We start from the raw sequence: 108,827 nt of genomic DNA on the forward strand, positions 1-108,827 counted from the left end.
ACCCCGCCTTCAGCTGACCCCCCGTCCTCTCGCCTACCCCTCAGCGGAGCCCTGTACCCCGGCAAGGGTCCCCCAGCACTCAGAGCTGGGAGGAGGAAGGCGCAGAGCCCAACGGGGCCAATGGGACGGGAGGGAGGGCCACAGCTATGTACAGGGGCAGTGACAGCAAAGGGCTGTGCTCGGTGTGTACAAAATATACAACGGTTGTGTCCTCCGCCTGCTGCTTTTAACCCCAAACCTTCCCCTCCCCCCCGATTCCCATGTAAAACCACACCGCCAGCCCTACCCACCACCCCGTCCGTCGCCGCTGCCAGTGGGATACATGCATGTCTGTTAAAGAACAACCGAAACGGTGGGTCCCTGGGGCGGTGAGGGCAGGCCAGCCCCACTGGAGAGGGGGGAGAGGCCGTGCATGGGGTCCGGGGGGGGGGGTGCGTGTGTGTCCATCGGCCGGGGCAGGGAGGTCGGGCCCTGCTCACGAGAGGTTCTGCTCGTCCTCCATGCGAAGACACGTCTGCTCGAAGAGAAGGGGCTGTGTGGGGCTGCCGGTGCTGCGGCCGGGGAGCGCCTTGGTGAAGTCAGATGAGCCTGAGGGAGGAGAATGGGGTTCAGATCAAATAATGCCAGCCCTGGGATCAGACTGAGAGCCCAGGCCCTAGGGAGAAGGTACCCCTGCGACCCCTCTTGCCCTAGAGCAACTACATGAGCTCAATGACCTCTGCCCCTGCTAAGATGCAGATAAAGCCGGGGGTGGGACAGGGGCCACTAAGGGGACACACTATCTGCCATCAGCCTTGGCAGCAGCCATCAGGGGCCTGAATGTTCATGGAGCTCAAGAGGCAGCAGAGCCCTCACCCAGAAGTGGGGGACGGCAGAGGTTTCTGCTGCCCTGCCCAGGGCCCGGGCCCTCAGGAACAGTGGGGACCCCTGTAGGGTACAGGGATGGGAACAGAGCCAGGACAGAGCCAGTGTTGCAGCCCGGCTGGTTTGCTGCTCCTCCTTCCCTGTTCTGATGGCCAGGATCAGCACCATACCCACCCTCCCCCAAAGGTCCTCCTGCCCCACACAACAGTGATGCGTAAGAACGAGAAGACGTACCAGCTTACTCCTCTATACCAATAGAGCAGGAATCAGGACCCAGTGCTGCCCAAGACAGGAGGGAGGAAGGCAGACAGAGAGGGAAGGAGACATTAGAGAGGTACTCAGAACAGACTGCGACTCTATGGAAGAAAACAGGCTGCAACGACAGCAGTCGGAGCGAGGGCAGCGCCCCGCAGCCCCGCTTGCCAGCAGAGCGGGGCACACCACGGCCCTCCCTGCTGCCCCCCGCTGGCTTAGTCCCCAGGAGCCGGCCCAGACGGTTCCCGTCTCTCGGCGAGGAGTGCGGCTGGGGCACGTAGGGGAAGCCACTGCCACGTAAACTGTGGCACCGAGCGGCTGCAGCCCAGAGAGGAGAAAGGAAGGGAAGGACAGAGACAAAAGGGCGAGGGAGGAGGAGGAAAGGGAGGCGAGTTACCCACAGCTCGCTCTCCCCGTGCTCCGGGCAGCTCCCGTCCCAGCACCGCCCGGGCACCACCCTCCGCACAACCCCTCCGTGCCGTAAACCGGCACCGCGAGCGCAGGGGGTGCCGCCGACCCCAACGGCGCGGCCGTTACCTGGCAGGTAAACGTCAACAGGAGGGTCGTTCTCCGACTGCGTCAGGCTCCTGTGCTCGCCGCAGCTCCCGTCCTGCAGCACGTCCTCCAGCGAGGGTGGGCGGCTGCCTGCAAGCAGAGAGCACCAGGGAGCCCCTCAGTGCACACGGCCAGGAAGACGGGTGAGATCCCAGACCCAAGGAAGCTCCCCAGCCCCACGGAGGGCTCCGGGGAACCGGTCAGACTGGCCCAGGCCATGGTGCCCAAGGGCCACCTTTTCGTACGCAAGCTCATGTGCCACAATGCACCCATCCCGTATCTCTTCATGCCCTCAGGATGCTGAGCACCAGAGACACTGGGGCGCATCCTGCATGCCCAGTACGGTGGCCATGCTCTCACCAGGACCACAGTAGTGCATGCAGGCATCTCTCCCTCAGCTGTATGAGCAGGTAGCCCATGTGCGGAGCTCGCAGCAAAGTTTGGTGCTTGGCAAATAAACCAGATTTGTTGATTTTGCTCCCCTGGTTCCCAGAAAAGACCTTGGCACCTTTCCTGGGTGAAGCACAGCAGCTCAGGGATGGACTTCGGGGGCTGTGTATTCCTCAGCTCCTATGTTCACTCCCCAGCTGTCCCCATCCCACCACACCAGGGGTGGACACTAAGATGAGGTCTGGCCACCCCCAGGCCGAGTGGACACCTACCCTGCTGCAGGGACAAGGCCTCCTCGATCTCTTCCCCTGCCACGCTCTGTAAGGAGGAACAGCATAGGTTACTTCTGCAGACTGAAGGCTTTGCTGCACTTGTGTCCTGCCATGGCCTCCTCCAGAGCTGTGCTTGGGGCCAGGACTTGCTTCAGGGAAGGACCAATGGCCACCCACCAGTGCTATGGCACCATGGGCTGGGATGGAGGGGTTAACATGCAATGGTGCGGGTAAAGCCCAGCCAGCTGAGGGGAGGGCAGCTCTGACATAGCTTTCCAATGCCCCAGCTCCCAAAGAGGTGTTAGGGACACAGGGAGCGACCACGTCCTTTCCCCATGGAGCTTATGTGTAAATGAAGGCAGCCAAGACTCTTGGCTCTGGGTTACATGCCAACACACTCATCTTTACCTCGTCACTGAGGAAGGGATGGCCCTTCACAAGGCACCTCATGTCCCAGAAGCAGCCCCCCCAGAGGAGCTCTGGCTCAGAGCAGCTCCCCAGCAGAGCACACACTTACTTCTGGAGAGCTGCTCTCCCTCAGGGCCAGCTCAGCCCCGCTCAGTGCTGGCGGTGAGTCAGAGTCCTCTGAGAGCTTCTCTTCATCCTCCTCGTGGATGGGGGATGAGGGAGACCGTAGTGTGCTGCGGCAAGAGAAACTCCACTCACAAGGAGCCGCAGTGCTGCCCGCACCACGGCCCTGGTGGATTTGGTGGCAGAAGCTCAAGTTGTCACCATCCCTGCCTGTGTCTCCACCAGCAGCATCAGCCAACCTGCACAAGCAGAAGCTCAGCTACTGAGATAAATTCACCAGGGCCTCTGGTATCAGCTGCATGGAGAAGAGCAACAGTTTCTGGGGCAGAGTTTCAGCACAGTAACACAGCTTGGACAAAACTGCCTTGGCAGGGAAAGCAAGAGCCACTGGGCCCGCACTGCTCCTCACACCTCTGGGGGCTCCATTCCAAGGGGGATATCTGGAATGGAGCAAGTGGAGTGCCAGGAACAAACCCAGTCTGACCCCACCTGTACAGCCCCACAAGGGTCATGTAAAGGGCACATGCAGTGGGCTGCCCATTCCATGGCATCCACACCTACATTCTCCGTCACAAGGCCAATAGAGGAGGCTTCAGACAACAACTAAAGGGTCTCAGAATTTTGTGCTCCAAAATTCAGGTCACTTCTCTCTCCATTCTTTTGTTCCTGGGGAACTTATGGAAAGCTGAAATCCGGCAAGATTTGGATGTCAAATGCAAATTGAGGGACTAACTGCCCTGGAAAGGAGACACTCCCATCCAGAATTCTCCCTGTTAAAAATCCTCTTTCTTTTGGTAAGCCAGGCCTTAGGAGACATAAGCTGTAACCTCAGGCTGAACACATGGGTGATGCCCCAGTTCTCTCACCAGCACGAGTACCTGCTGGCCTACTAAAAGATACCAGTCGTGGGACCAGCCAGAGTCCTCTCCTGGCTCCCAGTACGTGAGGCCACAAGCCCCCAGGGCTTAGAAGGGGAACAGACCCCTCCATCCCAGTGCTGACCTATCTGGAGACTTGCTCCTCTTGCCCTTTTGGTGGCCGCTCTCCACAGCTCTGTCCATGCCCACAAGCGGCCGGCTCACAGGGGGCATCCCATCCACCACGCCAGAGTAGTTGATTTCTTCATACAGAGGGGCTGACGGGATGGTGGGGGAAACAGAGCGAAGGCCGTTCAGCGCTTCCAGCAGGGAAATAGGCTCATAGCCTGGAGGGATGTTGTCAGAGCTCTGTGGGTGAAAGAGAGCAGCGTTAAGAACCCCCCCCGTCAGGCTGGAAGCCCCCTAGAAAGGGGAGCCCTGGCTGCAGCCCTGCACCTCCACACTGCGCCCCAAGGCAGCCCAGCCTCACAGAGCCTCAGCCTCCTTCCCTGCACCAGCCACACGTTCCCCTTTGGCCTGTAATGCTGGTAATGATCCAGGCACATTTCCAGAGCAATGCTTACAAAACTGGGCATCTCAGCAAGCTGGAACGGGGCTTGACATCCCCTCACCATGCTTTCAAGAGCTGGGCAGGGAGGGTGAGAAAGCAGGTTCCTAACAAAGCTACTGTAAGATGTGCTTGGATTGTTTCTCCTAACAGATAAGATCAGAGACCCTTCCAGCTCAGCAAGCAGCCCACTTGTGCTTCCAGCCCTGGTGCACGCAGCTCTTTCACAGCATGCCCCATGCACCAGCCAGCTGAGAGATGGTCCTTGGAGCCTACACCTCTTCTGCTTCTCCCATGGCCACCATCCTCCCAGCTGCCAACACTGGCTCTGCACAGCCACCTCTGCTAAAAGGCAGGAGAGGGATCACAGAACCCCTGCACCACTCCATAAGGGAGGAGGGCAAAACTGCACCAATTCCCAATCCCTCCTTAACTCACTAAAGCTTCCAAAGGGACTCTTGCAAAGACCAACACTGGTTTAGCTCCAAAAATCCTCCTGAATACAAAGGTCCTGAGCACTCAGTGACAGCCAGGATTTATGCTGCAGCCTGGAAGGCCATAGGCAGCTCAGCCCAGCCTCCTGCAAACAAAGAGGCAAGACTTCAGCAGTTCAGGCTTACATTAAACTGAGCTGTTTCAGCTCTGTATCCTCATGGCTCTATGTTGTAAGGATAGTGTGTGGCTGCTAAGCCTGGCCATGAACTCCTGTGGCTTCTCTGTGCCTGATCTTGCGACCACAGAGCTGCAGATGTGCTTGTGCTTGCCCAGCCTGTTCCAACACAGCCACCAATTTGGTGCGAGTTGACTGCTGAACTGACTCACTTGTGTTCACAGAAGGAGTCAGATGTGGCACTTGGGGTCAACCATCAACCCACACCCCCAAGTACTGGCTTTGTGATGTTTATGAGCTTGCATGGAAGATCACAGCCGGTGACTGCAAGATAACCAAGCTAACCAAGGGATCGGTTCACAGCTGCTGCCATCTGCAGGCGGTGCGGCCAGAAGCCATCTCCACCAAGAAATTAATTTCAGAGGCGCTGCTCCGTGGATAGAAAACTCCGGGAGACGAACCCCCGTGGCTCGTGTTTGGGGCATTTTCTCCTGGCTGTGCAGACCAAGGCCTGAGGGTTCAGGCTGCTCCTTTGGGCTCATGTGGTTAAAGCTCAGGTTCTCAGCACAGCTCAGAGGCTGGAGGTGGATTTCTCAGCCAGTGGCTACAACACCCTCACTGCAAGTTACTGAGCCTTCAGGCAACCCTAAGAGCACTGCTCTCCCCGGGACACTTACCACTAGGTCCCACAGAGCCCACTGCTCCAGCAGCACTGCTGGTCACTGTAGGAAGCTTGCAAAGGGACAGGGTCACACCAGACTTGCAATAGCCTCACTCCCTGCGCCCAGCTCCATGTTTTCTCCAGACCTAACAGGCACAACCAGCCACATTCCTCATCCAGGCTGGCTTGAGGAAAAGGAAACTACAGACTCCTTGATACCAGTGAAAACTGTAGCTGCATTTGATGGGAGTACACAAAGAGCACAAACAGACCCTTCCTGACCTGAGGGCCTCCCTCACCTTCCCCTTTCTGCTTCCTGGCTCCTGGTCCCCCACAGTTACCATTCATGCTGTCCCCAGCGTGGTGTTCCAGTCACATGCTCTTACATCAGCTTGGAGAATACCCAACAACACAAACTCCATCCCTTCTGTTTCTGTAAAAGCAGAACAGCCCACTGCAGCCAGTGTTACTGAATGCAAGTCCTGGTCCAATGGTGCCTGCTTGTCTACCTCTACATCTAGCATCAGGGTGGAAACCACAAGATGTGTCCATGCCAAACTGTCAAGGGGATGGGACAAGTGCAATGGGTGAGCCAAGGGGTCAGCAGCTTGCCCGCAGTTCAACAAAGCCTGGAAAACATCTTGGCCAGGAACTACAAAGCAGCCAGGCTCAGCACTGGAGACAGTCCCTGCGAGCTAGTGCCAGACCCCTGTGGCAAGCTGCTTCCACCTTCTTATTTCTCCACACGCAACCCAGGGAGTTAGTGATGGTGTGCAGGGTGTGAGAACCTGACTGCTCATGTGGAGGCAGTACTGGGAGTGCTGCAGCCTGTGCAGGGGCAGGAGTCAGCCCAGCGTGTCAGCGAGCCCTCACATGTGTAACACTTCCATGTGCTGGTGACACTGTGGGCAAAGAACTGCCCCAGGAGCCAAACACGACCAAGTCACTTACAGTTTCCCTTCTAGGCTTCCTGCTGGGCAGGGAGACAGGGCTCACTTTAAAGGGTTTAAAGGGATACTGTCAAGAGAAAACCATGTTTAAGGAAGTTGTTCGTTGAGGTTAGTGACACGAAGAGACACACAGCACCTCTTCACCTCGCTCCAGGTGACAGCACCTCCTTCCTCTACACACCATGGTCTGCTTCACAACAACCCTCGGGGTTTCTCCCCTGCTCTGTTTCTTACCCCCAGTTGAAGGCAGCAGGGCTACAGTGCTGCAGAGGACAGATGGGTAAAACAAGGCTGCTTCTGTGACACTATCTTTCTGTTCCCATGAAGGTCTGCAAGATGATCTGGATGCAGTTCTGCTTCTCCTCACTCTGACCTCACGTGTCTTGCCAGAGCCAGCTGTGCAACAGCACTGCCCAGGCCATGAATGAGCACCAAGGACATGCAATCAGGCCCAGGGGCCACCACCACCACGCTTCCCATCCCAGGTTTCCTCAGCTGCCTGCAGAGACCTCAATTTCTCATGAAGGCTTGCACAAAGAGGCCTTTCTGCTGTCATGCTGGGAACCCTGATGACAAGGGCATTTCATCAGAGCATGCTGCCACAAAGATGTATGTACAAGTCAAACTGCCACCTCCCCATTTTCCCTGCTCCCATCCTGCCCAAAGCCTGCCACTTTTCTGCTGGGATTGGTGCCGAGAAACCTTCTCAGACTGAGGTTTCTGTGGATTTGTTTCCTCCAAAAGACAAGAGGGCACTTGGCTAAAACCAAGTTTATTAATTGTTAATCCACGAGAGGAGAGATCCTGGCTGTCCAGCAGGGTTGACAAGAAAGGCTGCACTGCTCAGCAAGACCAACGTCTGAGTGTACCTCCTGAGGTCCCAGGAACACAAGCAACTGGTGCATGCACAGGCTGCCCGCTCGGACTGAGACCAGCGCCCAGGCTTTGTACACAGGGTTGGGAGGTACTTACAGAGTGCTCGTCGTGGTCAACATTCTGTGCCAAGACAGGGCTGAATGACACTGGTGACAGAGCCCCTGGCTTCTTCCTCACAGCCCGGATCTGCAGTAGGGCACGGAAAGCTAAGAGAGAATAGCACGCAGGTGACTGCATGGCCAAACGGGACCAGGTCATGTCTGGTGTGTACCAGAGCTCCTCAGCTTGTCAGAGACATGCCATAGGCCTGGGGGATCTTCACATGCACAAGGGGAGCAGGGCTGTGGAGCACACCAAAGCTTGGTGCTGTGATTTGGCTTCTAGTCAATTGAGCTAGACAGGGAAGAGATCTGCTGGCCAAAAACTATGGGTACAAAGTCCTTGCAGAGAACAGGCACTCCCTGCCCTAGTACCATCATGGATAGGGGTGCTTCAGGCCTGATACTGTACAACACAGTAAGAAAAACATGAGCTTTGCCTTGAGCAGTGCATTGCAAGCTACAGGATGGGGGGGGGGGGGTGTCATGTGAACCACTTTGGGTTCATTCAGACCCAAGTCTCAGCTCTGGGGTCCAGATGGCCCTGGAAGCATCGTGCCTGCCACCGGCTGCTGCCCCACCAGCTGCTGCCCCAGCCAGCACTGTGCTGCTCTGCAATAGCTGCAAACCCAGCCAGAGGGTTAGTGGGTATAGTCTTGTCTCCAGCACAGCCAGCCCTTGGTCCTCCCACCACAACAGCTTTGATCTCCACTCCCTGCCCACAGTCCCATTTCCTACCTGCAGATCTTTAATATTGTTAGTTCCTCTGTGCCAAGGGCACAGATGAATGAGCCAGACGTGTGTTCTGGTGCAGCTGTAAGAACTTGCTCATAGGTAAGGAAAAGCCCAGGCATTTCCCTAGTTCTTTTGCACCCAGCCTAGAGCAAGAGGACAGAGGTTCAGATCTATCCTTGCTGCCCCTGCACTCCCCAGCAGCAGATTCCCAGGAAGTCTGACATGGGGGCACTTTCCAAACAAACACAACCTCCTCCACGCATTGTGCAGATGAGAGAATACTGTCCCTGTGTTTTAAGTTGTGCTATTTATAGTTAAAGCTGTCTGGCACTTCCTCTAAAAAGATCCTGTTTTCGGTTACTGCATGTTTGCCACGTTTGAACCACTCAGACTTTTCTCAGGCCAAATACCTGTCTTAGGCTCTTTTTTCTTTTGCTAAGAAATATCAATTAGAAACAAATACCTCAGCCCAAGGTAAAACAAAATCAGCAGATTCCAGCAAAAAAACAGGCATCATCTCTCAAGAGATTCCTATGCCTCTGTGCTTTGAGAAAACACATGGAATTCAGCAAGTGCTGCCTTAGTGTTAGAATGGGTACTTCACTTTTTCCATGTTTTGGGAGCTAAGCAATGCAGATCCTCTGAATTCTCCTGGCAGAACAAAGGACTCCAAACTGACTGTTACCTCATCTCTGCCTCCTGGTGAAATCAAAGTCAAGTTGCCAGAGGGTAAAACACAAACAATGTAAAGTGCTTGGACAGTCCCCTGGTGGGACTGGCTGCTGAAGGGGCCAGATATGCTCAGGATAAAGCTTCTACATTTCTTCTTTTGGTGGATTTTCCATCATTTTCACCAAAACACAAGATCTGCCTGCATGGCACAGCTCAGAGCACCTGCACCTTCAGATCCATGCCAGGGAGAGGACAGGTGGCCTGGGAGGCACTGCACAAAGAGCCTTTTTCCCCTCACGTGCTCTTCTTCCCTATTCAAGGACAGCTATTTTAGGTGGCAGGAGTGTTCAGACACCAGTGAGAGCAGCAGCATGTTTGATGCTGATCCTCAGGGTTGGGTATATACAATACACACTCCCTCTCACAGCCTGCACTGACTTAACAAGAGCCTAGTATGGAGAAAGATGCCCTTGTTTCCTGGGCACATACTCACGAAGCCTGCAGATGGGGCAGTTGTTGGCCTGGTATCGCAGGGTGTCAGCACAGGAATTGCACAGACAGAGGTGTCTGCAGGGCAGAATGAGGGTGTCCCGGAGGTCAGACAGGCAAACCACACACTCATTGCTGTTGTCGCTGTTCTCGTCATCTGAAGGCTGCAACAAGAGGCAAGATGTGGGCACATGAATGGCAAGAGCTATAGAGAACTGCCAAGGGGCCTGGGGAAATTCCCACCCAGAAGTCCGTGGAAGAGCTGGCATCTTCTTCCCACAGCTCTCAGCAGCGGTTTCTCAAGGAGAGCAAGCTCCAGCCCACACAGCCCTGATACAGACACTCCTTCCTCTCAGGGCTCTGCTCTGAGCTCACTGAAGGCCAGAGATGAGGGCACTGACTGTGAATCCACAGCTGCCCTTCTCCAGAGCTAGTCTGTGTGCAGAGGGGAGCCCCTTTTGGGTAGGGATCCCCTTGGCTGAGGGGGACCAAGAACAAGGTCCTGTCTGGTAGTCTCCAGGGTAAGCAGGGAAGTGGTCTCTTAGACAGTCCAGCCTTTCTGCCCCAGAGAGAGCAGCCTATAAAGGATCTGCTTGCTGACTGTGGCAGGCAGCAGGTTAGACTGCCCCCAGGCTGGATGGAAGGTGGTACCCCAGCCATGCCTAGCCCAGTTTCCATAGGTCCTCTGAGCAAGAGAGGAGTGCGTGGTTCTCCTGTCACAGCATCTTCACCAGTGTCCTGCGCTGGCACAAGCTTCATGCAGCTGCAGGAAAACCAGCCTGGGATGCTCACCCACTCACAGCTATCCCGGTACAAAGGTCAGTGTGAATCCATCCCATATGAACGTGCATCACACTCATCTTTCAGTCAGAGTCCCAAAAACTGGATTACAGCTACCCAGGAACCTGTTGCTGGGTGGAAAAACCCACTCTCTGACCGTAAGAGCTCTCTTCACTGACACCCAAGAACGCCATAGAAGTAACACTACCAAACTGATGATCCAGTGTGGGCCACCCTCCACCTTCACCTCGTCCCACTTCATGAGGCCCCTTTGGTCTCTAGGGCAACCACACGCTAGACCATGGGCAGCTTTGGTGTAAACAGCGATAGACAGCATCTGCTGCTGCCACATCCACACCCAGCCTGATGCCTATGCCAGCAAAAGGCTGCAAGGTCTGCCTCATCACATGGACTCTTCACCTATTTTGGGAGGTTGGGAGGGCAGGCTTTTTGCTTTTCCATTCAAACAGTTTGCCAAGTACACTAGTAAGAACAAAAATGTCCCCAGGCCACTTGTGTGATGAGCCACAAATGTGTGATGGCTGGATAAGGAGCATCATCACAAGACCCTGTAGGACCCAAAGAGAAGCCTTTAATGCTCTTAAATACATCCTGTGCAAAAAAAAAATCTTTAACAAGACTTCTCCCTCCTGCCTCTTCAGGTGCTGTTTGCAAAGGAAGACAGAGATCACAACGCTTTGGGCAGGACACTGCATTACTTGGAGAAGAAATCCTGCTTGTCTTGCTCTGTGGCTACTCCTGTTTGCAAATCACACATCACACACAGCAGAGCAGTGTGATGCTGAGGCCAGCACTTGGTACACTGCAGCCCAGGTGGCAGCAAAGGGCAGCTCAAAAGGAGGCAAAGCAAGCATAAAGCAGTCAATAATCTGCATGGCGCTGTGCAGCAGGCTGGGATTCAGCAGAAGCTCCTGCCTGAGGATGGGCAATGTTTCTTGTTACAGCATTTGCACACACATCCCTTACTGATGCTGTGCTCCCTCTTTGCTGGGGAATGCAGGCTGCTCTCTGGACACTGGCAAGTCCTAGAGAGCTCAGTTCACTGAAACGCTACAGGAATATGCAGGTCCTGCACCCAAAAACTCCCAAACCAAACAGAAGAACATGAAGGAGCCAAAGCAGCAAAGCACAACACCAGGCACTATTGCCTTGACTGCACAGAGGCAGCAACACCAGCCAATGGCTGTCTCTACTGTCTCCGTGTTCTGATACACCCCTGGGGCACTGATGCCCTTCTCTCTCAGCAATCCCTGTCCCAGGAAACAGCCTTGAGTCTCATGCTGTCTAAAATTATCTCAGTACAATTCCACGGAGTGTTTGGGCCTTACAACAGTGAGAACCTGTCATCCCTGAGCATCTTCAGTGCCTGCAGGAGTGACACAGACTTGACAGCTGTTCTGGGAAGCATCTCCACGTTGCCCTGCCAAGCCCCATAGTTAAGCTCAAAACCAGGAGGTGCAGGCTGGAAACCCACAGCTCAGGGAGCAGGAGGCTCCTGAGCACCTTTACCTTGGTCTCTTGGTTGTTTTTATTCTCGATGCCGTAGATCTCCTGAAGCAGATAGCTCACCCGGTCAACCTGGCGAAGAAGACAACAGTTGGAGTGCCAGCTGCTCTGTCATTGCTGCTTCGTGATCACCTCCCCTCCCTCCCTCAAAATGTCCACGTTACACCCACAAAGCTAGCTCCCCTATAGCTACCTGAAAACACTAACAGAAATATTACAAAGTATAGCTGGTAGAATGAGCTCTTCCTTGCTCAAAAAGTGGTGCCCATCCTGTCTTGTCCAAGCAGGGAGCCCAGCTGCCCACTTTTGTTGTTATCAAGATCACCTAAAAACCAAGTACTCTACTTGTCTCACAGATCAAGAGGGTATATGCACCCACAGTTCAAATAAGCCAGAGGCAATCAGCCTTTCACAGTCCTTTCCTTCTGTAAAGTACTGCTTAACTTTAACCAGTATTAACTTCCACTCATCTTTGTAACCTCAGCAGAGGTACTGTGCAACAGCTTGTTACTGACACATCCATGGATGCACATCACTTCTTTGTTCATTACCTGAGAACAAGTCAAGCTGCTGAAGACAGACAAACCATGTCCCTTAGCATGAAAAACAAAAACACTTGAGGGACAATCCTACATTAGTGCAGTGTCATTTATTATGATCCCCAGGTCCTTGGTGGCTTCTCTAAACTGGGATGTGTGGTAGCAGAAAATGCTCAAGGACACAGCCACAGACCTGGGACACACTCCTCCAAGCCATGCCCTTGTGCAGCCACTGGCAGCTGCCCGCAAACTGCCCCAACCAGCTGGATTAAAGCACATCAGAAAGGCTGACAGTTCAAGTCCCAGCAAGGCAAATCCCTCTGCACTGCGGGGTGTTCTCCCCTGTTTCTGAGCTTAGCCAGGAAATGCAGCACGAGACTCAGAGCTGTCAGCAGCAGCTCCTACAAGGATGCACAAAGATACCAGTTCCCCGAGATGTGGTGCTACACAGCAGCTGCTCCAGAGCCAGGTGTGCTCCGCCACACAAAATCCCACAACAGGCAGAATGGTGCAGGGGTTGCAAGGTCTCAAACTGACACATCTCACAAACAGGGGAAGCAAACACTTTCCTCCCATCTCTAGTAACTGCCCAGTTGCCACCATACAGTGCAACCAAGTCACTGGGAGCCCAGTGCTTCAACAGCTTGTGGATCCATGGATTTTGGCATCTCCATTTGTAATCGGCAGCTCTCCTTTTGTCAAACCAGGTGCTCAGAAGAGCAATGGCTTTGCCATGGGATTTCAGTGCTGCAGAAGATGTCACACACAAAGATGGGGGCAGGAGCTAGCTATATCCAACCCATCAGCCAGTTCAGAAATGCTCTGAGCTGGGATGCAGCAGCTTTAACAAACTAATTCCAAAGTCTCCCCATATAACTCAGCGTGCAGATTACAGACAATCTGTTCTAGGGCTGCATTTCATGGCAATGAGGTCAGCCTTTGGACTGCTGAACAAAACCATCTGCAGTGGCTCACAACTCACCCAGGAAGTTTGGGAACAATTATGTGGGAGATGTCCTTTTGTAACTTGACATCTCAAACAGAGTCTTGGTACAGCATCCTGACTGCTCAGAGGATTGTAATGAGTGACAGCAAGTGCAGAAGTGGTCAGCTCAAAGCAAAGAAGATGCCAGGAAGGAAGACGCAGCAGGAGTCTGCATTCATTTTAACTGCTTGCCTCTAAAAAATCCCAAGATGTCCCAGTAGGCAAAGGGTGAGCAGTGCAACATGGCTCTTACTAGAAAGATCTCTAGGTTTTAAAAGAGTAGGAGTAAATAAGTAGATGACTGCAAACAATGCAGTCCTTCACCTTCACGCTTTTCCAAACCTTCCCGCACCATGTCATCCTTCCAAAGGCTTCTGTTGCTATATAAAGCCTCAGCTGATGCACACAGGAGTCACAAGCCAAGTCCAGGTCATGTTTTTCTGCTGATCCGTTTGTATTCATCCATGCTGGATTTCTTGAAACAGATCAGTACGTACATTATAACTGATCTCAGCTGAGAGAACAAAGCAGTTCAGCTCATTAGCTGCTGCTTCCTGCTCCCAAAGAGCTTTAGAAGTCAATGCACACAAAAGGTACCTGGCAATCCCGGCAATGGCAAGGAGGGGAAGGCAAAGAAAAGCAGTGATGGCGAAGAACGTACAAGGTTACACAGATAGTTTACTCCATACATACACTCTATACCTCAGCTCTATGCTCCTATGGGTGCAGATGTCACCTCAAGTTTCAACGGTACTGTGTGATCCTCTAGAAAGAGCTTCCTTCTATTTTAAAAGCCATAGGGGAGATCATTGAAGCATTACATTTTACAAACTGCCAACAAAAAGCAAATACCCACAACCAAACACAGAGTGGGAAGGTTACATGCTCTGCTAGTGAAGACAGACAGGCACACACTGTTTCACTGCAGGAGCAGCTAACCATATTGTGGTAGGGTGGAAATTTCCCTGAAGAGCAGCTCCAGCAAGACAGCCCTCCATCTGAGGTGTCCCGAGTGCTGAATGGACACTGGCACACACACTGTGGTAGTGTGTGCAGTAACCAAGCACCGACTCAGAGAGGTCACAGCCATGTAAGCACTAGTTTTTTTCTTTTAAATCTTGCTTTTCATGAGCTCACAAATGCTCTTCTCTGGTCAAAAAGTATGTGAGAAAGAGGCACTGCTGGTACCACACTGCTCTGCTCCCTCAATGCTCAGGCAGCTTCTTCCAGCACAGTGCAGGAGCTCTCCCTTTGAAAGTATGGCTCTTCCAGATGTTCCCAGTACAAACCTGCCTTCACACACTCCATTGACTCCCTCCCAAAACAGTCTTTGTCTGCCTCTATTAAGAGTACCTGTGGGATACAGATCAATCAATTAGCCAGGAGATAATGCTGCAACACAGCCAAGTTAAGCACCAAGAAAGGGAGGGAAGCACTAATCAGGTCAATCTAGGGCACACAGGGCTCAGAACAGAAGTCCACCTGAAGCAGCAAGCGTAGCCACTAGCATCAGGATAAAGCTCTGAAAGTGCTGTCACTAGGCATGAGCAAGTCTGAAGGACAGGCTTTGAGTCTCTGCACAGCATTGGTGAGGCAGGTAGTGAACTACTGAATGCAATTTTTATATGGGAGTCACTGATACCTTTTAGCATCTCTTTTCTGACCTGGGGACTGCAACATCTTAGGGAAAAAAAATGTGTAATGAAGGCACTTGATGATCTTCTTAGTAGTAAAAGGTTTCTTGATTCAGATCAGAAAACCCTAGCCATCAATTATGAGCAGCTGAAGTCAAACACATTTACAGCAGAAACACAGCACACATCTGAAGGTGAAGGGATCAACCACCAAAATCTCATCTATTTCTCCAAGACATTTCAAGCTGATCCTTGCAGCAGGATCACTACCAGGTTTCCTTTCAGAAGGTGAAATTCTTCGCAATCTTTGCAGTTGCCGATATATTTCTTTCAGTGCAAGACTGGATGCAATTTCTGTCTTGATAAGGCACCACACAGCTTCACACCACATCGGATGGGCTAAAAAAAGGGCTACAGACCCCTGATGTTTCCAGTTTGCCAGTCTCCTCTCTTCCCTTCCCCTCATGATGTGTGCCGTCTGGGACACAAACTACAGCTTAAAAGCAAGACCATGTTGTGACTGTTCAAGTCCCAAGATACTCGTAGGGAACAGGCAAGATGAGCCAAAAGGTCTCAGTCCCCGGGGCTGCTCCAAAGATACTGTGGGCACAACAAGGAAGCTTGTGTAGGGAGAAGATGATCCCCTCATACCGTAACATGCTCACACGTGTGGAAAGCTAAGAGTTTTCAGTCTCCGGGCAGAAAACTGGGGGCCTGAAAAGATATCCATCCACACCACAAAACACAGAACCTAAGGAGATCAGGCAACATCAATGAACAGATGTGCTTCACACTTCTTAACACATACAGCATTTAAGCTCACTTATACAAATCGAATTTACTTACATCTATATATGTAAGCATCAGTACTGTGCTTTACCAGCGAGGCAGGAATGTATAGGGAAGACTGGATTTATACATAGTGCCTGCTTCCCAGGGGAGCACAGAGACCTGCACTACAGCTCTGCCAGTCCCACTGCTGTGTTTCTTTCCCCAACACACACCTGTTTGTGCAACAAACTACCCAACATTAAGGGCTGCCAGCAGCTCACTGCCTTTGCTTGTGATATCTCAGCTAATGAGGTGAGGTCTCAGGCTCTCAGTGAACTAACACTAAAGCTTCCCACTGGGTACAGACAGCCACCTGTGGGACACCAGCAAACATCTTTAATTAAGGAAAGAGGTACTTACAATTTGCTTCTGTTTCAATGGCTTCACAGAAAAGCTGCCATCAACATGCTAGCGGGAAAAAAAGGAAATATATTAAATAGCTGAAGTGTACAAATGAAGATCAAACAGACTCATGCTCAGAGTTGATGTCTGCTGCCTAAGGAGAGAGTGGCATGTGTGTAACAGGGACAGCCTGAATGCCCATCATTCCCAGCAGTTAATGGAACAGGGTATCAGTGCCCCTTGTCTGCTCCAGTGCAGAGCTAGATGGACTTGGCTCAAGTTAAACCTGGCTGAAATGGGTTAAAGCAAGCACAAAAATCCCTTGACACACTGCATGCTTTCAGGTTGCAAGCAGTCCAACTGGGTGCAAACACTTCTTCAGCCAATCCAGCAAGACTTGGGAGGGGCTATTTCTTAACACCCTAAAATAACACCCAGTTACAGAGCCCCTCTTGAGGCCAGAGCCCCAAGAGAGCAAGGGGCTGGCAGGAGGCCGAGAACAAGAATCATTCACTGGACGGAGTCCAAACCAATTCACATACACTCCACATTGCCACCTTCAGAGCTGCAGTGGCTGCCTCAAGCCTTTCACTTGCTCACTGGCAGCAGACACAGCTGCAAAAATCCTGTATATACCTGGTGTCAGAACTGGTGACAGGAATAGTGCGCTATTTCTATTATCTCCATCCTTCACAAGGGCCAGCCAAACTGAAAGAAAACAGCTCTCCTGCCACAGTCTAGAGAGCAGGAAAGGAGACTTAGGGGAAACTCCAGCAGGCTCTGCTGCTGTGAATAGCTGCAGCCATGCATCCATTTGCTGAAGGAGTTTCAGAAGAAGGAGACAGCAAGATCGCACCTAAAGACAAAACAGTCCTGTTCTCCAGGCAAACATAGAGTGCCAAGTGTCTGCCTTTGGAAGAGTGGCAAGGCCAGACTGCACAGAGCATCAACCTTACTATTCTGATCCTAAAGGTACATATAAATAGCAAGTAGGTCTGTCTGTCCTCTGAGCATGCTCTGGTAATCATTAGCAGTGCTTATTAGCAAGGACCTCCTCTGGATTTATGGACCTACACTTCAAAAGCTCCAATTAATCTACGGATGGGGAATATATTTTAATGAAACAGGGAGGAGAAAGAACTCAACATGTAGTTTGCCCTGTGACTTTTTTATTAAAAGAAAGATTTTGATCTTGTTTTAAGTACGTAGTGGAAGATGAGAAAAAGTGGCCCCACCAGACAGCGTCTCCCACTCACAGAACACACAGACTGAAGAAGAACAGAAGCACTTTCAGTCCTCGAGCTCAGACCTGGACACAGGACATAATTCAGCACTGATGCAATGGCCTGACCAGCTTTAGTTAGTTCCCAGTTTTGCCTCATACCTCATTCAGGTCCCTGAACATTACTTTCAGGCTTTTGCCATCAACTTTGTGCATCCAGAATGCTCCAAGGTCCCGCACAGTAGGTGAAATTTACCCATAATCCTTGAAATCCTGCTTCCACAGCTGCAGCACTTTTAAGCCACTTTCCAGTCTCATCAGACACAACTTTCCAGAGCTTCCCTACTGCCCTCATGCTAACACATTACCAATATGTGTGTATTTTCCTACTTTCTACAAAGTGCTATTATCAAGTGCTAGCCATGGGATGCTAGAATGGGAACTTGAGAGTTGGGACATCCAACTCTCCAACTAGAAGGAAGTGCAGCAGGAGGGCCAGGAGACCTCCTTGGATGGATAAGGAGCTCCTGAGGAAAATTCAAGTGAAAAAAGAGGCTTATAATAAGTGGAAGCAAGGACAGGTGGCCTAGGAAGAGTACAGGGATGTTGTCTGGGAAGCTAGGGACCAGGTTAGGAAAGCTAAGGCCCAGTTAGAATTAAACTTGGCTAGGGGTATTAAGGATAACAGGAAGGGATTCTACAGGTACATAGCAAATAAAAAACAGACTAGGGAGAACGTAGGGCCCCTCAGGAAGCTCTTGGGAGAACTGGCTACACAGAATTTGGAGAAGGCTGAGGTTCTGAATGACTTCTTTGCCTCGGTCTTCACTAGCAAAGGCTCTGACCAAACCACCCAAGTCTTGGAAGGAGATACAGGGACTGTGAGGATGAAGACCTTGCGCCCACTGTAGGAGAGGATCTGGTTCGAGACCATCTTAAAAATCTGAACATGCACAAGTCCATGGGTCCTGATGAGATCCACTTGCGGGTCCCGAAGGAGCTGGCGAATGAAGTTGCTAAGCCACTGGCCATCATATTTGAGAAATCATGGCAGTCAGGTGAAGTTCCCGACGACTGGAAAAAGGGAAATATAACCCCCGTTTTCAAGAAGGGGAAAATGGATGACCCGGGGAATTACAGACAAGTCAGTCTCACCTCTGTGCCTGGCAAAATCTTGGAGTAGATTCTCCTGGATGGCATGCTAAGGCACATGAAAATCAACAAGGTGCTTGGTGACAGCCAGCAGGGCTTCACTAAGGGGAAATCCTGCCTGACCAATTTGGTGGCTTTCTATGATGGGGCTACAGAACTGATGGACAGGGGTAGAGCAGTTGATATCTACCTGGACTTGTGTAAAGCGTTCAACACTGTCCCACACGACATCCTTGTCTCTAAATTGGAGAGACATCAATTTGATGGATGGACCACTCGGTGGATAAAGAACTGGCTGGATGGCCGCACACAAAGAGTTGTGGTCAATGGCTCAATGTCTGGCTGGGGACCACTAACGAGTGGTGTCTCTCAGGGATCGGTGTTGGGACTGGTCTTGTTTAACATCTTCGTCGCTGACATGGACAGTGGGATTGAGTGCGCCCTCAGCAAGTTTGCCGATGACACCAAGCTTTGTGGTTCGGTTGATATGCTGGAGGGAAGGAATGCCATCCAGAGGGACCCTGACACGCTTGTGAGGGGGGCTGATGCCAGCCTTATGAAGTTTAACCATGCCAAGTGCAAGGTCCTACACCTGGGTCAGAGCAATCCCAGGCACAGCTACAGGTTGGGCAGAGAAGAGATTCAGAGCAGCCCTGCGGAGAAGGACTTGGGGGTGTTGGTCGATGAGAAAATGAACATGAGCCAGCTTCAGTGCGCGCTCGCAGCCCAGAAAGCCAACCGTATCCTGGGCTGCATCAAAAGGAGCACGACCAGCAGGGTGAAGGAGGTGACCCTGCCCCTTTCCTCTGCTCTTGTGAGACCTCACCTGGAGTATTGTGTGCAGTTCTGGTGTCCTCAACATAAAAAGGACAGGGAACTGTTGGAACAAGGCCAGAGAAGGGCCACAACAATGATCAGGGGACTGGAGCACCTCCCATATGAAGACAGGCTGAGGAAGTTGGGGCTGTTCAGCCTGGAGAAGAGAAGGCTGTGTGGAGACCTCATAGCAGCCTTCCAGTATCTGAAGGGGGCCTATAGGGATGCTGGGGAGGGATTCTTCATTAGAGACTGTAGTGACAGAACAAGGGGTAATGGGTTAAAACTTAAACAGGGGAAGTTTAGATTGGATATAAGGAGGAAATTCTTTCCTGTTAGGGTGGCGAGGCACTGGAATAGGTTGCCCAGGGAGGTTGTGAATGCTCCATCCCTGGCAGTGTTCAAGACCAGGTTGGACGAGGCCTTGGGTGATATGATTTAGCATGAGGTGTCCCTGCCCATGGCAGGGGGGTTGGAACTAGATGATCTTAAGGTCCTTTCCAACCTTGACTATTCTATGATTCTATGACAAATCCAGCAAGAGCTCTACTCCATGACTGCAGAGGCTGGGCTTACTGCAACAGGGCTATGTTTGGATACTTGGAAAATAGCAACTAGACACACTCCTTTGTAAGTAAAAATCATACTTGCAGCATCAGATCCAAAGAATAAACTGAACCTTGCTACAACCAAAAAGCTATGTAGGCAATAGGTGGTGAACACAGGTGAGTCTCGCAGATATGGGAGGCAAACAGGCATACCTTCAAAATCAGGCTGTAATATGCAGGAAGCTGATGGTCTCATCTATTTTTCTCTCCTCAGAAATGGCTGAACAATCATTTTGCAAGACTGGGGTTCTCCACCTACCACACTTTCCTGCCAAGATTACAAATGGGCTCCAAACACCACAGCTTAACCCAAGGACCCACTGCCCACACTGTCCTCTCCCTGGTGCTGCTGAACAACTGAGAGATTCCAGTGTGCTTTGTTTTTGCAGAGAAGATGGAGGAGGAAACTAGAAGAGTAAATCCCTGCACTAGTCCCAGGGGTGCTGCAGCTGCCCACCTCATCTCTAACTGCCAGAAACAGAACTACCAACAGAGTCAGTGCACAGTGCAGCCCTTCTAGCATAGGAAACTCATCTTCTCCACTAACTCAAACAAAAAGCAACCTAGAAAACTTAAGAACATCTTCCAGCCACAGGGCTGCTTTAGGACTGACTGTGCTTCCTATGCCCTCTGACTCAGCTTGTCATCATCCACATTATCCAACCAGAAGGAACAAAATAAGACCTGACAACTTGCTCAAGGACATGGCAGGAATCAAGCAGATTGAGAAACAGAAGTCAGCCACATGCCAGCTTGGAATGGAGGCATTTCTAAGAGCACAGAATTGATGCTGTTTCCCTCTACATGCCCAACTCTGCTCTATCATCTCTTGCCTCATCTTAGCATATCACTACAAGTATCACTTGCCCAGGATATGTGTCTGCAGTATTACCACAACCAGACACAACATGATGCAGTTATGGATCTTGCAACTGTTTTCAGGATCCAAGTATCATGGGAAGAGATTCTGTTATCAAGGTTTGTGGCATACAGCTTGGCTTAGCCTTACCATGTAGGCATCAGTCAGCTACATCAAACATGCCACTGAAAAGTAGTGGAGTTCGAAGTCTTTAGGCAGGATATACCCTAATTATTTACAAGGGCTTGGTCCTACGTGTAAACTAAGGCCACACAATGGTGCAACAGGGTCTGGACACATCAGATCCAGTTCTGCAAAGAGATTACGATGCCCTGGAAAACCGCATGGTAGCATCTATGGTCAAGACCTTCCACCCTCAAACATCTCAGACACTGAGGCACACCCTCTCCCACTCACAGGAAACACCAGCTACAATTAGCTGAGTGACCAGCTGAGGTACAACTGATAATTACAGGCTGCACAGGAGCTGCTGCAAGCAATTATTTGTACAATAGCACGCAGTCAGGAACTTCAGTCAAGGGCAGGACTCCATTGTGCTAAGTGCTATATAAATACAAACTAATGACCCATGAAAACATCTACATATGCAATGACAGGGACAGATGGAAAAAGAACTCATTTACCTTTTCAAATGCAGCCAGAAGAACATGGGCATGACCTGTCACCTCAACCACCACTGCAGAAATAGAAAGAGCAGTCCTGGTTAAACCTTGAAAACAGCACAAGCATAAAACTACCCTAAGCTCCATTTCAGTCTGTTCACAAATCCTGAACTGCCATCTGTTCTATTTTCAACTCCTCTTGCAATTTAAAACTCATCTTGTCATCTTGCACTCCTGCAGAGGAAGAACAAAACCCTGCTGGGCTCTATAGTGGGCCCCATACAGACATGCCTTCGTTATCTCGGGTGCTCCAAATTATTCAACTTTGTTTTCAGAGGCTGGAAAGGGAAAGTAAAACAAAGCGCTCAGTGGGACTCCACTCTCTCCTCAAATTCCTGTTTTTAATTACCTGAATTGATCACAGAGATTAATAAATCCATCTGGTTTAACTGCAGTTGGCGGCACTTCCAGACCTGTTATTTATCTCTTTATTTCAATCTAATCTGACGTGCTCATAAAACATTTATTTCTCATACCAATTCTGGACATAAAATCCAATCTGGACATAAAATCTGGACCAATCTCTGTCCAGTTCTCTGATTTTTTTCCCCAAAGACAAATATCTTCCCTCTTCCAAACTCAAGGCTTCCCTCTTAGTTGAACAGCACTGACAAGGGTCTGTCAGAGGTTTCAGTATTGCATCCATGATTCCAAAAGCAAATATAGAATAGAAGAAGCGGAGGTACAATCCCAGTCTCCTTGGCTCAAGGGTTTAAGGTTCTATTCAGCTCCAACTGGTTGGACCCTTTTGCTTAATTATGTTCAGACTCATTACACGGAAATGGAAGACAGAGGCCATAGAGGAGTCACAGAGGGAAGGGAAGTCATGTATCCACCTTGCCCTGCCCGGACCAACAAGTACCTGGGCTGTGCTCAGCACATGCAGAAGAGCTGGCAGAAACTATCAGCTCTGTGCCAAAAAGCTGAAGGAAGCAACTTCTGAGTTGTCTAAAAGGGAGGGGAGCTCAGCAGCTTCCTTTGGGCCTCCAGACCAGCAGAGACAACAAGAGGAACCATTCACTGGACTACAGCACAAAGATCAGGTTTGGGAACAGCAGCAGATGGGAGAAGAGAGTCCATGCCTGCAGATTTGCTGGTAACCAAGACTTGACATGACAATTTGGGTGTAATTGGGAACATAATGGCATACAGAAAAGGCGGCTAAAACTGGGAATCCATCTGCTTGCTCCCCCCACTGCCAGCCAAGAGCAAGGCTGCTCCAGCTTACTCAATAGATGAAATTCAGGACTCTCCCAGCAGTTTGAATAGCCAAGAAAGATAGCAGGCATCGCTTGCCTCATTTCCTCCGTGGCATTCAAGCAGCATGTGTGGCTGGAGCAGTGCAGCACCTTCCCTCCCCAAAGGGTTTCTGTAACTTTCCCTGAGAGCCATACCGCTGGCAGCAATGTGAAAGGGGTAACACTGCAAGCTCACATTCTCCATGGCATGCACACATCTCCTGTCAGAATTTGGTCCAAACCAACATCTCACTGACTGCTATTTTAATTTGCCATTCAATTTTATTTAACACAAGCAGTCACAGGCCAGCTGTAATTTTCCAGGTGCTCCAAACACACAAGGCCAGCTCCTTCCAGTCCCAGCAGTTAAAAACAGAACCAAACTACACAACAATTTCCTCAGATCTCACTCAAGTGTCACATATTTTGTGCAGATACTCTCTCCAGGAGAGGATTTAAAAGCAATTGCCTTTCCTGGTTATTAAAAGAGATGACAGGACACTATTGGCTAAGACTGGGCATGGTATGTGCATAAATCTATGCTTCCAATGCTGCCTTCTGTTCTATTTTTGGTCCTTCTAGGCATGCCCAACATTCAAAAGTACAAATACCTTGCCAAAAGCTCCATAAATAGAGGGTGTTTTATATTTATGGTTAAGAAATATATATATATGTCAATTTTACTAACATTGCCCGAAATCACTAAATATAGATGCACTTTAGAAGTAGCTTCTTTTCTTCTATGTTGCACTGTGCTTTGTTAGTCACACTTTAAATTGGTTGATCCAATTTAAATTGGTTCTGTTTCACTGTGCTTGAAGGACTGTAAAATAAGGCAATGAATTTCTGGGCAATTTCACATCTATAACATAAGAAACTGAGCAAGTGACTGCACAAAACAGTGCAATCAACAATGGGTTTTTTTTTCCTTTCTAATTATTCTTATATATTGTGCAAAATGTTACAAACAGTAGAAGTGAAATGCTGGTCCTGCTAACCACATCAGGCCCTTGCTTTAGAGAACGTATGAGTTCCTTGTGTGCTTTTCATTGCTGATGCTTAGAACAAGTGCAAACACATGGAGCCCAAAAGCACACTCCCCCTAAGGGAAATACTGTGGAATGTAACAATCCAAGCGCTTGTTGGACTTCCCCCTCCAAAATGGCAATATGCTTTAAAAATAATCAACAATATTATTTCTTATCAAAGGTTATGCTCTTTAATTGTAACCATTCAGCACCATTCAGAAGAAGCAGGAGAATCTTAAACTGCTGGAAGAAGCTGTATCTGTTTGAACAGTGGGCTAAGCATTTGAAAGCCATTTCTTTTTCTCTGACCATTCCTAGGGGAAGGCCCACCCTACAGTTAGCTATAGGCTTTATGCAGATAACTCACCCTTTAAAGATGGGGAAAATACCAACTCCCTTCTTGCCTTACTAACTGCAAATGCAAAACCCAAAGAGAAAGTAACCTGCTCTGATTTGTTCCTGTCATTGGTGGCAGAGCCAGGAGCTCACCAAAACACTATCCCAACACTAAATACCTGGCCATTTTTCCTGTAAAGAAATGAGGCTATTTTTAAAAGTGTGTTTCTATGTAAGAACCCATGGTTAGCTGGGCCCTTTCAATACAAGGAAGTTAAGGTGAAATCCTGAAATATTTTTATTCTGGAACGGTTCCCCAAGCCTATGCTACAAGTAAAATGTTTTCATCATTGCAGAATAAGGCCTGCCCTGAAGGAGTCACATAACCTCAAAGAGATCTAGATGACCATGGGAGCATACCACCATATGCTTACCATCTCCTTCATCCACCACTGCTCGGATAACCACAGGGAACACGCCACGATCCAAGTCAAAGTTCAGCTGAGGGAGAGAAATGAGAGGTTAGACAATTCACACCAGGCTTGCCTGAAGACAATGTTCGAGATGGAGGTAACATCAGAGGAATGAAAGCACCTTCTGACCCAGTCCCTGGTCTCAAAATGACACAAAAGAGCAGGAGAATTTAAAATTCAGGCACCAACTTTCAAAGGGAGTCAACCAGAATAACTACAACATATATACATGTCCCTGCCCATGGCAGGGGGCCTGGAACCAGGTGGTCTTTCAGGTCCCTTCCAACCCTAACCATTCTGTGATTCCATGATATACTGGCTATAGCATAGCAGTATACACTATTGCTCCCGACACTAGAAAAGAAGTCCTGACTCTGTATGAAGTTCCTGAAGACATACAGAAAAATCTGCAAAACTTCAAGCTCATGCAACACTTTAAGGAAACACCACACTGAGTTCCATCACTTGGCATGTTATGAAATTCAGGTCCTTAGCCTTCTAATTGGCGAGAGTGAAAATTTAAGATCTCACTTGAGTGCAAGGAAAACAGACTCAATTTCTTCCTTTGCCCTGCACTTCATTAAAGCACTTCAAAAGATCCATGTCATCTTACAAACACAAGAAAAATGCAACCTTACAAACACGATCCTATGCCAAGAACGGAAGTGGCTCAGAGACTGGATTTCTGGTGGTTTTCGTTAATTATTGGCTTGGATTTTTTTGTCTCATCCCTTGCCAAGAGAGAGGAAACTGTCATTTCACCAGGTATTCTGTTTTCAGTTGTTCAGTGAAAACTGAGACCCAATTCGAAGAGGCACAGCACCGCTCAGGTGGTGCTTCAGGGCTTCCCCTCCAGGGAAGGTGACCCTCACCATGAGCTTTAACACAGTTGAAAGTATTTCTCCTCAAATGAATTACAACCTAAATGTTCATCCTGAAATGAATGGTAACTGTACACCAGGAGATGATATGCCCAGTGAATGACCAGTCAAGTATGTCATAGCCATTAGCCACATGGCTGTGCCTCTGCCAAGAGCTGCTGGTACGTGCTTTGGATTGCAACAGCTCACCAGCCAGGGGAAGAGAGGACTGCAGTTCTGCTGCTCTTCTGTCCATAGCTGCATGTTCCTCGTGCATGTTACTTGCCTCTGGGGCTACTCAGCTTCTGCAGTGCTTTCTGGAAGTGACTCTTAGCTGTCTAACAAAGCTTTGCACACACACACACACACACACACACACACACACATCCCTGTTCAAATGTGATTCCAAACAGGTATGTGCTAAAAGACCTTATGATTTGACCGAGCTTGTCTTCAAGCTTGAGGGACATTGATTTTTATCCTCTGTACAAGAGTTTCACATTTTATTCCTCTTTTAAACTACCAGAATCCATTTTCTTTCCAGAACAGCAGAGTAACAAAGCAAACACAAAAATCTCATTTAACCACTCAGTATTTGTTATAGAGGAGTTTCATTAAGCCACTATTTTCCAGCCTGCATTTTTGAGCCTTTATGGCATGCCACAGAGGGACATTCATCGAGGACAATTGATTAAAATTGCTGAAAGAAGTTTATGGTTTTGCTTTGCTTCCTGCTCTGATTTATTACAGTACGACAACAGTTACTGTTTGTCAATTTGAAGGGAAAGTCACATCACAGATTTGTGGTTGCTTTACGACAAACTTTTGCATTCTCAAACAAAAGGCCTCTTTAAGGCTCCATTTCACATTCATTTTTACGGACCTGAAAACAACTGCCTCAACACAAGCCATACACTGTAACTTGCAAGCAAACCAGTATATTATGAAGACATAGTAAACTTTTATAAAGCTTTCCACCTAACAACCCAACAGAACATCATTTTCCCTTCTGTTGGCCAGCCAAGAACTACATCATATGCAAATATTCCAGTGAGCAAAAACACAAAGTAAATCTGGGTTTTTTGGACAACACCAGCAGCAATACTGGAAAGCAATCTGGAGCATGCAATTGTACACAACTCAGTGATAACACTCTGCCAGCTCTCTCAGGTGTTAAGTGCTGCATTTCAGTGGCCACTTAAGATTTAGCTGTGTGCATTTTACTGGACTTACGAGGACAAGGATTGATATATACACAGAGCCAAAATAGGAGAAGAAACTCTTCCGAATCACAGTACTTGTTCTGTATTACCTCCACAATCAGAGCTCCCAGTAACACCAATGAAAAAAAAAAAGAGTAGACAGAAGACGCAGCAGAATCAAGCAAAAGGAGCCTAGAAGCTTTTCTGTAGCATCTCTCCCTTCAAGCTGTCAAAGGAATGTGACTTTAGTACTTGAGTTAAGACCTTGCTGGCAGGAACAAAGGTGAAAATTAAGATTCTCAATTCTTTAAGAAGAGATCTGAGCTCCTACTTTCTAGCTCTCTCAGATGACAGAAGGGGTTGAAAAGCAGCTCTTCCAGGCTTTTGTATGCTGAACTTGTGAAATCACATATTGGCAGAAAAGCCAAGACATCAGGAGACCAGACTCTGCAGGATTTTGGTAACCACCATGGCATTTGTTGAGGCACGGGACTGATTATGGTTATAACTGTAACTTCGACACAATAGCTATTCAGTCTTTCAAAATACATGAAAGATTGCTTTTTTTCCCTTTCTTTTTCTTCTTCTTTTTTTTTTAATATTTGGAGTTATCTGTCAGGTTTTACTTATACAATACAGCCTTGGGTCAGGAAATGAGAACTGTATCATAGTTGATCTGGGACAGGGGTCCACAGGAACAAATACATTAGCAGTAGCTGCAGTCCAACTCCTCTGCATCAGGAATCTTTTATGGCAGACCTTCACAGAGCAGGGGAAAGATCAAGGCCTCCCTGCCCTGCATCACATGCAGGGGAAGTCCTTGAGCCAAAGCTCAGGGGCTCAAGAAGCAGTGACTGCCTGGGTTGGAATTTTGCAAAGATACTAAAATTAACAGGATTCCACAGATCTTGCTATGTGGTAAAAGCCACAGAGTTTAATTAAAAGCAAGCCTTCCTTTGTTTGCAGTTATGGGTTAAACTAAAAGGAGGAAAGGCATTCCCTTGTTCACCAATAATGCACCAGTATGAATCTGCCCCAGAAGGGAGAGTATCCCCCCACCTCACTGTACTGCTACATTCAATAATGCAGAATGTAGCCCTTCAACAGCAGCCTTCTAGAGCAATAATTTATAAAGTATTTTGACTGCCCATCCAACCAGTAAAAAATGTTGAGAACGTACTCCCAATATATGTGTATTTATTATTTATAAGATACATAGGAGCACTACTGAAGTTCCTCCCTGCACCCCAGTGAGCTGTCTTGCATGCACCCTGCTTCGGAGAGCAATGGTCCAGGGGACCAGCCAAAAAAACAAAACAAAACAAAAACCCCACCAAGACAGACATTTGTTCCCGGAGCTCTTTGGCTGTTCAGGGAGACGAAGGCTGAGGAGTGGCAGGCTCCTCCAGGAAGAGCTCCAGTACCAAGCTCTGCAGTCTCCCTCCTACACTAGACACTGGGATGCCAGCTGATCAGTGATATCAAAAGTTGCTTCTTTGGGTTTCTTCCCTGTTTGCCTGATCTACCTGCCAAATTCCCATACAGTGTTCATATCTGCTCCTCCTGGGGCCCCATTCATCTCATACCCATAAAACAGGCCATGGCAGCTGGGAAAGGGTTCTACAGCCCTAACTTCATGGCACTAAATGGAGTCTAGTGCTTCTGGGACAACAAGCTTGTGAAAAGAAGGGGATGCTGAGAAAAGACTTACCTCATCATCCTTCCAGTCTGAGAAATCTATCTTGAAGGAAGGCAAGGAGAATTGCTGGCTTACCCCTCTCTTGTAATGAACCGTCTCCGACTGCAGAGAGGGATTCTTTGTGCTGTATCTGGAGAAAGGGGGGGAAAGAAAACTTGCTGTAACATGTGATTGCTCTCAGCTGGGCTCTCATTCATTCCCGCCTGTCCACCCTTCAGGAATCACAAGTGGCAGCTCTAAGAGGCAGAGCTGGCAGGGGCTGGCAGCCATTCAGTGGGGATACAGAAAAGGAAGAGGAAGGTCAAAGCAAGAAGGTGAGCACAGGGAAGGGAAAGCAGCACAGACAGGCAAGGTCTGACTGGGTCCATATTGACCTGCCTGGGAACACTAGGTGTCAGAGGAGTAGAGTGGAGTGCAGCAGCCTGGCAAAGGCTGGCTCACTAAATCTAGGGCCTAGGCAACACTGGCTTTCAGCCCAGAACACAGTCTTACTTTCTGCAAGGAGCCCAGGAAGAAGCAGCAATGATCTAACAGTGGGAACACACAACCCACCACAGTGGTGAAAGCTCTCCCGTGCCTCTGCAGGACAGCTCTGCAGTGAGAAACACTTGCTTGGCTCACCATCATCCTGGTAAGCAAGAGCCATTCCAATTCACTCCTCTATTCTTTGTGTGCTTCCCCAGAGGTGTTGCAAGGGCAACCAACATCACCAGACACACACCAACCAGTCCCCGATGCTGGCCACCTACAGAAGAGTCACAATTCCGCTGCCTTGAACCCAGCACTGAAACACCAGTACTGCCATGCTGGGATGAATATCTCTGGCACGGGACCATAGCTATCATCCACCATCTCCTGCATCCAGAGACCCCCAGCCGTGTCTGCCCTGGGAGAGATCTTTCATTGCCCACTGACTGTCAGTACAATGCACAGTGGGCTTCAATGGTAAAACAGGATCAGGAAGTTTTCACCCCTTTCTGAAGGGTGATTTCTGAGCTGGATAGGCATAGCCAATTCTGGCACCGGAGAGGAGGCAGCAAACTGCAGAACAGGGTGGGAACATCTGAGGCTGTTTTTAACACCAAAGCCTTTCCTGTTGAGCTACCAACCATGTGTTCAGAGCATGTTGACAAACCAGAGAGAAAGTGAGAGATCCTTGCCCAAGAGGCTTACACTGCAGAAACCACCTCCCGTGGCAGTGACGAGACAGGTCTAGCTCCAGCTCGACAAGACAGACAGCCAGTCATAGTAATGGCATGTTATCTCTTCTGCACACTAACCATCACTTCCTAAACAATACTTCACACGGTGAGACTGAGAGCGTGCTGGCCTGCAGCCACTGCACACTGAACAGCTATAAGCTTGAAGCCTTGTTGACCATTCAAACTTGATTGCAATTGTCCCTGATGGAGCAGACAGCCCAGGGACAGGCTCCAGGTACAGGTGTCACATCAGCACCAGGAACTTCAGGCTGAGGTTTTCCTTAATTCAACCTGGGATGTCACACTGGATCCCCTACAACCAGCTCCTCAGATCTTGCTGATTCCATTTGTCAGAGAATACATGGGCAAGTACTACTGCCAGACCTGCTGCAAAGGAGACAACAGCAGAGGAGATCGAGGCATTTGCTGTGGCAGAGTCAGTGCAGAGCCCCATCAAGCAGAGCATGCACAGAGGCAGAGAATCCCTGCTTGAAAAAATCATTCTGTACTTTTGAGGACATTCAGCTCTTCTGAGACACAGACACAACTTACAATTCACCAGGTACTTAAGCAAAGGTTGGAAGCTCCAAGTTCCTTTGGCCCAGCTACACTTTATGGAGGAGTGCAGCACACCAGAAGGGGATGGCAATACAAAGCTTTTCTACACCCAAGGTAATGCCTCCTGGTTTCTGTAAACCAGGAGCAAGAGGGATGGGTAGCTCATTGCCAGAGGGGGTGAAACAAAATCCATGGGAAAAGCCTATGGGACAGAGTCAACCAAGAAGTGCAGAACTGAGCATTACAACAGAGATGTGAAGACTGGGCTGGAGGATGGCAGAGATGATTACAGAGGACATGCCTGAACCTTAAAACTCAGCTTCAGGCGATGCTGTGAGTGAAAACTTGACACTCAAAACCTTTAGCTCACAGAGCCAGTGGGCCACCCTCCTGGGCTCAGGCCAACCAGCACTGTAACACAGAGCTTTAAAGCACAATGATTAGGATGCATTCTGCAGCTGAAGGATAAGAATATGGACACCAGAAGATGATGAATACCTATTCATTCCTCTCAAACCCAAGGAGGAAAACCCAGGCTCTGCACTGGCATGAACTGCTGCCTTTCTCTGGAAAGCAACTGTAGTACCTGCACTGTCTGAGGACCCAGAAGTTTTATCAAGTAGGTTCACCATGTACACTCTACTTTCCTGCCGAGGCAGGTACATCATGTTATTTATGCCAATACCTTACCCTCAAAGACCATTCTGTACTGCTCTGAAATTGTGCTGCTTTACTAGAAGATCTCACTCCACCCTTTGCATTTAAAGCATAGTGTGGGAGAGATCAGAATGACAGGTCTTTTATGTGTGAATTACAGAGCGAGCAATTGAGTGAAGTTTTATTTACTGACTTGTCAAGCACAATGAATAGAGCAAGCCTGTATCTAGCTCCTTTTGTGGTGCTCTCAAAGCTTCCCAGCTCTGCAGAGAGGCACAATTCTCCCTCTACAGCTGGGAAAGCAGGGGATGGAAGAGTGACTTATCTAAGGTGACAGCAAGTCAGGAACCCACTGGAAATGAAGTGCAGGAGAGAGAGTGGAGCTGGGAGAAGGGTGTAAACATGATTATGATGCACGCCAGGAAAGGCACAGCACCTGGACTTACAGCATAAGCTCAAGCCAGTCTACAACAGGAAAACAAGTAACCCTGTTCCAAGGAAGACAGGGTAGGACAATGCTCTCGTAGACCTGCTGCTCTCACTATCCCTGACAAAAGAAATAAACCAGGTACATAGATTTTCTGAGCTGAAGAGTATGACAAAAACACCAAGGAGACTTTCCCAGGTGAACCAAGTGGGCCTTATGTTTCAGACTGTGTCACTGCCTAGGCCCCACTGTCAAACCTTATATCATACTTGGATCTGAACACCCAGACAATGCTGGGGACCAGCAGCCAGTGCTGAGGCTGCCAAGCACTAGCAGGACCAGAGCCCGGTGAACTCCCTGAAGTGCTGATCCCAGACTGCCACAGAGATCAAACCTTTCTGGGGTGATGCACAGGATCCACTGCACAAGTACACCCTCCTCACACTGCACAGCAGCATAACTTGGCAAGCTGTTAGAAAGCAAGTATCCTGCATATTAGTGTCTAAGTGGACTCTACCCACTCCCAGCCCTTTTTGTTGGCACCTGCTGTATTTATAAGTGTTCTACTACCTGCCTGTGCTGCTGTGGGTTTACAGCAAACAGCAGTGGAGAAGCTCTGTAGAGTTGTGGAGATGTGTCATAGCAAAGGAGAGCATGTATTAAGAATAAAGGATAGCAGAGAAGCAACGCACCGCCTCTCCCTGCATAAAGGCTGAAATCTGAATGTCTGGGCTGCTGTTTATCAGACTGCACCAGGCCAGGTCTCCATCCAGACAGGAGATGTAACAAAACCATCTCGTGAGCACTGTCAGCTCAGGACACTGGAGAAATGGGGTCTGTCCTATTAGGTCAGGACCAAACAGAAATCCCTGGTCACATCTTTTTAAACCTCTTTCTTTGCTCAGGTACCCGACAGTGTGAGAATCACCAGTAACAAAAGGTACCACACTGCTGACTGTAGCAGCAGCCCCCAGCTCTGTCCTCAGGATTCATGCAGTCCCTCTCCTTCTGTAAGCTCTTTGATACACCTTTACTCTCAAAAAGCAAAGCATACACTCCACACTGACTCCTTCCTCCTCCACATCAAAGCTTTACGCCCCACCAAAACCAGCTGCGTATTGGAGAACCAGCAGGCGATAAGCCCTGTGACTACAACACCGTGATTTCTGAGAAAACAAAAAACAAACTATACTATTCCACAGTCTCACTCCTCCATCATCATTTCAGAACCACTCGCTACCCACACAGAGAAACTCAACTTGTGGCTCACAGTCTTCTCCCTGTAGGCAGTCCAGACTTGCTACTGGGCATCTGCAGACCTTAAGTAGCACCCAAGCCATCAGTGTCATGCTAATGTTAGGGAACCTCTGGCTATGCAGAGTTAAATTTCTGTCGCTACATGCTCACTGGAGATGCAGCATGACCGTGTGGGTATGTTCCCCCTCTCACTCATGTCCCCAGTGCCTGGGGAAGTTCTCAGCAGTCTGCCAGTCCCAGCTCATGCAGACTTCCTCACTGCTGTGTTCCTCAGCTCCGCTTGGCACTGGAGCTGCCTCGAACAACTGAAAGATGATTTCTGTTACCACAGGCACATTGGGACCCCTGACCAAGCAAGGATCCTAGCCAGCTTGCCTCAGGGTTATGCAGAGCACTGTCCAAACCTCATTCCTCACAGAAAAGCAGAATGCACAGCAATGTTTCCCCAAGATACCACTTTTGACTAGTAACAGCTGAGAGACAGACTGTGCTTTGAAAAGCCTGTGGACAAAATGAGAGAGTTCTCTTTCTTTGGCACAGGTCCACACATTGCATGGCAATTTGCAGCAAGCTGAGACAAGACAGAGTCACATGAAAGCTTTGGAGGGTACTCAGGAACCAATTCTTCCACTGCTGCAGGCTGTGACCACCTGGCAGGCTCCATGCCCTCTTAAAGGTGATGAAGAGGGAACCAGTCATGTTCTGCTGGCATTCAAAGGGCACAGGAGACAGGAGTTGACATGGAGCAAGCATCCTGGCTCTCCCTCCCCTTTCATTTTGGGCCAGGATCTCAGGTCAACTTTTGGAGAACAGGGAAGTTGATTTTTTGGAATTGGATGATCTTAAGGTACTTTCCAACCCTAACCATTCTATGACTAACAAGTGTCTCAACTCGAAGTGATTTTTGTTGGTAACAGAAGCACTTCCAAAATATAAGAAGGCCATAGTGCTGGGACTCAGAGTTAGATAAGACCCAGCCCAGCGCAGCTCCCACACAGAGCACGGAGGTTTACCTGGTGCTAAGCTGGTGCACTACAGTCCCCAACAGTCTTCTCCTATTTCTTTCCAAGAACGAGTTTCCACTCCAGGTCAGGAGGAAACAAACACCTTAGCATGCAGCTGAAGCCCTACAGAGGTCTGCCTTCAGCTGCTGAACTGACTGGTGATTGCACCAGGCTCACGACTCCAGCCAGGCTTCAAAGCTGGCAGCTTACACAACAGCTACACAGAGCATACAAAGGCCAGAACTCTTATTAAAGACAGAGGGTTTGTCTGTTCAGTGAAATCTATAGAATTTAGCTCTCCAGCCTGTGAACTCTGCACACCACAGCGTTCCCTTGGGGACTGGTGTCTGCCTGGATCAAAGCAGACTTCGGCTGTAAAGGCTTGTGCCTAGCAAAAAACAGTGCTCTCCTCTGATTTCTTCACACAGAAGGAATCTCCCTGCACAAAGAATTCATATTAATCACCAGTCCACAGACAAAAGCAGCAAGGGCACCTTTCAAAGGCCCTGAATAGAGAGCTGCTATTAAATAACCAAAGGAATATCTGAGTGCCTCTGCCTCTCCTACAAAAGCTTTAGTGAAAACAGCCATGCACCAAGCTACCCACTTCAGCTAGATTTCATTTTGTGAACCAACTATTCAAACTTCCACATGCAGACAGAATATATAATCATTGCACTGTCACGGCCACCATCAGCCTGTGGTAGGATGTTTGCAATGAGTGTAGCAGGCATTGCAAAGCAAACAAGGAAACAAGGTTTAACAATGAAATATATCCAGTACACCCATCTGTGCATCAGCAACACAAACAGCACACCCTGAAAAAGGGCTAGCATTGCACAGCTACACTGACCTATTTTCACTGTGTTTTCTCTTTGTAATGAGAAAACAGAGCTTGGCATCAATACCAGTATACAGAAGAGAACCTTTTCTATCCAAAGAGGAAGATCTTATTCATAAGAATGGGCTGCAAACTCAAACTTCCCATGTCATATTTATCATCAGCTCCTGATCTGCCCAGACTGCTCATGCCTTTAGAGCTGGCTTTTTTAAGTTCTTCCATCTACAGGGCTGGTCTGACTTCTTCCGCTGGGGAAATAACCGCTGCTGTCATGTTTTAACTACACACAATCCTTCCTGCTAGTCAGCAGGATAGATTCCTAGAGCTGGAAAAGTCCCAGGGGCCCTCCCAGGAACAGGCTAACAGTGTGCACATCCAGGCTTTTGCTAGAAAAGAAAAGGATACATTTGTACAGTGCACACAAAAAGAGAATATGACCATCTCTACAATCTGCTCCAAAAACCACACTGGTCTCCTAATACATCTTTTGTACACATCTGAGTGTAGAAACATGTAAGCCAGTTCCTGCAGGAGAAAGCAGACTACAAACTGAGAGTCCTTCAGCTGTTCTCTAGGAGCAGTTGAGGGGTACTGCCAGCCCTGAGGTGGAAATGCAATGCAGAGCACCTTGCAATTACCTGGGGGGAAATGACCTACTTATGGGCAACCACTAGTGAGTAGCTGATGTACAGCTTGTACATCTGCATGTCTGTGCCTCCTCTACGCACTAAGGCAGAGGTTCTCATGCCATTCTCACACCCTACCTAGGGCCCATCCTGGTCACCCAGGCTGAGATGGCTGCGCCCTTCCTTGCTACACATGCTGATCACCCCTACCACAGGCATGCAGCTGCCTCTCCGGCTGGCTAGTCTTAAACCCCAGTGAGCATCACAGATTCTGACAGCAAATGTATCTCTGCTTGTAGGATATTTCTGAAGATGACAGGTACTGCTGTGCCTCAGGGACGCTGAGCGATACAAGGCTTGTCCTCGCAGGTGAGCAGTCAAGCTGTTTTGAGTTTCTCCAACCAGAGTACTCCTTGCTTTCTATCAAGCTGCTGGGAAACTGATGCCAAAGGAAAGAACAAACTGAGAAGCATCACTCCAAGCCAGCCAGATCACAGATCCCCAGGTGAGATGCTGTGTCCCCTCAGGTGAGCTCACTGCAGGGGCTGCCACAGGAAACAGAAGCACAGCAGAACAGTTTGAGGATTTCCAAAACCAAAGAAAGTGGACAAAGACAGAAAAATAAACTGAGAATACAGGGGGTCTTGAGCTGTTCAGAGGCAGGCCACTGCTAATCCCATGTCATTAAAGAGACTCTGGACACAGGCAGGTCTGGTCTCTGATACCCTTGTGGTAATACTGGTCCTCTGAGAACTGATGTATTTTACTCTAGAGTCTTTATGCTCACTACAAAGTAACTGGGCAAAATATATTCAGAAGTCAAGAGAAGCAGTTCCTTCTAGGTTTAAACTAATTCCCATTTCATCCAACAGGCTTCTACAGATATCTGTACTAACACCAGAAAATGCTGGATACCTTCCCCTGGGCATGGGGCTGCAGAGGTGAAGACACCTCTACAATCACCACAGCCACACATTCACCTTCTCCAGACTTTACTGGCCAACTGTGGTCCCACAGCGGTGGCAACACAGCTCCCTGTGAAATTCAAGAGTTCATCAGTTCAGGACAAGAGGCAGGTGGCAGTTGGAAGCTACACATTCCCAAGAACTTGGCTGGGAAACAGTACAGCTGAGCGTATCTCCCAGCCAGACTGCCTGGGAAAGTCTGCTGAATGCTCCTTTGAGACAGGTTAGGACAGGCAGCACATACTGATAAAGGCACCAGCTTTTAAATGGAGCCCAAACATCTCCAGGAGGAAGCTTCCTGGCTTGCAGAGAGAAAGGCTTCCTGTGGGTCACAGAGCGCAGCTAATCCTGAAGGCAGGCCCATGACACAGAGTGCTGTGGCTCTCTGATGAGCAGAGACTCTAGAACAAGCAATACCTCTGCTTAGGGAAAGCCACTTTCCCTCCCCTCCCTCCTCTCACCCCAAACTGCAGGCACATAACAACTCGCCTAGCAGGAGTTTCACATGAGCAGGAGCACTGATACTATTAGGACCAGTGTTTGTTTCAGCAGAGAAGCAAGAATAACTTGTTCAGTGCTTCTGAAGAGCCACGCTGCAGGCTGGGGATGAGAAGAAAATCTCTGCTTTTGCAAAGGGTCCAGAAAGTTTCTCCCATTTTAGGATTTAGCATCAATTCAGGAGAGTGGAAAAAAAAAAAAAAGTATTTTGTTTTAAAAGCATCTTCTTCCCAACCAAGTGCTGAACACAGCTATAGAAGAAGTTTTGAATTTCTTGACAGTGCAGCTTTTTCACATGCTTGTTCCTTTGATGTAGCTGTTAGCACCAAAAGAAATTGAGAAAAAGGAAAATCTACCAGCCCAGGCAGGGGGAAGCTGCAGTCCTATTTGTGCACTAAGAATGCACTCACTCCTCTCAGAGCTTGAAGAATGCAGCCCAGTTTGTTTTTTTTTTTCCACTAGAATTTGAAAAGAATAAATCAAAGTAATTATTGCACTGCCCTTTCAGAACTGCTTTGCAAAGCTGAAATCAGAGCTTCAAAAGGCTTTTACTAGCAGCCAGCAAACCCAGAGAAGCAGAGATGCCTACTTCAAGCAGCTATACTAGCCCCAAGACATGCTTCATAAGCCACTTCCACAGGGAAAAATAGCCTGGGTTGAATTAAACCAGCTTATAAAGTCTGTATTTGTATCTTGCTTCCCGCAGCCCTTATTACCTACACATCTGCATGAAATCAGGATCAAGCCTTCCAAAAGGTTCCCTGGCCTTTGGTGCAGCCCCCCACACCTATATAATGTTTATTGTCCAAGAACTCCAGAGCAGAGACAGACAGCTCATCACTCCTATACTATGGGGAAATAAAGTATGACCTTTTTAATAAAAGGCCATCAGTGGAAGCAAGAGCTGAATCCAAGTACTTTACCTTTTGATGTAAAGGTTCAGTGCATGGGGCAGCACTGCTGCCACCCAGGCAGGGCAGCACATTGTGGTCAGCTACATTTTGTTAGCGAGGTAACGACTGCAGTCTACTGATCCTGGTTTTGTGCAGAGGCAGGTAGGGTTCATGAACAAAGGCTTCTCTTCTGGCATTTGAATAGAGATCTCTCTCAGTGAACCATGGAAAGCGTGGATTAAAACATTCAGGTTTAAAAGAATATTTCTTTGAAGGTGATAGTTGTGTTAACTTTAAGATGCTCTACCTAGGAATTGTTCAAATTAGATTTAAAAAGCAATTAGGTAGTTCATGTTTGCTGCATAAGCGTTAAAGAGCAGGCAACAGCACTGGTGACAGTCACTGGCTGAGTGCATGGCACTGATTTAAGTAATGTGTTCTTTAAGTGAACCAGAAACCATGATTTCCTCCTTCAATCAACCAACAGAATTTTGAGAGGAGAGCTGAGAGTTAGAGAAGACACACTCTATCCAGAAATAGTTATATTCAGCAACTATAATACTTTCATTAGGCAATTATTATTCAAGGCACAACTTGACAAGATGGTCTTTTATGAGTCCAACATAGAGCAGTTTAACCAACAAGAATGCTACACTGCTGGTCTCAGGTGACTCAGTTGCATTTCACCCCAACACAGGCTGGTTCAAGACACAGGTTAAAAAGATCATCTTTCTTTTTAGAATAACTTTCTTTTTTGCCATTTTGACACAACAAAAAGCTTAACTAGGAGTCTGGAAAAAATACATTTTAAACTACATGCATAATCTTTACTGACTTAAGCTCATTGTAAAATGTAGCACAAAGGTTGATGTGAAGCTTACCGAGTTGTAAATACAGATAATAGATGTTTCGGCATTACTGATAAGTGACAAAGACAGTCTCCAAGCAAATCAACAAGTGAATGTGCAAAACAAGATTAAAATCAATGATTTAAAACAAGACTTGCTGATTTAAGCCATGGCTGAAGTCTGGCAATGTAAATACATCCACCCTGGCCACAGAGGCCCTCAGCTCTTCCCATTAGCCCACAACAGGTTTCCTTCTTAGGTGAAAAAACAAGGAACACTGCGAGGCAGCACAAGGGACACTGGCCACCTCTCCACATTGTACCTGTATTAAGAAAAGAGGACTTCAATCTCCAAGGCTGCCATTCCAACACCTTCACTAGCACTAAATTCACAGGAAACCTAAGGACCCAAGAGACAGAACATGGAAACTTTATTCTAAGGTATCCTGCTTCATTCAGCTCTGCTCAGGACAAGCTGAATCTAAATAGAAAGCATTTTCACAGTTTGTCAAGAGAGATTTTTCAAGCACTTAAAAGGAGCTAATTTATTACCTCTCAAAAGTAAAGGCATTCACAGGCTTCAACAGAAGAAATGAAGTGGCCTAAGCAAAAATTCTGGATTGGGATATCCTCCAGTTTGGAGGAACGCACATCTGGATGGCAGCTTTGAGCCTGTCTCATTTCTAAAAATACACTGTTCATTGGTCATTAGTGGGATGTTTATACTTTGCATAAAACATACAAGCCATTTTATGGTTTGTCATACGTACTTCTCCCTGCTGAAACCTCTACAGATCCCTCCAATAAAACATAAGTTAACCCCCAAATTCAGAGCACCACTGCAGAAGCCATCAGCATCACATGCACAGAGCCACTGATCAGCCAAAAGCCTCTACCAGAGGAAGCCAAGAGCTTCTGCAGCCTGAATCTTCCTTTACCCATAGACCAAGAAGAATTATTTGTCCCATGGCCATGGGAAGCCTGCTGTAACGTACCAGCAGCTCATGTGTACCCAGCTCACACCAGGGAAAGCACATTTCAGCCACCTTATTTCTTAATACAGAGAGAAAATTTTGCATAGTGTTATGGGATACAGTGTTGATTGGAATGGATTAAACATGCAGATTTAGATAAAAAGGTTTGAAAGCTGTAGGGATGCACTACCAGGATATAAGAAAGACTCCATGGATGACAGTTTGACCATTCTTTCTACAGCTAGTCAAAGACTAATACATGTGCTTGACAGGAAACACAGTTTCAGGCAATAAATCCTCCTGATAACCATTTCCCAGCAGCCTGTGTTTAGGGGGTCATTCATCCCAAAATAGGCTTTGGGTGAGCCTCAATTCCACAGATTTGCTATGTAAATGTCAGACTGAGCTTTACTTTGGTGGCCTAGATGCTGCCATCACAGGGATCATAGAAATCCAGTGAGTCAGGTGATCTGGGTTAAAAACAGGTACTGTTTGAAGGGAAGGGTATTTGGTTTTTAATTTCATAGAAAATCTTGCTGACAAAGCACACAGCTGTGAGCTCCTCTCCTTTAATGCACACAAAATGGTTTCTCCACACCAAAAAACAAACCAAGAAAGGAACAAAAGAGAGGACATTGGCAGGAGGGAAGTGAAAATAATATTCAAAGCTATGAGAATATATAAAGCAAACCAGAAAAAGATTAGCCTCTCCATCCTCCATGGCAGCACTGCCCTGTTCATCAGACGAGAGCCTGTGCCCCTCCACATGCCCACACGCCCAGGACTTACACTGCCATGCCACCAACAAACTCCTCTGTAGCCTGGCAGTAGATTGTGATGGCGACACGAGCATCTGCATCAAATGTGAACTCCAGGCTGTACAGGACTTTCTGCTTCCCATTCTCCTCAGTAGGACTGTCAACATCATCTTTATACCTGAAAGACAAAGCCAGAGGATTAGAACATATTCTTATGAGATGTGATCAAGATCACTCTGGGAATCAGGACAAGAGTACTTCAGTGGAGGTGTTCTGGGCATGCAAGGCACCATAGACTTCCACTGGGGCTTCCCAGAAGACTTTGATTCTTTCCTCCAAGAAAGGTTCTTCCAAGATTTGATTGAAGTTATTCAATTGAATTATGTAGTGATGGTGTTGAAGAATCTCACTGAGCCTTACAATGCTGGGACACAGAATGAGACAAGAAAGTGAACTCTTGAATGTCAAACCCTAAGATAAGAATGTCAAATCCTAAGACAAGAAACATTCTCCCTCCTTTTAAAACTTCACATTAGACTCAATGTTTAGGCTAAAGAAATCCTGCACAGGCCTGAGAAGTCTGAAGCCCAATTCTTTTAACTCTGCAAATTAAACGGCGCATGACAGGCAAAATAACAGGGTTTCTGTAACACAAAACTCCTGATCAACAAAAGATCACACTGATCTGTGTGATCAGTATCAGACAGAAGATTGATATTCAGCTCAGAAAGTATCCAAACACAGGAACTTCAAATACCTTTAAAAGTATAAATCGTCAATCAAACCTTTGATGCTGCTAATGACTGAAGCTTGCACACATTTATTGTATAAACAAAAATTAACACATTCAACTGTGTAACAGATGCATGATAACCAATAGAGGATGAGTTTAGAAGTTATTTCAATTTCTATAAACGTGAGTTATAACCTGGCTATGGGCCACTCAACAACTGTGTGATCACCACTGCCCAGGATTACTCCTCCTCACTGCTGCTACAAAAAGGCAGGTTACAAATCTGGTGAAGAAGGTGGTATGAAGAAAGGTTCAGGGCAGCAAGCTAAGGCCATGGTTGAGCAGAGAGTTATGGCATGCTAGGAGGGGCCAGGGAAACCAGCAATCTGGAACAAGCACCCAACACAACATACCATTGAGAAGACCTCTCCTGCCCTGAAGAGCAAAGTGACAGACAGAATGGATGTGATTCACTGGCGGGGCAGAAGCAGATTCTCCTACGTAAATTCCAATCCCACCATAACCCTACAACTGTAGGTACCACCATTAAACCCCCCACTGTGCAGAAAAGGTGAATGCAACAGGTTGCCTTTGAGAGGTGTACAACACTAGTTGATGTACACTCAGCTCCAGCCTCACTTGTCTGTTGGTACTACCTTAATTGCCACGATGCCTGGGTCAAAGCCAAGCAGCTAAACTATTCAGGAAAAGCTTGGCACTGTCTCTGACTTCGCAGTATCAGTCAGCCTCTCCTTTCATTAACCAGCCTCAATGAATATGCTGCACTGTTGAAAATACTCAGAAATACTCATAATTCCATCTGAAAATTGTCAAGGGAATCCTTATTTACCGAGTTCACTGAGATGTAATAACTGCTGCCTAATTAAGAGAGTTCCAGCATGAATTTTATTTAACATCACACTGAACAAGAATGAAATGTTCAACTTCAGCCATTTAATACAGAAGGTGCAAAATAAAATTTGAGAGCAGTACAATCAAACACCTAACGCACATACTATTGTAATCCTAGTGAGCCACTAGAGCATACACTTGCATTCCTGCCTGAAGGAGCTGGAGAGCTCCAAACAAGACTTTTGCCAGAGGTTCACCAATGTCAGAACAGTAAATCAAACTAGAATACACCCAACATGCAAGTATAAAAACAGAAATCCCAAGAACAGAGGGTCTGAACACTTGCAGCAGCAAATACTGGATACAATATACAGTATAGAGCAAGATGGTATTTTCACAGTAGCTAGTTGCATTAAAAGGATAAAATCATGGCACTCGAAGGCTGTAAACAAGAAATACTTTATCCAGCAGGGCAGGTTTGCCTAGAAAACACAAGGGTAGCATCAACATTGTGTCCTGAACTGACCCAAGAACAACAGATGGCAACAATCAGCCCACAAGAAAGCAGCAACGCAAACTTCTGCAAATTGTCCCATGCTGCACTGCCCTCCATTGATCTGAGGCTGGCAGCAGTGGATCCATGCTATGATACCTTTGACACTTCTTCCAGAAGAAGTAGGGTGGGGGAGAACCAGCACCCCTTGAAGGCAAGCACCAATGGAGGCTCCTTCATAGACCTATACTCACTGTATATACGGTAGGTATCAAAATAGAGATGAGTAGCACGTGTATGAGTTACAAACCAACACTACAGATGTAGATATCTGTAACAGCCCCAAGTAACAAAGTGGGAAACCTGGGGGTGGGTGCAGATCACACAACAACATTTCTTCAATGGTAAAACCATTGCCTGTTTTGTCTTCTCAGAGAAGCCACAAAAAGCACACGGGTTCCCATATCACCACCCTGCTCCCAGTGTCACCTCTTCACCTCCCTGCCAGCACTCGGAACGTGCTTCCATCCTTTCAAGACCCAAAGCGGTTAAACCTTTCTAAACCTAGGCTTCACTTGATCTGTTGCCCTGGGAGACTATACAGGGGACACTACCAACTACCAGCTGCAATGCCTGGAGAGAAGGTTTCTGGAGGATGCATCTGCTGGGAGACAGGAAGCCCTGCCTGCCTTGAACACCATCGCTCAAGCAGGGGGCAAAGTACACATGCCTAAATGGTGACAGTCACAGCAAGGCTGTGTACATATCTTCCAGTTTCAACATGCCTGGTGCTGGAGGTTAAGAAAATTGTCTGCCACATAGCAAGGAGTTCAGGTGAGAAAAGACTGCATAAGCAGCTATACCAACCGGTAGCTGGACCGAGGAACAAGCAAAGACTACCAGTGCATACTCTGAGAAGCAGAGATATCTCATGTTCCACCTTAAGGTGCAAGAACAGTGGGATGTATCTTCAGGAGACTAATAAGACGAAGTCACACATTTTGCATTCCTTCTTTCTTTGCAAAGGATATGGCAGATAAGGAGGTGGTGGTTCAGGAGTGGTTTGGGAGCTCAAGAGCTCTTCTGTCTCCACCTGCACTTGAAGTTTACAAGTTCATTCGGTCAAACCCTACAGACAGTGCTGGTGTGAGGTGGCCACAGATGCATGCACAAGTTTAGAAACCAGTGACTTTGCTAGGTGTGCCTTTCAGTCATGCACATGAGAGCACAGTCTCCACAACCATGTGTACAGAGCAGAAGAGACTGACCACCTTTGAGAACAAACAGCTGATCCAACGTTATGATGAAAAAGGCAAAGCAGGATGACCAAGGGAGCTGAGGCCACCTGGTCTGACATCACGTCTTTTTGTTTGTCTGTTAAAGAATTAAAAGATAAAAATATAATTAACAGCAACCATGACAATTTTACAGAACTAGGTGGAGTCGAACCTGATTTCATCCTTTGAGGAGATTAAAAAGTTTGATCAAAAGCTTAGTAGACCTGCAGGATAAATGTGAAGTATTGCTTGGCTTAGCATTGTAAGATATGCATTACAACAGTTTTAGCAGGCATTTGACATCTCTATCAGTGTTGACCGTCATGGAGGGAGATCACCATCAAATGGAAGCTTTCCTGTTTAAGCATCCTGCAGAGATCTGTACAGTTTAACACTGTTCAGGGCTGCAGATAAGGCAGTCCCAGCACCCTCCGTAACATCACCTTCACTGCAGGATGAACAGCTCCAAGGATCATCAGCCCCACTGTGGTGGAGAGGGCAGAGGAGGGATTTCCCTTCTTTCACTCACAGTAACTCACCCATCTCCTTCAGTCCCTATTATCCACCTCCCTCTCAGGCCCTTATCCAAAGTGCTCAGTGGTCTCACTATTCTCCACGGTATTGCTGCTGCTTCAGACACATTCCCAAGCCACTACAGTTGCTGATTCCTTCAGCACTTTAGTTCCGTGATGCCATCCAAAGCCCACACTGAAGCAGAGAGGCTGTCCCAGGATGTAATTTTTCCATGAAACACTTTATGAGTTGATCTTCCTCTAGTGACTGGAAGTGCTTTCAAGATAAAAGTAAACAGCCATCTTAAGCTTATCGGGTACTTCAGCTCTGAAATCAGCTTCCAATCCAGTGCCAGAAGAGGGACATGAGACAGACATAATGCACTCTTCTGTTAGCTGTTAACAGCAAAACTCATGCTGCCCTCCTCTGAGGTTCAGAGAGTCTCACCCTGCTAGAGCTCAAGCACTCACACAAGGTGTTGAAAACTCAGGTCCACAGGTTTATTGCTTCTCTCCAAAGCTGCTGTAAACTTTCATAGTTGGGCAAAGCTCAGAATTTGTCTGGTAAGAGCTGGAAACCCAAAGTGGACATTTCCTCATATTTCTCCATAAAGTCCTGCACCCCAAATTATGGATAAGCACCCTCTTCACAGGTGAACAATGACTTTTCAATTAAATACAGGGTTGGTATTGGGACCAGTGATGTGTAACATCTTTGTCAGTGACATGGACAATGAGAATGAGTGCACTCTCAGCAAGTTTTTACAAGGGCATGCAGGGATAGGACAAGGGGCGGGGGGGGGGGGGGGGGCTTTAAAAAGAAAGATGTCAATTAGGTATTGAGAAGAATTTTTTCTGTGCTGAGGCCCTGGCACAGGTTGAAGCTGAGGCTGCCTCATCCCTGGCAGTGTTCAAGGCCAGGTCGGATGGGGCTTGGAGAAACCTGGTCTAGTGGAAGCTGCCCCTGCCTGCTGCAGGGGGGTTGGAACTGAATGATCATTAAGGTCCCTTTGGATTCAAACCATCCTATGACTCTATGAAAAACAAAAACTTTGTGAGCACTTCATCATCAGAACCTACTTTACACTTAAGACACTCAACCCAGTATCATTTTATTTGGTGGAGGAGGTGATAAATTAAACTTAACTAGTTCTGGAAAGAATGTGCAAACCTCAATTACTTGTTTTAAATAAGCCAAGCTGGAGAGGGCACAAAGTGTCTTTATGTACATAGAAGAATAAAGGAAAAGTCTCTGGTACAGAACAGCAGAAAAGGCACGAGACACAATGTACCCTTGGGGACTGGCAATTAAAATCTCATTCTGGGTCTACATCAGTACAAAATTAAATAGAGTAATGTTGATGGTGGTGTTAACAGCAGTAATATGGTGGCAGCAGCACAAAAGCCTATTGGAGTTCACAAGGCAGCAAAAGAACTGATAGTACCAGGAATTAGACAGATGCAAACCAGGACACTGTTAGGGTGCGTGGACACTATATTTCATATAGTCCAGAGCTTCAACTCCACCTGGGAGGGCAACCACAGAAAACAGAATGAAAGAACTGTATGTACTAAACCCCATCAACTCCTCCATTCACAGCAACGCCTCTCCCAGTGAAAAAGCCACTTGCCATTTGGCTTCTGAGATGTTCCACCATTTACGTGGATGCCTGCAAGGAGAACAAAATACCGTTTCCACAGCAAGTGTGGGGGGAAAGCAAGGCTATTTCCTAGAGAAGTACTTCACCCTTTAGCTGAAAGGGTGAGACAGCATTCAGAGTGGTTTACCAATGGTTACTTCTTCAGAAGTTCTTCCCTCTTTTCCTGTTCAATCAGTTTTGAAACCACAGGTATTGCTCATTTAAAAAACCAAAATAAACCCTTCATTTTTCACACAAAAACAAAAAGGGGTTTGTGTGGTTATGACTCAAACTATTCACATTACACCATACTCCCAGAACCACCTTGGCTGAGAGTGGAAGCTGGCCCTGTGCCTGAAACGCAGAACTCTGAGCAATTCAAGGATCTTTGAGAAATGCTTTGCCTGGACATCTACCCAGTAGCTCAGACCAAAACAAAGCACTGTATGCTCAGCCTCTGTACTTCAGCCATCTGTTTGAAAGAGGGCAGCCACAGGTTGAAGGGTTTGCCATTACATCCAGCTAGTCCTGGTTTAGATCTGGGTGTAGCACAGTGAAACAGATCTCCGTAACTATCCAGTCCTCCTTCCCCTATGCATGGGCCACCAGCCATCTAAACAAATCCATAACACTAGGACCAAACTTTATCTTGGCAGCAGGAGAAACCTGAGGAAATTTCACTCAAGACTGGTAAGTCTTCCTGGCCTGTGACTTGCACCAGAATCAGCCACTTTCTGGCTTCTCCTTGCATAAGAACAGAGAAAGGAATCTCTCTGTATAGTTTACTGACCTGACTAATATCGTCCATTCATACTAATGTTTTTATGTTTTTTTTTTATGACTCTAGCTTGTCCTGCAGAGACAGATACATCACTAGTCCTGTTTGGAAACACAGATGGCTCAAGTCTAGGAATAAGGAAAATGAAAAACACCTGAAAGCTCTGAGCACAAGGAAACAGAAACCTCTAGACATATCCAGCAACAGGGATCTGAAATTCAGCTGTTTCTCTAAAACCTTATCAAATACAGTTTGGCTCTGGACGACAGATCGCTGGGTTGAATAAAATGAAAGGTTCAGGCAATAGCAATACCTCACAAGTCGGAGAGAGTCTTTGCGGATGTTCACCAAACTTCTCAGCGTCTTCACAGGTTCATGTGGAGCTGGAGTGACATAGGGAAACTGGAATAAAAAGGCAAATCATTCTCCTATTATTATACCATAAAAGGTAGTAGCATGTTACCTGGCATATAATTTACCCAAACCAAGAAACATCTACCTTTAAGGGTATTCAGCACAACAACCACAAGGAACAGCAACAGCAAATTCTACTTACAGATAAATCAAGTATGTTTCAGGATAAGAATCCTGCTCTGGCCCAGCAATAGCTTGTATTGGCAGTAAGTACTTTAAGAAAGCTCTTTTCCTGCACTCTGAATTCTGGAAAGCCTTGCTCTCACAAGCTTTTATTTCCACTTAAGAAACCACCTCCAGCTTGAGCAGAAAAAATGCAGCTCTTCCATGTGTGTTACAGCATGCAAAGGGTGACTTAACTGTTAATCAGCATGCTGAAGCCCTGGATTACTGGGGGAAACTCTTTTTATTCTTAAACAATGGGGCAAATGTTCTGGAAAAGAGATGGGGATAGGGGGCCTCATCCTGTCCTACTGTCAAGAGACCTTCTTTCATAGATTAAATAAAGGACAATAATGCTTTAGATTGTAATTCTCCTTACTGGTCACAGACTCTCTAGCAAGAAATGCAAAGGAAACCGCTTACTGTGGTGACCACAACCTGTACGACTGCAGACCTGCCTGCTGTATCTCCCATCTGCTTCATGAAAATTGAAGCTGAAACATCCACTCACACAACCGCCAAGTTTGATAGGTGCTCGGACTGGAGACACAGCCATCCTCCAAGTCAGAGCAATGGCATGACACAAAGGTACATAGCTACCTGACAGGCTTTCAGGCAGAAGGTAATTCTGAATGTATCCAGCAACAGTGCCACCACACAAACTCACTGGAGTTGAGGTCCTTCAGACACACACCTACCAGGTCCCCTGCAGCAGAATAGAGGGAGTGACTGGTATGGAGCAGAAGTACCAGGGACCACCAATATACACGATTCCTTAAAAATGAGGAGTCTGCTAAACAGGCAGCCAAATGCTACTGCAGCTGAGCTTCAGGGCAGTTCCAGGACACAACCTTTCAGCATTGCCCTCAGACCACAGAAATGCATTGGTGGAGCAACAGTCAGAGAGGGGAAACATGCTGCCTCCTGATCAACACAGAAAACCTGCGCCGCAGCCACAGGCAGCAGAGAATTCACAGGGCAGCAGCAACTACTTTCCTTGCACCCTGACTGCTGGGTACTGTGGTTGGTAGCACTGCTCTACACAGAGCAGTCAGGACCAAAGCTACTGCAAAGTGAGAACTTGGTCTGTGTCCAGAAAGCAGTTCTGCTGCTCTGTGTTCGTGTTTTTTTTTTCCCTGAAGATTAATCAGAGCTGCCAAAGGGCATCAACTTTACACAGGCAAACTATATACCACAACAGCCTCCCTCTCTTAAACCTATTTGGCAAACATCCCACTGTGTTAATAGCATTCTCACCCACTCCCCTCTGAAGAAATGACGAAATTCAGTGCTGGGATGCCTGCAAGGAAACCCAAGCTGAGACATGAAGGCAATTTAACTCTCCAAGGCTAGGCCCTATAGCCATAGGCACATGGGATATTTTGCTTACAGTTGCATCTTCTGCTTTTATTGGAGCACTGTGCAGCTGCTAGTCACAAAGCAAAGGAGAAGCAGTCAGCTTTTAATCACTCTCCTGCACAGGTCCTGTATGCAGACATGGCACAGGACATGCACTGAGCATCCCCATGCCTGCACAGCACTGTTACATCCAGAACAATTTCCATCTAAAGTCCTTCCTTCCTAATTCTGTTACTTATCTGCACTTTCTGCTTGAACACGGGCTTTCTTTCTGCTTGAACACGGGCTTTCTGGCTTCTCCCTTGTCCTACCCTGCAGAGTGCTGTGAACTGTGGAGCTGAGAAGACCAATGGCAAAGCCTGAGGACAGCTCAGCAGAAATTGCCTGTCACCAATCCAATTCAGTGAGTCATCTTGCCTCAGTTTCCCCATCTGTAAACCAGGGGTGACACTGAACGGCCCCCAAGCCTTACAAACATGAATAAACTTCTAGTCACAGCTTTTCTGAGGATGAGAACCATGGCAACAACGTTTTCTTTTTCACATTTTGAAGCTGCAGAAACAGCTAGGAAAATAGCGGCAAAGCAAGCAGCGCTTAACCCTTTCCTCTCCAGCACTCTGAAAATAGCTCCAAATGGCTCCTGCTGAAACCTTTTTGCTCTTTTTAAGCAGTTCTGAGAGGCAAGAGGAAACCAAAACATAACATTTGCATAAAAGTCCAATCTGTCCCCCACAACAGTGCTATTCCCTGTTCATAACAGAACAAGCCAGTCACTCAAGCAGGTAGCTTTCCACAGTCTCACAAGACCCCTGGGAGCCCAGTATAATAGTTCCACGTTGCAACTGGGAAAACTAAAGGAAAGACTTTCTGAGCAGCCCACCCAGGTTACAAAGCAAGCAAACCCCAACAAATATCAAGATCTGTCTTAACACCACCCAGGCAATCATAATTAGTCCCTAAAATCTGTGCTCCTGTGTTCCTGTCCTCCTACCTCCACTAATTCTTCCTTCTGTCTTAAGTGAAAATAAGCCTAGAAGGTGACTATTGCTTCTTAGGAAAACTGCTTGCATTTGAACAGCTCTGGCAACTGGCAAGCTGGGCCATTGGACTGGGGAACACTCTTGCACCTCTGACTGGAATTACACTCCCCAAGTAGTGAGGGTTTCTTAGGTCTGTGCCATCCTCCTCTACAAGCCCCTACAAAGATTTCCCAAAACAGGCAGAAAACAAGAGGGTAAAATAGACAACATATAGGAACTTGCCTGAACAGGTCTGTTCCCAAGGAAGTTTAGATCCATGTTCTCGCCAAAAAGGTAGCCCTCAGGGTGAGGGGTGTCAAACTTCTCGCCTCCCATAAAGAAGTGACTTGCAAAGTAGTTTCCTAGAAAAAGAAAACCACAAGCAAATTAATGCTTCCCAGAAAACAGCTGGTCTGTGCAGTTTTTCATTCGAAAGTATGGAAGAGCATAAACCATGGAAAATACTTGCTGGTTCGCTCCTTCCCTATGTTACTAATGGACACTGCCAACAGTAGGAGCAGCGGAAGAAACCCAGCAAACTAGAATAGATCATTACAGTGAAGAAAATTCCATTTTAACTTGTTTTCCAGAGAAGGGACAGGGAGCAGTAAGAGTCAGCTCCTTCCAACATCGCTCAATTCCAATGAATTCTTTTTTTCTCCACCATCCAGTCCCACAAACACCATCGACTTGCTCAGAGAAGGATGAGACTTCTTCCCACTGCAAAGCCCTGCAGAGTCAGAGGGGCTCCTGTTGGGCAAAGTTCACCTTCCCTCCCCTCTTTCATTCCCATATCCCAGGGACAGACACAAAACCTTTGCTGTGAGTGCTAAAGACTGCACACCTTGATGCTGAATCAATAACATTGACAGTTCTAAATGCAGAAATGGGTGTTTGGAGGAGATAAATCCTGGGACTGACTAAACTGAACTTCAGCTCTGAAAGCTTCACAGTGTATTTGTTTCATTCATCTTTAAGGCGACGCACTACAGCGCAGATTTCAGGAGATGAAGTCTGCGCAAGGTCACTGGGATCCTGGAGCACTGAATTAACTGCAAAGTCAACCAAATCAATTCAGCTGCATGAGGGCACCACAAACGTGGCTTCCTCCTACAGTGACTTCAGAAAAACACCCTCCAACATGAACTTCACAGAGTTACAACGTCAGATAAATAAGAACCAGGAGAGAACTGAAAGAGGCGGCTCCACCCCAGCCATTTCCCTGGAAGTTTCAGAGCGGGGGTTTCTCATGCACATGATGAAAGGACTGAGCCAAACGTACATTCTCTTCCCTACGTGCAGTGCACGGACAGCATAAGATTCATTTTAAGACAAGTCATTACAGAAGCAGTAACTAATAATCTGAATCATTATAGAGGCATTAGGAAAGGATTTGCAGTCCCCTCTAGCTAGGAGCAAGCACAATTTACGCTGAAATGGAAGGGGTTTCTTGAATGGCTGTTTTTTCCATGAAGCCTTTTTTTCCTTTATGCTTTAAGAAAGGCTCTTGCTCTGCACAGATGGTAGCGCTGTAGTGACCATGGTAGTGCTCAGCTACTGCTGAGCTCAGCTTACAAGCATCCAGATGTATATATTATAGAAACACATCCTCCTTTCTACATACAACCATCAACTTCAGCACAGGTCCAGAATCTACCTAGAATCTGCCCTACAGAATCAGCATGACAAAATGTAAGTGCTCCAAATGACAAGCAACCTTTCCCGAGCCCTCCCAGAAGCTATAAATCGAAAACCTAATCTCCATGTCATCTCCAAGCACAGCCTGTTGGATACAGCCTCTCCACCCGAGATACACTGTGGTGGTTTATGCTTGCACTGAGGTTCACAAAAGCGTGATAAACACTGGGTTTAGGAACAGATTTTACATGGGTCAAGATGATTGTGTTTTGGTGCATTTTAATCTGATTAACCATGAAGACAACACTTGTGCAGGATGCCTCAGTACTGCAGCGGCTGATTATCTGGGATCTGAGTCAGCTCCTTCATACACAGTGAATGAGAGAGACATCCTGGGGCTTGACTCACCTCAGCAAATGTGTATTACAGTTTCAGAGCAGAGCTTTTTCTGTGGCAGAAGTTCTGCATCCTGTGTGCAGAGGACACAGAGCCCCAACCAGCAAGGACTGCTCACCACCACTGACACCCCATGCCTGCAGGGAGCCAGGAGAGCATCACCCCTGCAGCACCCTGGGATGAAAAGGTGTCTCTTGTACAACTGGAACGACACCGAGACACAGAACTAGCACATTCAAGGCAACTGCCAGGCTGCCTGTGCTCCACTAAGTACTTTGAGGACCTCTAACACTGTTAGGATTTCTCAGAAATACGCACTATCTCCTGCAATACAGCAACACTTCTCTAACTGGAAACGACAGCTTCAACTCCACATTCAAACAGAAGGCTCCCTTCATCTTCCTGCTAAGTCACCTCGTGCAATGTGAAGGGGTTTTCTTCTCCGAGGCACTTCCTTAATGAGCAAACAAGGACTGTTGTCAGTGCCAGTCACAAGGAGCACAAGGAAACCACTTTAAGGAGTTCAGAAGGAACTCACTGGTGAGAACACCCCAGGGCTCTGCCGGTGCTGCTGCAGACACAAAACCTGCCACTTACGCGAGGTCTCAACAGCATAACAAACCAGGATGGCACAAACTGTCTACACAAATTTATAACACAGTTCTGAGCAGCTAAAAAAGACAAAAAACAACAGAAAAGATGTTTTACTGCAAGCTTTCAGAAACCAGTTGCTACTACACCACATTCAGTTCAGAGCTCTCAAGGTAAGACCAAAGTTACACACTATTCCTCTCAACCACTGGCACAAGCAACTCAGAGTTTGCCCAAGGTGGAGACAAAATGTTTTAAGAAAGTGCTTCTGTAAATATCACACCAAGGGCTAAAAGGACGAAGTAAAAGGACAAAGAAAATTCACAGAGGCAAACATGACGTATCCCCTTTTCCAGTCACCATGACATCCACATACCCAGGCACAAGACCAGTCAGATATTTAGTGCCTCTAAAAGGCTTGTATGTATTTTGTACACATTAAAATCCCACTGCAGCTCCACCTCCAGGCTCTCTTTCCAGCTCCATTACCAAGACAGCTTTAGGATTTTAGCCGGACTACTACAGCTCTGGAACCTTGCCCCCACATGTCCCCCCAGCCTATAAAACAACCTTAACCTACCTTACGCAGGTGTTGCAAGGCCAGCTTTGACAGAGTTCTATGGCTGTGGGCACAAGGCAAATGCTAAGCATCATCTTCCTCCACAGGGAAAAAAAAAGAAAAGCAAAAAAATCTTTGGATTAACCCTCCCCACAGCTGCTACAAACAGAAATCCTCATGGAAAACACAGCAACACACTTACAAGGAAAGAAGACACATAAACAAGGATGAGAACATGAGAAAAATGCCAGAGCACAGAAAAACTGTGGCTTTACTTCCCCAAGGTAAATCAGCACAAAACACAAGAGATAACCAGGTAAAAGAAAGCACAAAAAGATGACACTGCTAAGGTACATGAAGCACAAGCACTGGTTTTAACAGAAATTGGTGGAAAACTTTACAGTGGCCGGAAACACACCACTGGGACACAATAGCCAAGCCTGCCTCATTAGTTTGTCCCACGCAAAACCAAACTGGAACCCAAGGCTTCTCCAAGGCATCAAGTGACACCAAAATGCTTAACGTTTAGTTCAGCATGGTGGTAGAGCTTTCTTACCATCGATGCACCAGGATGAAGGTGCTCCAGGCATAATTACTTCTCCCTAACTATTGCACCATCCTAACGCCATGACCATGCACACCCAACACACATGTGATGTACAAGTGACATGCTGGCAGGGGACACAGCACCCTACAACAGCAAGGAGCAGAGTCAACAACACAACTGCAGCCCCAGAAAAACAAGGCCTGTATCGTACAATAGTCATTAACAGAAAACAATTAAACGTCCACTCAGGCTTCTCACCATTATTAGAATTAACAGTGACTTGATAGAAATTAAGTCTCTTTTATTTACTCAGACATTCACCAAGATTGCATGCTGACAGCAAAGCCCTAGGCACAGCCTGAGCCTGAACCAGCACTGCATCTGGATGAGGCCATCCCTGTTGGGCCACCAAAAGCTATCATGTAGCAACAGGAATGTGGCTCTGAACTGGGTTAAATATAACCCAGCAACAAATCAGTAGCAAAAGGAACTGGTTTTGACCCACAAGCGCTCTAGTCTGGTGCTGTGCAAACGTGCAGAGAAGATGGGAAGCGAATGATCCAGTCAATGCATCAGTGGTGATGGTGGCTATCACCAGCAGGGTCAGGCTGAAGCTCCTACAGAACTACAGCAGGAGTAAGAGACAATTGTCCTGCTGTGCGGCGCGGGTGAGGAGCAAAAGCTATATGTGAAATACAGCAACGTGTTTCTGTCTTGATGCTGTCACAGTACACATGGCTTATGAGTGGAGAAGGTGGTGATGGACTGAGTACAGCTCTGGGTACTCTTCTCCTATTTAAAAATGCTTTTTCTTTAATTAAAGCATCATTCCCAAACAACAAAGCAGTTCAGCTTCAAGAGGAGAAATCTGCCTCCTTTCTTTTTCCCCCTTCCAAAAACATCCAGGGAGTTCTCTTCCAAGAGCCTACTCCAAAAGAGAAAAACCATCTCAAGGGCATGTGCTCCCTGCCCCGCTCCCCTCTGCAGATGAGCTCGCTAGAACAAGAGACGAGCTGACGAAGGAGCTTCAGAAAACACTGGTGTGTTGCTCACTGGTTGCTAAAGCAATAAGGGCATCATGAGCCTGCATGCAGGAACATGGATTGGTTTCCTGCTTCAAGTACAGGAGCACAGAGAAGATCATGACTGTTCCTTGCAATTACCCATTTTTAAGCCCATTTCATGGGGACGCTAATTCTGCTGTATAAACTGGGCCTTTCTCCAGCCCCCTTCAACTGGTCAGGCTTCCACAAAGCAAGCAAAAAGGTTAAAACGTCTCAGTGAAGACGGATTAGAGAACGGAATCAGGTGTCACACCATTTCAGCAGCTTCAGCCCCCCAGATGCAGGAGGGGAAACATAGATGATCCACACCCAAAGCCTTGGAGGAATAAGCAGGGCATTTTTAGAGGATTTTTAACTACAAAACCTTGTATCAGCTGCAACAAACCTGTTAAACAATCTGTGTATGCCTCACCAGGGACTCTGGCTCATAAGGACGAAGGTGGATTCCACAACAACCTGCTCAAACCTCCACAGAGCACATGACTGAGCCAGCAATAACTACATCAAAAGTCAGTGAGCACCGAAAATTCAGCACTGCATTTGCAACCAGCTGTGACTCCACAGCTGCCATCGCCTGACATGACCTGATCGAGTATCCGTGTTCCTTTTCACATGCTGACATACTGCTTACAATACAGTCAGAACACCTGTAGTTTGTGTTTATTTCCTTGCACAACAGGTCCTCTTATGAGGTGGTATATTTGCTGCAGAAAGCAAACCCACCTCCTTTAAACCAATGCCATGGATAAACCAACCATGGATGGCCCAAACACCTGCAATAAGTCAGGATCTGCTTCAACCAGAGACTCTGAGGGAAAGAAGGTAAAAGTAACTGACAGCCCTGGGTGCCGTACAAGATGGATAACCTCAGGTAACACTCTCTTACCACATCTTCCAGCCCTTAAGGGTAATGTCTGAGCAGCCAGGAGACTGCCTGCTAATGCTCCAGTGCACATGTTCAAACAGCTAACACAGCAGATGGAAAAGGGGCTTCTTCCAGACAGGCAGGCTCAGGGCTCACAGCATCAAGTTAGAAATAATTAGCAACTGTTTAGCCTAAGAACTTTTTGTAGACTTCCACCTTGCTTCCTAAACCCAAACAAAACCTTGCACACTCACTTCCAGTCATCTTCACTAGGTTTTGTACCACCAACAGCAAATCTTTCCAGCCCCAAGCCAAACACACTTAAGATTGCAGGACCAGAAGAGACAGTGTCCTGACTGAACATGCTGCACCTGAAGAAGAGGTTGTCATCCTAAGATCCCTTACTTTTCCTGTGTATAGTTACCTTCCTTGAATGTCCACCTTAGAATTGTCCGTGACCTCTCCTCCTGCCTAGAATGATCCTGAGTTTGAACAGCTTTTCTCCTTTCCTGAAGTCTAGAGAATCCTTGTTAAATAAACGTGAAAGAAGGTGAAGAGAAAGGTCTAGCCTAAAGCCAATACTTTCAGAAAAAGCACAAGCAAGTGCAACAAAAAAAAAACAAAAACAAGCATCTAATTGTATCCAAAGCCTTTAAGGAAGTACCAATGTTTTTCTTTAATCAGCTGTTTGAGAGTATTATCTGTTCAGTTTTACAAGGGGGGTACCACTCACGGAACACTCTCTGACAGCATCTATGTCAAAGACCCCTCCCAGGGTGCACATGAACATAGAAACCCAACCTTGTGTGTGTGATGCAGCTACCTTGGCAAGCACATTGGCTAAAACCCCATTAAATCCTAGTCCAGGTCATCACGACAGTCAGAAACAAGAGGGTGAAGATTTGAAAGAAGCGGTTTAATGTTCATTGCATACAGTAGTTATAAATTAATTCAGCCCATATCTAACATTCTAAGTATCAACAGAAACCAAGGGCAACCTCTGCACTGTAAGAGAGGTGCCAGCAGGGCCCTTGGTACCACAGCTACAGCAGCAAGCTCACATCCACCCTGTCTCCCACACCAGGAAAGCCCCCCAACCATGCACAGGACATACACAGTCCTGCTGCGACCCAGCAGTGTCATCTGCCTCTCCTAGCAGCTCAATGAACTAGTTCCCACCCCTTAAATAGGCAAGTTCCATTTTCTAATATAGCCAACACAGCTGAAGAATTTTTCTGGGCAGGTTTCCCCCTTCCATCTCCTCCACACCACCATCCTTGCTGAAGGCCAACCTTCAACAAGACAAGGTGCAGTGATGGCAGGACTCTATCTGAGAAGATCTTGCACCCTCTGCAAACAAACTGGGAGGACCTGGCTTCCTCCATCACACAGCCCCGAGGATGTCACAGCCAGCAAGTCACTGCACACACACAGAACTTGAGTCTAAACAAAAAGGCTATGCCACAGCTGTACTTCAGAATGAGGAAACCCAAACTGCTGCTCTTCAGAGTCTTTAGCCTGCCTGGAAAAACCCTAGCAGAACAGAAACTTAGAGACATCTGTAAACAAATGGATACTGTGGGAGAAAAGAGCACCCGAATTCCCTCATGACTTGTTCTGTAAGATGTATACACAAACCTCTTTAAACACATTGAGCCAGGCCAACCTCAAATGCCAGTGTAAGACAAGGTGAGTCATGGGATTACTCCAACTTCACTGAACAACTGCTGAGAATTCCATCAGCTTCCATAACATCTCCCTTTGGGAAACAAACACCTACACAGGCCATGCCAGCCAATGGCCCCAACGTGAGAACCGCTGTCATGTCAAGGGGTTAAAGGCTGTCATATGGGCAGTTTTCCATCCTTGATTCCACCACATCCGATTTTCCTCCCGCATCCAAACCAAACTCCCCTGTCACCTCCTCTCTGGCAGCAGGAGATGCCCTGCTTGCCGCAGAGCAACGACTTGTTGTGGTCCCAGAGTGGAGAAGCAAAGCCGTGCTCACCTACCAGGACCCACCAGGACCAAAGGGCAGCGACGGAGCCGGCACTGACAGAGGTCCAGGATGAGCTGACTACTGAAGCGCTAGATTCTGGGCACACGGCGCCCCTGCATCCCTGAACCCCAGCCGGACAGGGCACCGAGACGCCCTCAAACCGCGAGTTTACCCCGAGAAGAACCATCCATCCCCACCAGGGAGACCTCAAGCCGGGCCAGAGCCAGCCCGGGCCCCGTTCGGCCCCGCCGGTGACCGGCACTCCCGCAGGCCCCTCCTCCGGGGACCCCGCGGCCCGGACACCCCCCGCTACGCCTGTCCCCCCACCTGGGGCGGCCTGGGGGGTCACCAGACCCGGGGAAAGCCCTTTCCCCTTCCCCGCCCCCGTCCCTGAGGGGAGCAGCGCCGCGGCCCTCACCGGACTTGGGCGGGTATCGGTAGGCCGAGTTGGCCTGGATGTCGATGTCCTCCACGCCCGCGATGCGCCGGCTGAGCAGGGAGCCCATGGCGGCCGCGGGCAGAGCGGCCGGGCCAAGGGACGTAGAGCGGCAGCGGCGGCAGCGCAGGGTACGCTGGGAGAGCGAGTCCTTCTGTGCCGCGACTACAACTCCCGTCAGGCACCGCAGCGGCGCATACCACCAGCGGCGAGGGGTGGCGGAGGCCTCCACCGGGGCGCAGCGTGGGCGCTGCCGGCAGAGGGCGCTGTCATGCGGGTCCCGGTCCGGAGCTGCTGGGGAGTACGGGTGATACACAAGGACAGCCCGCGCACAAGGGTGCCAGGGAGGGTGCCCAGGGACACCGCGTGCACAGGCATGCACGGGGACAGCCCCCGCACAGGAACGCAGCTTGCAACAGGTGCAAAAGCAAAGCAAGGAGAAGGAATCACGTTGAGGGTGCCCGGCCGGGGCAGCTCAGCCCCGGGAGGCTGTGTTGCACAGCGCCCGCAACGATTAACCCGCTGGTACACCAGCCTCCTTTCCCGCTGGCTGCTGGGGACCAGGACGCGGTGAATCCCCCAAGTCCGTGCTGGGACGGGGTGTGCAGGGAGCTGCAGACTGACTGCACAGGCCAACTGCAGTAGCCATGCACCTCCCGGGAGTTGGGCATCAGCAGCTGGGCTAGTCCTGGGTGAGGGTGGCTGCCAGCAGGAGAGGCAGACAACAGACACATCCCCAAGCCACAGGACCACAGGATGTTCACATGGGGAAACCTCGCCTGGTTCCTCTTGTTGCAGATAATCCCTTCAGGAAAGTGAACAGAGGTGTCTGTGGTTCATATGTGAGAGCACAGGAGAGTGGGGAATAACTGAAGGCTGTCTCACATGCACAACAGTCAGGAGGACGGTGTGGAGGAAGAGGCACAGAAGAGCTCCTGACAATGTCCCAGCCCTGAGCTCTGTCCCCTCTGGTCCCCAAGCTCTTGTAAAGGTGCAGGAAAAGCTGCCCAGGTTCAGCTTGCCAAGAGGCACCTCCCTGCACATGCACTGCAGACAGGCCCACACTGCAGAGGAACATGGGACCCAATTCCCAGCAGTGGATTTGGGGATCCTTGGGAGACACAAAGGAGTTGAGGAGGCACATGCAGTCTCTTCAGTTGGCTTCAGAAGCAAGGGAAGGGCAGGGAAGAGGGCTGGGGTGCAGGAAGACAGGACGCTGCAAGAGCCAACCCCATGGCATGGAAAGGTTTGTGATAGCAAACAAAGGATCAGTGTGTGGAATTTGCTGTCTGTAAACACAAACTGAAACACACCCGGCATCAATAAGCAAACAAACCCGAAGGGAAATGTGCTGCTGGGTAGTTATTGCCCCTGCAGTTGCGGCCACCCAGAGCACTGCAGCTCTGCACCAACAGGGCCATATGAGGCATGGGCCATAGAGGGAACAGGTGCTTGGGTGAGGACTGACCTTGCTCTGCTGCATCCCGTGGTGCAGCAGGGCTGAGAAGGACAGGGGAAAGCCCGGGATCTAGAGCAGCAGCCACATCCTGCCAGCAAACCAGGAGAGTCAGGTACCTGCACCCAGCAGAGGCAAGACCCAGGCTCTGTTGGCAGTGCCTGGGTGCTGCCCACTGTGTGCCCAGGATTGTGCTGGCACCTGCGGTGATGGTGCCTCTTGCTCAACCAGCCTCTCTGTGCAAGAGTTCCTCGTGACAGAAACTGCACAGAGAGGGAAGGATGGAGTCTGCTGACCAGCAAAGCCACGTGTACTGCTCTGGAGCTGCTCCTGGCCTGTGCAGGCAGGTCAGGGATGCTCCAGGGTGCTGGGAACAAGCGCAGGCAGCAGGACAATGTGGACAACTTGTGTGCCATCAGCAGCCCCAAGATGAGCATGGTGAACCCATGACCCCCAGTCTCCCCCCACACACCAGCAGCTTGGTTCCAGAGCACACCAGGCACAGCAAGGCTCCCCAGCTCTGTCAACCCATGCTGTGCTGGGAACCAGTTTTGGGGAGAGCACAGGGGCAAAAAAAAGCCATGTTTGCACCAGGCAGCAGAGCAAGGGTGGGAAATCACACAGGGATAGAAAACGAGGGTCCCTCTCCCTTCCCTCCTGCATCCTGGGCACCAAGAGCATCCTGCTCTCCCCAGCCCAAGGAGGCAGCTGGAGGTGACCGCCCCAAAGCTGTCCCCTGAGCTTTTTTGTGTCAGAAACAGTCACTTTCTTTTCACAGCTGCTGGTGCCGCTCACTGGGAGCGTGGCATCATAAGGGTTAAGCGGGGAAGCCAGGAGGAGAGCTGGTGTCCCAGCAAGCAGCGGGGTGTTGGCACTACTGAGGCTCAGGGAAGAGGCTGGAGGGTTTTGTTCGTGCAGAACCTCCACCAGCGGGAAGGTCCCTCCCAGGCCACGCAGCTCTCCGGAGCTCAGAGGAAACAGCCGGGCCCCGGAGGGGCTTATTGTCATCTGGGAGGGCCAGAGCCTTTGCTGCAGAACATCTCCCTGCGGGGCCCACTCGGTGAGACGTATGTGACAGGCAACTACAATAGCAGCAGCGTGCCAGTGCCTGGCTCAACCCTTCCGCTCCAAACCCCAGTGCCCAGTGAGTGGTGGAGCTGAAGGGCAGCACCTCCAGAGAACAGCAGCTCCCTCTCACCCCCGCCCGGCCTGGGGGATGCGGCACTGGCACACACAAAGGCAGGATATTGCACCACTCACGTCCTCCAGGTCCCTCCGCAGCAGCACAGGGCAAGCAGAGTGGGTTACTCAGGGAAGGGAGCTGGGCTGGGCTGTCCTGCCAGCCCACATGGGGAGAACCAGCAGCGCCACAAGTGGGTCCCATAGGCTGGAGGAGCAGCAGTCCCCCAGCCTCAACACTGTGATAATGACAGCCCATAAACCCTCGTGGTGGCACCAGGCATGGGTTATGCCCTTCACCCTGCACCTCCAGGCTCCCTGAGACCCTATTTCCCCCCAAGCGTGGTGCTGCCAGCCCTGGACCCTGCCTGCACCATGCTGAACATGGAAAGGGAGTAAGGCACGAAGGTGGGAGGCCCTGACAACCCAGTGGGATGAAAGCATGCTTTTGAGGAACAAGGGTGCCTGAGACCCTGGGTACCATCACTGTGTGGAGTGAAAGTGGTCACACTGGGGAGGAGCAGAACAAAACCAGGAAAGGGCTCCTGCCCCCAGGACTCTGCAGAGCCCCAGGGGTGGCAAGGAGGCCTCAGCTCCTGCATTTCCTTCCAGCTCAGCCCTATTTGCTTCTGGGTAAAATCCATAGCCGGAAAGGTGAGGCTGAAGACATTCTCCAGTATGACCTGGAGAAAAGGACAGATGAGGCATCCTTCAGCTGTGAGCCCACCTCCTCTGCCAGCTCCCAAGGCTCCCTGCCGCTCCATTTGCATACCTGCCATCAAGGGCCACGTCCCTATGTCCCAGACCCAGCTGGCATCCACTACATTGCTCCTTCCTGCAAAACCTGGACGAGAAACCAGTTCTGAAGCCAGACTTCAGTTACCAGAGCATTACCCCAGGGAGCACGACTCCACAGAGCTCCAGCCTGGTGACTAGACACAGGCTGGAGGGACACCCACCCTCCCACTGTTATACATGTTTCTCAGCTACCACCACCTGCCCTTCACGGATCTACTTGGACGTCGCTGCTGGGGAGGCAGCTCCAAGCATGCCTGTGTAAACAAGGCAGCATGTTTGCCTGCAAACCTGCCGCTCACTGGAGTAGCTCATCCAAAGTTCAGCTGCTCAGGGGTTTATTAGCCAGTGAAGCAAGTTGCTTTGTCTCACTTGTACCCTCCCCAGTGCTGCCACTCACTTTGTTTGTTGGATACATGTAAAACAACAAGGTTCAGGTGTCCTGGAGACTACACGCAGTTACTCCTCACCAGGAGTGGCAAGCACATGAACTTTGCCTCCCTAAACACTGCCCTGCTCCAAATGGCTCGCACCCCTCCCCAAAAGCCCTGCTGGGCCTGGACCAGCCCTCCTCCCTTCCAACTGCATGGGTTCTAAAAATGCCTGGTTATCTCCAACTGAAATAATCCTTCAGATTTGGGGGCTTTCAGCTCTATTCACACCTTGCTTGCTACAGATCTCCTCTTGTGTTGTCCTGACCTTGTAAATAGGCTAGTCACCTCTTGATGTATCCCACTGTCATGACCCTACAGCTGCACTCTCACTTTGAGCAGTGAAGAAGGAAAGCCTCTTGGTCCAGGCATCCTCCAAGGCCTGAAGTACCTTCCACGGCTCCTAAAGCAGGTGTACCAGGCAGTCAAAGTTAGACAACACCAGGGCAATGTGTCCCAGCGGCAGAGGTTGCAAACCCCTCAGATCAAACGTGTGACCTGCCTGAGCTTCAGCCATTAATCCTCATGGCTCACAAACATCTGCAGCCGCATGTGAAAACACTGACCAGAATCAGTTTGTCATTGAACAAACTGCCCGCAGTGAGGCAAAGCCCCCCCTCCCCCGACTGCAGGAAGAGCCCACAATCCCTCAGTAAAGGTGGAGGAGGCTGGAGGCCTTCATAAGCACCGCGGTTCCCTTCATCTCAATCCGCTTTCTCTTGCTTTGTTACCCCCCCCCCGCCACTCAACCGCATGTCCCTGCCTGCTTATCGTTTCCTGGTACTTAGCAACACCATTGTCCTGCTCCGGGCACTGCAGCGCCTGCGTGCATCTGCTGTGGCAATGCCCCGCTCTCAAAGGATCCTTTCATGCTGCCAGGAGCCCCCCAGCACCTTCCAGAACCTTTCCCCGCTGCCAGCTCTCCTCTTACACCACGGCAGCCTGTCAGGGACGTGTTGCGGCCGCGGGACTCACACCAGCACAGCCCTGCAGAGGAGACCGCACAACCCCCGCCATTTATTACCGCTGGTGGAGGGCCCGGGGCCAAAGAGCCGCCCCCCGCCCTTCACCTCAGGCCCCGGGGTTGTGCGGGGGCGGCAGCTCACGCCTGAGGTAGCCGCGACGGGCCCGGATAGGCCTCGGAGAGTGGCGCACCGCAAGGGCGGCAGGATGCACACACACCGGCGCCGCCTGGCTAAACGTTACCGGGGCCCGCGCCCGGGCCCCGCCGCTGCCATTACCTCCCTCCCCCCACCCTCAGTGGGCCGCGCCCGCTGCCCGCACGTCAACAGGAAACCGCACGCGGTCGACTGTAAACACCACCCGCAGCCCCCAACCCGCCCGCCCACATGACCTGGCCCGCCCCTGCGGCCCTCTCATTGGTGGCAGCGGCGTTGTTGACCATATACGGTCAGGTACCAGCAAGCCGCGGGTGACGGTTGGTCGGCGTAGCTAGTCACTCAAAGCGCTCCGGCGCCCGGTGACTGCTCCGCAAACGTGGAGGGGACTGCTGGGAGTTGTAGTCCAGGAGGAGGAAAGGCGGTGCGGAGAGGGGGCGTGCGGGAACTACAACTCCCAGCGGCGCCCCAAGCACCGCCCGTCCCCGCTCCGCCCCTGGCGGCCGACGGCGGGGCTCGCCGGGCGCCGTGAGTCAGTGCCCAGTAAACATTGGCGTGAGCCGCGCCGGCTCCGCCATGGTGGCGGCGCCGTGAGAGAGGGGGACGCGGCGGCGGGCTGGGCGCGGCGGCGGCGGGCGGCTGGGGGGCCGGGGCCATGGACGAGCTCAAGCACCAGGTGATGATCAACCAGTTCGTGCTGGCGGCCGGTTGTGCCGCCGACCAGGCCAAGCAGCTGCTGCAGGCGGCCCATTGGCAGTTCGAGGTGAGGACGCCGCCCCGGGACCGGGACCCGGCCCCCGCCGAGCGCTCGGGGCCGAGCGGGTGTGTTCGTGCAGCGCGGTGAGCGTGGGCTGCGCCGTTGCCTTTGCCTGTGCCCGTGTGTGTCTGTCTGTCCCCCAATACCCTCACATCCCCGCTCCCAGCGCGGCGGCCGGCACGTGTCGTGGGCCCGCGGCGGGGGGGGGGACACACACACGATGACACGGGGACGTGTGGGGCGGGGGTTTTGCGAGCGTGCCGCGTTGCGTGCGCGTGGGCCCCGCAAGGGGGGCGGAGAGAGGCGGCGCGCGGGTGGGTGCGGGGCGGGGGAACCCGCGGGTGCCCAGCGTGGCCACGGCCCCTTCCTCCGGACCCGCTCCGGGCCTCCCGTGTGGGTCCGTGCGCTGGAAATCCCCGTCCCAGCCGTTCCCACGTCCCTGTCCTGGGAGTCAGTCCTCGGGAACCGTGGGAGAGGAGACTTTGTAGGTCAAAGCCATCCTGGCTCCAGACGTCTTTTCCTCTTGCTCGCAGGCAGGATACTCCAGGGTATTGACAGGGTTTAACGCCGCGGGTGGGGAGCGCCCCGCGGCCTGTCCGGGTGCTCTGTGCATCCAGAGAGCCCTGAGCTGGAGAGCAGGCGGCTCCGCGGCCTTAGCAAGCAGAGCTCCTTCGAAATAGGACTGGGTTTCCCTCGTGCAGCCCTAGCAACTCTCTGGTCTGGTGCTGGTGGATATGATGCTAATGGCACCTTTGTAATTCATGTTTTGTGATGCAGAAGGAGGTCTGAGTCGGTGTGGAGATCGGGAGGTTCAGTTTGTGTCTGTCCCTGTGGCTGGGGCACCCCTCCCGCAGCACCCCGGGTGGGTTCGAGCTCTGCTGGCAGGGCCTCACTCGGGGGCTTGTTCTGAAACGCAATGTGTCGGATGGATCAGGCGTGGAGGCAGTTCATCGCCATGCGATCTGCGTATGCTGACAGCATTCCCAGATGCTAAATGAGAGGCCAGGAGGCCTTCGAAGTCAAGCCATGCGTGGCCAGGAGCGAGAGTGAACGCCGAGTTGGTGTTCCCTTCTGTCGTGCCCGTTTACTACCTCGGCCCGCTGCCGGGAGCACCATTGGGGGTGGAAGTGTTGCATGCGTAACGTGCTCGGGGTTTTGTTTACTAATACAGCTTGACAGTGGCCCTCTGGGACGGGCGGGATCTGCTTCCGCCACGGCCGTGCGTGTCGCAGAAGCGCTGGGAAACGGCTGACAAAAGTTGCAGCTTTTCTCCCCAAGGGCTCTGCAGAACTTTGCCACCGTTTGGCGAGTTGCACAAGTACAAACGGCCGTCTCCTGCCGGCCTGGCACTCACATGACTCAGAGGAAGCTGGGCTGTAAACAAACGCTGCAATGAGCAGTTACCATGTTCCCACTCACTTTTGGTGCAACGGTCAGATAATTCCCTCTGCAAAATGGCCGCTGGGCATGCCTTCTTCGGGGAGCTGCGCTGGGGAGGTGGTGTCTCCCAACTCCAGCCTGCTCCCACCTCCTTCCTGGGATACTCCAAGGCTTTTGTTTTTCTGTGTAGTACCCATATGCTGCTGGCCTGTGTCTGCAGCGAGTGTAAACTGGTGGAGTTCAGGCAAGTTCCGTGTGAGTGAAGGCAGTGTAAATTAGCAGTCTCCTCACATTGACAGCGCTGCTCCAGGGGTGCAGTGTTAGTTGAAGCAGCCCATTTGCACACTGAGGATGTTGCTCCTGTCTGTAAGACCACCATAGAGTGAGGTGATCTGCACAGTGGAGCTGAGGCAAGCTGGATGGCCCGGTGACAAAACAGCAGGAGTTGGGTTCTCCCAGCAACGTGCATCCATCCTGGCTGGGGCACTCTTGGTGTCCATCTGTCCTGCCCGGGACCTTTCCGACCTGGGCATGTGCCCTGCTCGCTGTTTGTGGCATGTCACAAGGTGCTGGGTCAGTGGCAGGAGCAAGAGGGGAGGCCACTGTGAAACACTTCAGACTGGTGGGATCCTGATGTTTTGGGACTGCTTTCCTGCGCTCGTGGTGCTTTGGGGCTGTTGTGACTAGCGGGGGCTGCAGAGGGTTTGCTGTGCATGGTGTCCTGCTGCCCCTGGCAGACCTGGAGTTTGGAAGGAAGAAATGTGATCCAGGACCTTGAGCAGGTCAGGAGATCAGGAAACTGGGATACAGCTGCCTTCGATACAGTGTGAACTGATCAGAGCCTGTACCATGCTCTGGGGCTCGATAAGAAAGCTGCTCATTTTGCATCCCCTCTGTCCCCGGGGAACATGGGTAGTGTGTGGATTACCTGTTCCACTTGCCATGACTCCTGGTTCATAGGGACCCAGGACAGGCTTTCTCTTGAAGCACCATGAGTTCTGCTGTGCTTCCAGGGACAGCAGTGGTGGGTGCCAGCAGGAATGGCCATCCCAGCCCTCCAGCTGCTGGAGCAGTGCCATGGCTGATGGCAGGGGCAGGTTTACAGGCCAAAGAAAGCAACTTGGAGTGTCTCTGGGTGAAGGCTGGCACTCGGCCTCCGGGACTGCAGGTGGTGGCTTTTTGGAAGAAGCCAGGGAGCGCAGGAAGTACCTGAAACCCAGCAGGCTACCAGGGAGACGTTTCAGAGTTTGCATTGTGGTGCACTGGGCTCCTTCTCAGGTAGAAGAGCATTATTTGGCTTTGTTATGCGCTGATTGCTGCTGGGGCTGCTTGGGAAGGATAAGAGAAAACCCACCCGTTCCTTCCTTTTTCCTGGTGTTAAGTGTCTCTGTTCGGTGTAGTGAGATTGTGTGTGGAGAAGAAGAGCAGGAGCAGGTGCCTGGCTCTGCTTGCTGTGTCCGTGGTTGGATTTCCACTTCCTCTTCTAATGTATTTGTGTTTCATTGAGCTGCTTTCCTTTCCCTTTTCTTTGTGGCTCAAGGGCAAGGTGTCCCCAGGGCTGCTCTGGCACCATGGGCCTGATCCCCTCTGCTGGCAGTGGCTGCAGCTCATACATGCAGTCGAGATGGAGTAGGCTCAAATGCAGCTTGGGCTGGGGATCAAACAGCACCTGGCAATCCATCTGAGTGGCTGCAGAGGGCTGGTGTCCTGCTCCTCCAGGCTGAGCATGTTCTCTGCAGCACCTAGGTCTCCTTGCACTAATCTCCGCCCCAGCCCCTGCAGCCATCCGGTGACACGGGGTCACAATACGTGCCTCTTGGCACCCTGCAGGGTCTCTGTGAGCTGCCTCAGGGAGAGCTCCTGGTTTGTATCCTGGGGAGGACACAGAGTGGCCTGGTCCCCTGCAGAGTGTGGCCAGGGAGTGGGTGCTTGTGCCCATCTCACACTCAGGGTGATATGGGTGATGGGGCCTTTGGTGCAGGGTCAGAGCTGAGGAGTGTCTCGGGCTCTTTCTCAAGCAGAGGAGTGTTAATTGGCTTTGCTGTGGCACCAGTTACCCGAGCATTTGTGATGCTGGCTGGAGACAGGAAGCATCAGCAGCTTTGGGGACATGTGTATCCCTGGCACCATGTGCCACCAAGGGGCCTCTGTCCTGCTTGGGGTGGGACTGCTGCAGATCCTGGGTCCCTGGGTAGGTGGCAGCTTTTCCCATGGGCAGTGAGCAGAGGATTTGCTTCTGCTGTGCTTGGAAAGGGGCAGATGGAGGGGAGGAGACACAGTGTTTTAGGCAGAGGCGCCTATGATGGTGGAGTGCTTCCTCCGCAGGTCACAGCTTTCATCCCAGCATCAGCAGGGATTGGTGGGCAGCTCAGGGAAACAGTGGGGACCTTCTCTGTCCCTGTCTGCTGATGGCACAATCCCAGATATGAGGCCACTTGGAAGACAGGAGCACAGAACAGATTTAATCAGATTATGGTACCTGGCTGTGACCACACCTCTCCGTGCTTACTGTTTGCTGTTACCCCCCTTTCTTATCACAATCCTTTCTTGTCTGAGTGACAGGGCCGTTGTTGTTGACATCAGACCTCACCCAGGACAAAGGGTAACAGGGTGGGGGTATTGCTGCCTCAGAAATGTCCATGTCTCGTTAGACATTATCTTGATTCTTAGACACCGTGCATGTTCAAAGAGCTGGTCTCCAGGGCCAAAGACCCAATTCCTGCTGTATGGCTGCTGCTGGAACCCGGTGGGCCTTGCCTGAGGGTGCTGAGGGCTCTCTGATCATAGCCTGGCTGGGTACAAGGTTCAGGTACTGCGTTATTCAGTGCAGACAGAGAAGCACAGCTTTTGCAGGGGAGAGCTTCCTCAGCCCAGCTGTTGTACACTCTCCCCGAGGTTTGGGAGCTGGCTGTCTCTACAGCAGCAATTGCTTCTCCACCCAGGTCTGGATTGTTGTTTGCAGATACCGCTCCTGGCTGCCACCTGGTCTGGCTGATGGTTCACCACCACTCAGCCAGGAAACCATAAACACCTTTTCCAATGGCCAGCCCCAGCTCTCCAGCTCCCCAGTGGTGGAGGCACAGCCCCTTCACCTTCCTGGGGACTGCCAGCCTGGGTGTTTGGGGCAGAAGTTTTCCATTGGATCAGCAAGTTGGTCTGCCTTGCTGTCATTCATCCCGTCCCTGTGTGTGTGTGGTGGCAGGACTGTGGCTGCTGCCGTTTCGTGGTGTTTGGTACAACCTGCCTCTGCTTTTTCTAGGTTTTTCTGTATTTTACTTGTTAGCAGCTTGGGTACCCCCAGGCACCAGCTTGCAGGAAGGGAGCAAAGTCTTTGGTGGTGTGGCAGTGCCTGGCTGCAGCTCTGTGCCTTGTATCCTGCCTTGTAGACCTGCAGGGTGCAAGGGGAAGGTTGAATGGGGCTTTTCCTCCAACCAGAACCAAATCCAAACCACTTATCTTAACGTTTCTATAAACTCTGATCTACAGCCAAATAAAACCATTATTTTCTAGCTCTGAGTTAAAGTCTGAACAGGAGTCAGCTTCACCTTCACCGGTCCTGTGTCAGCCCAGTTTCCTGTGCCCCCAAAGTGCCATCTGCCTCTGCTCTTCCCAGACCTGGGCTGGGTGTTTGCCTTCCCGGACAGCCTGTGTTCCCAGTGTTCCCTCCCTGCTTGTCCTCTCACATGCCTGTGGCATGTGACACATTTAGCAGGTTATTACTGGTCTTAACTGGAAGCTAACTGAAGTGATGTCAGTCCTAACCGTACCCTGCCTGCAGCTGGATTGGAAATGCTCTGGTGTATGGGGTGGGCTATTTGTTGCAGCTCCAGCCCTGGGGATTTCCCAGTATGAATATTTATGACTGTGATCTCGTCCTGTTAAGGATATGCATGTAACTGGTTCCTCCTGAGTTTGGATTTCACTTCCCTCCTCTCCCTGCACACAGTGGTTGCAGAGCATTGTTGTGAGCTGTGAAATGCCTTTTGGGGTCCACTCCAGCAGTGGCCGCTTCTAAGGAATAAGCACAGTGATCCCAACTAGGTGTGACTGCTGATCACCACAGTGCAGGCCCACAGCAGGTGCGGGTCCCCGCTTGGGCATGCGGGAGCAGCTCTGTGCAGCACTCTCCTGTGGAGGCATGGGGGCTGCAGGCATGGTCCAGCCCACAGGGCCTGTTTTGGATCATCTTTGGGGTGTTGCAAAGCCCTGCTGTTGTGCACAGGGATGAGGTGGGTGCCCAGTTTGTGTGCTGGTGGTAACACCATCTTCTTTTTCTTTTTTGTTTTTCAGACTGCTCTCAGTGCTTTTTTCCAAGAAACAAACATCCCCTACAGCCACCACCATCAGATGGTAAGTGATTTCCTACCTCTGCAGCACTCGCCCAAGGCACAGCACCAGCTGGCCGGTGCTTCTGGCTGTTGCCGATGCCCAGCTCGCTGCTTCACAGCCCCAGTAGAGCAGGCAGGGAGGTCTGGCCAGGCACTGCCAGAGCTGCCTGCCAAGGAAGGTTTTCCTGGAGAGCGAATAGGGGTGTCATAGCCTGTCCTACACAGTGGGACAGCATGGTTGGGGCTGCCCTCACACCTGCAGAGAGGCTGGGGCTGCTCCTTGGGGAGGGACATCTCATGGAGGGTGTTTTGGGCATGGCCAATGGTCCAGATCAGCCCCAACATGGCAGAGACAGCCCAGGGGAGCCTGGAGCACTGCCCCCCTATAAGGTGTGTAAACACACATGCAGATGCATGCATGCTTCCCACTCTGCAGCCCAGACGCTCGTGAGTGCTCCTGTGCTTGCTGGAGCGACTGAGCTGGAGCACGCCTTCAGCACAGCGTGTGCAGTGTATGGATGTGTGTAAACACAAGAGAGCGTGCATGCACGTGGATGCTGCCTGCCAGCTAATCCCAAACTTGGTTCCTTAACTCTCAGGACATGGCAGCCCATAATCTGCTTGAGCAGATATGTCTTAGGGATTTGCTGGCTGCTGTGGTCTCATTTAACTCTCCAGGACAGTTGGGGATATGGAGCATGCAGTAAGTGTGCAGAGCAAGTGCCTGAGGGCACTGAGTGTGCCCAGTCTCCCATGAGGTGGGAGCTGAGCCAGAAAGCTGCAGGTCCAGGGTAGCACCAGTGAGCTGTGGGGTTGATGGGTCCCTGCTTCAGTGCAGGAGGTGGACAGGCAGATCCCATCTGTGCCCTTTTGACAGGAGCACTCACCACAGCATTAATAACTGCTGCTTGTGAGCAACGTTGTCAGCAGAGCACAGGTCCAAGGGCCCTCTGAGCCACAGCAGTGGGGGCAGAGGGGTCTTGCGCTGGGCCCTGATGGGAGGCAATGGTGGGTACTCCCTCATGCCTGATGCCGTGTCTCCTTCCCACAGATGTGCACTCCTGCCAACACGCCAGCCACGCCGCCCAACTTCCCCGATGCCCTCACCATGTTCTCCCGCCTCAAGGCCTCCGAGAGCTTCAACAGCAGTAGCCCCGTGGCCTCCATGGCAACCTCCCCACCACCCCCAGCCCCACCACTGCCCCAGCACGGGGCCTTCAACTCTACCTGGCCCACGGCTTCCCCCCCTGGCCAGCAGCAGAGCATGTGGACTCCGGCTGCCACGGCGCAGCCCTCGGGCTGGCCAGCCGCCGTCTCGCAGCAGGCCACAGCAGAACAGAAGGCCAATGTGACCATGGAAGCAGAGAGATGAGGCCGCGGCGGAGAGCGAACGCGGTGGGGACCCCTGCATATAAATATCTATTTCCCCCCCCCCTCCCCGAAGAGGAGAGGAACTCTGCTGCCAGGCATCTGGCAGCCGCAGAGACACACGAGCAAATAGCTGCCTTGCATGGGTTTGGTTTGAAGTAGTTTTTACTTGTCCTCGAGCTGAACAGAGCTCCCCAGAGACAGCAGGAGGCTGCGTGGGACATGGGACTGGTGGTGCCCTCTACCTGGGACCCTGCTGCCTCTGTGGGCTCAGGGAGGGAGTGCCCCCTTCTCTTTTGGGACACCGGAGTTTGCATGCGAGTGACATTTACAGAGGCGGTCCCTTCTTCATAGTCCCCTGGGCCACCTCACTGGGCAGAGTGGATTGTGCCTGAGTGTTTCCCCCCATCCCTTGGCCCCACTTGAGCAGGTGGAGGGCAGACGCAGACACCCCACACAACTTGTTTTTTTTTAAGGGCTGGAGAGAGCAAGGGCTGCTCCTGCTCGGCTGCAGCCTTTGCCCCGCATGCGCCATGCTCGCTGGTGAGCAGGGCTGGGGGACACCAGCTCCTGGGGAGGCGTCTGGCCTCTCATCCAGCCCGGACAATGCGGAGCAGGGGGTGACCCATGGTGGCCCGGCTGGGCCAGCACATCCTCCCCTGCCCTCCTGGGATGGGGTTTGCCCAGGGCTGTTTGCATGACACAGTGTAACCCTAGAGACTGGGATCATTTTTAACCCCTCTGTTCTTTTCTCCTGGCGGCTGGAAGTCCCTCTGGACACGCCGCAGCCGCTTGCAATACACGCTCTTCTGCTTTGAACCCTGTGTCCTTGCTTCGTTTGCAGCAGCAGTGGGATGCAGCAAAGGCTAGCCTGGGATTGGGATGTTTCAGGATCTCTCTGAGTGGCTCTGTGTGTGCTGTGCCGCTGAGCTGGGGCTGGCTGCATTGTGCTCTGTGTGCTGCTCCACACAGCCTGTCCCAGCCTGCAGTGACTGTCAGCCACCTTTGGCCAGTTGCATGCCAGTGCTCAGCCCCAGCAGAAGCCAGCCCAGATCTGCCCCACCACATCAGTTGTGGGTATGTGACCCCACCAGGAGCAGGGCTGGGCTGCGTGTCATCCTGGGTGTCTTGCTGTGACCTGGCTCTTATTCCGTGTATACTGGATGATGGGCCAAGTCCCATGGAGTTGCTCTCCCTGCTGAGCCCTCTCCTCATGAGGCTGCATCCCTGTGCTCACCAGTCAGTAATTAATTTCAATCTCTTATTTCTGTTGCTAAAATAAACATGGTAGGAGTGATGGTTTCACCTGGGCTGGAGCTGGTGCTGGCCCTTGTTAGCTTCCCTGCATGGGGCTGTGCCGGATCTGTGTGCCTCAGTCCTGTGAGTGGACCAGCGCCACCAGGAGCTATAGGATTAGGCTTTGAGCAACCTGATCTAGTGGAAAGTGCCCCTGTCTGTGGCATAGGGTTAGAACAGAGCTAGATGAGCTTTAAGGTCTCTTCCAACTCAAACCATTCTGTGACTCTAAAACCCACGCCCACACCATGCACTTGGACATCTGACTGATGAGAGAGCTCATGGGCATATAGCACATCCCAAAAGCATCTGGCTGTGGTCACCAAGCCCAAGGACATCTCATGTGCCTCCACTAGCCTAGGAACTGCACAGGAGAGGCAACGGAGGAGCCAGCATCTTTATGGTCTGCAGTGTTATGCCATCCAAAGAGCAGCTGCCAGGGCAGTGTGGCACCACACCCATTCCCTGAGTCCCTGGTGTTGCCCATCCACTCCCCAGATCCCCATACCATTTCACAGCCCCTGCCCAGCTCAGACACCTGAAGTCCTGCTGCTGCCCATGGCAGTCTGCCAGTGGCCCCCCGAAGAGCTTGTCTTCATCTGCATGGCAGCACCTGCAAAGCAGAAAGCCTTGCATGGGGCATGACACCCCCAGCAACACCCCTGGAAGCCTCTCAGGGAGCTTTCAGCAGCAGGCTGGGGCCATGTAGCAGGGCTGGTGGCCCAGGGGACACACAGGATGGGCACTCACATGAGTATGGGGACACATAGTGGCTGCCATACTTGGGGATGCGGACCATCTTCTCTGTGGTATGCCGGGTGCGGGCCTGTGGGTTCTTCACTGTTTCAAGGTGAGAAGCAGAGACACTGCTAGCACAGGGAGATGAGAGGCTGCTGATGCTTTTGCCACAGACTGGCACAGCACCGTCCCAGGTGCTGACAGTGGGACGTTCATGTGACTGCACAGCCTGGCCAGAGCTCATGCGCTGTCCCAGGGCTGATCCCCTACATGGGAAGTCCTTGCCCATGGTGGCAGTCCTATTGGTACCCGGTGAGTTTAGCCTGCCCTTGTAGATGACCCCATCGATGCCCAAAATATCCACTTCTCTCTAGAGGGAAGAGCAGCTGATGAGGTTGGAGGTGCCCCGAGGCTGTGCCCAGCCTGCAGCACTCCTGCCATGCCAGTACAGGCGGACTCAGTGGGTTTCTAGAGAACAGGGACAACGTGGATGAGTAGCTTACGTTATTGCAGATTAAGTCAGCTGGGTGTCTGCAGGGACAGACGGTGATAAGGGAGGTGGAGGTGGACAGTGGCCTGGCAGAACTTCCAGGGCGCTGGCTGGCCCTAGTCAGGAAGGGTAATGTAGGTGCTCCCTGTCCAGGGAGAGGAACCCCAAAGGGAGAAGGAGGGACACTGGTGCCTGGCAAGCCTCACCTCTCCGGCAGCTGCTGTACCAGGCAGTTGGAGGTGCTGGCTGGCTGGGGCTGGAGGAACTGGCTGGTCTTTCGGATGGTCACCAAGGGCCTGCAGGTGAGGACATGAAGGCCAAGTCAGGCAGTGGTCTTTAGTGGACACACATGGGGGGTCTGTCCTGGGGGATGCACAGTACTCACGGTGCTGGGGCCATGGCCAAGGGTCTGTTGCAGGAGATGCACTTTGCTGGACCAGAGAGCTGCCTGCAACACAGGTACAGCTGTTCAGTGCTCTGCCAACAACCCAGGGATGGCGTGAGGTCCCATGGGTGGCCAGCACCCCTTGCCAGGGTGGGACACAGAGTGTCTGGATGGGACAGTAGCAGCAGATGGGACAGCATGGGAGGGGTTGGGGCAGTGCAGGAGACGATGGAAGGGGACAAGGGATGGGATGGAGTGGGATAGGAGGGGACGCAGCAGCCCTCACCTCTTGAAGCCGGCAGCACGGCCGGCATTGCAGGGTCCCTGGCAGAGGCATTGCTGGATGAGCCCTCTCACCTGCTCCAGCTGTGCCTGTAGGGGAGCCAGTGCCACATGGTCCAGCTGCAGGGAGGGCAGGGGAGCTCATTAGGACACAAGACCTGTTTCTAGGGATGTTGCTGCCCCTGAGGGACACTGGGGACACACTGGGACACAGGGTCAGCCATGACGTAAGAATCATAATTTATTGGTGTTGGTAGATTGAGAGCTCACCCTCCCCACACAGGGATGTGCTCCCTGGCCTGATGCATCCTTTTATCCCTACCACCCTCTGGGTGATGCTTCTACCTTGGAGTCCATCTCATTAAGGAGCTTCTCTAGGGCATTCTGTGTGTCCTGGTCCATCTGGGACATCCTCTGAAGCAGGTCCTGCATCATCTCGCTCAGCTGGACCATGGCATGTTGTAGCTCCTCCTGGCTCACTTTGGTCTTCAGTGCAGCCTTGTCTGCTTTCTGAGGAGGGCATGGTGACAGCAATCCCCTGTACGCCCCCAGCCCTGCCACCATCCCTGCATGCCTTTGCTTACTCACAACACCCAAGCCCTGCTCCAGCAGCACCATGCTCATGGCTGGGTGATCCACCACCAACTGCCACATGTCCCCAGCCACCCACCGAGTGCTCACCTGGGTATCCTTGGTGTCACCCCACAGCCGCTCCGCAGCTTCCTGCAGCCTCGTGCATTGCTTCTGCAGTTGTCTCACCTGGCCCAGCACCTCCCTGCCAAAATCCAGGCCCTGGGGAGGATAAATGTGGCCCTCGGTGAGAAACAGGGTGGATACAGGACCTGGGTCAGGTAAGGATGCTTATGGGTGGCCCCAGTGAGTGGTTAGTGAGGGCATCCTGAGAGATGCCCCAGTGTGTCCCTGGCAAGCAGGGTGTGGGGCTGCAGCTCCCAGGTCCTCAGGCACTGTCCCCCCCACTCCAGGCTGGGCAGCTGAGCACCTTGTCTGCTCCATCCTGCTGGTGTTTTATCTCACTCAGCACCTTTTCCAGTCGGACAGCAATGTCCTCCAAGGTCATAGACTCTGCTGAAAACAGATACCAAAGCTTTGCTCTCAGCAGTGCTGGATCCTGCAGGCCCCCAGCACACCACCATCTCAAACCCAAGGTTGTTTAATGGCTGTGGAGTCCCTCCAACACTGTTGCCAGGACCCGCATTTGGCCAGCACTAGGATGTCATAGGCTGGTTCCCACCAGCCATGCCAGTGTGGCTGGGAGTGAGGCAGAAGGATGGGGGGCTGCAGTGGTTTGGGGACCCAGATGAGATGGCTGAGTATGGTGCTGCCATCCACCAGTGCTGGCAAAGGTCTGGCTGCACAACCCAGAATGGTGGCCCAGCATGGTGGGGATGTCAGTGCGCACCACGTTGCTGGAGCTGGCTCTCACGGTGACTGACATGGGTTTCCACAGTCTCATGCTGCTCCAGCATCCAGCTGAGCCTGCATGAGGCTTCTTGGCCCAGCTCCTGTGAGGCTTCAGGACTGAGCTCCCAGCTGGAGGGCTTCTGAAATGAAACAGCCCATGAGGTTTAGGGGAGAGAGAAGAGCCCCATGCAATTCCAGAGCCAAGGAGTGCTGCCAGCCCCCAGCAAAGGAGCTTGGCATCTGGGAACCAACACACACCTCACCAGCGGGCATTCTGCAGAGAGAGCTCCGGCACAGCTCCTGACGCACCTCCACCTGCAAACAGGAGAGAAATCAGCTTTTCACCCTGCTCTGGGAGGAGAGAGCCTGGGCAGCCCCTGGGATGGGGAGGCAGATTCCAAACCTTGCCACCACCCCCAGTGCCATCCCATCTCCAGCACTACATGCCTCCCAAGGCCTCAATCTAGATGGTTAAATCCTCCTGGCACTGCAGGAGGGACAAAAGCAGTGTTGGTGACCAGGATACCAGGGCACCAGCAGATGGGTGTCTCTGCTCTGGTGGGAAGATGACATAGACCCTGCCAGAAGAATCTCTGTGGGGCCAGATGTTTGCCCAGGCAGGTTGCTGCAGCCAGGAAAGCTTCTGGGAGGCTTGAGGGTATTTTCCATGAGGATTTGTGAAAGCCTGGCCCTGGACAGCCTAGGGACAGTCCCAGGGTCTGGGTGCTGAGTCTCTGCACATAGTGCTAAAGATGTCTGCTCCCAGCCCATCTGCCAGGGCTCCCCCCACTCACCAGTTGGTCCAGGATGCTCTGCAGGATGTGGCTATACTTGTCCTGCTGCACTGACAGCTCTTGCATCTCTTCCAGACTAGCCTGTTAACAGAGGCATCACGGGTTCAGCATCTCCAAGGGCTGGGAATGTTGAGGATCAGCCACCAGCAGGGATAGGCAGGGACTGGCAGTGCCCAGCCGTGGCTTCAGGCAGTGTCTGTCTGAAACCTCTGGGCCCCAGGGCAGATCCCCCATCTCCCAGCCTGGCCTCAGGGTGGGAGGGAGCTTGAGCTCCAGACCTCATCCATGTCACTCCATGCACCCTCATTATGCATGCAGGTGCCCAGGGAGCCCAACCCCTCTGCTGAGAGCTCTTCAGCAACTGTCCCAGCTCTGTGCATGCACCTTGTGGAAATTGTCCTTCAGGAGATGTAGCTCTTCCTCGAAGCCTTCGACGGTGGTTTTCAGGGAGCAGATGGTGGTGAGCACCTCCTGCAGCATGTCCATGACCTGGGAAACACAGGTTTGGTCAGTGATGCTGGGTCCCTACAGGCTCTGGGAGACATAGAACAATGGAAAGCTAAGCAGTGCACAGTGAAGACTGGAGCGTGGGGATGTCTTGGGCCAAATAGAGCTGTCAGCATCAGCCATTTGTCCATCCCATAGCCATGCCCGTGGAGCCCCCCCAAAATGAAGTGAAAGATGTACAAAGGGGACGAGTGCCTCAGTGCCAGTGCCTCACTCTGGCTAAGTGCTGCAGCCTTTTCCCTTTGCTCTGTGCTTGTGCTCTAAGCCAAGGTCACAACATGTGAGTTGGAACCGCACAGGGGCTGCCAGGTCTCACAGGCAGTAAAGAGAGGTTTGCTGTCGGCCAGCCCCACATGCTGCCTATGAAGACAACAGCAGGGCACAACTCATCCTTGCACTGAAACGTGTGGCACAAGCCAGGAAGATGGCATTGATGTTACATGTTGTGTTCCCCACTCAGAGCCTAAACCTGAACAGCCAAATAGCTTGAACTTGTGCAGTGGCGATGTCTCCCACAGGATCCTGCCTTGGAGTGGGAAAAGCCTGTCTACAAGGCAGCACTGCTGTCACTCACAGCTCAGACACTCACTGTGTGGAAGGGAAAGGAATGGAAGGGAAGGATAAAGGCAAGGCAAGGAAAAGGCACAGGGGAGAGAGGAAAGGGGAAAAGGAAAAAAGGGGAAGGAAAATGAAAGGGAAAAGGAAAAAAAGGAAAAGGGAAAAGGAAAAAAGGAAAAGGAAAAGCGGAAAGGGAAAAGGAAAGAACAGCCTAGGGCTACTGCAGCCCCCCAAGCACAGTTGCCAGGGCAGGATGGGACCCAACAGACTTAAATCTCAGAGTGAGTATGCTGGACACCCAGGGGCAGGTGAGAAGTGACCAAAACCACCTTTGCCCAGTGGCTGTGTTAAAACACTGCTCTTTAATTAATACCCATAGTGAACCTGGGGCCACTGGAGCACGCTTTGCCAGGCTTCCTGATCCTGAGTCAGCGTGTTTTCATGACATGGACATGTTACAGCGCAGGGCAGGTCACTGTGTGGGGCAGGATGCCACCTAAGCAGTGTTATCCGGTAGTGCAGTACAAGGCAAAGTCAGGACACCACGCAGGGCAGGGTGCTTGTGTAGGACACAGGACACTGCGCAAGGCAGAATGCCATGCTGACCAGAACCACCGGGCACACTGTGCTGTGACGCTGTAGGGCACAACCAGCAGGACATCAGCAGCAATGTGTCAACGTGACTGGTGCCCTGCCGAGGCCGAGCACCATCCTGAGGATGGCTTCTCACCTTCGTCATCGACGCCTCAGTCACTTCTATTCTCCTCTTCATCTGTGCCATTTGCTGCTCCGCAGGGCCTGCGGTGCCCAGAGTACCGCCAGGGCGCCTCAGCGGCGGCTGATAGAGACCCGCCTCGTCCTGCCCACCCTCCTGTAGCTGTATGTGCTCCGGGGGTCCGGGCAGGAGGACACACAGCCTGCCGACCTGAGTGCTGCCGCCGTTGGTCACGCTGGAGGCCACGTCCGCCAGCGTGATGGTGAGAGTCATGTTGCCTTCGGTCGCCCGAGGGGGGCCTCGGGCCGTGGCCGCTGGTGGGATCCCCGGCATGAGGTCACGGAGGACGTTACCTGGCGATGGCCCCGGCGTTCTGTCCCCGTCCTGGGCCAGCCTGGCAGGGGGAGAACGACGGGACCAGGCCCCGTCCCGGTGCGGCCTGGCTCTGGGAGCAGGCTTGGCCCGGTGCGGCCTCGCGCAGGGGAGCAGGCCGCGCTCCGCTGGTAGCTGTAGGCTGCGGCCCCGGCCGCGAGCGGCCCCGCGTGAGAAACAAGCCCCGGCCCGCGGCGGGTTCAGCACGGCCCCAATCCGCCCCGGCACCGCCCGCTGCCCGCCTCGCCTCGCCCCGCCCCGCCCCGCCTCGCCCCGCCCCGCCCCGGAGCCTGTGGGTGCCGGAGCAGCAGCTGGGAGGCGGCAGCTGGTAGGTGCGTCCCCGCCAGGCCGTAGTGGGGGTCGGGCCCCGGGGGGCGGTGGGGTCGGGCGAGGGAGGCTGTGGGCTCCGTGCCCCCAGGCCCGGGTAGGCCGCGGCGGCCTTGTGATAGCGGGGCCGGCTGGAGCGTGGGGACACTGGGCACGGAGAGGACACACGCAGGAGCCCTGCACCGTCCGCCGCTGAGACAGAGAGAGGGATGGAAATCAGTGTCCGGTTAACGCGCTGAGGAAGGACAGCGCGGCTCCAGGCAGGGAAGGTCTCTGTTCTCTGTGTGCCTGCAGCGCTTGCTGCGGAGGAGAGGTACGGGCCAGGGAGGCAGGCCCTGGACTTGGACTGGGCTTTGCCGTTGTCCGCAGCGGCCACAAAGTGCCGCAGCGTGCGACCAAAACCAGACAGAGCTTCAGTTTGTACCATCAGCAGTGCGGGAAAGGTTGGGACGGGAGGCTCGGGTGTGCTGGAGGGCTGGAGTAGCGGGCGCGGGGTGAAATTCAATCGGATGGAAAGTGAGGTCGTGTACTTGGGAAAAGGCTTTCAGCTGTAAGGAGAGCGCTCCAGCCCGGCCGCGGTCGTGCCAGCTTGTGGAGGGGACGGTGGAGAGCTGCCTGCAGGGCACCGCTATGAGAGAAGCAAAGAGGACCCGTTACCGTGACAGATCACCGGGAAGAGGGAGCCAGGCCTAGGTACAAGTGCGTGTGTTTGCAGTCATCCCTGCTGGGGAGAGATGAACTTGGGCTGGAACTGCCCGTTAAGTGATCAGGAATGATGAGCCCGTTTTAGAGGAGATGGAAGCAGCTTGGGTGTGTTGACAAGCAGGAAGAGAAATTATGATGATGGGCAGGGTATTGCCCATCAGCACAGTGGCAGTATGAATCCTGTTAAAAGAGGAGAGCTCATTCAGCTAATGGGAACTGCAGCACAACAAATACCAGTGAATAAATGTTAGTGAGAGCCTGGGAGGTCTTGAACCATTAGAGTGGTGAGACCTAGGTTCTGCCTCCCCAGGGGACTGGAGAGGCAAAAGCATAGGAGCTGTTAAGGCAGCACCCTTAATTTATGAAGAGCACAGTGGTTTGTGACTGCTGCTAAATGGAAGGATGGGGTTTGGGACGCCAGGAAGAGCTCCAGGTCTGTGCAGGGGAACAGGAAACAGGCAGGCTGGGATGGACACAGCCATGCCAACCTCCTCTGGATCATCTGCAGGAGTCATGCTCAAGGTTAAACTTCTCCAAGTCACTGCAAGCCTAGGTGGGTGCCCCTTGGTCTGAGGTGTTGCTGGAAAAGCTGCTCGGAGATGTGCTTGCACTGATGAGAACTGGTGAGGGGACTGGCAGTTGTCATGTTCCTGGCTGAGCCTGAAACATCAGGTGGTTGAGTAGGTCAGGCACAATGATTTTAAGTAGAGCTGTTTTAAATGGTAATTATAGGGGGTTTGGGCTGAATGTAGAACTAGCTGAGAAACGCTTTGTGAATATGCAACATAGCCTACTGTTTGTTCCCTTTCAAACTGTGCTTGAAATGGGGTTTTCCTTTCTGCTTTCCAGAGAGTGTGTTTGGAATAGGCAATAGGGGGAACTAGAATGAGTATTATGTAGTGTAGCATATAACCATAGTATGTCATTCATTCATTTTTAGGAACTAAAGGAGCTCGGGTCAGTGTGGAAAGCACAGGCTGAAAACTTCCCTTTCCCAAAGTTTTCTCTGTCTAAATGTTGTAGCGATGTCCGTGTGCCCCAGGAAATCCCTGGGAGCATTTAGTGATATAGCTGTGCTGTTCTCTCTAGGCATTATGTGAGGAAGGAATTCCTGCTTAGAGCTAGGGAAATGAGGACTTTAGGAACTGATGTGAGGCTGTCTAGTGGCATGGCTTGGGTACAAATGGGGGATGAGGCTGTAGCAAGGGTAGGGTGATGGAGCAATGTCCCCAGATGTCCGGAGTGATGCCACGTGGAGCAAATGTGCTCAGTCCTCCCCAGCTGCTGTGGTATGGGTGCTATGTCTGCTCAGGGAGGTGATGGGAGAGGGGATGTGCATGTTTGTATGCTGAGTACCAACAGATCTTGCAATGGGTGTGACTGGGACAATTAACGGAGAGGGAGTTTCTCTTTCAGAACCTGAGCCCTTCCTAAGCAGATGGATGACTGTGCCGAATTTCTTGTTGTGTTTCCTCTACAGGTCCTGCACCTGAAATTCACTTCCTCATGTTTTTATTCTGGTTGGAGCTGCTGTTATGAGAGAAGGGAGGGTGTCTCTGTCAGTGCCTTGTCAGTGCATGGCTTTGAAGCTCACTTCCTAATCAGCCATACTTTCTGTGCGTGAGAAATCACACAGTGATGCAAAGCGTAGCCACTGCTTTCCTTCTGGATAAAGCACAGCTAATGCACTCCTGTAGCTGAAGGGCATTCAGCCAGGGGTCATGCTGTCCACAGCTCCCACACTGTACGTGTTTCAGGGAGTTTTGGGTCTTTGGCACATTGGACACCAAGTGACACTGGTCACTTGGTCCATTATCATCTGCAGAAGTGTTCCTTTTGCCAGTGTTACTCACTAACATAGCAAGAGAAAGGATGAAAACAACTTTATTATGTAAAATATTACCTTTTTCCCCCTATTCAATGTGAATTTATCAGATATATACTCTTATTTAAAGGATGTGGTGATGCAAAGATCTTCCAGTATGAGGATGAGTGGGTTTGGAAGGAGATACACAGACTTCTAGTATCTGCTCTTATCCAAGGCTATTTTTTTCCTTATGGGTAAAGAGAAGTATGAAATTTGGTGTTCTATGTCTGTTTGTGGTACCATTGTAGAGTCATACATTTGATTTCTTAAAATTGCTTTAATTATGAGAGCATATCCTAGACTGAGAAAAGCTACTTTTCTTTAACTCTCTTTAATAGAGTTCTTTGCTAGGATCTGCACTGGGGCTGTGCATCGCTTTTGCTGCTATTACCAGGGCTCTGTACGTGTGGTAGTTTTCCAGTGTGCAGGCTCACATTTACTCAGCTTTGCACTAAGCCAAGGAAAAGATTGGTGGCTGCAAGGTTAAGCAAGGAAGCAATGGTATTTGCATAATATGGAGGTTAAAATAATAACAAAGATAGAATATACCGTCAAGTTTCTAGGCAGATATGCCGACTTCTCATTAAACTGTGATGAGAAGATGGTGTTCTCCCAGACTGATACAGGCAAAGCTGCTGAAAACAGGGAGGACAAGAGAGTTGGAAAACAACAAATAGATGCTGATATGCCTCATGGCTCTTAGCAGCAGTCAGTGGTGTTCTAAAAGGAAAGATTCTAACTATGCAGTACTTTTCCCTTCTCTCCGATGCAGTAAAAGTCATGGTTGGCAGTGGCAACTTAAGTTGTTCTGCAAATTGTTGGAGGGTTTTGGCTGGATTTTCTTCCAGGACCTGATTCTGCAACTGTTATGTGGGCAAAGTACTCTAGCCTGAAACCGACTCTCCTGAAGATTTAGAACAAGGTATCTGAGTGCAAACATTTGTGGACACAGATGTGTATGTACCTTCTTTTTCCTTCAAAAAAAACACACGATGAGCAACTTCTGCCTTGGGATGTGATACTCACCTTGCTATTTTCCTATTGTTCCCAATCAGCACTCGGCATTCATCCTGCAAGTGGAGAGCAGCAGTGCAATTTTCATCAGCAGTGTTAGATCTTTACAGGCTCTGCAAAGGACATACCTCCTCCTCTCATCAAAGGGAACACAATTAGCATAGGTGCCGTAGGAAATAACAATCTATTTCCTCAGCAGTATAATGTTTCTGAAGTGGGGTGGGGGGGACACAGGCTTTCTTTCTGGCATGAAACACTCAAGGAAACTCTTGGTGGCTGTTACAGTTTTGCTTTGGGCTTGTTTACTCAGAGGTACTTCATGGCTGCAGTCTAAAATTTGTTGTGGTGGAAAGGACTATTTGAGAGGCCCGTGCTGGTCCCAGATCTAGGTAAAGAATGGCAGTAGGAAGGAAACTGCTTCATGCCTTGCATCCCCTGAATGGGGCCACACGTTAGTGCAGTTATCTTTAACCAGGTGAATTTAGCAAAAGAAAATACAAGAAATAGCCCCAAAAGATGGAGATGTAAATAGCATCTTAGGAATTGAGAAGAACAGCTGCTGGCTCTGTGTGTTCAACTTCACATGATGAAACCCAGGAGGATCAGAGAATGAAGTGAGCTGGGGCTTTCCCTCCACTTAAGTAATGTATTTCTTTGTTACCTATTGTGATTAGTAAAATAATTCTGCATTAGTAGTAGTTATGTTTCCTTTGCCTCCTTTATACATAAGAAAATGGAATAATACCCAGTTCTCTTGTGGATTAGGAGAATTTAAGTTAAAACATTTGTGCTGAGATGGTGCTCCTTCTGCCCTGAACCAGTGTGCAGGCACATTCCCTATGGTGTATGTCCCCAACCCTTTGATACCCAGTCTCTTCATTTAGGAAGAAAATCTTCCCTACCTTGCCCTAACAGGCTGATTACCTATGAACAGTTTTGGAAGATGTGCTTTTGGAAGGAGCATTCTAGCTTTTTAAGTTTACACTGTTTCATCTTGCATTCCATCTTACAATCATAAATTCCATCTGTCACATCTTACTATGATGTGCACATCCCATGCACATCCCATGCTCTAGCTATATTTCATCTTTTTTTTATCCCCTTGCAATTTGAGCCACGAGAGCCTGTTTGCTTTGGGACAGTTTCCCTCAGCTCCATTTTGGCAGCTAGTGCAAAGGCTGGGTCTATGTGTGAAAGCATTGCAGTTATCCCAGCAAGTCCCAGAGCTGAGGTTAGGTCTGCAGGAGCTGCCTTCTCAGCAGGACGCATTCCCCTGCCCTGCCTGGGATGGGCAGTGGGAGACGTGGGGACCTGTGCAGGCAGCAGGGAGAGGCTCTTTAACCACTGCAGAGGGGTACGTCAGGCTCTCTGAGCTTCCCCCCTGGTTTATACTGCTCAAAAATACAGCCTACTCCCTAATAGGACTTTGCAGATGTAAAAAGGGAAAACAGAGAGGCTTGCTCTCCCTTGCTATTGGGCTACATGTGTAGACAATAGTGTACTTCCTGCCTCGCTCCAGATCTCAGCCACTACTGTTTTGTGATCACTGATGTCCCACAATGGTATCTGGTGAAAGTATCCTTACACAGGAAGCCCTGACTTACGTCATTTGACAATTGAATCTTTTATTGAGACAAGTCGTGGTGGATGAGGCGCAGTCACAAGCGAGCACAGGTTATCTGCCAGAGTCTGGCGATGGCGGGCATGGTCAGCCTGCTCCCTGCAGGGATGGACTCCGACGGTCTTTCTGCTTCTTACCTTGGCATCTTTAATCTGACAGTATCTCATAGTGCAAGATAAAATGAATCGAAAGGGATTTTTTTCCAAACATGTTTTGAAGCACAGTTATTTGGTTGAAAAGATACACTTTGTAAGGAGTCGCTGAGGAACTGTATTGAAAATAAGCCCTCATTGCTCAGAAATACCTTGTGCTTCCTCCCACAGCTGGAAAGAAGGTATAATCTTTTAGATTATGGGTGAGTGAGTAAGATTATTGCCCCAGCAAGAATAATCGTAAAATTGATTTCATTTAGGTCACAGAACACAGATTGTGACATGAGGGGCAAAACTTAACCACAGCCTGGCCTTAATGGGGGTGAGACAGGCAGCGCTGAGGCTGGGGGCGAGGTGGGAGTGCTTGTGTTCTCCTTGGCTGTTGTAGGAAACCTGTCCAAGTTGTACTTTACCTTGTGCACTTCCAGTGGGTAAGGGAAACAGCTCCTCACCCTCTGCTAGTGGCATCCTTGAAATGAACCACACTTTCCCTTATAGAAAGCATTTGCCCAGCTTGGAAGTCTTTGTGATATTGGGATGCTAATGTTGTAGAGGAACAAATAAAGGCAAAGATCAGGGCATAGAGGTGCTTCCCTGTCTGGAAAGCACCACCAATTTAGCCTGATTCAACCAGGGCTATATTTGCCTCCCAGGAGCAGAGGGAGGGTCAACTGCTTTTTATGGCTGCACCATGTGCCTGCAGAGCTTTTACGACTGGCTAGTATGTTCTGGGTTGACTTGCTGGTACCTCCAGAATGCAGAACAGCTGCTGTCCATGTTCTCTCTCTCTCTGGGTTGTTTTGTTGTGTTGGTTTTTTTTTTTCAGATGGCCATGACTCAGCCCTTCCCTGCTGCTCTCTGAGTTTCCTGGTTTCTGAATAGGCTATTCTTGGGACAGCAGTTCCTGACAGATAGGAACAAGGCGAGTGTTGTTTTGTTTTGCTTTTCTTTTTCCTCCTCTGGCCTGTCTTAATGCTCTGCTTCCCTCTGATCTTTAACTTGTTCCCAGATTTCTGAATCAGCCTAAATTGCTGGATGCCATCTGGGATGTTCTTGCTCTTGTACCAAAGGAGCTCTCTCAGGCATGATCCGGGCTGCAATCCTTGCACAGCACCAGCTTTTCTTTGACAGCACTCCCATGAGTGTGGATGGTTAGACTGCTATGGCTACGTCTATTGTAAAGCTTAAAACCTCCTTGTTTTAGCTCCTCTAATTCCAAGGGGCTGTGCTTGGCTCTCCAGTGATCTAGTTTGCAAGGTGTAGGTCCAGGTGAGGACCACTTCTTCATGCCATGTCCACATGACACAGGTGACACAGTGACTCTCATTGAGGAGCTAATGGGCAGAGCACTCTGGTTCACATGGCTAAGTGTGACTTTGGATGCTGCCTCTGCTCACTTTCACAGGTGAGGGGAAAGTACAAACTAGAATTTAAAATAATAATAAAAAAGCTTTCCAATTGCTTAATTATTGCTCCCATGGATGGCAGAGGTTGGAAATCTGAAGGGTACTGTCTCTGAAGTGCTTCATGATGCAGTTACACAGCTTCATAACACAGAGAACTTTGTGATTTTTTCTGGAGTTTGTTGCTCTGTAGGGTGAGCTGGGGAAGGTCCCCTTCCAGCAGCAGGTAGTACACTGTGAACCAGGCGTGCTGGCTGCCACTCCTGCTAGGCAGATGCTTGGTTAGAAGTGAACATTGTGTCTGATACAAAACAGTCTTTGACGGGTTTTAGTTTTATTAAGAGCACAGCTCTTTCTGTCAAGACACAGTTGTATGCAAGTTGGAGGTAGCCTGAACTGTTGTATACTTTGCCTTGAAAATTCAGTTGGCATTTTAAAAGCACCAGAGGCACTCAATGTTTTCTCAAAGTCTGGTTACCAAGAAAAAATTCTCAGCCAAAAGTACTAGAGGACTCAAAACACAAGGGTAGTGTTCTTCTTTAGCATCCCTCCACGTTTTTGGATATGCTGTATTGTTGTTAAGCCAACCAAGAGAAAAGCTTTCTGTGTGAGGAAGCTTTGAGAACATTCACTGCTGGATTAAATTAGCCTTTCTGAGAATAAATTAGTGGCTGTGCTGTAGGCAGCCCTGCTCACTGCAGCTGTAAAATCCATGCCTGCTGGTGCCCACAGAAGGTAACTTAAATGGGAGATGCGATAGCTGTGTTTGGGGTAGTGCTGTTAACTTGAGATTAGATTTCTGGCTGCTGATGGATTAAAAGCAGCCTGTTGACTTTTATTGATTGTGTCTCCAAATAAGAATCAGGCCACCCTTTTAAGAGAGGGAAAGGAGCCCCTGGGATTCAGAGCAGCTTAATTTTGTGAGGAAATCATGGACTAAAGCTGTATCCCTGCTGTAGTGTTTCTTCAACCTGGGATGCTTCTGAGGTCCTCGGGGGTCCCAATCACCTAACACCCAATAGGGGAGCTGGAGGCTTGTGTTGGAGGGGAGGAGGACAAAGACTGGAACACAGAATGAAGGAAGGCAGTCACGGTGGGATTTCCATTCTACCGCTGACTCCTTTGGGCTTGAGTTTTTAACTGACCACTGGATAAATACCTTCTGCTAGTGTGTGTGTGCTGGCCTTTTCTTGAAGTTGTGTTCAGTTGTCTTCTAGTTAACTTAATGCCTTTATTCTGCTTTATGGTATACAAGGAAGTGCTCGCAGGAGGTGTGGGTATGTGCTGAAGTCTTACCTTGCCCTCCCACCTGCTCTGCTGTGACCATGCAGCTTTTCCAGAATCTTAACGTAGTCTTTGAAGAAGAGACTGAAGCTGGGACTGGAGACTACTTCCACTGCTGTTAAATATCTACTCTTCCCCTGGGTTTGTTGTAGGTCTTCCACAGAGACATCCTCTGGAGCATATTGGTGTTTTAGGAATGGAGGTTCCCCAAAAGTTTGTGGCTTCAAGCTACAGGTGCTGTTATTTTAGTACTTTTAGTACTAAAATACTAATAGTACTATTTAGTACTAAAGTACTAAAATAATAATTGTTCTATTTTAGTGCTGTTATTTTAGCCTTTCAGACTCCCTCTTGGGTGCCACAATTCAGGATGCATTAGCACAGTGGGAGCTCAGGTTTGAGCTGGCTGCTGGGCTATTCTGATGAGAGAGCAAACAGTTCTCAGCTTGGTGTTGCAGTGGTGGGAGCTGCTGTGTCTTCATCAGGCTCTGGAGAGGATTTCAGGCCTGAGTCCTCCAGAGAGCTGAGCTGTTTACCTGCCCTGAGGTAACTTAGTGTTATGTGCTTGAATTTTCAGCAGGCTCATTCCCCAGCTGTGAGAGCAATGGCCCAGCTTCAGGACTGGTCACTCAGGACCCTCTGATCAGCACTGCTTTTAGCGTCACAGTAAACCAGTGGAGTGTTCCTTTAAAGGCAGAGAAAATCTTAGAACAGGGACTTGAGGAGGTGTATTGCTGTGTATTAGGAATGCCTTGAATCCAGCTGCTGGGTCTAGATTTTCAGCAAGAGGTCTTCCGCTTGCTGTGTCCATGGTTCTGGAATTGGTACAGAATCTGGTGATACCCACATGTGCCAAAACTAAGCTGGTGCCTGGAGCTGTGTCTGAAAGGTAAGAGGACATAATCTCTCTTCCTTCACCCTTGTTTTCACAGCTCTGTTGGCCTGACTGCAGATCTTCCTGAATTTGGCTAGCTCATTCGTGTCTTGGTCAGTGCTCTTGTCGGTTCTGCTTACGTTGAGACAAGGGGGAGCACAAAATTACAAAATGGAATATATAAACCTTTAGAATCAGTTTCAAGTAATGTTAAGTTTGATGGCTTTGTAACAGTAGCAATGGAAAATTACTGAGGTGCATGATACACAGAAAAAAAAATAGACTACAGCTACAGAACATACTGAGAATTTTTGTACAAGATAAATCGTTACAGTTGACACAGTTTTAAGAAAAAAGTCTAGAAGAACAGGACACAGGGATAAGGAGTATCTGGGAATGGCAGGTGTCCAGGATGGGCTACAGTTAAACTAACTGGTAAGTATGAGGATAGGAGGATTATTATGTCTCTGGTGCTAATGAACCAATGAAGCTGGTATAAGCATCTACTGCGCGTGCTCCAAAGGCGGCCAGAAGTGATGAAGATTGTTGGGAGAAGTAAACGACCCTCAGAGACCACCACCACAATTCTGTACGCATGTGGGGAACTTTCTGGAAAATTATGTAATCCATACATAGCCTCATGAATATGTATGTATGCCCAGAGACTATATAAGGACAAGGAGAAGGAAAACTCCTATCTTCAAACCCGGGCTGATGGAGCTTGTCTAGCCTTGTATGGTCTTCCATCAAAGAGAAGGACACTTACAAAACCTACGACCTGTGGACTTTGCGGTCACTGTCCTAGCTAACTAGGCCGTGGCAGTTAAACCTTAGGTTTAAAGGGTGGGGCCAGTTCTGCACAAGCTGTGCTTCACCTAAAAAATCCACTGCACAGGCTGGAAGGGCTCACTCTCACTTGTCTGTATGGATGGGCGAGGGTTGAAACGGTAGGTGACAAGGTGCATGGGAAGCTGCAGATCCAACACTGCATGTGGGCAGACCAGCGCATGGGTAGCTTGAGTTAGCTCAGGAGTTGACAGTTGTGGTCGGACACTTCCTGATTGCCTAAGCAGCCTTTTTTTCCAACCAGATTTGGATATCCCACATGCCCTTGGTCATTGTGCTTGTAGTAAGCATGGTTAAAGCCCTTCCCAAATCTTCACTCATGAAGCCAAGCCATCAATCAATCAATGTAAGGACAGCTTGTGTCGCAATACGGGGACACATGTTAGGAGGAGCTGTCCCCTGTGTCTCCCAGTGCCGCAATAAAGAATACCTGCTTCTCAGCTTGAAAACTTTGTTGGCAAGTTTGTTCCTGGAGTTTTCTCCGAATCAACATTAAAGTGAACCAGGCCAGTGACATCCCTGGCTTTGCATGCCTGCATAGTCTCCCCTGGTAGGACTGCTGTGCATTGCCTTCCAGCAAGCAGTATTGACAAATAAGGCTCATGGGGAAGCAGCTTTTGGCAGGATCCAAGGGACAGAGATGTAGCAGCTCGTTAATGTGGCTTTGTTCAGCAGACAGCAGCAGTTTTGGGGAAGGGGTTATGCAGGAGTTGGCAGAAAATGGGTACTGCTTACTGAAACTAGTCATGAAATGCTTTGGAGTAAAAATGACTTCCCTGTACCAGGAAGTCAGCACAGACTAAGCATGTCTGGCTGAAACTGGAGGGAGAAATGGGACAGGCAAGAGCTGTGTGTGACTCAGGGTGCATCCCAGGGCTCCCTCAGAGTCCCTGTGCTGCTGTTGGACATGACCCAGTGCTGGGCACAGTCAGTGGCTGTTGATTAACCCAGGGGATTTCCCCTCTGTACCTGGGACATGGTCATCTGTCTCTGAGCAGGGCAGATGAGCTGAGCTTGGGAGCAGGGGGTGCAGGTGCCCTCCTCCTGTCAAACTGCCATGGGACGAGTGAGCCCCACACTGGCAGGGCCCTGGGCCACCCTAAAAGAGAGGTCCTGGGCTGGAAATGGGAAGGTCTGGTCATGCCATGGGACGAACAAGGCAAGTGCAATAACGAGTGGCCTCAGCATGGAGGAGTTCCTCCAGTGCGTGTCTCTGGACATGCATGGCTCCTCTTTGTTGGCGATAGGACTCAGAGATCTCAGACCTTACACACTCACTCCTGCTTAGCCCCAAACCATGCTTCTTCACACAGAGTGAGCTTTGGCCTTAACTGAAATTGAGTGATAGAGAGCACTTGTCTTAGTCCTCAGAAAAAAAAAAAAAAAAGACGACACTGTGCCTGTAAAATCTAAATGTCAGCAGCTTCTCTGGCACCAAGGTAGGGGTATCTGTGGGGGTAGAAAATGCTAATATTGAATTCTATGATTCTATGATTCTATGACTGAGTCTGGAGCTGTTCCTATAGCAAGCTGGTGCTATGGCTCGGATAAGAGAACATTAGTACTGTGTTTTGTACATCCCTTGGAAGGAAAATGGATCTGGAATCACTACCAGCATATTCAAAATTATTTCATTGTGTTGCAAAATCTGCAAGGGAATTCTGAATAGGCTCTTGGGCTCTGATTAATTCTGACATTGACATACGGCTCCACAAAAGTGCTGATCCTCTATGACTGTAATTTCTCCCTCCCTTTGAGCTTACTGTGTTATTTAGTGGAAGTCATACATCTACTCAGTTTGATTCAGCAATGATATAGCTGTATTATTGTTTGACTTTTTCTCAAAAAAATCTGTAGAATGAGGGAGTAATGAAAAATATGAGTGCATAAAGGAATAAAATATTTTTAGCATAGTTTTGGGAAGGATTTCTGTCAAATCCTGAGTTGTGCTGTGGGGGGCAGTGGGTAATCATCCTATATTCATCTTCTCTGTGTGAGAGCTGGAGGTGCCATTGAAATGAGCAGGCAGCAAACTGACAGCAGGAGACACTTTTGTGTGGAGGTAACTGAGGAGCAGAACTTGCCACTTACCGTCAGTGGCAGAGCTCAGCGAGCCAATGAGCTATAAAGGAATTGAAGTGGTCCATGGGGAGACTCCAGGCTGCCTCTCTAAAACTCAAATGTTGGGAGTGGGAGGGACTGACAGGGGAGTCATTCTGCCCATACTTGCTTCCTAACTCGTGCTTAAATGTCTGTTAAGGGGTGTCATCAGAGGTGAGCTACGGAGCATTGACTAACTTCAATGTAAGGAAGTGTGGAGCTTCTGCTCAGTCTCCTCTGTGTCATGGAGATTATCTGATTGTGCCTTGGATTTAATGCCTGGAGAAATCTTGCTTGGGACACAGCACCTGGCTTCCAGGGAGGAAGCTGCTTGTAGCTGATTAGCCTGCTGGGTGACAGTGGCACAGAGAAGGTCAAATGGCATATCCGAGGTCCCAAGGTAGAGGACTGCAGCGGGGATGCTCTTCCAGAGATTCACGTGCTGTACGGCAGAGCAGGAAGCTTTGGTCATCTGATGTAGCTAGATTGAACAGTGAATAACCTTCTCCTCCAGCAATCCTTTGTGTTAAAGGACGACTCCTGCCCTGCTTTGCCAGCAGAGCTGTCCGTCACATCAAAGGAAGAGGCTGACCCTCCGGGAAGTGGCTGATTTCTGCAGCTGAAATGTGAGTGCAGAAGTGTGGGAGCAATGTGCCCTTCTGCAGCAGCCTGGCTGCTCCTGCACAGTGGGTTTGCGCTCCCTGGCAGTGCTGCTGGAGGCTCAGGGTTTCTCCTTCGGGAGATGCAGCTTAGAAAAAGAACAGACCTTCCCGTTAGTCCTTAATTTGGGCTTCCCTCTGCGCTTTCCGCCAGTGTGCTGCAGGCATGCGCCCTCTTTCTGTCTTGCCCAGGATCAGGATGATGAGAAGGTGCTGCTAGGGTTAACAGCGGGGTAAAGGAGGGGTAGTGATGCCTGGTCAAGGATTGCCAGGACATCCTCTTTGTAAAGGAGGCTGCAGCACTGTCTGCTGCTTATTGCTTCCCTCCGGGCTCTGAGGAGGTGGTGTGCGGGCTGGAGGCAGCAAATGCGCATGGGAAGAGGCAAGGCTGAGGGGGAAGTTTGGCTTGCTTGCAGGGAAAACATCTCTTTTTTTTTTCCTTTGTTCCACATAAACCCAGCCAGAATTAACCACTGACACTGCTTTTCAGCAGGGATTTTTGCTGTCTTTCCGTTCAAGGTAAGGGCTGTGTGCTGTGGATTGTGTGTGGTGCTCTCAGGAGCAGTGGGAGCTGAGCCACATCCCCACAAGCTGTGTGGGAGCGTGCAATGGGCCTGTGCACGGGGAGGGCAGCACTCCTGGCCTGTGCTGTGGCACAGGGGTAATGCAGAACACACTGCAGAGCCCACCCAGGCTAGGCTCTGGAGATGCTGCCCAGAAATCTGTTGTGAAGGAGAGCATTGCATGGTCAGGGTATGGCTTTGACCACCTCTCATCTGACCCTGCTCTATTCAGTGTCTTCTTGCTACCCCTAAAAGCCCTTTAAAGGATAACAGGCTGATGTTTTGCCAGTATCTGACCTGCCTTTTGTGTTCATACTCAGCATATTTGTCTGTCTTTCTAGTCTTGGTATTTCCCTCTTTCTGGACCAGATAGAAGCCTGTGGCACACAGGTGGGCTTTCTTGAGGCTGGGAAGATTGGAGTGGTAGTGCCTACAATGCTGTCCCTTTTTTAAGAGGAAGAAGACTGGCCTTAGTGAGGGGCCCCAGTTTTTTTTAGAACTCTTGACTTTGCTTTTAAAGCCTGGAAGCTGAAATTTGTGTCTTTTTGATGTACAACAAAGCTGAAAGTGGTCACATCCTTTTCTCTTATTATTCATGTAATTTTAGTGTGTTTTTTCCTCTTCTAAATATTGGAAGTTATTTTCTGTGGAGGAAGAGCTCCAGAAATGTGCAGTAGCAGCTTTTGAAGTGCCAACATCACCGAACATGGTTGAGTGTAAACAAACGTTGCTTATTGCCTCAGTGGCTGGAACCAGTGCTCACAGAGGCAAAACAAAGCCAAATCTTGAGTCTCCAGTGGCCAAAGGAGGCACAGGGACCACGCAGACAGTGTTTCTGCTCATGGGAGTGGATCTCAGCTGCGCTGAGGCTGACTCAGGGCTGCACCAGGGCCAGCACTGCACTGTCAGGTTGCATGTGAGTTAATGCTTGCCAGTGATCTGCCTGCTCTGTCCTTCCCAGGTTCATCTCACTCTTGGTGATTTCCAAGAAGCAGCCTGAAGTGCACATGACTGCTGCCCAGGGAGAATGGTGTTAACACATCAAATCTTCGTGTCTCCAGGCAGTGCAGGAATTGTCTGTGACTGGCCTCTTCTTGGCATTATATCTATTTTATGTGTTTAGTCAGGACCTATTCTGGTGGTGCTATGGTCCATGATCACACTGCACTCCACAATTCCATTGTTTTTCACAGCTGGAGCCCACCATACCTGTGTGGATGGGCAGGCCTTTTCCCTTGCCATGTTTGAATCTCAAACTGTTTCCACAGGGATGTCGCAGAGGGAAATACAGCCAGCAGGGAACACTGGACCCTAACACAGCAGCTCCTCTCATCGCTGCTATAAGCAGCTGGGAGATCTGTGTGGTCACCAGTTTTGGATGTGTCAGTAATGGGAGCCATGGGTTTTGGGGTATTGATCTCTAAATAACTAGAACTGGGGATGGTAGGCACAGGAAGGACGTGCATTTTCAACCAGCTCCTTTTGAGTCTTACAATCTTGCAATAGGTCCTTGCTCCCAAAGAACCTGCACTGGACATTGGTGATTCCGTCAGACCTTGAACTTAAACACAATAAACTTGGCCAAGATTATTTGGAAAGCTTTTATTTCCCCCCTAGGTGTTCAGCTGATCTATAAGCATCATTATTCCAATAAGCCCTACTGCAGAGGCAGTTTCTGCAGCATTTGGGAATGTTTTTTCCCATGTAAGAACATCTAGCTCTATCTAAGCTGTTTTCATGACACAGAAAGGCAGTGGTGGTTCAGCTTTAGTGGACTAGTCTGGTTAGTGTGGGACAGAGTGGCTTATTGGGCTGGAGATGCTGGGGCAAAGTGTGGCCTCCAATTCTGTCTCTCTATGGCAGTGCTGTGGGCAGGAGAAATCCTGTTTCTCTTGCAAGACAGAAGGAGCAAAATAAGTCATCTTTGGCAAAAGCTAGGTAAAACCAGAAATGACCAGCAGGGAGAATCCTTGTTATGTGCTTCTGGGGGTCATGTTTTGATACAAAGTACTGCTGTATTTTTGATGCAAAACAGTGCTGTATTTTTGTTCAGTGGCTGGATCTTCCCATCTCTCCTGCCTGTGCCCAGGTACCAACAACGTGCTTCAGCCGAAGGGAAATGCTCCAGGCTCCTGGCTCTTCTGGGTGCTACTCAGGGAAGCTGCCTCTCCATAGTGGTGCTGCTGACTCAGCCTGTGTTGCTTTGCTTTGGCCACATTGCTTTTGAGAGGGGATACTGCCTGTGAGTGATGTTCTGGGGTAGCTCCAGCCCAGTGCTGACCCAGGGGAAAGCTGTGTGAAGAAATGGGCTGAGACAGGTTTTGTGCTTCTTACATTAAGATAGAGCTCAGGAGAAACAGCTTCTAAGAGGCTTAAAAGCAACAGGCTTGCTTTCTCTGCTGGGAAGGGCACACAGCCAGCATCTTGCTCTCTTAATAAGCAGAATATTGCATTAAGAGTGGCTGAGTCTGCCAAGTATGACCAGAACAGCTCTGCAGCTTCCTCCATCCCAGTGCACACATAGCTCTGAGACCCATTGACTGTCACCCTTGTGGTCACCGTTTCCTGCTGGTCAGGGTGGCAGGATTAATTGCTGGCTCAGCTGGGGCTGTTGCTTCATCTGGAGCTGTGGGTGGGGTTGCCTCTTGCTCTCCTTGTCTCCTGTTTCTGGTCAGCTGCTTTGGTGATGAGAGGAGTCAGGCCAGGGAGTGCTGGAAGATGTTACCTTACTGGGAGGTCAGCATCTGAGCAGGCAGGGGGATGAGATGTGGTACCTCAGAAAAGCTGTGGGCTCAGCTGCCCTGCGAGGGCAAGGGAAGCTCCTGGTGTCCCCAGGTTAGGACTCGGGGGGGGCTCCACTGGGGCTGGGCTCATGCAGGAGCCCTGCAGGCATGGGGACGGGAAGGTGTGAGGCTCCAGCGTGTGCAGGGTGGGTTGGCTGGCTACTTCCAGAATAATAAGTCCTCCTTTTCGTTACATCCCCAGTGAAGCTAAAAAGAGTACAGCCCAATTTGTAGCTTTGTAGGTCACTGAAGGAGAAGGAGGGCTTTGCAGTGTCCTGCACTTCAGGTGCTTTTCTCCTCCTGGAAGCGTTCTCTGCTGTGGCAGCTCTGCTGTTCCCACTGCATGGGCTGGTTCTCCTTCCCCTGGCCTTTAAGGAAGAAACTGAACAGAGACAGAGGAAAATGATCCCCATCTGCCCTGGTATTGCCCTTTGAAGCTGTTTGTTTGTCTGCCACACACCACTTCAGACATCTGAGCAGAAATATTAGTAAACACAGACATCCTGGGGAGACCCTGTGCCTCTGGGGCTTTGCTCAGCTCCTGGGGGGATCAGTTACATGATCGGTGACAGGCAGTGGTGCTCCCTGTGATCAGCAGTGGGTAGTGATGCTGCCCCATGATCAGCAATGGGTAGTGATGCTCCCTGTGATCAGCAGTGGGTAGTGATGCTGGCCCGTGGTCAGCAATGGGTAGTGGTGCTCCCCATGATCAGCAATGGGTAGTGGTGCTCCCCGTGATCAGCAGTGGGTAGTGATGCTCCCCATGATCAGCAATGGGTAGTGGTGCTCCCCTGTGATCAGCAATGGGTAGTGGTGCTCCCCATGATCAGCAATGGGTAGTGGTGCTCCCCTGTGATCAGCAATGGGTAGTGGTGCTCCTCTGTGATCAGCAATGGGTAGTGGTGCTCCCCATGATCAGCAATGGGTAGTGGTGCTCCCCTGTGATCAGCAATGGGTAGTGATGCTCCCCGTGATCAGCTGTGGGTAGTGATGCTGGCCTGTGGTCAGCAGTGGGTAGTGGTGCTCCTCCACAGACTTAAGACCTGATAAGTTTTCCTGCCACCTTGCAGGAGGTTGCTTGGACGCAGGGAGCATGAGCTAGAATAACAGGAATGAATTCAATGCCAGACAGGTCAGGCAGGGATGGATCTTCCCTTCACACTGCCAGCAGGGCTGAGGCAGCCCTCGCTGCCTGTTCTGATGCCTGTGGAGGCTTGTGCCATGCCGTGGAGGTCAGCATGCTCCAGGCAGGTTGTCCAGCATGTGGCATCAGGCCAAAAGGACCCTTGGTGTCTCTTCCTCCCTAAGCAGTGACCCCAGCTCGGCCCTGCTCCGGCACCCCTCAGCCCCAAGTTCTCTCAAACCACTGTTCGTGCCTTGCCAGGGCAGCAGGGCAGCCTTGCTGCTAATGCCTTGGGGATAATGTGGCAGCAGCGCCTGCTTTGGGCATCTCTTGGGGTCCAGAGTCACCCTGGTTGTGCCCATGGGATTTTTTCAGGCTGGTTGTAGCCTGGGTGCAATTTCCCTGCTCAGCCGGGATCTGCTGGAGAGGGACTGGCTGAGAAAGCACATTCCTGGCAGCACAGGGACCCGCCTCGAGAGCAGGAGACCAAAGGGAATGGGACAAGCAGGGTCACCTTTCTCCTGGCCTATCGGGGACAAAGGATGGAGGATGCCAGTAGCTGTGCAGACTGCAAGGGGAACTCCTAGCAGTGCTCCCATGTCACGGTGTCCCATGCCCAATGGCAGCCTTCCCAAGCACTGAGTGAACAGCTCTCCTTTGTATTTCCCAATTTAGTTATGTCCTACCAGATATAACTGAGCCAGAGTAAACAGGGAAATCATGTTTCAAAGCACGTTGGAGGCGCTTTTCCACATGCCAAGGACTCATAGCCTCATGTGTGCCAAAGTGGGGGCACACATGGGGAGGTTCCTGCTCTCGCCATGCTGATGGTTGGGCATGCCAGCCCAGGCAGTACGGCAGCAGTGGCTCCTCTCCGTTTCTGTAACTCTCTTGCTGTCTCTTTTCACACAGATCTGGTGGGTCAAGCCAGCGACCGGACTCCACTGCTCATCAGAATTGTTCTCAGCTCTGTCGAGGCCTCGGAGCTCCTTGCAGCAAGGAAGAGGACAGGTAAATTTTACCCCATATAAAATAAGGTCTCCAGCTCTAAAAGATGTTCTTACCTTAACTCACTCAATGACAGTATTTGGAGATGCCCTCTGGGTTTGCCACCCCCCACCTCAGAGTTTGTGCCTCAGGCCCAGGCCGTCTCTCCATCCCCTCAGAGTGCAACGCTGCCTGTCACTGATGGTGGAGCTGGAGGGGCTGGGAGCAGCTCTCACCCATCTGCAGCACCATAACGCTGCAGCTGCAGCGCTTGGCAGAACAGCTCCATCCCAGTACTGCTGGGCATGTGGACCGTGCAGCCACATGCTTTGGATTCACTTCCTGTGCCAAAGCCTGTCCAACTTTGGGGCTGTGGCCTTGTTCTTGCCCGGGGTGGGTGTGGAGGCCAGTGCAGTGGTGGCGCCAGCCCCAGACCCTTCTGTTACCTGTCGCCTCCTTCCCCAAGCACCACACAGCTCTGGGCAGGTGTCTGTGCGCAGCCAGGTGCTGGTGTCTCTTCTAAAGGCACTGTCCTTGCAGGGCCACCCTGAGCCATGTCCAGTGACCCTCCACCGCCCTACCCGGGAGGCCCCTCGGCGCCACTGATAGAAGAGAAGCACGGCCCCCCCCCCGCGGCAGGTACAGGCGCTGGGTAGCACTGCTGGGCACTGGGCAGGTTTCCCTGGGCATGGCCACTTGCAGCTCTGACTCACAGTGTGCTCCGCTCTGCTGGGGAGCATGGTGGGATACCGGACTCCTGTCTCCGTGCCACCCTCTGGGGAAGGTGGGAGGGCCCAGGGGCAGTGGCAGCAGCCAGAAGCACTCCCTGCTCAGAACCTGGCTCTGCTCGCTGCTATGGGGTGAATTTGGGCTTCCTGTGGCCCAGAAGATGAGGCCCAGGGGGTGCTCCCCATCCCATATTGTGTTCCCCAACTTCCGCGCTGGGGCCAACCCCCAGACCACTCAGCTGAACCACCATCAGCTCTGCAGCCTCCTGCCCTAGCTGCTGACTCTGTTTCCTTTCAGATGGCACCCCTCCAGTTGTGGGACAACCCCAGGGGGTTCCCATTCCTCCTCCTGAATTTGGGCCCCCACCATATGAGCCACCCTCGCATCCAGGGTTCATACCCCCCCACATGCCCACAGACCCCTCTGGACCCTATGTGCCACCAGGTAAGTCCTTAAGGGGTTGTGTGAAGCAGGGGGTGGTGATGGGCAGGAACCCCCCAGAAGCATGTGGCTCCCAGGGAGCAGGGTGGGGCGGACACAATGGGGGTTGGGGCTTGCAGAGGGGCTCCTCAGGTAGGTGGCTTGGGCAGGGTTGGCCCCAAGTCCATACCTGGTGTGGCAGCCAGGTGGCCCCCAGTGAGGCTATGGCCTCTCCTGCCATGCACAAAGACGCTCACCTGTGCATGTTTCTCATTGCAGCAGGTTACTACCCCCCGCCAGGCCCTCACCCCTCCATGGGCTACTACCCCACCCCAGGCCACTACCCCTCTTCTGGCGGCCACACAGCCACAGTGCTGGTCCCATCAGGGACTGCCACCACCGTGACAGTGCTGCAGGGTGAGATCTTCCAGGGCACCCCGGTGCAGACCGTGTGTCCCCACTGCCAGCAAGCCATCACCACCAAGATCACCTACGAGATCGGGCTCATGAGCTTCCTTCTCGGCTTCTTGTGCTGCTTTGTTGGGTAGGTGCTGGAAGCAGAGCTGCAGTGGCAGAGGGTCAGGGCAGGGGTACACATGGGCTGTCTCTGGGTGCCTCAGCTCACCGCACTCTGCCTCTTGCTGTGCTCCAGGTGTGATCTCTGCTGCTGCCTGATCCCCTGCCTGTTCGATGACTTCAAGGATGTGACACACACATGTCCCAATTGTAAGGCCTACATCTACACGTACAAGCGCATGTGCTAACAGCACCCCAGGAGCCCGAGCCACTGGAATGACACTGACCCCTCTCCCGCTGCCGTCCTCGTCTCCATGCGTGCAACACTCCTTTGCTTAACTCTCCGGTGGTGTGTGTGTGTGTGTATCCCTGGCTCCCCCCAGCTCAGAGCTGCGACTGTCTTCCCAGCCTCTGGTCCTCGCTGTGAACGGTTGGATTGGTCACGCGGGTGCACAGGGAAGGTGGATGCGGGCCCCAGATGCTGTGTATGGGGCATTGCTCTGCACCCCCCTCATGCTCCCAGGAGAGGGGTGCCAGTGAGGCCCCTCTTGCCTGGAGCAGCAGCTGCTGGAGGCACCTACCCCTGGGTCCCCCAAAGTGCAGGGGGTATGTGATGGGAGGGAGCTGTTGCAGGCAGGGGCAGGTGTTGCCAGGAGGGGAGAGGGGACTCAAGCAGCCCACAGCACGCACAGGGGAAGCACTTTTAGGAAGGGGTTGGGTCGTGGCACGGAGACAGGGCAGCACCACACGTGCCAGGTTTCAGTGTGGGTCATGGCCTTCTCCAGCCAGGACAGCATGTAGCCCGTAGGCAGAGCCACCTTCAAGGCATAGTGTGTGTGAGGACACGTGGCAGCAGCACTGCACCCTTGATCAGCACCTCCGTCCTGCCTGAGCAGCCCAGCAATCACTGCAGTGCTGCTCCAGCTGCATGTGCCCCTGCTGCCGCTCTTTTGGTGCGGGAAAGCCCCTGGCAGCCTCTGAACCCCCTGCCCACTGTTAGTGACAACTGCCCCCGCCATGCCCCTGCCTGCCGAGCGCTGGAGATTAGGTTGGTACCAGGCCCTGCTGGCTCGCAGCGCTGCAGCAGAGCCACGGCCTGAGCCCAGCCGGGGCTGTTGGGCGTGCACCCTGCACCACCCGTCCTGCCACCAACACACCTGCTGGGGTTCCTCATCGCATGTGGGTGTAGGGGTTTAGTTTTAGCACACGTGAAAGGGGCTGAAGAAGGGGGCAAGCAGGCAGTGACAGGAGCTGCCTGCAGCACTGTGACAGATGAGGGCAAGGGGAGCCAGGAGTGTTTTCGGCCTCTGTGGCAGCTCCTCCCTCCCCAGGCCCCACAGCCAGGGCAGCCAGAGACCACAGCCCCTGGAGCAAAACAGGGGTCTCAGTCCATAGGTCTGCATTCACAGCTGGGCCTGCACAGGCAGCTGCCCTTTGCTCAAAGGTGGAACTGTGGCACTAGTTTGTGTTTTTACATAAATAAATAACAGACCCTCAATTCTCCTGTGCATCTTTCTTCTCCCCTGCTCCAAATCTACAGCAGATCTGTTCCCAAGGGAAGCTGAGGATAAGGAAGGATGGCATGGCATGACTGGGCACAGCAATACCAAGCACTAGAGGAAGAACAGCCCCAGCGGCAGAGGCTCCGGGGGTCACAGCTGTCAGCTGCAGTTGGGGTCACCCCACCTCTGCCCTCTATTTGTGCCCAGATACTCAGCTGAAAAGGAGAAAAGCCCCTGACACTGGGATGGAGGAAGGCAGAAGGGTGTCCCCTCACCCAGCCCAGGGGCCCTTCTGCCCTGGTTCTTGTCCTCAGCAGAGCTGGGGATTCCCTTTCTTCCAGGAGAGGCAGCAGGGACAGAGACAGGTGTAAGGGCAGAAGCATCTGCAGGAGTCAGAGGTGAGTACAACAGCACCAGCGGCTGTCCCCACTCTGCTTCTCCCATTGATCTCCCCCCCCCCCCCCCCCCCCCCCCCAGCCTTCCACATCCCACCCCAGCCCTGCACCTCATCGTGGTCACTCATTGGCCCAGGGACGTGCTTTGGCCTTACCCCAGCTACAGCATTGCACCTTTTTATTCTAGTCAAGGCTTCAGAAAAAAAACAACCCAACTCCACTGCAGCACAACAGACATCCCTCACCCCCATCCCCAATGGTCCTGTCCCCCATGGACCTTCCTCCCTGAAGTTAACTCCAGTTAACTGGATTCCTGTAACACAAACAAATAGGCATTTGAGCTAATAGCACACAGTCAACACTTCAGTTTCCCTCAGGGTAGGACACCTCGTGCTCTTCACTGAGAAGGCTGACAAAGGTTGCAGCCCACAGCAGGAAACTCCATCCAGCAGCTGCTCCCAGGAAAGAGATGGAAATCCAAGTGAGTGAAGCCTTTGCCAGTACAGCAGAAGATAGCTCCAGCCTTAAAAGCTGCCCCAGCTTGGGCAGGGAAGTGCTGCAGGGGAATCCTCACACCATCAGTCCTGTACACTAGTCAGCTAAGACATTACATTACAGTGCTTGCATTATCGGTGTGCAAAGAGTCTTTAACAGTTCCACAAGATTCCTGTTTATTTTCTTACTTCCACCATGCAGTCAACAGCACTGGCAAGGGAACAGCTGGAAAAGGACATGGTGTGTCTCTCCCCTTCCCACAACCAGAGGCACAGACCACTGCTCCCATCACATCATGTACCAGGCTGCAGCTCCTGCCAGCACCGCGACGCAGGCGGCCAGCATCAGCTGCACCAGGGGCTGCTTTGCCAGGGCCACGGCGCCATGGTAGGGACAGATGGGTCCTGCGTTACCTGCTGGAACACAGAACATGCCGTTAGTGCTGCAGGTCTCACGCCACACGCATGTGGCAGCTGTGTCGTCATCCACAACCTACCAAGCTTGTCTGCATAGTAAGGGCATTTGCGCAGGTCTCCTTTTCCATCGTGGACTGGAAGGCCTCCATCTTGGGCTTCTGCCAGTGACTTGCCAATCTTGTCCAGTTCATCAAACACCTGCAAGTGGTCACAGCATGTACATGAAGTGGGCAGAGGCAGGTGGCTTTCACCCAGTCCCTGGAACAGCCTGGAGAAGAGGCAAGAGCCTCTCCTGCCTCCTTCCCCAAGAGGCAGCACATGCTTCTCACTTTGGAGTGTCTTGGCGGGCACTGTCTGTGGTGACACCTGGCACGTGCTATAGCTCTGAGAGGGCACAGCCCCTTCAAGAGCATCAGGCAGACCCAGGAGTGAGACAGATACAGAGTGGCCCCACTGCTCACTGCCCAGCCTGCTGCGGGTGGGAGTACAGGCAATGCACTCCCTGCTGCAGACCCTCCCTGAGAGGACTGCTTCTGGTCATGCAGGGTTCAGGCAGCCCCTCCAGCTCTGCTGCAAAGGGCTTCCCTAAGGATCCTGACAAAGGAGCCACATTTCTGGCCAGCTTAGACCACAGTGACCTGCTATAGGCACAGATGAAAGCTTCCATCCAGTAGCTAAGACTATATTCATCCTCCTGGAGCAAATGGCAGCTCAGTCAGGGTTTATGAAAGGCAAATACTATGAGGAGGACAAGAGGCTACAGACATTTCTGTCCACTGGGCAGCGTGTCAAGACTTGAGACAGGAGATTAATTGTAACCAGCGTACGTAACAAGCTCAAACTGGTTGGGGATGTCTCAGAGCGAGAGCTCTGCTCTCCCCTGGTTTCAGAGCTAACAGCCCACGGAAAATCTTGCAGTGAAGTCATCTCAATTTTGCCCTAATGAAAGGCTCAGCAGTGATGTTGGAGCATGGGAGGAATTCCTGCCCACCATCAGCCATGTCTCCAGAAGCTAGCAGAAGAGCTATTTAAACTAGAACCCCAGCCCCCAGGAAAGGAGGGGCTCTGGTGGCCTCAGACCCAAACCACTGCCTGGGTGAGCAGGCTGACTCAATCTGGACCCAAGAGCTGGTCCAGACTCAAAAACAGCAGCACAGAGGGGCTCAAGGGATTTCACACCTGCATGTTAAATCTGAAGGCTCTGTTGGCTTCCTCCACAATCCTTTCTTTGGTGTTCTTGTCGAAGTCCAAAGCATTCATCCTTGCCCTGTAGAGCTGCTTGAACTGCTGCACATTGGAGATGTTACCAAACACATAGAACTGGATCCCTTCCTCAGTACTGGGCAACTTGAGGGCTCTCTGGGCTACCTTCTTCAGCACTTGGCCACCCGAGAGGTCCCCCATATAACGTGTGTAAGCATGAGCCACTAGCAACTCTGGCTCATTCTGTCCCACATGATGGATTCTGTCCACATATAGCTGAGCTGCCTCTGAACACTGGATCTTCTCTTTCCAGTCTTCTCCATAGAAATATTGCAGGTCTTTGATCAACGCTTCTTTCCGGTGAAGCTCTAGGGGGAAGTACAGAGGAGCAAAGACCGGGTTGTCCTCATTGCGATCCATTTCCTCTTCCAGAGCAGAGTACGTGAAGTAAAGTGCCACAGTGGCCAGCTACAGACAAAGCACAGTGTGAGAAGCCATTCACTACATCAGCATATTACACCTTCTGGCTGCTGCCGTCTGCACAGTCCTGGGGTAAACAAGGAGGAAACTCCCAGGCTTGACACAAAACCAGCCTGGAGATGTGCAAGGCACAGATCGTTTGAAGGATGAGAGGTTCTTCTCTAGCTACATTCATAGAATCATAGAATCATAGAATCACAGAATAGTTAGGGCTGGAAAGGACCTTAAGATCATCCAGTTCCAACCCCCCTGCCATGCGCAGGGACACCTCACACTAAACCATGCCACCCAAGCCTCTGTCCAACCTGGACTTGAACACTGCCAGAAATGGAGCATTCACAACTTCTCTGGGCAGCCCATTCCAGTGCCTCACCACCCTTACAGTAAAGAATTTCTTCCTTATATCCAATCTAAACTTCCCCTGTTTAAGTTTGAACCCATTACCCCTTGTCCTGTCACTACAGTCCTTAATAAAGAGTCTCTCCCCAGCATCCCTATAGCCCCCCTTCAGATACTGGAAGGCTGCTATGAGGTCTCCATGCAGCCTTCTCTTCTCCAGGCTGAACAGCCCCAGCTTTCTCAGACTATCTTCATACGGGAGGTGCTCCAGACCCCTGATCATAACGATGCCTTCAGAGCACAAAGAATTAGCCTCATGTTGCCAGCTCTGTGCTCTGGGGGGGTGCCTCCTGTTACCTTGAGAGCAAGGCACAGGGACAAAAGGTACAACTAGCACCAACAGCTTTGTATTACAGGAGACTACTGTAAATGCCAAAATCTTCAGGATCAGACCCAAAACACCATCTCTTCTGTACAGAAGATAGAGCAATCCAACTGGAAGTCTATGGAAAACAGCTTAGTCTTCAGAGGATGGAATGAAGCGCTGCAGCCACACCTGCCCTTGTGGCCAGCAGATGCATGGCCAGCAGATGCATGGCCAGAAGCCTAGCACTTCCACCTAATCAAACTTGTGCTGGACCAGATTGCTCCTCATCCCCCTACCCCAGCCATAGGATACACCAGGCAGAAGTCCTGGACAAGAGCCCTCCTACGGTTTTGACTATGCCACCTAGAAACTGGATTCCTCGCCACCCCTTGCACACAGGGCTGCAGGGCCCTGCCTGAGTCTGCATCAGTCACTGGACACATCAAAGAGCTACTCTGCCACGGGAGCAGAGCAACACTCACCTTGAAGAGCTCCTCCTTGATCCGTCCTTTCAGAAAGTCTTTGACAAACTGGGTGTTCTCCGCACGGTCATGGGATTCCTTAGTCCCCTCCTTCAGCAGCTCTGAAAGGTCAGTGGGACTGCAGGCAAACAGGGAGAGCACCTTTTACCCCACTTACACCCACAGGAATGAGTTTGTTCCTCCTGTGTTTGGAGGGATGCCCCACTCACTGCCACCTCCAGCCCAATTTGGAGAAGGTACAATTTGGGATTTCTGGAACAAGGCAGAACCAGGAGGGTGGCAACAACCAGAGGTTCCTTCTACAGATGCAGGCACCCATGTGCCAACCAGACTTGCCATTCCAGAAGCGCTGGGCCCACCAGGGGCTCACCACAAACATGCTTCAGCAATTGACAAGCATCCTCTGACCCCTGCACCTTACTTTTGCTTCTCATCCATGAATGAGAAGCATCAATACTTCAAAAGGAGGCCTTGAGCATACTAGGAGCAACCACCAGGGAAGGCTAAAAGGCACAGAAGCCTTACTGATTACCCTTCATGGTCACTCTGTAGAAGGAGAAAGGCTCATGTAAGAGAAGATGAGAGCTGAACAGAAAAACAGGGAAAGAACACCCTGAAAAACTGTACTTATCTGGAATTTTACTGGTTTTGCAGGTTTCCACAAGTCAGCTACTAAAAAGAATAAGTAAAATCTATGATTTTAGGCTATAGCCACTACACCTACCTGGAGTTTGGTACAGAGTTAACAAATGCGCTCAAAATAACACCAAATTGCACTTTACAGGTTTTCTGACTAGTCTGCTACAGATAGCTGCAAGAGACACTCCAGACCCACCAGTGGCCATGCAGCCAGGCAGCATGAAACTGTCTCAAGTCAAAGAGAAGTCAACCAGCACAGAATATCTAGGTATTCTAGGAAGCACCCTGCTCACTCTTCCCAAGTCTGAAGCCTCGACTTTCAGAGCATGTGTGTGAATTTACTGTTTAAACTAACCTCCAAGACAACAGTCTTGCCTAAACCGGTGGGCATTCTGCAAAGGCAAGACAGGCAGCTCCCTAGAGCATAGTTCACCTCTAGGGTTATCTTTCAAACCAAGAAGCTGCCATCACATGAGTCTGCCCAGCAAACCATGGAAAACTGGCTCGCCTTGGCCAGCAGGACACAAACACAAATGCCAAATGGTGAAAGCATTTCTGAAGGGCAAGTGATAGTAGAGACTCAACTGCTTGCTGCCAGCTTTAGCCAGATTACTCCTTCCCATCCCTGCTGGTATACTTTGATCAAACAGATTTACTGCACATATATATTTGATTAATCAGCTGTTGGAGTCCCCCACCTCTTTTCAGATGAGGAGAAAGATCACCCCCTTTAACCTGGAAGGTCTCCTGAATACCCAATACGGTCTGTGCCACATTGTGAGACAGGACTCACCTGACATCATCATCTTCTGTTTCCTCATAGCGCAACATTTCCTCTTCTCCTGTCTCTGTGCTCTCCATTGCAGGCAGTATTGCTGGTTAGCAGTAGAATTAGACAATCTGAAAGGCAAAACCAGAGAGGGGTTTTAGACGGAAGCTGCCTTCACGAAGGGATCGGTCTGAAATGCGGAGCCATACAGAAAGCAGCCTCTGAGCTGCTCCACCAGGTAGGGTGGTGAGGAGCAGCCACTGGCCATTTCCACGGCACAGCAGGCACTTTCAAGGAAGCAATCTTGCTTGCTCAGTTAAATTACCCCAGTGAACTGTAACACTAACACCACCCAGCTCACCAAATGTTAGCCTCAGAGGAGACCTACAACACAGCATGCTGCATTTGGTTTCCCACTTCAGGATGGCTCCAGGCTGAAAAAGATCAGAGACCTCCACATTAGATATCTGCACCAAAATTGTGATCAAGCTGCTTTCTACTGGTGCTACTAAATATTTTATCCAATGCCAGACTCTGAGCAGAGCTACTTCATTTTCACAGTGATACAGAGCTTTCCCTAGAGGAAAGCAGTGGTGAATTAGAGCAGGAGTCAGGCATCTCACAGGGAGACAAACACCTTCCCTGCAATGGAGTATATGCAGACAACTTCCAAAGCAGGGACAGGTTTCACTGCTCTGCCTTTTCTGGCCTGTACTGCATGTGAAGAGTCAAAACGGCTGCTGCAGATGGCTCCTGCTACCACGCACACTCTCCTCTCCTGCCTAGCAGGGTTAACTTGAAACCCCAGAAGTAACTGAGTTCTCCCTCCTCTTCTGTGAAAGGAAAAAACCAAAAAAAACCTCCATGGATGTAGCAGGACACCCAAAGACCTACCCAGAAGCAGGAGTGAGACACCGGGCTTACAGCTGAGGTTCCTCTTAAGCAGAAATCCACCCACCTCATTTACAAAATGGACCTGTAATCAGCTTTGTGCAGAGCAGCACCATCACCTTAGAGGCAGCCTTGCTGGATCAACAGGGAACTAAGCTGTTTCCTGGCTCTTGGAAAGCACTCACTGTAAGAGAGGCAACCCTGACGCTCTCCCATTCGAGGTCAGCCCCCTCAAGGCCAGAAGAGCAGGCAGGCAGCTGCAAGTTCACCAAGCTCAGCACAGGGCCAGCACCAGCACATCAGCTGCTGGATCCCAGCTCACATGGAGCACCCCAGCTATAAATGAACTGCCCCCTGGCTCCTCTCTGAGTTTCTGAAGCCCTGGTCTACAGCCACTTCCATTGCCCTCCACTCCAGCACAGGACTCAGCCAGGAGCGCTGGGAGATGGGTCCGAGCACCCAGTCTGGACGACACATCACCAGGGTGAGGGTTTCCCCTGTGATCACACAGTCCTTGGGCTCACTGGGACAGAGCCTTCCCCAAGGGGAGGACTGACCACAAAACACTACCTTCTGATGCCAGCCAGCCCATTGCAGGAACAGAAGTCACAGGGGAAGCAGCCCAACATCCCCAGGGCCCTGCACCACAGGATAGGACACAGCACAGCCTCCCTAACCAGAGGGCAGAGGAAGACAGGTTCAAGGGTGCTATTTTCATTTTGATAACTCGCTGGACAGCAAGCACCACACCAGGTCAGCAAACGTGTCACAGCTCCACCATGGGGAAAGGAAACTGAAGCAAAGTGGCAGAACCTGCCCAGGCTGAGCCAGGTGCCGGTCGCGGGCCCAGGGGAACAGCATGCCTGCCTCACAGCACAGCCAGCCTCCTGCCAGCACAGCTGCACAAGTCCTGATGTCATCCTGGCTTCCTGCACAGCTGGCTTCAAGTCAGGCACTCCTCAAGAAATGCAGATTCCAAAATTAAACTAGAGAAACTGGGTCCAATTTATCTTACACTTCCAGACAGGCAGAGTCCTGCAGGTAGGGTGTGCTGCCTCTGCATGCTGACAGGCCTGCAGCCACTGGCACAGAGGAGCAGGTGAGAGCAGAGCTACAAAGAGCACTTCAGCACCATCCTGCAGACAGCAAGAAGCCTGGAGATGGCTTGACATTACATCCAACCCAAAGGAAGCCACCAGATCAAGCCTCAGACATGACTAGTTGACAGCCGCAGCAATGGCTCAAGGCTCCCAATGGCCAGACATAAACAGTGTGACTCCAGAGATCATCATTCTACAAGACGCATCTGCTAAGTCACTTGACAGAGCCTCTGCACCCATGTCTTGCAACACACTCATGTTTAGCAGCACTCACCACACTGGGACTTTGCTCTCCATGCCATGGGGCATCTGCTGGGTCTCAGAAGCCTTTACCCAAACCTGTAACTACTATTGTAGAAGCACAACTCAGAGCAGTGAATTAGTGTTCCAGCAGCAGTGTCTGCTGCTGGAAGAATGGGTTAGCACACAAACAGTCATTTAGACTTTGGCGCAGTCAGACTCGTATCTCCCACAACTGTTTTTGCAGATGCTCCATCTGACATGATCACCTCTACAGCGATAGGCAGGACAATGACAGCACCAGTCCCTTCAGCTCAACTGAGGACACTACATACACAGGACCACATGGAAGCTGAGATTTTTCCCAGTACGATCCAGCATAGACATGATGAGCCGTGAATTCAGGAGACAAGTCAGCACAAATCAAACCCCTGTCCTTTTCAGTACTACAGTATCACATGAGAACTCAGAGGAAGGGAAGTAAGAATCACTGCATCTCTTACCATTACACATTCCTTTTATTCAGATACTGGTAGCTAAAAGCCCACAACACGGTCACTCCTCAGGGCCCTCATTTCTCGTGGTCTTGCTCCCCTGCAAGAGGCAGTGTCCTACTCACCAAGCAGGCAGCTCGAGCAGCTGCCCACTTCCACTGCAGAGGCTGGAATGACATTTCATTTGCTTCAGGAGCTCTGCTCATCAAGACCTGCCTGATGTTCAGGGTAAACACATACCTTCCCAGTGCCCTACCAGAAGCCTCCTGGGAGGAATCCAACAGCTACAAGAGGCAGGATAGTGGGGCTACAAATTGGAGACAAGGCTTAGTACAAAACACCTCAGCACTCCAAACATTTCTTTCCCAATAACAGTGTTCAAACCCTCAGAGAAAACATCCCTATCTCATCTAGCCAGCACTTAGTTTGCCCCAGACACATTTCCACAGCAAGTTTCACGCTCAAGATACACAGCCATTCTTCTTAGGGTAGGAAGATGCTTAATCCCAACACTCCACTGCCTTTTGAACGAAGTTGACACTGCTGGGGCAGGGAAGCAGGACTGAAGGCTTGGCTTTGCTTTGGCACCCTTGGGAGAAGCTCAGTAATTTGCAAACACCCAGGTGGTACAGAGTTCAAGTTTGCTGTTCAACCAGTTTACAACTTCAGGCTCTTTCCCTACATGCAGAACTTGCATCCTTGCTTTAACAAGCAGCAGCAGAATGTGGCTGCAGACACCCAATCTTCATTGCAGTGGAGACAAACCCCAGAACCCCAGGCCTAGCAGCTTGAAGAGCCTCACAAAGGTAACCTGGCACTCACATCAGAAGAGCTTCACACCTTCTCCTCCTCCCATGGGGAGGTTTTTGGTGCTGGAAATGGGGCCTCACAGAATAATTTTTACACTGCCTGATCCCAGGGAGGTTCAAGACTTCACCTGAACATAGCCTACATCTAGGAAATAATTCAAGTCTAAGGCACTTTCAGAGGTGTCCACCTAAACGCTACCCCTGTCCCCAGAGCCACATTCCAGCACCTCATCAAAGGGACCAAGGAGGGAAACTCCTGGTAAGTTCACAGATCTTGTCCAGTTCTGCACTTCGGTAATCAGCCCTTGTGCCAGGCACTGCATCCGGAATCTGTTTTCTCATACTGCCTGGGAGAACAGCACAAGGGGCACACCAGTCAACCAGCTTCGCATCTGGGGAGAGTAGGAATGGAGTGTGACAGGCACACATGAACTTCCTGAACAGCCTTTGTTCTGGGGATAGCCAGTACTTGCCCTGCCCATCTCAGCATGCAGTCAGCTGTGCCTAGGACACCCCAAGCAGGGACAGTGACAGGCACTTATAGCTGATGTATGTAAAGCAGCTTTGTGCTGGGCACTATGAGGCTTGAATAAGATATCGGTTTCACCCAACAAAGGAGAAGCTGGGGCAGCAATAGGCTTCATAGGCCTTCGTCCTTCAAGCTCTTAGTCGAGCTCAGCAGGATCAAAAATTGCAGAACAGAATGGCTGGGTTTGGAAGGGACCTTAAAGCTCATCCAGTTCTCAGCCATGCCACGGGCAGGGACACCTTCCACTAGCACAGGATGCTCCAAGCCCCGTCCAACCTGGCCTTGAACAATGCCA

General features: G+C 50.7%; 5 protein-coding genes across 16 annotated transcripts; 2 read left to right on the forward strand and 3 right to left on the reverse strand.

Annotated features, from left to right (window-relative positions):
- Nucleotides 1–6: 6 nt before the first annotated feature.
- Nucleotides 7–57,193, reverse strand: MGRN1 (mahogunin ring finger 1). Of its 6 annotated transcripts, none has more exons than XM_062634713.1 (18): nucleotides 57,021–57,193; nucleotides 49,187–49,305; nucleotides 46,303–46,391; nucleotides 39,736–39,882; nucleotides 28,210–28,327; nucleotides 24,398–24,464; nucleotides 21,323–21,375; nucleotides 16,040–16,087; nucleotides 11,694–11,762; nucleotides 9,388–9,547; nucleotides 7,486–7,595; nucleotides 6,515–6,580; nucleotides 3,870–4,093; nucleotides 2,854–2,977; nucleotides 2,337–2,382; nucleotides 1,657–1,764; nucleotides 1,099–1,110; nucleotides 449–588 (listed from the first exon to the last, which is right to left on the reverse strand). In XM_062634713.1, exons 1-17 carry the CDS (start codon nucleotides 57,106–57,108, stop codon nucleotides 1,103–1,105), a joined length of 1,644 nt encoding a protein of 547 aa, XP_062490697.1. In that variant the 5' UTR covers nucleotides 57,109–57,193; the 3' UTR covers nucleotides 449–588; nucleotides 1,099–1,102. The 6 variants fall into 6 exon arrangements, with proteins under 6 accessions (XP_062490692.1, XP_062490693.1, XP_062490695.1 ...); XM_062634712.1 differs by having other exon boundaries at nucleotides 1,099–1,143; XM_062634708.1 differs by lacking the exon at nucleotides 1,099–1,110 and having other exon boundaries at nucleotides 7–588.
- Nucleotides 57,194–62,499: 5,306 nt separating this feature from the next.
- UBALD1 (UBA like domain containing 1) lies at nucleotides 62,500–70,669 on the forward strand. Its single transcript, XM_062634715.1, has 3 exons — nucleotides 62,500–62,780; nucleotides 68,445–68,504; nucleotides 69,534–70,669. The coding sequence occupies exons 1-3, from the start codon at nucleotides 62,673–62,675 to the stop codon at nucleotides 69,852–69,854; spliced, it is 489 nt and encodes a 162-aa protein (XP_062490699.1). The 5' UTR covers nucleotides 62,500–62,672; the 3' UTR covers nucleotides 69,855–70,669.
- Nucleotides 70,670–71,599: 930 nt separating this feature from the next.
- CUNH16orf96 (chromosome unknown C16orf96 homolog) lies at nucleotides 71,600–78,163 on the reverse strand. The gene is made up of 13 exons (XM_062634707.1): nucleotides 78,038–78,163; nucleotides 77,053–77,928; nucleotides 75,642–75,746; nucleotides 75,258–75,338; nucleotides 74,722–74,778; nucleotides 73,723–73,833; nucleotides 73,387–73,551; nucleotides 73,046–73,161; nucleotides 72,760–72,822; nucleotides 72,581–72,670; nucleotides 72,388–72,490; nucleotides 71,897–72,254; nucleotides 71,600–71,759 (listed from the first exon to the last, which is right to left on the reverse strand). Exons 1-13 carry the CDS (start codon nucleotides 78,161–78,163, stop codon nucleotides 71,677–71,679), a joined length of 2,334 nt encoding a protein of 777 aa, XP_062490691.1. The 3' UTR covers nucleotides 71,600–71,676.
- On the forward strand, nucleotides 77,672–98,880 carry CDIP1 (cell death inducing p53 target 1). 6 transcript variants are annotated; one of them, XM_062634718.1, is made up of 6 exons: nucleotides 77,672–77,737; nucleotides 95,643–95,741; nucleotides 96,243–96,356; nucleotides 96,744–96,890; nucleotides 97,146–97,410; nucleotides 97,519–98,880. In XM_062634718.1, exons 3-6 carry the CDS (start codon nucleotides 96,272–96,274, stop codon nucleotides 97,628–97,630), a joined length of 609 nt encoding a protein of 202 aa, XP_062490702.1. In that variant the 5' UTR covers nucleotides 77,672–77,737; nucleotides 95,643–95,741; nucleotides 96,243–96,271; the 3' UTR covers nucleotides 97,631–98,880. The 6 variants fall into 6 exon arrangements, with proteins under 6 accessions (XP_062490702.1, XP_062490708.1, XP_062490703.1 ...); XM_062634724.1 differs by having other exon boundaries at nucleotides 96,258–96,356; XM_062634719.1 differs by having other exon boundaries at nucleotides 77,681–77,741.
- Nucleotides 98,881–99,925: 1,045 nt separating this feature from the next.
- HMOX2 (heme oxygenase 2) lies at nucleotides 99,926–104,997 on the reverse strand. Of its 2 annotated transcripts, none has more exons than XM_062634717.1 (5): nucleotides 104,494–104,997; nucleotides 103,062–103,179; nucleotides 101,370–101,861; nucleotides 100,271–100,388; nucleotides 99,926–100,187 (listed from the first exon to the last, which is right to left on the reverse strand). In XM_062634717.1, the coding sequence occupies exons 1-5, from the start codon at nucleotides 104,559–104,561 to the stop codon at nucleotides 100,063–100,065; spliced, it is 921 nt and encodes a 306-aa protein (XP_062490701.1). In that variant the 5' UTR covers nucleotides 104,562–104,997; the 3' UTR covers nucleotides 99,926–100,062. The 2 variants fall into 2 exon arrangements, with proteins under 2 accessions (XP_062490701.1, XP_062490700.1); XM_062634716.1 differs by having other exon boundaries at nucleotides 99,926–100,190.
- Between the last annotated feature and the right edge of the window lie 3,830 nt (nucleotides 104,998–108,827).

The sequence above is a fragment of the Pezoporus occidentalis genome, unplaced genomic scaffold (genome assembly GCF_034315485.1).
Source record: "Pezoporus occidentalis ecotype Australia unplaced genomic scaffold, CSIRO_AGI_Poc_V1 ctg437, whole genome shotgun sequence".
Taxonomy (NCBI): Eukaryota; Metazoa; Chordata; class Aves; order Psittaciformes; family Psittacidae; genus Pezoporus; species Pezoporus occidentalis.

Coding starts and splice junctions, on each gene's coding strand:
- MGRN1 (XM_062634708.1), bottom strand. CDS start 57,108: ATGGGCTCCCTGCTCAGCCGGCGCATCGCGGGCGTGGAGGACATCGAC. Junction 46,392..49,186: donor TTGGGAACAGACCTGTTCAG/GCAAGTTCCTAT, acceptor TTTTTATTCCAG/TTTCCCTATGTCACTCCAGC. Junction 589..1,656: donor TGTTGACGTTTACCTGCCAG/GTAACGGCCGCG, acceptor CTCCTCCCTCAG/GCTCATCTGACTTCACCAAG.
- UBALD1 (XM_062634715.1), top strand. CDS start 62,673: ATGGACGAGCTCAAGCACCAGGTGATGATCAACCAGTTCGTGCTGGCG. Junction 62,781..68,444: donor CGGCCCATTGGCAGTTCGAG/GTGAGGACGCCG, acceptor TTTGTTTTTCAG/ACTGCTCTCAGTGCTTTTTT. Junction 68,505..69,533: donor ACAGCCACCACCATCAGATG/GTAAGTGATTTC, acceptor TCCTTCCCACAG/ATGTGCACTCCTGCCAACAC.
- CUNH16orf96 (XM_062634707.1), bottom strand. CDS start 78,163: ATGGTACAAACTGAAGCTCTGTCTGGTTTTGGTCGCACGCTGCGGCAC. Junction 75,339..75,641: donor TGAAGGACAATTTCCACAAG/GTGCATGCACAG, acceptor CTCTGTTAACAG/GCTAGTCTGGAAGAGATGCA. Junction 72,255..72,387: donor CTGACTTAATCTGCAATAAC/GTAAGCTACTCA, acceptor TCTTCCCTCTAG/AGAGAAGTGGATATTTTGGG.
- CDIP1 (XM_062634718.1), top strand. CDS start 96,272: ATGTCCAGTGACCCTCCACCGCCCTACCCGGGAGGCCCCTCGGCGCCA. Junction 96,357..96,743: donor CGGCCCCCCCCCCGCGGCAG/GTACAGGCGCTG, acceptor GTTTCCTTTCAG/ATGGCACCCCTCCAGTTGTG. Junction 97,411..97,518: donor TTCTTGTGCTGCTTTGTTGG/GTAGGTGCTGGA, acceptor GCTGTGCTCCAG/GTGTGATCTCTGCTGCTGCC.
- HMOX2 (XM_062634716.1), bottom strand. CDS start 104,561: ATGGAGAGCACAGAGACAGGAGAAGAGGAAATGTTGCGCTATGAGGAA. Junction 101,862..103,061: donor TCAAGGAGGAGCTCTTCAAG/GTGAGTGTTGCT, acceptor CTTTGTCTGTAG/CTGGCCACTGTGGCACTTTA. Junction 100,191..100,270: donor TTACTATGCAGACAAGCTTG/GTAGGTTGTGGA, acceptor TCTGTGTTCCAG/CAGGTAACGCAGGACCCATC.